Here is a 119,050-nt window from a genome sequence, read left to right as displayed (position 1 = left end):
CTTAAGGTATTGCTGCTATAATGGTGTGATGGAAGAGGTAGTGTCGGAGGCAGGTTTTTATTTACAGCCCTCTAGTAGTGCTAAAGGGCCCGCAAGTGGCTGTCAACTATGTTACAGCCACCACAGGGCTCCTGAGGAGCGTGCGAAGGGCTGGAGCGTGCCGCGAGCCTTGAAGCCTTTATGCTTTTGGGTTCGTAGCAGTCCCCTAGAGGTCAGCAGAGCCTAAATTTTGAAGACGCTTTAGCCGCTAGCAGCATTACAGGGATGATAAAATCAAGTTTGCTGCTGGCCTGCAAGACCCTGCTTCTGCTCTCTTGCAACTTCAGCTGCTGCTGGAGAAGGGGTCAGGCTGGGAAGAGAGGAATCAGTGCATGGGACAAAAAGTTCTGCTTTGGAGATGGGTGGGCTGAGACCTTGCCCTGGGGAAAGACCACAGGGAGGAGAGGGCAGAAGCAGCCTGAAGATGGGCGCTGGCATCATCAAAGCTGCGTAGGGGCAGTGGGAGCTGGTGCCTACACCTCTTGGCCCCAGTGGTACCCATCCCTCCTGGGACCACGGCTGGACTGCGCTGCATCAAGTGCAGTGTTCCATAAGAGTAAGTGTCTCTGCAGCTGCGCTTTGTGTGCGTGCATCTGCACACCAGCGTTGCAGTGGCATGGCTGCTAGTCACACGAGTGTGATCTCAGACTTGAGCTGCCTCCCTGATACCACGCTGGCCTCGGCCATGCTGCAGCTGGTGACCAAATGTCACCTCTCTGCATGCCCAGGTCTTTACAATGCCAACCTACCTCCCACAGGCACTCATTTGACCTGTCACCCCTGCTCAGGATTGGAGGTGCAGCTAGGTTTTGCCTGGACTTTCTCGGCTTCTGAGGTTGGCGTGGCCATGTAAGGGAGCCAAGCTGTGCCACATTCAGATGACTTGAGGCTGACAAGCCAGTCACAGCCAGCCACTCCATGTCCAGTCAGCTTTCCACAGTACCAGACGAGGGACAGAGTTTGGCACAAGACGCTGGCACAGACATAGGCTGAAGAGTGCCGAGGAGTTGACAAATGGTGAGTCCTACCCTGCATGTGCTAGCAGTCCAGGGGCCAGACCCCAAACCAAGAACTTAATTCCTGCTGGCAGCTTCTGGAAATGCTCAGTCTCACAGCAGGCAGCCCCGGGAGACCCCAAACCAGCCCTGCATTTGCCTGCAGGGCAATGTCAGCATTTGCATTACATTTCTCAGTAATGAGAAAATGAGTTACCTTGGGTGGATGTGAGCTTTCGCTCATCCTACATACTAGCCCCCTCCCCAGCTGCAGCTGCAGGCTAAGTAACTGGGAGTGCAGTTGGCAAAATATGCCTTTCTCCCTGGTTTTTCTTCTGGCCAGCACGCTCAGGGCTCTGGCTGTCTTTTCCCTATTGTTTAGCTGGCCACCCTCCAAGCATGGCTCTCCGTTTTCCTCTGCATCCTTAAGGACCATACACTCAGCTCCAGCAAAAGCATTTGATGAGAACCGAGATTCGCAAGCTTCGTTCCGGAGGACGTGTTGTACTGGAAATGCAGTAATTCACACAGAAAATCAGTGCCAGTTTTTAGCCCATCACACTGTCCTTTTTGGTTAATAAAAGCTAGGAAATTTTTGTGTTGGCTTTTCTTGAAGGTTTTGGGGTTTTTTTGTTGTTGTTTGTTTTGTTCTGTTTTTAAATTACTCTATTACTTCTTGTTTTCTGTATTTCTTTTTGTTTCTGCAGAACCTTTTATCAGGGAAGGTTTTGAACTGCCAGTGAGTCATGTAGCAGCAATGGGGAGTGGCAGCACAGAGCTGTGGGAGTGCAAGTTTGTGCCCTGCTTATGTCTCAATGACAAAGGCTGCTGGTGGGTCACCCAGCTACCAATAGACTTCCTGGTGGCAGTGCCTAGGGTGGGCAGCCTCGATGCTGGTCACGTCTCTCCTCCATGTGCTGCTGGCTACAGAAAGTGAATGCCTTAACCTTGATGAATTCAGCTCTGGTTTTGAGCCTTCTTGAGCCTTTTGAAGTCAGTGTAGCAGACGGCAACAAAATTATTTATGCAAAGCCTAAATTACGAAGCACAGACCCTGGACCCTTTCTCACCTCTGTGAAATGTCTAAGCCTGAGGGCAAGACAGTTTTATAGATGCAACAAACCATGAGCTGAAGATGTAAAGTGAGATAATGAAATGCTTGCTGAGGCCTCTCAAACTGTGCGGCAGGACTTCCTTCCCCCTAGTCCCAGTGTATGGGTGCATGTTTTTCCAGCTCTGCGGGATAGCAGGAGGCAACTTTCTGGGAGCTACCACAGCAAGGCTCTTGCTAAATTCCTTCAGGCTTTGTCGATGTGCAGTTTCTTTGTAGTGTCATCCAAAAAATGGAGGGAAGGTGTTACCTGCAGAACCGGTAATGTGATCGCTAACCAGGCTTCATCAGCGCTCCCTGAACCCTCCCAAGCACATATGAGCAGTTAATTAGATAACTGGTGCGATGCAGCATCCTGTGTAAAAGGGATTGCAGCATAGCAGCAGATCAGCAAAGGCGTGTACAACTGGCCCCGGGAACCTGCTTTCATGCACCAGCACACAAAAGAGCTCAAAACGGAAACTAGGGATAGACTTGCCATCTCTGAGGTCTTCAGAAACACAGAAGAAGTGGTGACAATAGCATCTCGAAAGAGGGGGTGGGGGTGGGGTGTTTTGGGAGAGGAAAAAAGCACCATCTTTGTTACTGTGGAAACCAAGCAACGAACAGCAGCTTGTTACTTCTCTTGCTTCACAGGGGGGATGCTGGCACAGTTAGCCCCAGACTAACAACGGCATTGACCTCAGGCAGCAGGCTGCAGCTTGAGGCAAAGAGCCAAGGAGGAGGCATCTGGGAGGTCACAGACTCCACTTCAAAGTGGACTGTGGTTCGGGAGTTGGCGGCATACCAGAGACAAGGAAAGGGAGTGGTAAAGAGGACATACAAGAGGACTGAGAACAGGAAGAGGGCATCATAGCAAGGGACCGGTGGAGAAAGGTATTGGTTTGATCTGTGATGGGACTGGAAAAGGCCTTGTGACAGCTAAGTGCAGCCTGGCTTGGCCAGAGCAGGCAACAGAAATGGATGTGGAGACATAGCAGCATCTGATGGAAAAACACAGGCAAACGGCTGTAGCCAGTGCCTCTGAGCGGCAATCACTGCACCTCTCCTTCCTCCTCACCATGCCCCCATGAGGTGCGAGGTGCCTTGTCCTGCACCAACCATCCTGGGCTCTGGGAGCTGCAGTCCAGCCCTGGCCCCCTCCCCTGTTGCTCAGATGCTTCTGCCTTTGCAAAAAGAGCATTGGCAGGACCCAAAATCCTTGTGACAGAGCAGCAACCTGCTGTCACGGTACTGGCTCTACACCTGTCCAGCCAGGGCACTGAACAGAAAGGGTTTTTTGCTGCTCTGTGAGGCACTTCTGCAGCTCTGTGGCTAAAGTCCCCCATATCCTTGGCACAGCTTGTCGCCACGTCTGTTTGCACGGTTCACAAACTTGTAAGTGTTATCACACTGTTGGTGCTTTCACCACCAACTGTTCTTTCAGAGCAATAAAAATCATGTTTTCCTTCCTAATAAAGTTTCTTTCCTCCCACTGGCCCTGCGGCGGGGTTGTTTGTACAATGTACGGCAAGGCTTGCCCATAGACAAGGGACCTGCCCAGGCCTGCAGGTCCCTGTGCTCACCCAAGCTGAGGCCTGAGAATTAACGGGGTGATGGTGCTGAGAGATGACACAACCAAAGCAAAGTGACCAAATGCTGTCATTCAGTCACCTGCAGTGCCCTGACATGTGCTGTTGTATCAGACATTTAGACATGCAACCAAATTACACAAGAAGACATGAATAACAGGTTTCTGACTACTACCACTGAAGCCAATGGGTAGTTCCTGTGGTTTTGTAGATCTCTGAACCTCTGCTCTCCTTTGCTTTTGCAGCTGCTGCTCAGCAGGCTAAAGCCGAGTGCCTGTCACTAACCCTTCATTTCTCAAAATGTATGCACCACTCTTATCCAGCAGCAGTACTTAGTGCCAATCTGCAATCCCAATATCCCATAAAATGATTCGTTAGCCATGATAACAGAGGAGAGTTAGACCTGCCAGATGTGCAATGTGGACGCTCCTGACTATTTTCGCTTTCATATCCTATTGGTACCAGTAAAAGAGACTCCATTCCAGTGAATTTGGCCTGACTCACCCATGGAAGAAAACCCTACATGGGGAGTAAACAACTTGACCCAGTGACTGGTGCTATGTGGAAGCAGCAAAAGCCTAATTTAATTTCCCTCCTGTGCTGTGACTGCATTCCTTCAATGCCACATAATGTGTTCTTGCATTAATGGCATGAGGGTTACCTCAGAAATTCAAGTACCTTCTTCATTTCTCAAAGAAATACATGTTTGATGGCAAAGTGCAGGGAGTCAAGTATGCCAGGTCTGCAGGTGGGCTGTTACTGGGGACACCCACTGGGTTTGCATCCCCTGGGAACATGCTGGGCAGGACAAGCTTAGTTCTTCTGCAGTGGCTCTGAACCCCTGGCAAGGTAGTGCTCAGGTTATTAAATAGTGCCACTGGCCTTGTTTACTGATAAACTTGCTAAGATGTGAAATCTGTGTGAAAAGACAGCAGCTGATTTAGCTGATATAGCTCAGCGGTTACAAGGGCCCCATAAAAGAGCGAAATCCCAGCCTCCTCTTCAGCTTGATTGGTGAATCTGAGAGCTGATTTTCATCCAGCTCCTGCTCTGTTTGTCCATCGAACCAACTGCTTTAAGGCTGCACAAAGAACTAAAGATGTTCTGGTGAAGCCTTTTTCTTCTGTCTTCAGGATTTGCTGTGTCATGGAGTCCCCTGGCATGCTGACCTGGCATGTGTACATGACCCCCAGAGGTGCCTTGGAGCGCAGATGACAGGGATGCACCTTGAATGACCTGGCTGTGATCCAGGAGGACTGGACAGCTTGCCTCAGAGCCTGGGCAAAGGCTCAGGCAAGAAGCCATGTGCTGACCAAACCTGCTGGAGCCAGCAGCTGGGCAAGCCACTGTGGAGGCAGAGCTCACCCACAGCTCTGTGAGCCAGTGTCACTGCGCGGAGGTGGCACAGACATGCACCGTGTGCCAAAGCAGGCACCCCGGCATGACTCCACATCCTCCGACTTGCCTGCCCCCTCCTACGCCAGCGTAGGAAGATTTCTCCCCAGCCCTGCCCTAACTGCTCATTCCTGGCCTCTGGCCACAGTTTGCTGCTCCTGGTGCCTCTGGGACAACTGTCTGCAGAAGTGCTCTGTGAAATGAGCTGGTTAAAAAACAGTGAAGGCATCGAGGTTTCTGGTTCCTTCTGAAGGGCTGTTTTAAACCTCAGTGATGCTAGCAGCTCATTTACAGTTGCTTCAGCTTGGGGAGCAGGGGGCAACAGCACAAGGGGACAGGGATGGGGACAGGATGAGTGGGAACATCTTTGGCTGGCTTTGCTGCCAAAGCTGGCCAAGCAACATCCCTACTTCTCAGCCTCACTAGAAGCTCTCTCTACTCCTCCCAGGCTCCCATCACTTTGCTGGCAGATTCCTGCATTGCTTGAAGGAGTTGCATTCCCCTTTAGGGAGTAAATGGTTCACATAGTTTGGCATTTATTCCATCACGGCATATGTGGAACTATCATTAACATTAACAGGAATGATACATCCATCCAGCAGAGAATAATCACTTAATGGCTAAATAGGAAAGCTGTGTACATTAAATTGCAGGCAGCTAGTCAGCTTCATGTTGTAGTTTTCCCTTTGATAAAATTGAGACTCATTTCAAAACAGGAAATTAATTTTCCCTCTTTTTGTTCGATGGGTGCCATAAATACAAGCCTGCCCCTTGACAACCCATAGAGGTCTCCGCTGTAAATGATGTATTTATAGGAGCAGATGTGCTGTAGATGCCTTAATGTAACACCAGCTTCTGGCTTTGTTGGACTGATGGCTTCTGAAGTGACAAATAGCCCGGGACATTTGTCGCAGCTCACACCCTATACCAATCCATGAACAGTTTTTACAAGCTGAAAAAGTATTCCAAGTTTCTGCACTGGAAAGCAGGAGAGCAAGGTGATTTGAAAGAAAGCTGAAAAAATGCAGGTGGATGATAGGTGCTTGATTTTCAGAGGTGTAAGTTACCACCAAGTATCTAGCTATTCTCAAGAAGAGAGTAAAATCTGGGTGCGTTTCATCAGAAAATTCAGATCAGCTGTATTTAACCCATGCTATTCTTTCAGTAATAAAAGTTCTGGCGACAAATTTCCATAAATAAGGGTAGAAGCTCTTTGTTAGGCATTTTAATAGATGAAATGGAAATACAGCCAGAGAAAACAGGAACTAGGAAAAAGAGTCACTGGGGATCCAACAGCAGCAAGGCTTGTGACTGTCATTTGAACTGCTGCCTTCTCCGTTACACATTCAGCTCGTCAGTAGATGTATAGCAGTTGCTGTTTGTCAGTATTTAAAGTGCATATACCACTGCACTGCCAAAACAGATTTTGAAGAGTGTGTGCAATAGGCAGCCCCTGTATGCGCAGCAGCAGCAGCAGCATTAGCAGACGATAGCACCTGGATGGCATGCACATTTTTGGAGCGGTCTAGCTCAAGCGGGACTTCATTCTGCATTTGGCCATTCATTTCTCTTCAGCTCTGCTCTCTCAGTTGTGCCAATGAGACTGTTGGTCAGGACCCACAACGAACAGGACTGGAGACTTGATTTGTGTTATTTCTAACCCAGGCTGGTTCACCTTTTTGCCCCAGATCAGGAGCTGATGGAGCAACAAGGGATGTTTCTAAGGGGTGAGGAATAACAAGGGAGGCAGCCACTGCTGAAAGAGATGTGAGTCAAATGAGTGCCTAAGATGGCGGTGTGTCACTTCTCCTGTACCTCCTTCACTTCTGTTTGTTTGTGGGCCAGGATGGTCATCCTGAGTTGCAGCTAACCCTGAAGTGCTGGTTGAGGTTACACCCAAATAACAATGAACGTTCAAGTACTAGAATGCACAACTGTGTTAATTAATTAGTATTAAGACGTCATTAAAAGTGGAAGAACAGAATTGAAACTCCTTTCGGTTATCTCAAGGTCACAAAAGAACCTGGATAAATCAGGACAAAGTGTGTCTCCCCCCCATGTCACCATCTCTGTCATTCCCACTGGATAAGCTTTTCTCCCACTGCTGGCCACTGAGCAGCTCTCTGCTGCTAAAAAACAAATAAATCAGGCCAGATGTGTGGGACCTCCTCAGCCCCAGAAGCCCCCCTGTAGCCAGGGGACAAGTCTGAGGTGGAGAGGAACAAGACCCAACTTCCCTGACCCCGCTCCTAACCCACGTGCAAACCTGGCTGGGTGGCTCAGGCTTCTCCCCAAGAGGAGCAGCTCAGCTCTGGTTAACTGAAAGATACCAGACTCATACTAAAACACAGGCGAACCACAAGCCAAAGGAGTATCATCCTGGATATTTTGTTTAAACGACGGTTTCCCATATAAGTCATGTATGCTCCAGCTGTATATGCTACAGCCTGGTAATTACCAGCTTGTTGATTATATCTGGGGTGCATAAGAAATATATCATGTCCTGTTTTCTCCTCTCCCCATCCCAAATAAGGAGGTACTGTGAGTGCCTTTCAGGGCTGCCACTAGCTCTTAACGTGAGCTATCCTCAGCACAGGTTACACCAAAAGGGGATAAAAAATCACTGCAAGCAAGTACCTTAGTCCTCTCTCTGGCCCCCTGCCTCCATCCATCTTTTCAGCTTCTGACCCCCCATGGGGAAAGGAGCTGCAGCATAACTTCTTCCCTCTTTCCCCCCATCTTGCCGCTCCTGAGGGGTTCTTCAGTGTTTTCCTGAAAATGTAATATCAAATGCTACCACTTCTATCATCACTTTTGAAATAAAGTATTTCTCCTGGAAAGCACTTTTCTGCACAGCATCGGGACAAGAAATCTCACCTACAAAGCAAAAGCTCTTTACAGCTTCAAATTATGAGTAGTGGCTGTTCTTAACACAAGTGACAGGCAGCATTCATGAAAAAAACCTTAGTATGAGAGCAAGGTCAAGCTGAGAACATAAATATTCTGCTACTTGAAGAGTACTAGCCTGGTGCAGACTCATCCTGGCTTCTGCAGCTGCCCAATATGATTTCAAGAGATGAAGGGGGAAGATCCGATGAAGAAAGAATGGAGTTTTGGCTGGTGGATGTAGTGGATACAGGAGAGCTTTGCAGATACTGCTCCTTGTTCCCAGAGGAGAAGGAGCTCAGGGCTGCACATGGCTTTGGGCAGTTTGCAATTGCAAGGGATCATATTTAATTTTTTGCTTGTGGCCAACTCAGCTGCTGTATTAAAAAATGAACATGGGCAAAAGCAGTACTGGGCACGGCCACAATATGGGGAGGAGAAACCGTGCAGTAGTGCATCTGCTCCCCTGGCACACAGCCCAGCACGTTAACCAGCAGCACTGGGGAACAGGACGGGAGGGGAAAAAGAGCTGCATTCCCCATTCTAGCGGTGAGTCTTTCTTGGGCAAAATCTTCCCATGTTGGGTGAGTCTGCATCCTTGTGCAGCACACTCTTAACTCAAGACATATGATTAAAAGGCTTCCTGAGCAGGGGCAACCTCAAGTGTATATTTATAGGCTTTTGCCATAATCTCTCACCCCGGACTCGTGAAAAAGCAGGGCATAAGATGCTCAATGGCGTGCCTGTGCAGGCGTACAGGGAGGCAGCCAAGCGGAGCTGTGAGGTCAGTCTGGGAGCTTCCCTGAGGATGCCCTGGGGTTGGCAGCCAAGCAGCAGGACCCTACTTTTCTTCTGAGTAACAACCTAATAACCTTTCTTTGCCACAGGGAAGCAGATCCCATTGTACTGCCTCACCCCTCTCGCCCTACCAGCTCCTGGAGACTGCAGCAAGGGGCATCCCAAAGGCAATGATTTTGAATCAGAAACCTCCCGAGCCCCAGCAGCCCCTTGCTAGAGCTGTGCAAGCTCTCACACAAGCTGGCAGTCCCCAGGGGACGTTAATGGTAGGATGGATTGGGTTCTTGCAGTGTAGGTGCTCAGGGAGCTATTTCTTTGGATTTCTCTGCTGCTGCCATGGCAGGGTACTGGTCTCTGCCTGGGAGCCCTGTGTGCAGTCACTGTGTCAATATTTAATCATGGTAATTAGTAACAGGCTGGGTGGCTCAGGAATTCACAGCTCAGCATTTACCTCATTCACCTCACCCATCTTTTGGGCACATAAGAGATATGTCTACTGCAGAGAGAAGCAGAGGCTCACGTAAGTGTAGAAGTCTCACCTATTTTGTAAAGCTTTTATTTATAGGCTTTCACAAATGCATCTTCCTTTTGCTCTGGTGGCACATGATGCTGTACACCTAGGAACAGAGGAACTGCATTCCAGGTCAAAACAAATTACTTTTGTATCTAACCCATGGGCAGCTGCCCTTTGCTACCAGACTTTTAAGGCTTTTAAATACCACAGACTGGTGGCAGTGCGGAAAGCAGCCTCTTTCCTCTGAAAACAGGAGTAAGGCAAGATCCAGCATGCCTCACGTAGCTCTGCCCCCACATCCTTGCATGGCAGCCGAGCAGAACGTGCACCCAGTTATGTCAGCCAATGCCCTGCACCTCTCCCAAAGGCATCAGCTACCAGGAGTGGGTCCTCTCTGTTTTAAGGTGTGAGGCTCAGCCAGCAGACTGGGTCTAGCCGCTTCTGAAATCTTCAGGAATTTCTGTTCAGGACAGTTACAAATTAAGCTTTCCTTGGGGACACCGTAAATCAGATCCAAGGCTGTCTGCTTTGAAGTGGCTTTCCAACATGGCAGAAGGACTGTCACTTGGGGTGTACATGAGCTAGGGCTCCAGGACATACCGATTGTTTGGCTCTGAAAGTTCAAGTTAATAAATGTAAGAAAATGAAAGCCAAATGCAGAGTCGCAAGGCGAACGGGCAATAAAATGGTGGATAAAACTTAACACTGATAAATGTTTCTGGGACTCTTTTTCTTGCAAAAGAGAAAGTGCAGAGGGGAATACGAAAGGTCTGTAAAGTCATGAGTGACATGGAGAACCAGAAAAAGGTTTTAACTTTCTCCTCCAATACAGGAGGTAAGGGCTGTTAAATGAAACTAGCAGGAGGCAGGATCAAATAACTGAAAGGTGTTTCCTCACCAAAAACATACTCAAATGGTGGAATATGTTATTTAACACAGGAGGATGTGGGTGTTCCAAAGTTTAGCTCAACTAGGCAAACTTGTAGAAGAGCAGCTTTATAGGAGGACCTGAAATGGCTGTAGCCCTGCTCCGCCCCCCCCCCCCCCCCCCCCTTCTCTTTTTAGCCTATTCTGGTTTTAGTGGCAGAGGAGAAGCTGCATGCAGCCATCAGAACAGGAGCTGCATGGAGTCCTGAACTGGAGAGACCTGTCATCCAGGGAAGCAAAATCTGCTGTTCATATAACAAAAGAGTGATGGACTCACAACATACCGCTCCATCACATATTGAAGCCTCTGTTGTCAGCACCTACTGCACAACAGAAGATGGTTACTGGGTCAGAGTCCCCTCCTCATCCATCCTCATCCTGTCCCATTTCTCCAGCAGGGCACTGATCACACCACATCAGGTGTCTAGGATATATGAGTGTTTGATAGGAGATAGAGGTTTGAATTGGACACACCACTCACCAGTCTCAGTCCTTCCCAGAAATATGGATAAGTGGGCAAAGTACTGATAACAGTGCCCCAAGACACACAGTAAACAGGGCTCCTGCTTTTTTTAGAGTGTAAATACTGCAAAATACTGCAAATACAGAGTGATCACCCTCCCTCCTGCCCCTTCCCAAAGATGCTGACCCATGGGACCACAGACTGAGAGAAGTTCTATGGTACCGTGGTATAGCAAAGAGGGAGCAAGGCAGGGACTGTCCATCAGGGCCCAGTGTGAAAGTAACCAGCTACTTGGCTCTCTCTCCTTGCACATCTGTACTGAGCTGTCTTCTCTGTGATGTCTGGTGAGATCCACCTGCCACCATAGCACCGGCTTGCCCACATCTCGCACCGTGCAGAAGATATTCAAGACATCATTACCACATTTCTCTAGTGCATGTATGCACATGCCAGTGTGTATGCATTAACTACAGTCATGTAAATAACTGTGTATGTATTTTTATACAGATATAAATAGCTATTTTGGGTCTGCTATTTTCCAAAGAGATAAGGATTTGGAAAGGGCCTTTTTTTCCCAGAGGAGGCAATTAGGTAGTCTACCTATTCAAATAAGGGCTGTATCCTGCTCTGCCAGCAATCAGTGCGAACGACTGCCACAACAGCCGAACAGTGCAGCCAGCATGCTTTTGGCTTAATCATTTTTTGACAGGACCTGGTCTCTGTGGAACATTCATGAATAATTAACCCTGCTGGGGGCTCACCGCTGCAGACCCACAATAAAACAGACAACAAAAACCCAACCAAACCCCTAATCTTTTCTAATTAGTGGTATGAAGCTTCCTACTAAACAAAGCTCAGAACAGAGCTTCTTGGTCATGCTGCTGAGGAGGGGGTATGGCATTAGTATCCCTGGGGGCTTATCAATGACAAGGAGAGGGAGGGGAAAATATCTGGAGCCCTGATGAGCGTGGATGGCAGGCAGTGAGTGAATAGGCAGCTTCACTTGGAGCGTGACAGCTGCAAGGCTCCACATCCCCTCTGCTCCTGACAGCAGTGCCTCCTGGAGCTTTTGTTTCTCTGCAGCCAAGATGACAGCCTTGTGTGTCTTTTCACCAGGTTACGCCTTCCTTCCAGACATGGATGCTGGGCGCATGGGATTGAGCATTGTCAGAGCCTGCCAGACAATAGGGCATTAAGGGAAAATAAAAGGTTGCTTTCTTCAAACCCAGACTTTTTCATTTCCAAGTGATCTGGCTTTCAATGACAGCAGCTTACCTGACTGGACCACTCCTTGCCGCACAAAGGGAGAAGGAAATAGTCAGGAAATATGCTCTGCGATGGCAAAGATTAGGAAAAAAAAGCTGCCTTCTTAATGCAAATGGAATTGATAACAAGGGAGCAATACACTCAGAACTTTCTGGGTCCTGCTTTTTCATCCCCATCCTGCCACTCTTGCATGCATCGGCATCCATCCTGCACACTGATCCTGCGCTGGTGCTGTCATCACACTGCTGTGAACTCTCCAAGTTCAGAGCTGCACCTCCCAACCTAGCACTGTGTCAGTGACAGATGGAGGGGGCTGCGCTCAGCCATGCATCTTGCAACAGCGCAGCAGAGACAGGTGAGTCAGGGCTGCCATGCCCCTACAGCATGGCAATGTTTGCTTTGCTGGCTGGTTTCAATCCTGAACCCCATTCCAGCATGGCAGAAAACCACCCATGGAGGACTCCAGGTGTGTATCTGAATGAGCCAAGGTCCCAAGTTAGTGTGACATTGTTCAGCCTTCATCACCTCGCAGCCTTCTTAAAGCTGCAAATGTTGGAATAGCTGCTTTGGTTTTGTCTGGAGCAAACAGTGAAAGCTCCATGTTGGGCTGGGGTGCAGGAGGGTGGTTTGAGACCTGGCTGCAGCTCTGACAATGAGAACTCCTACAGACAGCCTGCGGGCTTTCCTCTGAACCTCTGCCACTTGCATTTCCTCTGAACTTCTGCCACTTGCATTCCCATGTCCTTTCCCTGCTTTTCACACAGTTCTCTAAAAGCAACCTCCTCTTGCCTGTTCCCAGTTCTGCCTCTGAGCTGGAGGGGGACTGCACAAGCCATTTCACTTCTGTAGCTCTTGGTCTTCCACCCACCAGAAGCTCTGCAGAAAGCCCTAAGGGTGACGGTTCCCAATTTAACCTCCATGAACAACACCATGCTGCGGTGAAAAAAGGGAGACACTTGATTCACACAGTGTCGTACATTATACACTGTGAGCACCAGAGAGCTGCTGAAGTCCTGTATTTGGCATCTAACAGCACACCAAAAAAAGTGCAGTTGAGATATTTCTGTAGTTCAGGGGAGAGCAATGAATGAAGAGAGGAGTGGTGTCTAGATAACACCAGTGAGAAAAGACTGCACAAACGCACAGTGCTCAGTGAGAGGAGAAAGGAAAACAGAAGCCTGAGAAGAATGAGGACTGCAGCCTTCAAACATGCTGCTGATGTGCAGGGAATAGTCTTTCCACCACAGGCCGGACAAGAAGTGAACTTAAACTTCAGCAAGGGAGACTTAGACCAGAAAGTTAAGTTTCCTAACTTCAGGCATTGTGAGACATTGGAAGAGATTGCCTGGGGTGCTTACTGAATCTCTGTCACTGAAGGTTTCTAAGAGCAGACTAGGAAAATGCCTGTCAAAAATGGTTTACATCTAATTGAATCTGCCTTGGGGCATAAGGGTAGACTAGATGGCTACTAAAGGCCTGAGGCAGTCCTATTTCCTGAGGTGCTTTTAGATGTGCTAATGATCTAAACAGTTCATAAGAGCTAGGTATTTGTTTTTGATAGCTAGCATACCTGGCATATTTGGCATGCTCTTAACCATGGTCTGTCTACAAAGGGAAACTCCTCTTTCAGTCAGCTAGCAATGTCCCAAGCAAATCATCTGTACTAAAAATGCCATTCATGGCACATATATTTAAGAGCAGCATATTCATCAGGTTGCCAGCCATCCAGCTTCAGGACACGCAGCACATGAAATCCCTGGCTCACACACTTATGAAAGCTGTGCCCCCATGTCTTCCTTAAGTTAGCAAAGATGTGTGATTTATGCTTAATTGGACTTGATTGGACAGCCTTGATTGGACTTGACCAGGGTGGGGAGCGTTCACACGAGTAGGTAAGGTGTAATGACAAAGGGGTCGGGAACCCCCAGCACAGGCAGGAGCAAGCACCAGGGACACTCCACTCCGGGAATTTCCAGTTCCTTTCCAGCACAGCATGAGCTAGCCTGGCTTGGCCTACTGTACGCATCAGAAACACACAGATCCAGATGAGGCAACATGCTAAAATCCACCACTAACCTGACAGCCATGGGAAAACAAAGAACAAAAAGATACCTGCTTTCTGAGGATGGTATATACCACAAGCTGAGATGGTGTGCCCACCTGTGGGTGACAGGCCAGGCACCATATAGACTGGTTTTGCAGCAGCTGTCAACCAGTTCTTGATGCAATCTGCAAAAACCCCACGTTTCCATTAACCCCTGTGGTGCTGGACTTGGGGTCTCACTGCAGAAGAAAACCTGCTAGGAAAACCTTGTCACTACACAGGTCCTTTCCTCACAGTCTCCTGTAAGACCTGTAATCATCCTTCACAAATCTTAATAACACCCACTTCACATTGCTTCCCCAGACTGTTTCAACTCCAGCACCACTACAAGACATGGAGGGGAAGGTGGGAAGCTGGGATGAAGCCACGCAGGGTCACAGTGCAGGCCAAGGGGCAGAGCCAGCAGGCTGTGCATTGCTCATGGGTAAAAATCCCGTTTTATTCGTCATGTTGTCTGCTCTGCTAAAAAACATCTCTAAGCATAGTCCTGCTTAGCTTCTGACCACTTGTGAACAGTCCATGCTGCCGACATGCCTCAGTGTATCAGGTACACCAGGGATCCCACCAGCTGTGGCCAGCTAAGTCCATGCCCTTGCAGGGGAGTCAGGTCTGGAGGGTGGCCATGCCGCAAGGTGGACCTGGCCACAAAGACCAGCATTTCAGTCCACATTCCTTGTAGGCTGCTTGGCCAGCTCTGCCTGCTGCCAGCTGAAGGCTAAAGGGTGCTTATTCAAGTCACTCCCGTAGAGAAAAGCATAGAAGGCCAAAAAGCAGGTGGTTTGCTGCAGATTACTTCTTCTTGTGAAAGGTTTTCAAGGGTGGACCTGTGGGCTCAGCGTACCTAAGCCAGACGGGTTACTGAGATCTGAGGAAGAGATGGCCAGGCTTTCTCCTGAGCTGCAGTCACTCTAGCAGGCTGAAGCACAGCGCAGCTAGTCTATGATCCTCCTCTTCCCAGCCACAGCTCCTGGAGTCCCATCAGAGAGCTGCAAGAGAAGGACCTGCAGGCTGCTGCAAAGACAGCCATCTGCCTGTGGGGCCAGCCCGATCCCCCATGTGTGTGGACCCTGCAGGATTGCAAGGCAGAGAAGCACACACAACTGTAGGGGAAATTATCTCCCATGCTGATGACACAGAATGAAGGAAACCGTATCTCCAAACCCACGTGTCGAGTAGGATGGTGCTAAGCTCTGCCCTAAGTCTCCTTTTGTTGGGAGCGCCCTGGCAGGACGGATCAGGAATTCTATTGCAACCCAATTTAAATATGAAAACATACAGACTAAGTATGAAAATTAATACACAGTTCAGAGCCCTCCATACTGGTCTGGGGCTCGCTTCTGACACGCTTATTCTAAGAAGCAATTAACTTTGAAAATGACCCTATTGGACCAAGAAAGCAAGGCAAAATTTTCTGTCTGACAGCCATTTCTGGCAATTTCAGGTTTTTTACACTACTTCAACCTGTTCCATTTTATTGGACTGCTGTTATTGTGGTTTTCCTCAAAACAGTGCACAATCTTGAAATTCCCAGGCTTTGCGGATTTTGGAAGGACAGGGATGAACTCAATAGCAGGAGCAAAACAATCACCAAATGAAATAATTTGCATAGACATTTAAATGGTTACAGAACAGTTTCCTTCTGAAGTTACTGCTTGAAACAGCCTTGCGCTCCGGAAAACAAGTGGTTGGCAATTCGCATTGAGTTTTCTTCACGCGATGATGTGTAGTTTGAAAACATCGGAGGTAAAACTTCCCCAATGCCTTGTTCTGGCTCCTGCACTTCTCTCTTCTGAAAGCTTTAGCCTCCATAATTTCTACATCCCAGCTTTTCAGTGAGGTACAGAGACTTTTGGCAGTTGCCAGCTGAGCACAGAAATATGGAAAGTATAAGCCTTTGGTAAGGGAAAGGAGACAGATGCATTAGTTACCTGCCAGAATGGAAAATTACCAAGGGTGTGTCTGTTTGACCCAGCTCAGCACCATCCTGTTCCTCACCATGAAGATGCAATGTCTGCACCAGCACTCAAGTCTGGTTCACCAGTTTATTGTGCAAACAACAGAAATAATAGCAAAGGCAACAGCAATCTTTCATCCCTTCTGCTGCTGGAAGGCCTGGCTGCTGCAGCATGGGATAAACTCCTCTGCCTTGATCACAGCATGCTGGGATGAGCCCCTTTGCCTTGATGCTCCTCTGAGCTGCTCTGAGTTCACTTGTGCTCTTACTGGGTGGTGCTCATGATACAAATTCACCAGTTGCTAACATCAATTGTGTCCAGCATGTGGACTCAGCTTTGAGGAGTCCCTTGGACAGTATGCTCCAACGCCCTTATCTCATTAATAAAATTACAGTTCCTGAATAGGTGCATGTAATGTTTCCAGTGGGTAAGACAATGCACAATACATATACTTATGTCCATTGATTACATGTACCTCGAATTATGGTTATGTGTACATTGTTTATACTATTGATGAGATACACCACAATTAAGTAGCGAAGGTGCAGCATCCATTATATGGAGACGTACACCTCAGTAGTCATGGTACTGCACGTTGCTAGCTGGTGAGCAGTCACAGATTGCTCAGCATACATGGGAAGGCAGCAAACATTCAGATTGCTCCTTGCACAATAATTGTAATCCTTGTACAATCATTTCTGGGTCTCCCATGACACACAGAGAAACAGCTAAGCACATCGCCAGTTCTCCATATGAAATCGGATGAAGTCAAGGCAAAATAAAATCAAACCACCACCACCACTCATAAAGCTCCACACACTCAAGGACACTGGGATCAAGCAGCTCTGCTGAACTGAAGGGCTCTTCATGCCACTTCATGTACATGTGTGAACTGTGCCCCTGTGAATTGCTAACTTGTCCTTTAGGAGTGAGTTAGATGAATGAGAGTCTAATACCAGAGTTCATGCTCCTTTGAAGAGCTGCTTTGCTTTGTGCACTTCTGCCTATGCACTACCAGAATGTCTTCCATAAAGCTTTATTACCATTGGTAATGAAGAACTAAGAGGCAAAATTTTCTATTCAAGGATTGAATAGTTAAAAAACCCTACTTCCCTGGATACTGGAAAATCAAATAAAAGACTCTAGGGCACAAGAGCTAATTAAAAAAAAGAAAGAAAAAGCCTGCTTTACTATGAAAACACTTGAGGGCAGATAAAAGCTGAAGGGAGGTGCATGGTTGAATAATAAGGTCTTAATGGGTTTGGGTCCATGTTTAGTACAAAGCATTGATTTGGGCTGCTTGGTGAAGTTAGTGATTTGATTACAAAAATCTAATTTAAAGGGACACTGCCCAATAAGATCACTCTGTTTGAGAAGTCTGTATTGGTGTCATAAGTAACTATTAATTTTTTAAAAAAACCGACTAATTTTTTTTTTAAAATAAAAGACACTAGAGTGAAAGAATATCCTTTGGGTAATCACTTTATTTCATACAGTTGGCAGAATTAGTGGAATGTCTTAGCTTCTCTCTTTGCTGTGTCCACTCCTTGCATGCTTTGTTTGGTCTCCCAGAGGCTCATCAGGAGTAGAAGGTGGCTGGAGAAGTATAATTTAAACAATAATAGGAAGACGTGATTGTAAAACAGTAGTAAAAGATAGAAGCTGGCTAGGTAGAAGTCAGGGACAAGAGGCATTTCCATAAGATATTTTAAACACTTCATTTGAAACTGGGCTATTTCCAGTTTGAGAGTGCCCACTGAAGTAGGTGGGAACCATATCATTCTCCTGGCAAATGTGTTGTTTTATTTACAAGTGACAGATCAGGAGTGAGACTGGGCCACTGACACAGGGAGATATTCAGGAGAGTGCTCTACTCATCTAACTGTAGACATCACAATATAAATGTCTTTATCTGAGCTTGCGGTTTGAACTTCCTTTGTAGTCACTGGGCATGAGTCATCTCACCCCAATGCAGACATTTAAAAGAGGGCAGATGACTCATGCCTTATAAGTACCTACTTCTCTTCACTGATGACAAAGGCCAGCTCAGATGGAGTCATCTGATGTCAGGTGAGATAACTCCCACCTTGACTGGCTAGACTACCGTAAGATGCAAAATATGGAATTAGACAAAGAACAACACATGCAGACTGCTTAGCACCTGTATGATATGTTACCCTAACTGGTGACTTGATGAGAAATCTCATGTCTGATTGCTTTCTCACAACGATATGCACCAGCTGGAGAAGAAAGTCACCATTCATTCAGGACTGTCCTGGTATGCTCCCACCCCACAGGAATGAAGCCCAGATCAGCTTAGCAAAGGCAAGGCTGTGGGTTAAACACTCTGGCCCAGGTTATGCGGTTGTTGACAGCCACCAGTTGACTGTAGCGGTCCATTTCAGTCTAAGCATCTGTGAGAACCACGCCAACAGACACAGCAATACATGGTGTAGAAACCTGAATGTCAGCAAAACAGCAGGTTTTCAGTGTTAGACAGAACCAGGTGGTTATCCCCTCTCTCAAACCCCATGTTTTCAATCGCCTTGCCTTGTCCTTCTCAGACTGTGACATGCAGTGACAGTGGCCATTGGTTCATCCACAGCTGGTGAGATCCAGCTGCAAGGGTCACTGAAGAGATCATCCTAAAACTCCTGTTTGTTGGTGACTGTAGTACTGTCGCATGCTTAGGAGGCAACTTTGTAGCATCACCCAGGAGCTCAGCCTAAACCATTAGTACGAAAAAAGCAGGTTTTCCCCCAGGCCAGTGTTACAATCTCCCGAAAAGGCCAGCTAAATAGCAGTTGCCAAGCTCATCAGTCTTGGTACCATTCCTACAAATCAGCAATAATTGCTGCATTTCAGAACAAGACCTGTCATTTAGTCATCTACAAAGTTGTCTTTGGAATGAATGAAGGACTCAGGGCTCAGCCAAAATGACTGCGTGTCTGATGCTTGTTATTTCTGCTCTCGTCCCCAGATGGTAATCTTAGGCTCTGTAGAGTTGCCTAACCCAGCTTCTGCAAATGCTGCCAGTACTGGATTCTGGGTATGTGATGCATGGACATTCACTAACACTGAGACTGTCTTGCAAGAGTTCCCACAATGTTACAACCTGATCGTTAAGATCTTAACAGCACTGGGACATGCATTTGGTGAGATGGGCAACTCTGGGTGCCTGAGCAGTACTTTCACAGCTAGGGCAAAGAACAGCTAGTGGTCAAGATAGTGCTTTCAGGATACACTGCAATCATCCTGCAGAGCCGGTCAAAATTACTAACCGGAAGGGCAAAACTTTGGACACAGACATCTAGAGATAACTCCGTGATCACAGCTTTTGAGGCCAACCTGGAAGGCAGAAGAGAGGAAAGAGTGCTTAAAGAGAATCAATTAGCCACATTTGCAGACATCTAAAGTTCACGTGCCCAGCTCATAGCTGTACATGTTCCCCATAGACTGGTGTATTTTCATTGTGACTGCACCAAGAGTTGGTGCATTGGCTAAAATTAGGTACAATACATCTAGGCAATATAACAACACCTATTAATCATAATAATACTTGTCATACTTCCCCTTGTTTCTGAAACAAAACCTGTTTAACCTTTCAAATATCATAGGGAAATTCTGCTGTTAGGTCTCTCCATCATCACAAAGCAGAACCTGGTGCTGAAGCTTGCTGCAAGTGTTGTCTCAGGTAGGCACATTGCTCTACGATGAGCAGAACAAACAAATACTGAATTCCTACAGATTTGTGTTCTGTTTCCCCTCATTTGCCTCCAGCTATGCCCTCCACAGCACTCCCAGCTTTTACCTAGGTCATCTGATAAAGTAACAACACCTATGATGCTGTTCCTTCTGAGTCCATGCACTGAAGGGAACTAGGATTATGCAGATCTGATCTCTAAATTACTGTTTATCCATATAGGTTGAAATTTCATCAGCTGTGGAAGAAGGGCAGGACAAAAGGAAGGGTCATGGCATACAATTCTGCACTACTGCAATTCCGATAGGGTAAAACGTAACACTGCAGATACAAAGTTTTGGCCTCAAAGACCAGAGGAGGAGAGGACTTGTATGTCAAATTCTCTTTTTTGATACTACTAACAAGTATTTTGAAATCTTCTCACTCAAACCCACTTTGGCATACTTGTTTTCTCTCTCTCAGGCTTGTTGGTGATGTTCAGTTTTGAACCCAATTCTCACTTTGCTCCATCTCTGGCATCTACTGACTCCCACCTGCATGCCAACAACTGCACCTGCTATAGAAAAAAGGGTTAGAGATCTAATTTTCCAAGTGCTACATTCCTTCAGTTCAAGAGCTGTCAATTTTTATGAGCACTCACTGATTGTTTGGATCAGTTTTCTTGACTATGCAAGCTCCCAATAGCGATATTATTATTTATATCCATCAAGTCTCTCATTAATCCAAATCCTGCCCTCTAACAGAAAAAACACATAATGCCTCCTAAGGGAGGAGGTTGTTTCTGAGTCACTGGCAGAACAGCTTGTTCTCTGGTCTCATGGGCTCCCCATGAGTGTCTGGCCTTTATTTCTCCCTCTTTCTGGTTTTACAAGTCCTCTCTTGGATTACAGTCATCTGCCAGAGCCCTGCCACGTGGCAAGAAACGAACAGGAAAGTCTGGGCATTTATTTCTCTTAGATCTGCCAATCAGTATCAGTGTTGAGTAAATGACCTGGTGCTCATTCACACTGCCAAGCAGCACTGAACATGAGTTTGGGGCATATTTCAGCAAATAAACCTAAAAATTCGTGATCTGTCCTCATTTTTGTAATTTGTAATTAGGTTTCGGCAAAGAAACCTAAAAATTAGGGTTTGTTTTTTTTTTTTTTTTAGTCATTTGAAAGCTATTGGTCAGAAGCAATTAAGCATTGAAGTGTGCATGTTATAAATCGGCACGATAACTTGGCTAGCCATTCAATGACCTAGCTAATGAGGAAAGATGATCTCACTCTGTTTATGAGAAGCAAAATGCTTCCAGCAGTGTCCAGATGGTAAAACAAGTTGGTGTGTGGTAGCACCTCACTTCCACATGGTTGGGTGAAATCCTGTGTGAGAAACAACTGTGTTGGGCCTGAGTCCTGGAAGCGCTCACAGATGTGCTACGCTATCAGCATATGGGCAATGCTGTTTGAGCCAAGAGCACAACTTTGGCCTCTCCCTCAGACTCCGTAGCCAGGGTTACATTCAAAAGCCTCTTGCTGCTGGAAGATGAGGACCACGGTGGGCCATTGCTGTTGTGATGCAGGCAGAGCAGTGTGGAAGAAATGCCATCCTCTTGTGACAGTGATGAGTGTCTCTAATGAATGTCTGAGTTGTTCACCCCCTCTTAGATGAAGGCAAAGAGCATGCTTGACTAGAAGCATTAGCATCACTGCTCACTTTCTGGTGAGCAGGACATTAACTCATGGTGACACTGGGAACAGTGAGATTGAGTTTGTAGTTTTTGCTTGTTTGTCTTGTTGTTTAAGTTGAGAGAACTGTAATGAGATAAAGTGCCCTCTGGAAAAACTAACTGGATTTGAATAGCTTAATTAATGGAGATAGTCACCTACATAAAACTTTTTTTTTTTTCCAAATAATGGGGATGTGCATGTCTACAAAGAGTCAAAATCAGCACATACTTTATGATACAGTGCTCAGGTTAACCGTAACATTATTAATGGTTGATAAGGAACTGGGCATAGTTCTTCTGTTAAGGCTTTTATTGTCCAAGTAGGCTACATGTACATTCAAATATCATGAGCTATACTGCAAAAAACTCATCGCTAAGAACAGGGGAACTTTCTAGTTTGGTTTTTTTTTTCTTTCAAAAAAGAATATATATAACCTGGCTACAATAGAGAATTAAAATATGACAAAATGATGAACAGCCAATGGACATCAACCTTATGGTTGAAGTGCTGGCCTTCATCTGAAGTGAAAGTATTTCTTATTTAACCTGCAGAAATTTTTCTTGCAATTACTGTTAATATTGATTAAGCTGATGAATTTACAGTTGCAGCATTCTTGGTCACAGTTTAACAATAATGAAAAGAGAACATTCATGCCACATTCCTGCTGCTTATTGGAGCAGGAAAAAGATGTAGTCTCATGGTAGTAGAGGCATAGCTGTTGTCTCAACTGTCACCTCCCATAGCCTCCAGGAATTACCTGAGCCTGGTAATGCATAGCTGATAGCAAATTTCATGAAAGTCTTTCTCAGAACGTCCAGGGGATTCACAGAGCAGTAGCAGAATTTCCCGTCCCTCGGACACCACAGGGAAGAGGTCTCAGGACAGAAATACTGTTGCTTTAGGTGCAGGAGGATCGCTGGGCTGGGAGGGACTTGAGAGATGCAGAGAGAAATATCTTAAGCTGTACGTTAATGGAAGCTATAGGCTTTCCAGGATTTCCCTTCAGCCAGCTGCTTATCCTAAAGTGTGCCCTGCCAGACTGGTACCGTGAGGGACCGAGGAGCAGAGTTAAGGTTACAACACTGACATATCTTGTGTACAGTCATGATACTCCGTACCATTTTCTTAATGTTAGGTGGGATGTTTCTACAAAACATAGCTCTTCTGTTGTGTTTTGATAGGGTTTTCCTTAAAAGAAGACCAATTTTCTTAATCTTAATAGCAGTTCAATGGACCCAGTACTTCAGTACCTTCTGAAGTCCCTGCTGACTGACGTTAAGGGAACTTCAAGCTGTTGAGTGAGCTGTAGTGCTCACAGCTCCTGAGATATTTCTGACTATGTCTACGGTGAGGGTTTACTTAGCAGAGATGAAACTGACTCGTTTTTGCACTTAGGCATTGCTAATTGTGGTGTTGACAGACTAGCTCTATCACAATGTTATGAAATCAGACATGATCTTCATTGTCTTGCAGGGATTAGATTTTTTAAGTGCTCAGTGCTTATCCCCTCTGTGTCGGTCTCTTTGGACACCAGGTTTACCCTGAAGATCCAGATCAGGACTCATTTCAAGGGCAAAGTACAAAAACAAGCTGCTGTGCAGTAGTGCGACTGGACATCTCCTCCCATTATTTTCCCTTTGACTAAGAGACAAAGGAGTCCATGGCTGAATTTCTGCCACTTGCCAGATACCTTTTTGGCTACCCTGCTAAACTACACAGGACACTGTACTTTGATTTTCTTCCTCTTTTTTCCAGTCATAGTGGGCTAGTAGTGGGAGGGAATACTTGAATCCGGTTGTTCAGCAGATTTCTGGACATCGTAACACATGCTTTCTGAAAAGTGACATTGACCTAGTGAGGTGTAATCAAGTTGTCTTAATGTCGTCCTAATATTTCAGACCTCTGCAAGTCTGTTGAAATGTTATCCTCCTGCAAACAAGCTCAGAATCCCTTTAACCAGGGTTATAGATTTTTGAGTCAACAAACAGAGCTTCTAACATACATGCAATCTAACCTTGGCTCTTGTCTTCTTTTTTTGGTTTTTTTTGTTTGGTTTTTTTTCCAAACCTCCTTATTCATTTTCACCACCTCATTTAATGCATTGGTCCTGAATATCCTTAAGAGAGTAAATACGTTAAATGTGTCATGCTCTTGAAACAATTATCACAAAGAGGTTTTCCTTGGAATATAAATGACACCTTCAGATTTGTCTTCTTTCCATAAATAGATCTATTCTAATGAGGTCTTTTGTGCCAAAAGCATTTTCTGTTCTCCAGTGTTAATCCCCTTGCAAGTCTCTTCAGGCCTTCAGAGTAATCAGTCACATCATTGTTGGTAATCAGTTACAGCTCTCCTGACCAAACATGAGCTGTGGTAGCACATAGTCGCACAAACCAATGCCAGGGTAATGAGGCAGTACGAGCAGGGCTTTCTTACTTGATTGAACTTTGGGAATGTGGATACTCTTCTCACCATCCTTAAGCACTTTTCCTTTGGCCCAGAGATACAGCTCTCTTTAAAATACTACCTGTACTTTATAATGAACATTTGCCTATCAGAATGCCCAGGTTTTCTACTGTAATGTGGAAGCATAAAAATGGACAAACCATGCTGGGACAAGAAACCTCATTGCACTGTATACAGAAAGGCACTCAAGCACACTTTTAAGTATGGGTGAAGTTGCCCAGATCTAAGAACACCCTTACTCATGTTCCAGATCAGAATAGATGTAAACTATCTGCAGGTTAGTGTGCTCTTCCTGTTAACATGTATTTTATAAAAAACAACCTTATTTCCTGCACCATTTGTAAAACAGATCCGAGTTACCACAAATAATGAATACTTCTGGCCATTCTGACCCAAACTATATAAAAGTATAAAGAAAAGTTACTGAGCTACCGTAAGATGTGCTTGATGGATTACTTAGGTTTAGTGTTGCTGTTGCTAGAAATGCTCAACAGAAAATGAAGAGAAATAGTAAACTGTACCTGTATGAATGAAGCTGCTAGCCAGAATAATTAGGACTGTATTGTGCAGAAATTTTTTGTTAATGGTGGATCAAAGAAGACAATTTCACTAAACTTCTTAATGTTTAAACACTTAAACTGTGTTTAAACTTAAAACACAGGGCTAATTAACTACAAATCCACAGCACCAAAATGCAGAATCCAGTTTTTCTTTCCTTTTTTCATTAATGCAAAGTTTTCCTACAATGAGTGGCTGAAAACACTGTTATGACACCTGGCAATCACACTGGCAATGAGTGTAAAGGGATTTAAGACCTAAGTACAGCCTGACATGGCCAGTCAACTGAACAGGAGCTGTACAGAGCGTTCCCAGCAGATATCCACTTTGCAGAGTTAACAGAAAACCTTGGAAAGCAGAAGATAATGGAGCACAGCCTCGAAGCTACTCTGTCTTGCCTTAGAGGGCTGGAAAAATCAAATATAAAGTTTTTCTCACAACCCCGCTCCAAGTCCCTCACTCAGTAGGAACAGGGCCCAGTTTTTACTTAGAATGGAGCCTTATGTTATGTCTGGTCCACAAATTTATACAACTTCTTTTGCAAATTTACAGCCACAGAGATTGAATGGGTGTACTCTACACTGGGTAAGAGCTGGCTGGCTGGCTGAGCCCAGACTGGTAGGAAATGGAGTTACATCCAGCTGGCAGCCCGACACAAGTGGTGTTCCCCAGGGCTCAGTACCGAGGCCAGACCTGTTCAGTATCTTTATCGATGATCTGGATGAGGGGATCGAGTGCACCCTCAGTAAGTTTGCAGATGACACCAAGTTGGGCAGGAGTGTTCATTTGCTGGAGGATAGGAAGGCTCTGCAGAGGGATCTGGACAGGCTGGACCAATGGGCCAAGGCCAATTGTATGAGGCTCCACAAGGCTCAGTGCCGGGTCCCATGCTTGGGTCGCAACAATCCCATGCAGTGCTACAGGACTGGGGAAGGGTGGCTGGAAAGCTGATGGGCGGGAAATGACCTGGGGGTGCTGGTGACAGCCAGCTGAACATGAGCCAGCAGTGTGCCCAGGTGGCCAATAAGGCCAACAGCTTCCTGGCTTGTATCCGAAACAGTGTGGCCAGCAGGACTTAGGGAAGTGATTGTTCCCCTGTACTCAGCCCTGGTGAGGCTGCACCTCCAATTCTGTGTGCAGTTTTGGGCCTTTCACTACAGGAGGGACACTGAGGTGCTGGAGCGTGTCCAGAGAAGGGCAACAGAGCTGGTGAAGGGTCTGGAGCACAGGTCTTATGAGAAGTGGCTGTGGGAACTGGGGTTGTTTAGCCTGGAGAGCAGGAGGCTGAGGGGGGACCTTATTGCTCCCTTCAGCTACCTGAAAGGAGGTTGTAGGCAGGCGTTATCTTGTCCCAGATTACAAGTGACAGGACAAGAGGGAACAGTTTCAAGTTACACCAGGGGAGGTTTAGATTGGACATTAGGAAAAATTTCTTCATGGAAAGGTTAGTCAAGCATTGAAACAGGCTTCCCAGGGAGGTGGTGGAGTCACCATCCCTAGAGGTGTTTAAAAAATGTGTATGCAGTGCCCAGAGGTGACAAAAGATGCAAATGAAAGTCTTCCTCAGCAGCCATTAAAGCTGCTACTTTTCTAATGAAAAGCGTAACAGTATATACTTGACTACGTTTGAGTATGTACAAGAATAGGTGCTATGTCTGCAAAGCATACATTTGCATAATAGCCAACTCCTTTTCTGAGAACTCTTATAACAGGAAACTATTAAAATAAAACACAAAGTAAATTAATAATTTAGAGATCTCATTTGTATGAATCCACTTCATAAAATATGTGTATGTGTGAAGGTGAAGCCAACTGACCATAAAATAAAGTTAAAAACCATGAGCTCACTGTGGAAGGAAAGCTATTTTTAATCACTTCTGAAATAAATTATTTCTATTCAAGGCTTCATATCATGCTTTATTAAAATAAAAGAGTGAAAACAGGTTCTGATTTAAGAAGAGATGGCACAGCAAGGTGTGATGTGTCAGAATTGCAATTGTATATTGCACGCTGATACTCTTCTTGTCTTCAATTTGTTGGAGGCTGACCATACAGGAAAGCGGATCATAGCCAGAAGAATCTTAACCCTCAAGAGTCCAATCCTACAGCTCTTACATACAGCAGCCATGTTTTCCCCATGTGTAATCGACAGAGCAATTTATGTTAGTTAAGAATTCACAGGAAGTAAATCCCCCAAAGTATAGGTAGAGTCAATGGGGCTGGAGGTGAGAGCTGTCTCTGAAAATCAGGCCATAAAGATCAAACCCATAAATAATATATGCTGATATAATCTTCAAGATGGATGAAAATCATCTGTTGAGAGTCCTCCCCACTATGCAGGGTCCCTCTCAATGGCAAATGAAGCCTGAGTTTCTGGCAAATGTGGCTCTGAGTGCTGGTAACACCCACCCCTGCCTTACCATGTTCCAGCAGAATTACTGACTCTGGTTCATCAAGTGTCCTCATTACCTCCACGGAGCTTGACTTGTCCCCAAGACACTCCTGACTTCTCTTGCGAGACAGCAGTCTCTTTCAGTCCCAGTCCCACCTGTTTTTTTCGCACCTTGGTTGCCAAAACCTGACATTCAGGCAGCTTGAGCAGAGGCAAAGAAATGTATATATAAATAAGAAATGAAAGTTATTTTGCAGTTTAAATGCTATCTCAGTCATAAAGTTTGACAGCCCTATTTCGTATTTGAAGGGAAGAAAGTAAAGACAGGTTTTGACTGCTGTGATCCAGAAAGGCCAGCCTTTGGCTTCTTACAGTGTCAGTGGAGAAAGGCAGTGCCCAAGAAACAGAGGTTGCAATACCAAAGGAGGGGTTACAGCAGCCAAGCTGGGCGCAGTCTGTGGTGATCATGCCTAAAGTACTAACAAAATCTTGTCATGTAGGAGGGCATTCATTTTACCCAAATGTAATCTTTTAGATGTCAAGCATCTAAGCTAACCTTGGTACAGAGCCCATCTATAGTCAGTGGAGACTGGCCACCACTGGGGGCAATTACCACATCCTAAAACAGGAGTGTAAACTTGGTGGGCTGAACAGCTTTTGGAAGGTATCTGTCGTTGACCACTGACCGTAAACAGAGCCTAATTACATCAGGTAAGGTTAAGTGGAGGATGCCAACCCTTACCTCCTTAGTCCCAAGATTACTCTTCTAAGATTTATAATTCCAGCCTGTACCACATGAATGAGTGTACATATAGAGAAGAGAGAGCACATTGCAAAAGAGGCTTCCTTGCCCAGAGACTTTTAAAATCACCTGAACCACAAGAACTTCCATTTCTGCCCAAACTTTCAAGCACTGATGAGGTCCTCAGGTATCTCTGGAGTGAGGAGGGAGAGCTGAGCAGCCTGCTCAGCCCTGTTCTTTTTACAGGCTCTGAAAATGGACTTCCACATTGACAGGAAAGTGGTTTCTTGGAATCCACTTGCCTTCCATCCTGCTCCTGTGGTTACTGCTGGTGCAGCAGTCACAGGCAGGTAGCTGGAGGCTCAGGCTACAACTTGCCAGCAGAGGCTCTTCTTCTGTGTTCTCTCAGTGGTTAAATAATGGCTTGTACGCATAAGGTGTACTGCTTTAGCCATTCCAGCACGAACACATGGTATAGGCAACCTGGAGAGGACATACAGGATATACATCTATGCTGCACTAAATAGCACTGAAAAAATATCTAAATAGGCTGTAGAGGATATCCCCATGTCTCTTTTCCCTTCCAAGTCAGAAAAATAAGTCATTAGTGCCCTACTGACAGCAGCAAGTGACTTTTGATTAGAAAATAGATGCTCTGAGGGGGCTGCAGGAAAATGTTGGAAAACTAAAGGTCCTTAATATTTGTGCTCTTATGGTTATAAACATAGTGAGAAGGACCTGAGAGAGATCCTCACCATGCCAAAAAACCCAGCAGAAACAGGGACATCTTGTATGTAGAGAGAAGTTGCATAATGGACTCATGAAGTTTCAATTCATAATGCTTTGCTACTGAACTGCAGTGCTCAGGAATGAAACTGTTCAGGAAATGTCACCCAGAAGAGCCAGTACATGGTTCCAAAGTGTTCCTATTTACCGAGACAAGAATTAATGACTACTCAATCCAAAGACAACAGGAAAAAATGGGGGAAAAAAGAACTGAGCAATTAACTTCATAAACATCTCAGGAGGCTTGCCTGAAATTAGCTGATGAATATATGAGCTGGTTGGTGCTGTACTTACATCAGCCCCTACTTTTATTCTAGGCTCTTCCTCTTAACCCATAATATGACAGGGTTATATTTATTTGGTGTTGTCCACAAGGCTGATGAGCATTTGATGATGGATAAACCATAGAGTAAAACTCAACAGATGCCATTTGCAATCTGAGGGAGTAAGTAACAGTGACTTGACTCACTTTGAGAACAGCGAACTTTCTGAGCCACTACCAGACTCTCTCTATCCATTTACCTGGAGGTCTGATGTAGCTGGTCATTGCTACAAAACCTTGCTTATGGAAGATTCTGACTTGCAGAGGTCCAGGAAAATGAGTTACAAGGAAAGCCAAATCAGGTGGTGTATTCTTCTCTTACATTCTATGATTCATGCTGCCAAAGGAAAATAAGAGCCAAACATGCAAAACCTCACAAGAGCTTTCTGGTTCTCTACAAACGGCTTTGGGCTTACCACCAGCGGTGTTCTGCATGTCTGCTGTTGTATACAACTTGGTCATTTCATCACAAACATGTATCTCACATGCTATAGAATATAATTTTTAGTTCCCTCAAAATTCCCTCTTGTCGAAGACTTTGCTTGTCCTTTAAATTGCTCACAGGATTTGAATGCACAGAGTACCCTGTGTCTCACTTCATTACTGCATTAGACATCATCAGGGCAGATCTAGGGATATAATAGGACAACAGATTGGCTGGTATGTGAGCAGATTTGCAATTGCTTATTCCTGCATCCTCTGGAAACAATGGAGGAGCAGAACAGCTGGTATGCAGAAGAGATGAAGCATAACATCTCTCTAGGAGTGCCGACTGCCCAAGCACCTCTGGTTCTGCCAGTCCTGGGCTATATGCTTGTGAGAGCAGGCAAGTTCAGATGGCTGGTTTTGAGGCTGTAGTCTATTCTTGTCTGTACACCATTTGCTACTGTTGCCCAGTATGCACATCTTGTCTCAGTCCACAGCGTGTTGTTTGCTGTACATTGCAGCACTTTTACATGTGTTGGTTGTGAAAGTGGTAGCAATGATGCTGTTTGGGTTGGGCGGTATATGCTGCTTGACAACCTTGTAAGCCAAATTTGGCCCTTTATGTGTTACAAAGGGAAAACAAACAGCATAGAAAGTACCGAAGTGCAGCTTCCACAAAAAGGCTTAATAAAGAAACATCTTTCTCCGTGTCCTCAGCTGGATGTCCTGGCTTCATAGGTGGAGTTATTCCAGCCTACACCAGCTGAGAATACAACCCATTAGACTATGCATTGCCATGTAAAATGCCTGTGAGTGGTTTGATTTATTTTCTCATTTGTTGGTTCTGCCATCTGGCCCAGCCACCTTATATCCTTCTCCATTCACTATCCTACACCTTTTGTGTCGTCTATAGACATGTCACTTTTCCTTTGCCAAATATTAGCTTTATGACTGAACATCACTTTACAACCATACCTTTCTCCCCCTGACAACACCCTCAGGTGTCTATTGTGCAATGTTGTATTGTGTTTCTAGGTGAAGTATGAGTTAAAAGAATACAGCTCCAGTTTTGCAAACATTTGTGCAGCTTCACAGCTTTAACGGATCCCGGTGACTCTAAACAACAATCGGAAACTAAATAATACACTCTTTCTTGTGAGTTGCATGTAGGTTGACTACATTTCTGAATTCACCTCCTGAGAGAAAAAGCTTTGCCTCCATTGTAAGATAGACACATATCATCCTGTGACGGCACTGCAGGGTCAGACTATAGCTGATGAAAAGCTATGGATGTCACATGTACCAGAATGAGGTGTTTAAACTGAAAACTCTTGTAATTGATACAAAACAGTCTCCCACAAAGGCCTGTGCTCATCTGCTGAGGGATGGAATTAGGAATTCTCCTGCAGAGATTTCCATATCTAATTTCCTTTGACTGGATAGCTACAGGAGGTTGTTCCTCAAGATCTAGATGGAAAACTCCAGGAAATCTCCTGGGCTTGCTCTCCACCCTCAGTTCTGACTTCAGGGACACATGGCTGTCCACCGCTCTCAAGAGTCAGTGGCTTTGGACTTTGGACTTCCAGGATGATAGATATGCTAGATTATACCCTTCCTCCCTCAGAATGAATGGTAACCTGCTCCACAGTGGGAATACCTAAGAAATAATAAACCCTTTGCAGGGATCGAGGGCACCAGATTCTGCTGAAATATTACATCAAATTTAACTTTTTCCATTTTGAAGGGTAATACCTAGCACCCTCCTCACTGGGGCTCTGTGGACCAGGGAAAAAGAAAAAGTTTTTGTCACTATACATAAACACCATCTCAACCAGTTAAGCATAGAGTACTCATCTCACTGAAACAACAACAGGACTTCTAACAGGACTGCACCAGCTGGCCTTCATGGCTTTATTCTCATGGCTCCCAGGATTCTGCACACAAGTCTGGAAGGACAGGTAGGACAGAAGAAAAGACACAGCCAGGACTTGGTTCTGAAGCCTTCAAGCACTGAGGTTAGAAGAAGCTTTTCTTTCATCAGAGATAAAATATTTGTCTAGGAAAACCTTGTCAGCTAATGCTTTCAAGAGTGAGAGAAAGGTGATCTAAGACGGATCCCTGAAAAATGATCTTTTCTGTGAAAGACCATTTTGCGTTCCTGGATCAGACATTATTTCCTGCCATCATGAAGGACTTGCGAACAAGGTAATTCTCCCACCTCAAAGATGACAATTTTTTTTGGTGTGGCTATACCATATCCACCTCAGGTATACTAGCTCTTCAGAAAGAGCTAATTTACTGGTAATATCAGTCAGTACTGCTTGTTGCTCCCCATGTGTTCTTGCCTGCTTTTTGGCTAACTCTTGACCCCTCAACAACCTCTCCAGGCCCAGAGCGTCATGGTACAGAGCAGTGAATGAACAGGCAATTCTTAATGGCTCCCACATTGCTTACAACTGCAGTAACAGTTTTACTTTTTCCTATAGATACCACTCAGTGCATAGAAAATACATTGAAAAGTTCTACATATCAAAAAGTGCCGTGAGCTCTTCTCTCTTTAAGACAGACCTGAAGAAATGCATTGCTCTGGCTGGTACCTGTCAGCTGATGGTTAGCAAACAGGAAAGGTGGGAAACAGATGCATCAAGGTGAAGCTCTTCAGGGCTGCTCTGACCAGAAGAGTTAAGGCACAGCACAGGGAGTTACTTTGAACCCTCAGTTCTCATGGGAGTGGGAAATGTTCAGCAGCTGAGGTGGTCCTCAGCATGTTTCAAGACCAGGACTTTTTTAGGATATTATGTATGGGTTGAACCACTTAGACTGAATAAACAGCAACTCAAAAATAAACTGTGAACTTAATGTGAAGGGTAGGTGACCTCTAATAGCAAACAAAGCAGAACTTTTGATCTTAAGACAAGTAGTTTCTCCCCTGGAGGGTGTCCTTTGATTCAGTCTATGTTCGTAAAGTTAGAGAAAATCACATATCTTGCAAAAGATCAGGAGCAGCAAGAACCAAACACAAGAGAAAACATTTAAACACAAAGGCAGAGCTGGCAGAGGGGCCACAGAGAGAGAGCTCTTCTCCATTTCACTGATGCTCCTCTCCCGCTTGTAAATACACTGCTGGGAGATTAACTGAATGAAATAAAAACAAAGGTGGGATGCAAAAAGAAGATCCGTGACTGATTTCTATGACACCCTAATAACTGACTGGCAAGGTGGCGTAGCAGGTCACTAAACACCATGAATCATTTGCAGACCAAGATCAAAGAGTAAAGAGGACATAGTTCACCTAGTCAAGCATCCGTGCAGAGCTTTGACTACCTGAAGCCTTCAGAAAACCATTGTTTTTTCTTTTCTCATCTTTAAGCTCTTTTCACCTCTGTTTCCTCCTAGACTCAGCCATGTACTTGTTAGTCTACCTTGCAAAGCTCTTACTTACTTCATAACGTTAATCAGGAAGCAGAATTTTGGCTCATTTCAATTGTTTTTTACTGTGAGCAAATCAAGCCTAAGGATTTCTATTATTTTTTTGTTCCCTTTTGCCCATGTGCTGAACCTTGTATTGGGTGAGACAGAAAAAGATCTCCTTTTGAGAAAAATAAGGATTGACTGGTTCTGTGCCTGATCCTGTTTCATATTTTGTCTCCATCTAAATATAGTGTCTTGTAATTGGAAGACCTATGGAACTGGCAACCAAGTTATTCTAGTGTATATGCAGTTCAGATCCAAATAGCCAGGTATGGGCATCCCATAAACACAAATCAAATAAATCTGTACAGCAGGAGAAATTTGTCCTATCCAGAGCTGACAAAATATGTCTGAGACCTCTACTAAAATGAAAGTATGATGCATAGCATACAGCTTGGAGAAAGAGTAGCGATCAATACATTGAAGACAAGAAATGGAAAACAGGGATGTAAATTTAAGCATCCCTAATGCCACAATACTTCTGAAGCCAGTTTGACAGACCCCTGGTGCTTTTATGGATACAGCAAAGTCATGCCTGAGATTTTCAAAATCCCCACTGAAGCTTTAGTTCTGTCAGTCTAAGCTGACCTTGGCTGCTGCTATCTCTTGACTATGTGCCCCTCTGCCCCACGACACTGCTGTTTGGATTTTCTGGCTGTCCCTCACACTGGCAGAAACATACCTAACCCTGCAGTGAGTTGGTCTGGAGAGCTAAATTGAAAGAAAATGCTTCTTCCTGGGTTCACCACCACCCCACCACCCCCCGCCCTCTCCATGAAATGAGTTGCTAGTTTCTCTCCCTTAATGGGCTCACTGTAAGATCAGACAAGTATCAGTGATGAGAAGAATGGAGACTACATCTAAGGAAAGATGTAGAGCAACCCCACCTTAGATCATACTAAACTGCTGTGGAATTACATCTTTAAGCACACAACCCCATTCCCAAACATGCGTATGTGTGTTTGTGTATGTTTCAAAAGACCTACACATTTACTTTACTACAGTTGCATGTGTTTACTTTGATATAGGATTCTTGAAACACTGGGTCAACTTGCTTCATGAGTTAACCACATGGAACCACCATACTCTTTGGCATTTAAACTTCCATTAAATAACAAAAAATGCTCCTATCCATGATGGTTGTTCAGGAAATCTTCCCAGTAGGGCCCAACTGTGCAGTGTTTCCTTTCTTGAGTCTGAATATAGTCTGAAACAATACTGACAAGAGAGGTAAATGCTACCCAAACCACTTGTTTCCATTCAGGTTTTGACTTGAAACCTTACTGACACCATTATAAATGCCAACATTTGATACATAATACATGAATACATTTTAGCAGATGGAGAGAAATGGAAATGAAGCCAAAATACAGTTGAGGCTGGGTTTGGAATTGCTGGAAGGAGGAGGATGAAGGAAGAAGACGTGCCAAGAAGGAAGTAGAGCAGAAACAGAGAAAAGAAGATGGGAAGGAGCGGAAGAGAAATCACTCCTACTAAGTTCTGCTGAATCAAGCACTAACAGACTGAAAGAATAATGAACAGTGCATTACTTTCTGCAGCAAAAGATGAGGCTTTGCCTTTGGTCACGCTACAAAGGTCCCTTTGAGACAAGCAGGAGTTGTGCTGTGGACAGAAGGCAATATGCCCACCTACGTAGCCCATTCTCCATACCCAGGCATGGAGTTTGCTCTCCTCCACAGGATGAACAGGATACCCCCTCAGTCAGAGACAGCTTAACTAAAACAGCTCGTTCGCCACCTATTTGAGATTAACAAGAATAAACCACTGCCTAAAACCAAGAGCTGTGTCAATACTACAAATTGAACTAAACTTCTAAAAGGGTTTTTTCATAACTAAAAATTATGATCATTCTAGATTAAATAGATATGGGATACTACTATTCATCACTCAGTCTGTAAGGAAATTTATACTTTTTTAAAAAGCTCGTGGCTGTGCAGCAGAAACACATACAATAGGGATGAACTGTCTGCAAACCAGTCCTTTACTCTGCCAATGATAACTATATTTTTAGGGTCTAATAAAAAGATGCCAGAGGACAAGATGAGAAAAAATGTGCAAGCAAAAAGTAAATGTAAGGTTTTGCACTCTGGGGACTAGGTTACCAAGAACTATTATCATTACCCATGTACCAAACAAGCACAGAATGCAATTTTCAGAAATCCCTTCGTGTTTTCTAAAGAGGAACTTCTATGAACTTTCTCCTTCCTTCCTCTTCCTATGTTGCTTATGTGCTGAATATTCACACTTCTTTTCTTAGAAACACAGTTGATTTTTCCTGAAGCCTCTGCATTTAAAAGATAAGTGTATTAACTCATTATATTCACTATTCTCATGCTTTTATTTCTCAAAATATAAAAGAACCACCACAGTTCAATACTCAAAGCAAATTTCCCTAGGAAGACAAGGGATCTTTTCTATTTCAGATCCTTGGTAGCTCCATTTTCACAGAGCGGATCAGTTTGTCTGCTTTTGGTCTCAGAATTGCTTATCTAGCCTTCAGCAAGTGCTGTGCACAAGCATAAGTCTGACAAACTTGATTTATGTTAAGAAATAATTTTTCTGTTGTCATAGTAACCACCGCAAGATGATCCAGGCATGAGTAAAAAGTAACAATGATAAGCAGGCTGCTGGTTTCACCAGTGAAATTCCCCTCGTGGTTGACATCCCACCAGTAATTTCCTTGCCTCCTAGGGCAAAAAGATGGTATCTGGAAAGATGGCTGAGAGGAAAAATTTGCCTAGAGGTGGCTTCAGTGTCATAAGGCAGGCACATTTCCCAGTCCAGAAGGGGGTGTGCAGCCAGCACAACTTGTGCAAGGCTGCAGCATGGGGAACAAAGTAAATGTTTCTTTCAAATAGGGAGCAAAACCGGACTAGAAATCCCCCAAACCTGTTATAGACACCTCCATGCCATGCTGGAGAGATGGAATAATTTGTCTCTCCTATGCCAGGGGTTTGCTTCCATCAGCAGGAATTAATTGTATCCACATTTTAATGTTTGTACAGCTCTTGCCACTGTGCTGTGCATGAACAATTTCTGCTTCAGTAAGAGGAAGCATCCACTTGGACAGTAACAAATACAAAGGAGTAAAAGAATCGATGAACACTGATCATCATGACATGTTCATGTAGAAGCGCTTTCACCCACCCTGGTGCTGCCTGCCCACTAGCTCCATGCCACAGTGTAGGCAATGACACCCTGCCTGATCTAAATGATCATTCATTGTCATTTTTATGCAATGAGAGCACGGGAATGTATACTGTGTACTACAACACTTACACTCTACTCAAATCTCTACTACCAGTTATTGACGTTTTAGGGATGTTTATCCCCCAGATTTACAAGGGCAATGAACATTGCTAGTACTTGCCACTACAGCTGTCAGACTGACTTGACGTTCTTTCCCCAGGGAAATCTGTTTCTGCATCTGCTACTGTTGGTTCAGCTTACAACAGGCTTTCAGCTAAAGGGTTGTTGCTGGGGATCCGTGGCCTTGCAAAAAGGGACAAAACTATGACTGCAAAAAAGTCAGGAAACTCATAATGTTTTGTGCAGGCTTGGAGTTCCTCTAAGCAATGAGTGGAAAAGCTAGAGGATTCCAGTCTGGAATGCTCCTCTGCTGCAATTAGTACTGGGAACAGTCCAAAAAGAGGAGGACATGCATAGATTACAGCTCCTTTCTGCCTCTAAAGCTGATTAGTTGCAATATGTCAGTAATTAGGGGAGAGTTTAGTGAACAAGTACTGCTTTTTTTTCTGCTGGTGCACTGTCCAGGCAGTTTTATTTTCCCCCTATAATTTATCATTTGAGAATATTTGCTAGACAATCTCTCCAAGTCCTTTCTGATCTGAAGCTTACTGATATTAATTTTGCAAGTGTAAGAAACAGAGGTAGGTCTGGCATTGCTTCTGATTCCTGATAAGGTGAAAGCAGCTTTTAGCACTGGGTGTGCTGTGGATTGTGGAAAGTGAACTCTGAACTGATATTTTCCAATATTGTCTGTAAAATGCATTCTGGTAGGCTTTCCATGCAGTTTTCTCCTTGTTAATAAAGAAAAAAATGCAGAATACGAAGGGCAGGAAGACAGCTGAGCTAAACTTGTCTGATGACTTGAGTGGATACTAGGTGGACATTTTTGACAGCACTTACTGGAGTCTGGTTACAAGAATCTGAATAGAAAGCCTTGTTATTTGCTTCTTTTCTCCAGATACACAAAGGTGCACGGAGAATGGAAAATGAAAACAGAACTTAATTATTGTCATGATTACTGTTGCTGGATTATAAGAAAGTGCCTATCTGCCACTTCTTCCCTATGTGTACATGTACACATCTCTTTTTATGTTCACTGCCTGTCCACAGCTTGTCTTATACATGCACCTCTTGTTATGTCTCATTATCACATTACTTTCCCATGCTCTTTATAGTGCAAAACAAGGTGTGTATTCGGTTATGAAAATGCTGGAGGGGGTTGAAGGCATTTTTGCATGGGAGATGCTGTATTACCATGTCAATCATTGCTCCTCCTTTTTCTCAGTCTTTGCAGATTAATCCTGGATGAGCCTCAACTGGGATGCTTCTGGCACTGGCAAAGTTGAGATTTAGATAGCAAATTCTCAGCTCAGGTCCACTGGTATGTGATTCACACAGTGTTATCAAACTTGCACTGAGGGGCCTGAAGCCTTGCTCCCACCAAGCTGAAAAGCTGGTTTAGAGCCATGCATAATTTATAGGTTGCTGGGGGAAGACTCTTTCCCAGTTGAACCCTTTCACTCTGGGCCTACATATAATCACCTTTTTCTTTCCAGAAGAAGGGCAGTTTATTAACCAGCCTAGCTACCAAAGAAGGAGTAAAGGAGGAAGACCGCAGGCTGCTTCTTCAGCATTATAGTACCCATTGATTCTGGCTGGGCATGTCTGTTCTACATGTCATCCAGGCTCCCGCTGCAGTTTATGCCCTGTGAGTGAGTACTTAAGAACTTTCTGCTGTTGTAACCTGATGTTGAGATGCTTCTTGCTTTCTCTTTTGGGGCGAGCTGTGAGTTTTGACCTGTGTTCAGCAGGAGATACCACTAAACACTGGGACCTGAAGGCTGCCAGGGTCTCTTGGAGGAAGTTTTCTTTTCTCGGAGGTAGTGGGGCATGCAGAGGGACTATAGTGGGAAAGACCTAGGTGTCTTCCTCATGAGAGAGGAGTGAGAATGGGTGGAAGCAGAACTGCAAAAGCAGCATGGCAGCATGTCTGCTCAGAAACAGTAAAACAAAATCCATTCAACTGGAATAGCGATGGCTGCTGAGCAATGGTGGTTGCTGCAACCTGAGGTGTAGGCATTGTGTTCAACTGCATAACCTACACTCCCAAAAAAGCAGTGATCCCTGAAAACAAGCCCTTATGGCACCTACATGCTCAGATAGCACTGCCTTGACTGCTGCATACTGGGGCAACTGCAGATCCAGCACATTCATCAGCTGTTGGTAGAGGCTCTGTTATGAAGAGGGGGAACAGAAGAATGGTTGTAGCATTGGGAGAAGAGTGGCAGCAGCAGGCAGGTCTGTGGGGAGAGAAGGGGTGTTGCATTTGCTGGGATATGAATAAAAACCATGCTGCTGCCAAATCAAAGGGTCCCCCTTGTTTGTTTCCTTTTTTATTTTACAAATAACCGGTGACTTAAAGACAGAAAAAGATAATAGTATGCACTCCTTTATATTCCAGAGCGTCACCCTTCTCCCTGCTGTTTGGCATCTCGCCCATTTCCAGCAGGCACTTTCAGATGCAGATTTCTCCCTGAATAGGTATGGCAGGGCTCTTTGTCCTCATCTTCCCCTACCTTCATTAGCCGCCCTGCTCTTGGGGGGCTTGCTCAGATATCAGAGGGAACAGGGTCGAGTAAGAAGCAGAGCAGAAAAGGCCCCCTGAATACGGATTCATTATCATACTAATGGAGGAACACCCTAGCTATGCAGAGGGTGGTATCTTTATAAAGCACGCGTAAATACCACACAAAACAACGATTACATTTCACTTATGCACCAGTTAAAATTCATCCTGGACAGGCTGGATAACGCATATCCATATACAGTAAAATGGATTCACTTAGGATCTGCAAATGGTTTATAGATGTCTCCTGTGATATGGGCATGGCCTGGGGCGTGGTGGACATATCTGCGCAGTAATGTATCAGCAAGGCACTGTGGCAAGAAGACAGATGAGGGCAGACAACTCAAGATGATCCCCCATTTATCTGTGTACATGTGGCTCAAAGGCCAGTCATCCCTGAGGATTCATTCAGGATCCTAGCTGGGTGCTACGCTCAAATCCTTGATGTGTCCACAAATATGGACCGGCTCATTTGAGCATTTCCTTTGCACTGCATTAAGCTGGGTTATAACCCTAAATCCCTCTGCTATCAACAGTCACACTGGCAACGTGGGGAGGGACATTTTGCAGGAAAACCATTTCAAATGAGGCCTTTCTAGTTATGGCCCATGGTCCATTGGAAACGAATGACAGAGCAGCTTGGGTCAGTATAATGCAGAGTTGTGGGATATACCCACAGCAGCTCCAACACCAAGCACAAATGACAACCAAAGTGCTCGTACAGTTCTTCCACCTCCATTCGCCTGCCCTGCCCTCTCACAGGAAGGGGGACTAGGGTGGAGATGGGTGATGGCACCTGTGTGCAGCCCTGCAATACAGCTGCACATGCTCTGGCTGGGTCTGCTTCTTGCTCAGGTTAACCCTACAGCAGAGACAGATCCTGAGGGGCTAAACCTGAACAATTTGGCCTAGGAAAACTTGGTTCATCAATTTCAACTTCTTTCTTGCCACCATGGAAACATTTTCCGGAAACACTATATAACATCTTCCTATACAAATAGCCACACAACATGCTGGATTTGCAACCATATAATTACACCTTCTTAATATATTCTAGCCCTCTGAAGACCTGAACAGGTAGGTAACAAATACTTTGATGACAAGCACTCTGGAAGGACTTCAAAAGCACTGCCTGCTGTGGAGAAGAAGAGGAACTAATCACTCTTTCTAGAACTGCTTTGATTTGTGGGAAACCCAAAAAAATCTCCATGTTTCTTTGAAAATCAGCATAAAGGAATACTGCCTATAGAAATCTGCTTTCTGTCCTCTCAGGTTCTCACTTTTCAGATATATCCATTTGCTGTTATGTAAAACACGTGTAAGCCTCCCAGTAACAGCTATGCTTTCACACCTTTATTAACCAGTAGAACTAGGAGACTGGCATATCCCAGATCTGGAAAAGGAGGACAGAGAAAAGATCTTATGAGCTCCATGAGAACCAAAATTTAGAATATAATTCAGGATTTCTTGCAAATGTTGACCAATTGACCTGCTGATTGGATATGTGTCAGGTGATAGCCTCATTAAGAGATTACAGATTAATCATATGCCTCTCAGAAAGGCATCTTAGCAAGCTTTTTCTGCAAAGACTATTGATGTGGTTCCACTTCTGTTCGACTGGTAAATACAGTGGCAGATTTTTAGCATGTGTGTTACAGAAAGAGGTGAAGAGGTACGTCAGGCTGGTTTAATCACAATTTTGGCACCAGTCTGGCTAAAACTGTTTCTGAATACCTAGTTCTGCTACTTCTGTGACCAAACCACACACAGAAAAGCCTTAAGAACTGAAATGAACCCCAAGGAACAGCAATTTATAAGGAAAACAACAGGGCTGATAACTAAACTTCTACCAATGGTCTGAGCTGGCAGTCAGCTCAGCAAACAGTAATAGAGAGAGACAGGCAAAATTCTACTGTCTGTAGGACTGATGAGCCTTGACAATGTTTCACCCTACCTCTCTAAAATGGGGTGAAAGGCTCTACTCAGGCAACAGGCAAAGCTGTTTCCATCTGGCATACTCCTTCTTTCTCATGAGTTTCCTCCCTACTGATTATTAAGGAGCTGTTTTATATAAACCCCCTCAACCCATTTGCCTCTGGACTCCCAGCTCATTCTTGTCTCATTACTTTGGTTTTCATGCCCACAAGACATTTTAATAAGAATTAATTTCCTACCTGAGAAAAGCTTAATATGTACCACACACCGATGTTAACGAAAAACAGTAGGTGCTGTAGCATCCAGTTCCTGGGATTTTGTGAGTAACTGTGACAACAGCATTAACAGTAAATATGTTTATGTCAGCTGCTGATTGACAAATATTTATCTATATTCTTCCAGTATAGGTCGTATCTATAAATCCCCAGGTGAAGTCAGGAGTGGCTTCTCTAGCCACACCTATCTCTACATGATAAAGTATTCCTGTGACACATTTTTAAAGATATATTCTGCTCTATGTGAACTTACAGGGTATTTTTTCAGGAGTATATATTGCATGTCCTGTTCTTCACAGGTCTGCTTAGCAGGCTAGCATTAGAGGCAGGTTTTCTTGTGACTGGCATTTGCATAATTTCGATACCATCACTTCCATAAAGTTCTGCACTTCCAAAACTGCTCTTATCATAGGGATCTAGTATAAAATGTATTGACCTTTTGTGCTTATTAATGTCCTTTTACTTACTATTTGAGCTTCTTGCAATTGTAATGTGTTTTATCCTGACAAAATGATAAAGAGGTAGAGTAGAAAGGGAGGAACTGAATCAACAGAAGACAAAGTGACTTATAAGTTACCCAAATAATCAAGACAGAGAACTTGTCTTGATTATTTGGGTAAAATAGAGAACTAAAAATAGAGAACTAAAAAACAAGGACAAGTTTCCTTCTGACTTATGCTGCTGCTCTCCAAGCATTGTACTCTCTTTTCAGTTTCTTCCACTGGGAAAGAATTCTTCACGTAAATAATTTTGGATTTAATAAAATGTTTTTAATAGTTTTTAGCATCCTTATTCAGTTTTACTTTCTCTCTTCCCTTTGAAAAATGACCTTCATAAAAATGGAAGTGCATTAAGATTTCTTCTTTAGTCTCCCCTGCAAATAGGGGCCTAAATCAAAGACCTGGTTTGAGCACTGTTAGTAGAGACACATCAGATTAGGTGAGTTACAGCTGATGAAAACTGCGTTGCAATTTTGTCAGACAGAACAAACTATCAGATCATCAAATACGATTTTAAATGAAGTATGAAGGCTGAAAGGATTATGGAAAGAACCATTTTCAGATAAAGGCAAGGAGAATTACTTAAAATATAAGGAGGGTGCTGCAAAAAAAGGCTCTTCCATTTTTTCAGTTCAAGGGATTTTATGTATTTGTGAATCTTCTAAAGCATTATTTTCCTCCACTGCCATTGTCTAAGCCACTGCAGTCCATAACTGTTGTCATGCATTTACAATTTTCTTTGTCGCTGAGGCCAGCCAGCTTGAATTAAAAGCTGTTCATAGCCACATTCTGAAGTATCAGGATATTAACTGGGATGTGGCAATGGATTAAGGCAGGGCTGCTCCACCCCTTCTCCTCGCCTTACAGGGGAGGGGCTGAAGGGCTATCCAGCAGCTCCTGAACTGCCACTGTTCCCAGCTGATGGTTTTTTTTGCTTTACTCTAACACATCAAGCTGTCTCTATCCCTCTGTCAGCTCCAGGCAAGGATGCCAGACTAACATAAGGGCAGCATGATCAGGAAAGGTTGCTAGTTGTGTCAGCCACCCCAGCTTAATCTGCTGCTGCTTGGGTCTGTACACTGCCAAAACTGTCATTTCTGTCTCATGGGGCAGCAATTGTTTGTAAAATCAACCTACTGCTTTACAAAAGTTACTCTTTCACCCCAGCTTTGGGGATTTGCCAAAGTTCTGAGTCACTGAGTCACTAAAAGGCCCCACAGAGGCTTTCTGACTTGGGTTGTGGACCTGCAACCCTTGCTGACAAGTAGCCCTGACTCATGCTGTTTGTATGAACAGGACTGTTCTCTTCACTGAACCGTGCTCCTAAACACAAGGCAAAGGATCAGGTGGGGAATCTAATAATAAGCGCAGAACACTAAATTACTACCATTCAGCCTAACTCACTGCTCCCCAAAATATATTTGCAATTTCATTAAAATAGATCGTGTTCTGCACAAAGCACGTCAGTGCTCTTAGCTGGGATTATATCCGTTATTGCCTAGCACTGCACTGAAAAAAACACTGATTTTAATACACTCTGCCATGTTCCTAAAGGCTTAGGAACTAATGTCAGCTGAATATATTCATACTGGATGTTCAATCACTGCACCAAATATGCTCTGCAAACTAGTCACCTTTAAAACATTAGTGGCACCTTCTTGAATAATTCACTACAACCAGATTGCATGTCCCTTGGGTCCTCTTGAAAGCTGAAAAGGAAAGGATGGGCAGGAACATGATATGATGACACCAGTGCTGAAGTGGTTTAATTCAATGTTATTACCATACATTTGGATTTTTTTCCCCACGTTTTTAAATTTCATCAGGGAAATTTCCTAAATTCCTGCATTCTTTTCTTGGCATTTCTTTCAGTCTTTCATCTTCTTTCCCTTTACCTTTTCTCTTTCCTTTGCCCCCTTCCTGCCCCTTTCCTCTTTCCTTTTCCCACTCTTTTCCTTCTCCTTTTCCTTTTCCCTGTTCTTCTATTCCACTCTAGCCAATTCTATGTTTTTGGTTTTACTATTCTATTACATTTTATTTCAAGAAAATTCTAGACATATGATACAGTTTTGCAAGCTTTTGCTTCTAATAATAATTACGGGTCAAATTTTGCACCCTATAAATTTGGGTGGATAAATTTGGTATAATTCCACTGATATTAATGGAATTTAAACTGACATCAGACTCTAACCCTACATTTTAATGATTGATTTTCATGGTCTCAGCTGCGAGACAATTTGTCTTAACCCTCCATTAAATCAGAAAATGAGTGTTTCTGACTGAATATGCCAATCATTCTAGCTTATCTAGTGAGAGATGCCACATGCTTTCTCCTGCTCTAGCCTTATTTTTTGACAGCTACTTATGCTACTTATTGTCTAATTGGGCCTGCCAATCCTCCCTGTACATCCCAATCTGTCCAGTCCAGACACAAGTCTGAAACATTTTTAAAATCTGCATACTGTTGTTGATTACAAGAGATGGCAGGGAGGGGGGGGTGTGGGGGGTGTGGAGGGGAATACAGCCTAGATGTGACAATGTGCTTACTTCTCTATGTTTATTGTTCAGAAAAATAAAGAATTGCAGAAGTTAAAAGAACAAATTATATCTGAGTACTTGGGCTTTCTGGCTATAAGGGGAGGAAGGGTACTATGGACAGGATGAAAGCCACATTTTCTTCTGAGTCTTTCACACTTACAAGGCTGTAAGGGCTAAATTTGTTGCTTGCTCTGCTGTGAAAGAGGAGGAGGTAACAGCTACTCCCAGCTAGTACCAAATGGTAGGAGATACAGCTTGCTGATGTGCCCCAATGCACAGCATGGGCTTTCTGGTGGGAGAGGATGTCCTCACATGTTGCAGTGGCTGGTAGGTTAGGACCTGCTTTGCTTCCATGCAAAGAAACAAGAAGTCCCCCGTGCTGGGTCCTGCTGTGAAATCCTGCTTGCTAACACCAGGATTCCCTCCATGGAGGATACATCTGCCAACCTCTGCTTAACCGGTTGTGACTTGCCAAACAGCATGCCAGCATTCGGACTAGAGTTTCTCAGTGGGGCTGGCAGAGCTCTGACATCTGCTGGGACTGATCCAAAGCTCCTGGGATCTGATAGGAAAAAAAGTCCATTGATCTTGGTGGCTTCGGATCTGTCCCTTTTCTCATCTCCTTTGATGATTTATACAACACTGACATGCGTATCTCACTTCTGAGGCACACAGAGCACATGGTTTTAATCTCACCATTTCCCTGGTGACAGGGAAGGAAGTGCGCTGGCAGCTAAGACACTGAAAAACACTCATTATTCTGCACATTATTATTACTTTTTAATTCCCCATGGAAGGTAGAAATTACAGTGAAAATTCACAAATATTTTGTTTTACAGTCTTTGCCTGCCCTTAAAGGCACAGTAAAATATTACAAAGTGCAAATTTTTGTATATGTAGAAAAATTATGAGAATGTTTTTTATTGAAATGGGAGGTAAGAAAACATTAACAATTAAAAGCTACTGCTAAACAAATGACCCCTTTCCCTAGGAAAAGCTTAGAGAGGGAATCTTTCCAGTGTACCAGGTAAATCTCCTTTCAGTTTGGAAGGTGAGAACATTTCATCCTTGTGAAGTCTTTGTAAAATCAAGATTACCAGGCTATTGGCAGCCATGTTCTACTAGTTATGCTGCTCTGGACCAAGTCCTACAGCAATGGTGGCTACAAAACAAACTTAAAATAAGTCACAACTCAAGATTCCTTGTGTCCTGAAGAGCAGTGTTCAGGGGCAGACAGGGCTTGCTCTGGTGAGTGTCTGGCTGTCAGACTCAGTAGCCCATGCAGTTCTCCAAGGGATGCCCCCACAGCACCCACGTTCATGGAGCCAGAGCACCTCCTGCCCACTGGAGAGATCTGCAAACTCCCAGCTGCTTTCATAAAGCTGGAGGGATGCTTTGCCATATTTTTAGATCTTTCATTCTAGTCCAATACCTTTTTCCTTTGTTTCCTCACTGGCTAGTGCCATTTTTTCAGCACTAGATGTCAGTGTGGACTTGCAATACCAGATTGCTCTGTATTTTTCCTTTAACAAGAGGGGAAAAATTGCCATCCAGAAAGAATGCAAGTCTCTCCAGCCTCATGATGTACTTCCTACAAAACACATCTTGTCTATTGTTTGAACTCCACGTGAAAAGTGTAGAACTGCATTCTGCCCTTGATTTGGATTAATATGGCTGTAAAAGGGTCTTATCAATTTTGTGATCCTATCACATCTGAGTTGAAGAGGAGCTACCAAGACTCTGGAGAAAAAGCTGTGTTTAGAAAACAACAGAGAAAAAGAAATGGTTCTGAATTATCTTGGTAAATTGTGACCTTGCTAAGGTAGTGTTGCACAGGTGCTCCACAGGGATGGTTAATCCTGTAAACTAACAGTACTACTCATCTGAACAAGAATCTACTGACAATACTGACTCCTTGCATTCCTACTGTCTAGAAAGACATTGCATCATCTAGAAATGTTTTGCTACACCAGACTGTTTCAAGGACTGTTCTAACTTGAAATTTCCCTAGCATTTTCTGAATACTGAACTGAAACCAGCTTGGGGCAGAGCAACCAGCCAGGAAGCATATGACTGGCTTGTATCACTCTTTGGAAAACATTTTGTTTCTTTCAGAAATTTAAGTCCCTCAGTCTAAATTATGAGTGGTCCATGAGCTGTTATGGGAGGGCTGAGGAAGATGCATGGAGCGCCCTGATCCCCCTCATTTTGCAAGTAGCAATCTAGAACAAAACTCTGCTCCTCTTGCTACTGGAGAAGTACAAACCAGGGAAGGGCAGAGTGGGGAGAGGAGGAAGCGGGTTCAGAATTCTGATTTCTCATTTTTTACTTTCATGGGTTCCAGCTTCTGTGAAGTGGATCTGAGCCAACACGACAGATGGAGCCTTTTACACCACCCTCGTGCTTGGTTTACACCAAGCGTGATGCACAGAAGCTGAGGCAGAAAACGCTTCTGGCGGAGAATACGAAGCAGAGCTCTCTGACATTCCTCCCAACTCGGTGTAGTTGCAGCTGCGATCTAGGCCTACAGAAGAATCCATTTACATGCTTTTGTATTCTTCACTATACATTAGTTAATAAAGTATTACCCTGATACATACACCAGTATGCCTCGCTGTTTACTATACTTGAAGTTTGTTACTATCCCTTTTGACTCCATTGCAACACATGCGACTGCCCAAGCAGCTGTTCTTAAAAACCCTCTGAGTTTTTAAGAAAAAAACCAACCTTGTGTGTTTTTGTTTCTCATTATTAGGCTTATCAGGAGCAGACTGTAAGTAGGAGGCTACAGAATATTAGAATAGTGCTTAAAACTATCAATTGAAAATATTAGCAAATACTGTGCAAAAGTAAGGACAAAAGTATTTTTTTCTCCTGGATTCTGAGAAGTTAAGGTAATATTTGGCAGATAACACAGAACCTGAGGTAATACAAGTTGTACCTGGCAAATATAATGTCACATGGCTCTACCACCTGCTGTCATTCCCACATACTTCACTTTGCATTGTTTCTGTAATACTGTTTTCCATTTATTCACCTCTTTCTATAGACGTTTAGCATTCAAGCAATTAGTACTGTTAATGAAAGGTGCATACTGTAAAAGAACATGTCTGCAATCAGCTTCTGAAGACTGACTTACCTGTGTAATATTCACTGTGTCAAGACTTGCAGTACCTTCTTTATTAGCTATCATGAACTGTTTGGATAAGGTGCTCTGTCAAGCCAGCTGCCTCTCTAGGTGCAGAAGGGTTTCGTCACCTTGCACCCTACATTGCAAGGCAAAACAGTGTAATTCAGGAATATACCTTGAAAGACTATCCTGATTTCCCTCGGCAGAAGTAAAGGGAGCTGAGGCGATCAACAGTCCTCCCGAAACTCTGAATCCACATTCAGCTGGCATTGTTGGGTGCTGATCTGAAAACAAGAGAGAGTAAACATACTTCTCATCTGTTGGTTTGTCTTCCACCCCCTTTTCTTAGAAATCACAGAAACAGAAAAATTAACTGGATAGGACCTTTATACGACACTCATCCACCCCGGACTCCCATATCCACAGATCCGTGTATCACACCTTGCCCAGATAAACATGTATTGATGTCGCTTCATTTATGAATTGGTGCAAATGCCTTTAATGCAGATATGGGCATAGTCTGAGAAACTATTTGTCCTCTTTTATTCCTTAAGTATACAATAAAAATGGCCTGCACAGTAGCTTCTGAAGAAAGATAGCACTGGGGGGGCTATAGCTGCATGAAAGGTCAGGAAGCTACACAATGGGATAACTCATGCAAAGCTGATAACAAAAAAGCCACCAAGCAGCTAACACAGTTTATTGGAGAAGCAGTAACAACACTGGCCTGATTATGCACTAAAATGTTAAATTCATGTGAATGGCATTTGGTATTGCACCTGGTTACCTACAAAGGTACTCAGTAGCTATGATAATACAACTGTGAATGTAGAACAGCTTAGAAATTATTATGGTGAATGCTCTTTCCTATTAAAATTATTAAAGTATATTCCTTATAGTACCACTTTACAGCATGTGGTAGTGGACTGTACAGTACAATTTGCCATTTCTTCAAGCAAGTTATTTCCAAGTATTTCTTCCTGTAAAAAATGGTCAACCAGCAAGTCAGGTTGAAATTTCAGTTTATTTTTAAGACTATGTTATCTTTCCTGTGAACATCAGTTTTTGCCACAGGTAACTCCAGTGTACAAAATATAGCATGCTGTTTACAGTGTGATAGAAACTTCAGAAAAGCATAAACCTCAAACAAAAGATAGATGGCTTTAAACAGAATTTTTATAAAGCAAGGATAAACTTTCTTATCCTTGTGAGCATCACCACACAATTCCAGAATAATTTTAGGACCCAAATCTTGAGATTTATGAGTTGTTTATTTTTTTTATTCCATGAAGACTGATTACAGCATGTTGCAGGACTGTTTTTCAAATATCAGTGTAAGCATAAGTGTAAATCTTCATAGGATTAAGTTCAATACATACAAAAAGTTACTGGTTGCAAATAAAAACCTAAGATAGTGGGTAACAGGGCCTCCTACATCTCTTGAAACACCAGTTACCAGCTGGAGATACACTGATACCAAAATACATCTAAAAAGATGCCTACAATAGGTTTATGCATAATTTGTAGTCATACTGTCAGGGATAATACGGGACCTATTTCCCTTAGCTTACAGATGCGAACATATTAACAGTGTTGTCTGCTGGGTGGCTTACTCTAGCTGCAGATGTAGGCTGTGTGTATTTTACACACCTTATTTTAGAGAGATAAGCCAGTTCTGGTTTGCTTTCTCTATGAGCAACTGAAGACTTCAGAAGTCTCAATTCTGGTATCTGTGAAGAAGTGGTGTGCAGCACTGTTTATTTTAAACAAGCTGAAATACACAGTAATGTAAAAACTGTAAAAACTGATCTCTTCAAAACATGCACCTCTACTTTGGTATCTGCTCAGAAAATCTAGATGCCCAAACCCTATTAGGAGCCCACACCAGCTATTATAAAATTAAGCCGTATGTTATGACTGTGTGCCCTTACTTTTTAAACCTTTCTCCTTTAGAAAGAAGTGCCTGATCAGTTCTGAACAGAATGTAAACCTCTGGCTAGCTTTATCAGTTCAGGGTCAGATGCTTTTGTCAGAAATGAAACCTCACCTGAAATCTTGTTTCAGCTTCCCTGTAAAAGCCACCACAGAAGGGGGCAGGATGGAAGAGGGAGGATGACCTGTTTGCACAGCTCACTGTTGAGCAAAATTCAGACCCCTGTTCCGTTTATCAGCACATATTCTCCAAAATGTGCAATATTATGAATTTACAGATAATTCTGTATGCTTAGGGCACACCTGTCACCTGGTATTTTCAAGGAAACTGGTCAAGAAACAGGTTAATTATTTTCACTTGCTGACAGACAAGGTAGCGTAACCAGAAGTGAAGTGGAGGTCTGCAGCTTATAACAGTGAGTATATTTGCCTGTCTAAACTAGGGTTTTTTCCCCACTATCCCGGACAAGGAACAAGGTTAGTTCCTATTTTGTGTTTATTGAAGTATAAATAAGATTCCCTAGATATGTTTCTACAGGAATAGTAACAGCATTCACCCATATAGGCCTATAGAACTCACTTTTAATATAACTATTTACTTTCCACTGAATCCTTGAGATCTGTAGAAATGTGGTCAGCAGCAAGATGTTCTACTTTCTCTCTGCACTGTTTCCTCTTGTCACTGGTTATTTTCTATGCTGGGTAGTAAATTGAAATTTTAATGCAAACTACTTCTGGAGTGTATTAAAGAACAAATGGGTGGAGGTTACAGTACCAGGTACTTGCCTCTACAAGACTTAATGGCTAGTAGACAGTAATTTGTTAGAAGAAACAAAACCCTAACTGTACTCTTGGCTATATAAAGCAAATTGTAGAAAAAAATTCTATTCATCCATTTTTAAGAGAGACCGGGAAGAATGGAGGGGAGAAAGTATGACACATCGCTTTTCTGAAGATGTAGGTGTTCTCTGAGGTATTTGTCCTGTTTAGACTCACGCTGGATAGTGAGAGAGCTGCAAATATGTGCCCCAGATGCAAAACAAAAACTGAAGCCCACCCTCAAAAAAAGAAAATTACATTGCACTGGGAAGAGCCACGCTCTTTGAGAAAGGAATACAGGCTGTCCTTTTGTTGTGACTTCCTTTCTGTGAAATACTCTACGCTGTTAGGGGTGATTTTCTGATTGTAAGACTGAGTAACTGTTTGGATGCCTTGACAGTGTAGTCCCATCACCCCACCCCCCACCCCACCCTGACTTTGTCATTTAGTCCTAAATTGAATAAAAGGTTAATCACAGTCAGATATAAACTGTATTTAATATCTGCTCAACTCTTAGATCCACTGTCAAGAAATTACAGAAAGTACGGTGGTACTGTGTAGCAATGCACTATTTTCAAAATGCTGTTTATTCTAGCAGCTGACCAGCTCCACTACTACTACTACTCAGCAATGGAAATTTTAAGAACTCCATAAAACTCTGAGCATGCTGTCCTCTAAACCTGTCCCGATAGGGCTGGTCATGCCACAGGCATTCTATGCAAAGCAGAAACTATGAGTCATGTTTGCAACATCCTTTGCCCCTGCGGATTCTTGGAATCTAGCAAGATGGGAATTTCTATGGTAGTTTTCCCTTCTGTGGGAACGTTAATAGGATCTCTATCTTCTATGTAACCACTTACTTTCTATACTGTTAGTGTCTCTGAAAGATCGGACAGAAGCTGGCCATGGATTTCAAAAGTAACCAGTGCTAGAGCAGACAGCACATTCACACTTTCTGTAGGAAACTGAACTAGAAAGCACTCATGGGTAGACCTACCTTGGGGTATCTACCATCGATAGCAGAGACTGCAATTTATAATTCACAAGTGGGGACAGCATAGCTTGGGACGACAGATTATCGACCCCAGCTGTCTGCCCGTCACCCAGCACACAAAAGACCAAGCTGTTCACAAGACAGCTGTGGAATCACCGCCTCTTACTGAAACCGGCAACAGTTTACAGCAGCATTCTCTAAATGGGGTTCAGATTATTCACAGTGTCTCAGCTATCCAGAAAAGCAGTGTCTGAATGAAGAATTAGGGCTGGTAATCTCCTCCGCCATCCCCAGCTATGGTACCTCTTCTTGCAAACTGAACTGTGAGCTACACTGATGCCAGAAAGCGACCACATACAGTTGTAATTGAGATGGAGAAAGGCAGGGGAAAAAGGGAGGCCTTTGCACCTCCTTTGTGTCTGAGGACAAGTATCAGATACCATGCATGTACGTGTAATATGTATAGTACAAATATTACATAATACTTTGTATATTATTTAAGGTTTTGATCCGTTTTATTGTGTTAATTGTAAAATACCTTGGGTGCTATGCCATTGTGACACAGGCACGATTGCAGTTGGAATGCCTGCCTAGATGATATGACAGAGTCCTGAGATGGTGTATAGCACTGCTTCATGGTGACCCATCTTATTTTGCAGCAGACAATAATCCATAAAAACAAGCAGTGTACCTTGGATGACCGATTGTAGGAATCACATTCACATAAATTCCATGTACATGACATTAAGTATCACATATATTTAAAGAAAAAAATAATTTTATCTCCCTGGTAGTGTTGTCATGAGCAAACCCAGCCTGCTATCCAAATGGGTGTAATTCACAGGGCCAAAATTTTCAGCTGTCGGTCAGTCCTTGTGTAAGCCTCTCACCAACAATAACGAGAGTGTTTCCTCTGAGTGGGAGACTGAGGTCTGCAAGATTTTTCTGTACCGCCCGTAGGCCAAAGATACACGGAATTTTCACCCTCCTTGTCTAGCTTCTCCCCCGCATACACCCGCAGAGCCGAGGCCCGCAGCAAACCGCCCAGGTAGGCAGTCCCCTACCCGGGAAAGCTCCCGACAAGGGTAGGCAGCCCGCAGGCCGGCCACCCCGACGAACCCCGGCCCGGGCCCTCCGCCCCCCGGCGGTGCGCGGCCCGACCGAGCAGCGGGGAGCCGCGCTCGCCCGGCGGGGCCTGGGCGGCGGGGGCCGGCCATCCGGGCGCTTTGCCGAAGCTGCAACGGCAAACCGAGATGCGACGCAGCGCGGCAAGAGGGGGCACGCCGCCGAGCGCCGCCACCCCGGTCCTGCCCGCTCCGCCCAGCCGCCTGCCGCCCCTCTCCTTCACCTGGCGGGACACGACGCCGAGCGCAGCCCCGAGGGCCGCCGCCGCCTCCCGCCCGGGGCCCGCGGGCACCGCCATCGGCTGCCCCCAAGGGCCGCCGGGCGAGCCCGGCACGCAAACGCCACCGCTCGCCTGCCACCGCCGGCAGCTCGGCTTTTAACTCCTTCCTCGTCGGGGCGGCCGGCCTGCTCGCCCCGCCGACTTCCCTCGGGCGAGCAGGCAGCCGCCCCCCCGCGTCCCGGCAGGCTCCCGCCTCAGCCCCGAGCGGCCCCGTCTGGGGACTCGGACCTCCGAGAGGCGCGAGACCCGCTACCCCGGCAGCGGCCTCGTCCAGCGCCCGCCCACCTGGCGCTGCCCCGCACCTTGCGTGAGGAGAGGAGCAGAGGGCGGGGTGAGCCGGCGGGCCCGGCCCGTCGCGCCGCGCCGCCGGGGGCCGGTCCCCCGCCGGGCGGGGAAGGGAGGGGGGGGGGGGGGGCGGCAGGAGAGGCGGCGGCCGCTGCCGCTGTAACCGCTCCTCATCCCGCCCGCTGGTGCCGCCCCCAGTATGGCGACACGGTAGAGGAGCGGCTGCGCCGGGGTGACCGCCCCCTCCCGCCTCCCGCGGCACAAGCACGGCGCCCCGCGGGCGAGCGAGCGGCCTCGGCGGCGTTGCTGCCGCCGTTGCCCCCCACAGGGCTCAGCGGCGGCGGCGGAGGATGGCGGCGGCGGCGGGCGCGGCGGCAGCAGCAGCAGGAGCAGCAGCGGCGGCGGCGGGGCCGAGCGGCCGCGCGGCGGGAGCCAGCACCGTCCCGAGCAGCTCATGGTGGCGCCCCAGACCCGCGAGCAGCGGCCGCGCCGGGGCCGCCAGCTGAGCCGGATCCCGGCGGGCGGCTCTCCCTTCTCGACACCGACCCACCGAGCGACCCGTTCCCCTCCCCCGGCGCTCCCTCTCCCCCCACCCCAGCGCAGCCCGCGCCTCAGATCGCCCCCGCCGGGGCCGGACTCCCGCCACCCCCGGGCGCCGGGGGAAGGCGGCAGCGAAGGGCACCGGCCAGCGCCAGGCGGCGGCGGGACCATGGGCGCGAAGCAGAGCAGCCCCACCACCGCCAACGGCCGCACCCGGGCGTACTCGGGCGGGGATTTACCTTCCTCCAGCAGCAGCAGCAGCGGCGGCGCTAACGGGACCGGCGGGCGCTCGGCAGGCGCTGGCGGGCGGTACGCGCACCTGGCGGCGGCGCCTCATGCCGCTCCCGGCGGCGCGGCGGCGACGGCGGCAGGAGGAGCGGCGGCGGGGGGTGCCGCGGGGTCGGCGCCCCGGAGCAGGTCCTTAGGGGGGGCCACCGCCGCCGGGGCCCGGGCCGCGCAGTCCGCCTTCAACATACCCCACAGCAGCGGCCCCTACGGCTCGCAGGACTCGGTCAACAGCACCCCGGAGGAGGGCGGCCGGGAGCGGCCCGCGGGGGGCGGCGGCGGCACCTCCGGCGGGCCCCGGCTAGTGATCGGCTCGCTGCCCGCTCACCTCTCGCCGCACCTGTTCGGAGGTAAGGGCCAGCCCGCGCGGCGGGGGGCTGGCGGGGGGCTCGCTGCATCTCCCGCCGCTGCGGGGCGGGGGGCGCCTCCTCCGGCTCCCGGCCCGAGGTGGGACGGGTAATGAATCATCACTTTGGGGAGCGCGGCGGCTCCTCCAGGCTGGTGTCCGCCGGAGGGGGGCACGGTTTGGAGACGGGGATTCCAGGCCAGCGTCTCCTATTGTTTGTAACGAGAGCCCTGGAAGGGGGGGGGGGGGGGGGGGGCGCGCTAAGAATGAAACGAACCCCGCGGTGGGGACGGTGAGGAGGAAGCGCAGCCCCACCGGCCGGCGGCTTTAATAGCAGTAATCAGTGCCTGTGTAAATACTCTTGCCTACTACTTACATAATTAGAATTTAATTGGATCATGTGTCTCCGCCGTTTATTCTAAAATTGGACCAAACCCCTCTTTAGGTACTGATTAATATGTGGCTGATGCTTGTTCCTCTTTTTAAGTTCTCGAGTTCCCCGATCTGAAAGTCGATTAAGAAAAACAGAAGTTAAAGTAAGTTTCTCTGTTTATTTTCCCCCTAAGAGGAGAGGGGAGCCCGATAGCTGTCGGTGCCGCTGGAGTACGGGCTTGCCGCACCGGTTCCCCATAGTCTGGTGTAGTCTTGAGGATGGCCGTATGTGCTCTTGAGGCAGGAGAAACGCTCAGCTAAACTCTGAGTTAACCAAGAAGCTGAGGCCCTTTAAGGGTTATATTAAACGTGGAGCAAGTTGTCTCCCCACCACCAACCCCCCCACCCCTCCTGTGATACAGAGGTGAATAGGGCTAGTATAGGACTTTTTACTACCTGTGTTCTTTACCTTAAAGTTAAAAATCTGCCTGTAAGTTGCCAGCTCCTTTCAAAGTTGCTGACTACTTTTGATACTCCTTATTCTAAAGGAATAACCTTTAGGTCATTGTTTGTATGTCAAACATGAAGGTGCAAGGTGACTTTTTAAAATGGATTCATTCTCTTGATAATTCTAATGAGTGTATTATAACCTGTCTAAATACTAGCCAGCTTCCCCAAAAGCTTTCTTTTGGAAAAGAGGGGGCTAATGTGAAATTTCTGACCTTCTGTATACTGGTTAATCCGTTTGTGAGTACTATTTGCAGCAGGCTGGGCTTGCTTTTCTAAAAAGCGACCTGTTTTTAGCCAAAGCAGAGTTCTTTTCAGTGCAACCCTCACAGGGTGCACAAGGTTTCTGTCCCGTGGCCTGCCACCTGTATGTTGTTGGTTCATTGACCTGAAGACTGCATCACTGTTACTTCCTAGATGTAAAACTGCCTCCTCCCAGCACAGTGGTTGAACATTAACAGAAAGCTGTCAAACCCTACTGTAATAAAGGAAGAAAATAAGAAAACTTAACTATTCTCATAGTGGCAAGCTGCTCAATGGGAGTGCTTTGTTGCAAGGATGCTTGCTGTACCAACCAGGTAGCTTGTGGGGGAAGAAGGTGCATGCCTTTCTCCCAGTGATGAAAGGATGCCCTATCATGGAGTATTGTGCAGTTTGTGCTACGCACAAGGGAGTCATTAAAACATGTAGCCAGTTGTTGGTCAAAGGTAAAACTTGGTTTTTTTCCTCCATGCTTAAACATGGTCTTGCAACCTGTCTTGCTGCCAGGAGGGAATGGATTAAATGTAAATGCAGCGATGAGGATCAGTAACCTAGGAAACTGTTCATTCAGATGCAGAAAGGTCTCTTCAGAATAACTCTGAATTTGATCATACTTTTCTATGGCATGTGATAATCTATTAATTGCTGTGCTACACCATCTTTTGTCTTTTGCAAGTCTCTGAAACTGGCATATTAAAGAGGATAGAGACTGAAATGATGCAAAGCTTGTTGGGTTTTCCTATGCAAGAAGAGCGCTAGGAGAGATACACTGTCTTAATCTACTGACTAATAAATAAGGAATGCCACGTGTTAGGAGTTTGAGTAGCAAGTTTTAAAATACACTGTTCTTAAAGTGGTCACAAGATGGTCCTGAATCTTCTTGCTGCTTCTCTTCTAAAAATCTTGGTATTTCTGATTGGGATGAGTAACTTTTAATCATACACTGCAACACCTGTGAAGAAGGCCTCACTTGAAACATTATTCTTTTTCTCAATTTAAATATTCCGTGATATCAGTGATAAATTACTCCGTATTATATTGAATGTTGGCATCCTTGCTTAGTTGTATGCTGTGTCTTTTCTTGATGTCTTGTTAATACCTAGGTGCTTGGAACAAGTAGCACCACTGGAGATCATACATTAGCAGTATCAGCGTGGTGAAAAATAACTTGAAACATTGTTTTTGTCCTGATGGTAACGAGCTCAAGCTTGTCTAGGTGTGGTATCTGGCATTTATCTTGTGTATCATAAGCATGCTTGAAGTCCCGTCCCTTGTTTTGTAACTTGCAAATTAGCCAAATTGCTTCTTTTTTATCTTGAAAACTACTGAAATTGATTTGGAGGATTAGCATAGCAATTCCCTGAAAATTAAAAAAGATCAAGAATAACTTCCATAAGTTCAACTGAATCTCCAGCTATTTATGTTTTTAGGCATACTGCTTTGGCTTCATCAACCAGTGACATGTGGGTGTTGCATTTGTTAAATTACTGTAATTAATTTACTATTAGTGAATTATACTCCATTGTCACTTTTACTGAGCAGCTTTGCATGCTGAAGTAGTGTATAAATATTAACTCTCTAATGTAACATACTTAAATCCATACTATGCTTGTTAATATGCCATTTGAATGAGAATATAAAAAGTATTATGTTATTGTATGCTAATGTATTGGAAAGTATGATCAGGTATTTTCTATGTTCCTTTAATAGGAACTGTAGTAACAATAGCCTTTCCTGACTGTGAGGGTCTGACGTTCCTTTCTTAACCTCAGGCTAGTGCACTATTTTGATCAACATATAATGGAGTAGCTAATGCTATGGAACCTTACATCTCATCTCAGGGAGAGTTCAATTCACTGAATAACTGGGCCCTTGGGCTCACAGAAGAGGAAAAAAAATACGTGTGTTTAACTTTGTGCTGCAAGTGTGTCTGGAGTAGGCTTGGAGTACTAAGCAGAGCGAGACCCAAATTCCGTAAGATCCTATGGCACTCCCAGATGCAGAGGTCAAACCTGTGCATGATGTTCAAGCACTTTCTTGCAACACAGTGTTAAGTATCGCTTTAAAGGAAGCTGGAAACACTGTTATTGGGGAATTTTGACCCGTTGTTTCCTGCTCTGTTCATCAGTGAATGGGACTTCCCCTCTCTCCCAACCCCAAAGTAAATGTTCTTACCTTCTGTTAAAAACAGTGTGTAGAAGAGTTGGCACTGAGATCCGCAGTTATTTTTTCCACTGTGTTTTTAGGTGGTAAGTATCCCTGTGTAGACTGTCAACACTGCACCAAAGCTAGGGCTGTAGTTACAATCTAGTTTGTTTCTGTCAATGATGCTTGCAGCCTTGATTCAGCTAAAAATGGAAGGTCTTGTAGAATTTTCTTGCTTTGGGTAACTAAGTGATGTGCTACTTCCCTCATTGAAAATGTTGACACCTCCTCAGAACCCACTTCATGTTTGTAATCCTGTTTCTGGGTGATCGCAACAGGGAGAATTTTCAGTGAAAATACCTAGTATAAGTATCCTTCTGGTGTTCACATTTAAATCTCTTACTGGGAATGTTGTTATAGGCCAAGAATAAAGCCTTTAAATATTTTTTGTTTTTGTCTTCAAAAGTCTGTTAGGGAAAAGTATGTAAAAATTCAAGTAAAGATAGCAGAAATGTTGCGTATTGAGTCTTATAAGTTTCCACATCAGTTCTTCGTTCACAGACTCAGAATGGTCAGGGTTGGAAGGGACCTCTGGAGATCATCTAGTCCAACCCCCTGCTAAAGCAGGTTCGCCTACAGCAGGTTGCACAGAGTCGTGTCCAGGTGGGTTTTGAACGTCTCCAGAGAAGGAGGCTCTACAACCTCTCCGGGCAGCCTGTGCCAGGGCTCTGTCACTCTCAAAGTAGTTCTTCCTCGCATTCAGATGGAACTTCCCACGTTGCAGTTTGTGCCCGTTGCCCCTTGTCCTGTCGCTGGGCACCACTGAAAAGAGCCTGGCCCCATCCCATTAGAGTTGATAGAGCAGAAACTGTAAAAATATTATACAAAATCTCAGATTGTGTTATATACAGTTTCATATGATGCATTTCTAGACAGATTTTAAATATATAGTGTTGTCAGATACAATTGTTGACAGCTTTCAGGCCTATGTCAAGACTTGGGGTAATAATTTGGAGATTGTTGTGTCTGTTCAACTCGATTAGGAGAAGGAAGTTTATTACATTCTTCTCGCACCAAATAATGATCAGGCTTTTTTATAAAGTACTTTACTGTGCAGGATTTATCACCAGCTACTGAATATACATAACATAATATGGGTAGAACCTTCTAGGTATGTTATAGTAGCATTTGTTTGTAATAATAGCTGGTAGAAGTAATGAATGAATTCTTCATTCTGTAGAAGAAGGTTCACAAAAGCCTCAGGTTATAACCTAACTGACTTGGTGATTGTGGGAAGTAGATATCAGTACAAGAATGATGTGAAGTCTCGGAAAAGAAACTTTTTAGACACCTCTCAGACTGCCTAAACAGCCACATCTTGTTTTGTTTTCCATCTGATTTGTTTAGTTATATGGTACGTTTGAGTATGTTCTCGAGGTTCTCTTCATCCTTCTCACACCTTTTTTGGAGGGAATACAACTGTCTTTTGGTCACTCTCTTGCCCTTCTCTCCCAGTGCCACAGAAGTACTATTGCTTTAAGAAATTGTGAAACTCTTGAACACTTCAGACTTCAATGCTGCTCCTGTTTTGCTTAAGCCAAAGTTGTAGCTCTGAGGTCTTTGCGCCCTGACTTGGGAGAAGTGTTGGGAAATGTGCTTTGCAGTGAGACTGTTGGGATGCCCTCTGTGTGTGAATCACGTTAAAAGCAGTGAAATTTGCTATTGCAATTTGAGCCTGTATGCCTTGATATACTGCTTGACGTACTTTCTCTTCCTGACAGTTGGAATTTTTTTTTGGTGTTTGAGGAAGGCCGGTGAACCTTTGATACAATATATGTTTCTCTAAATTACTTCCTAACCATTCAGAATGAGGAAAGAGTATAAAGATTTAGTCCAATAAAAGCTATAACTTTTCCATACAAATTGTGCCTTGTTTTAAAGTTACAATAACATTTTTCTGTTATTTGCTCTTATGAATACAAAAATTCCTATGTGCATTTTCAGATAGTTTTGCTGTTGCAGTTCATAGGTCTTACAAGGTGCAGAACAATGAAAGCTAAGAGACTGTCTCTGCTTTGGTGTTTTGATTTATTTCTTTTTACTTGGCTGCACCAGTGAAACACAATCATATCCATGTTTGTCCACTTTGGAAAAATGAAAGCAGTAACAGTGAGAGGCTGGCTGAGGTCTGCTGATTGTAGAAGGTTAAAATGGAGACTGATCTGAAAGCTGAGAGAAATATAAATGTGTCTGTACATGTAAATGTAACTTCACAACAGCCACAGATATGGGGAGGAGATAGATGTATACCTCATTTTCTCTTCGGTGACACCAATGAGTTGACTCCAAAGTGAGAGAGAAGAGTCACTTCTGAAATCTCTGAAGGTGCAGGAGGTTTTAGAAATGTATTACCATTGCATTAACCAAAATACAGATTGAAAGATCCAGCGTGCTAGGAATGCAGTCCAAGGATAAATCTATCGATAAGGAGTTTCAGAAGAGCTGTTCTGACAGATGGGTTTGAGGAACCTGATCTCTTTCCAGGGTCTCAGTCTTGCTGTGTTTAGCGGGCTCTTCTGTTGTTCCCCCATACATACAGCGAGCAGCATACTGGTCCTGGCTGGCAGCAGAGATGTAAGCTCCCCTAAGGAGGGGACAGGGAAAAGTATCAAAAAGTCCAGCACCACCACCCACCTGCTCTGGCACAGCCAGGAGAGTGCTTTTAGTCTCAAATGTTAAGTGTTTGGACAAATGAGCTAAAATAACTGTTTGGATCTTCTGGTAGTACTAGTGAAGCCCCGGGAGCTGTTTTGTTGCCTTCAGTTGGAGACAGGTCTTTGTGATAATGAGAGGATTGAAGCACTGGAGTAAAGACTAAAGTGAGTGGTAGAGGATCTTTGGAGGCCTTCTTTTTCTTCTCTTGCCTGGTAAACAAAAGGGGTTAGGAGAAGTGAAATAATAAAAATGGCAGCACTGCATTTAGGGGAGAAATGTAAACAGTTAACAGACTGAAGAAAAGGAAGCAGCCTAATTGTAATGGCATATATAAATATTTCTTTTGGCTATCAAGACAGCGAAAATACCTGATTGAGCATTTGCAGTGCCAGTTCAAACAAAGGCCTTCCCCTTTAATGTCTTCTGAATACCTGTCCAACCCTGATATCCTGACAGTGTGCCTCTCCTCATGTTCTCTCACATAATTGCAGACTAGTCTTCAACAACCTCCCAAGTAATTTCTTTGTCTTACAAAGAAAGCCTTTTGTAGCTGCTAGAAATTCAAACCTATTTTTAAAAGACTTTGTCTACCCATCTGTTTGGGTAAGTTCTCTCGTGTTCTTGCCAGCTGCTCGTGGAAAACTTCATTGTGTAAATGTTCTTCATTTGCTGTCATAGCCTTACATGAAACTTAAGTTTTGAATAATGTTATGAAGATTTTTTAGTAGGTTTTCCCTTCTATTTGCAGATGCATGAACCAAATCTATATTTTTTTCAAGCTTTTTTCTGCTGTCTGCTGCTCATTAATGGTTTAATTATTTTCAGGAGAGTTGTATGGTCATTTCTACAGATTGCATTCATTTACGAAGGTAATGGAACATGCTGTTCTTGCAGATGTTTAATGCATGAAAAGAAACAGTAAGAAACCTCCGAGTGCTCTGTGTTTCTATTTTGGAATATCTTTAAAGACCTGCATCTTACCAATCAAAAGAAAACAATTTGTATAAAAAACACAGTTACCTAAGTAAAACCAGAACAGCACTTCTTAAGCATCCAGGAAAGTGGTTTTGCTGTCTACTCTCTGGTTAGATATTTCCTAAGCAAGTGCCTATGTTCCCACTGCCACCTTTCCTTGGTAAATGATCATCGTGACCTTCATAAGGATGTCTCAGTGTGCATCCAGAGCTCTTTGTCTGTTGTTTGGTAGGCTGCAAGTTCCTGACACTTGCAAAAACGTGAGGGTAAGCCACAGAAAAAAATGAGGCTGGTTCTCACTTTCACTCAGGACACGCTTCTGTTTTCTGCATGGAAATTGCATACTGTTGACCCAGAGACATCAGGAAGCATGCAGGAAAATCTTGTAGGGCTCATGATGCCTGCCTGCCAAACAGAATATGAATTGTTGTGTGGGATTTGACTCCATTACTCTTAGTCATCTTTAGGAACTGAGCTACCTGGGTGTTGTTTTCTTCCTTGTCTGCTCTGTCTAAAAATCAGACCACCAGAGACTGTGAATAGTCCCCAAAGGGTGGGTGTGCTGCATACCATTGTGGATATTTTTAGTAGATTCTGTTTGCTGACTGACTCGGTGTGCTATAAATACAGAGTTCTCATCTGGCATGCACTTTGCATGTCTTCTAGTAACTTACAATAAATTAACCTAAGAATATTGGCAAGTAATAAATAAACTGTTGCAATTTATTTGGCTTTCCATATGAAGTGTCATTTATATAAAGCAATTATTTAGCAATATTTGAACTGTAAATGGCTTTTAAAACTAGTGGTGTTCCAAAACACTTCCTAGTCAGGCTCCCATAATTGGTCCCCATGTCAGATTGATTTATGCTGCAATTTCATTATGGTTTTAAAAATTGAAGGTGGAGTGTTTAGATAGGAGAGGTTAGTTGAGCGTCTGGAGTAGTATCAATACTAGTAAATTATATTATTTGTTATGTCAGTACTAGCACGTTGCCTGAACATGCCTAAAGGCTATTCTGTGGGAAAAAATTGAGCTTTAGTTATGATTCTCCAGGATTTTTTTTTTTTTTCATAAAGCATAGGTGTCTATACATTTGCTTGAGTTGAAATATGGTTAAGGCACATATCACATTTTTTAAATCATGAGGACTCAATGCAAAAAGGGAAGAGACCCATGTCTTATTAAAATACAGATGTATCTGTCTTTGAGTATTGAATTTGATAGAAAATTGAAAGATGGGTTCTTGCTGAATTGTGCTGAGCGTAACCTAAGTGCAGTTCTTCTGTACTGCTAAAATGAAAACTGTCATAGTGTACACCAGCAGACGTGGCCTTCATGAAAGAAATTTAAAACTGGTGAAGTTCTCCATGTGCAGTGAAAGGTCTGCCTGGAAGTGCTTTCTGCATATTGCCTGAACACACGACAGTATTTTGAGAATCTTAAAAAAATTCTTTCATAATGAAATCTGGACCAATCTGGTGATAGTCTTTCAGAAAACTTACAAAATAAACTGTCTTCTTGCCAACAATCCTAGATAGTTCCCTGAAAGTCATGTTGCTTTTGAATCCTGACTTCCTGCAGCTATCAGGAGTTTTACTTCTTGTGGACTGAAGACCATCACCCGTCCTTGATTCTTGAGCATGAATATGGATTGAAGTTCCAGTATGGGGAAGAATCTAGCCTGTCTTGAGAAAATGCTGTGGCCCTACCAAAAAGAGCAGAGCATCATCAGCCAAGCAAGTTTCGGAGAGATAATGGTGGACAATCTCCAGAATATAAAGAACAGTGACAGTAGTAAAGTGCAGTTCTGTATGTCATTTAACTGCTTTCACCATGAGGCAGTCCTCTTTCTTCTCATTGTCTTTTCTGCAGCAGTACGGATGACTAGAATAGCCTAAGGTGCCAGACTTCAGGACTTGCTGTCCATTTTCTTGGGTGTTTTTCTGTCCGTTGGGAAGAATTAGTTTAAAATCACACACCTGCATTCTGAGTATTGGAAGGGATGCTATGCTTGTACAGCAAGTGGCTCAGGGCTCCTGTAGTCTTTTAAACTGGGTAAGTGTGATTCATCTTCAGAGGTAATTTTGATGAAGTATCCTGAAAGGTAGTATTACTGAGTTCAGGTGTGAAGTGCCCAAATACAGGGTTACCTATGCAACTCTCTTCTGGAGGTTTTTAATTTTCTGGTGTTGTGATTTTGCAACCTTAATGATCAAGTAGGGTTGCTTTGAGTGTTTGGGTTTGGTTTTTCATCCCCTTATCCATGTGGCTATATCTATTAGAGATAGTCAGATCTGTGTGGATACATACTTGTTGGATTTCTCTTTTGGGAGTACTAGTAAATATATGACAAGTACATTGAGTTCAAAACAAAATAAAAAAGACCCCACTTTGTTATAGCTGTATCAATCTATTAACAAATTACAATTCCAAAATAATAAAACACAATTGTAAAACTAATTCTATATTTTTAAACTGCTGTGTAAAGAAATAAAATACCTGCTCCACCTGTGCAATAGAGCCATAAGACTGTCGGTGGCTGAAGAGAAAGGATCTGCCAGAATAGCATGGGAACGAAAACAGCATGAAATTCACATGTGTGAAAGGGCAGCATGCTATCAAAGAAACACCCTTTGAATATCTAATTCAGCTGTCCTAACACTGGGATACTAGATGATTAACATTTAGAAACCAGATGACAAGTGTACTGGCTTTGCCTTGCTTCTTAAGGACTGAGTTCTATTACTCTTCAGTTAGCTTTCACTGTGTGTTCTACAGCTCAGCCTTGGATTAGTTTATATCGGAATGTTTCGTATCTGTGAATTCATGTGTTTTGTAAGCGATAACATTTTCAAAGACAGATGATACTGGGCTTCTTCATAACCATGGATGTGAAAACCCAAAGTGTTTAAAATGCTTTTGAATTAAAATACAATACTGAAACAGCTTCCAATTTGGAGGAAATACAGATTCCATCGCTAGCATAATAAAACATGTGCTAAAATAAACCTTGGTTTTCACACACTTGATAAGACCAAGATCCAGTGATAGTGTGCAACTAGGGAGTGGAGGAAGTGTTCCTTGGAAATGTGAGACTAGCTCTGCTGCAAACAAAGAAATACAAATAATGTGTTTTATGTTGTACAAAGCGAGTGGGATGATGTGTTCAACCCAGGTTATTCTCCCTTGTGTCTCCACTGTGCCTCTCCAGTTGTAAAGCACACAGTTGTGTTCAGCTGATGGTCAAAAGGAAATGGACACATTTGGAGCTGGAGGGCAAGAGTTCCTTCTAGCGGGCTGGGTGGGCATATGTGAATTCCCTCTACAGGTGTGCAGGCAACTAACCTTTTAAATGTATTTAATGATTGCATACTTGGCTTTAAAGCTTTATTCAGAAGAAATGTTCAAAAGAGTTTTAAGTTCAGATGATGTAATTCCATCACCTTAAACAGTTTAATATGTTAAGGAGATCCATTCATTTGTGAGAAGTAGGCTTCTCACTTATTAATTAAGCTTTACGAAGACCATTTGAGCCAAGAGCAGTGCTGAGATTGTTCCTATCCACACAGATAAGGCAAGTTTATGCTGTCGTGGAACCTGAGGTCATGGAGTGGTTGTCAAAAGCATTCCAGTTTTTAGATTCTGGCCAGTATTGATTCTCTTTTAGGGATTGGCTAGCTGTAATCTCTGATCAAGGTAGTTTTGACTACGGGCTAAATATTTGTTTAAAAAACCCTTTAAAATATTTGACCTTGGTTTTTTTAATTATTATTAAGTGACAGAACAAAAAAAATTCCAGGACCTCTGCTGCAGCTCTTGCTTTTAGTAATACTAGAAAAGTCGGTAGGAATTAATGTCTTTAACTTCTTCTAACTCATGGAAAAAAATAATATTCTTAGCAGTCTTTTATCAATGCCGAATATGAATTGCCTTATATTTGTTGTAACACATGGCAGTCTTTCTCTGCAAAATACTTGCTTATGTGTGGCTGTTGCCTGATTTTTTAGTAGTGGGTTAATGATACTGACCTCCATTTTAGCTGAATTTTAATTTGCCGATGAAAATACTGGCATACAGATTTTGTATTTTATCTTGGTATTTTATTGATGAAAAACACGTACTCGGCAGCAAAGCTAGAAGCAGCCAAAAGCATCCAAAAATGAAGTGGATCCCTGTTGAAGTATACTGGAGGAGTGGTTCTCGTATTTTGCTGTCCACAGGTTGTTCCTTCCATCTCTGCCATTCTACCCGTTGTTCATTAGTTAACTAATGAAAATGGCAGGGTAGTGTGTAGGTGTAGTGTGGTATTGAATGAGGGTGTAGCATGGTATTCAATGGTGTTGGCTTTTCAAATCTGAGAAGCTATGCAGCCAAGTTGTCGGTTTGGTGGCGTGTCTGGATTGCTAATTATGCTGAGAAACAGGGTGCTGGGTTAGTGTAGCTATACAGCCTTTTAATAATGAAACTTACTCCAGCTACAGCTCTGATATAATGAGCTGAGTATGGGAGACCTGAAGATATTCTGGTCTAGATGAGATGATATCAGTTTGGGGACTATTCTGATTTTTCCCCTTGTTTTGCTCAACAAATAGCTTGCAGGTTAAGTATGCTGAGGGGATGCATAATTTGCATAATTCCTTGAGGAAGGCTCTTAAATGCTTGCCAGCAGTTAAACATCTTTACTTCTATTTAGCTATAATATTTGTAAAATGTTCTGCATTTTAAAAAGTGCTGCAAAATACCAATTATAATATGCATCTCTAGGGACTTTTTTGTCTTTTTTTTTCCTTCCTTTCCCATCATCAATTTGGACTGGTTCTGGGCCATTCAACAGCTGTGTCCCATGGCAGCCTAATTCTAATTGTAAAACTTTGTTAGCTGTAGCATGCAAGCATTCTTTGGAATGTTTGAAAAAAAATATTTGTATTTTGTATTCAACACGTGGCTGGCCTGACACTATCCACAAAGATGCAAAATTAAAAAGAGTGAAAAACATAAGCAACCCAGGAAACTTTAACCTCAAGGGAAATCCTCTGAAGAGGATGCTGTATTTGTAAGCAAGGGAGAGGAGGACAAGGAGTCCTTATGGAATGGTGGTGTTCAGTGTATTACTCTTACTTAGAGAGAATCTGGATGCTCAGATATGTGTGCAGATACAATTGTTTTCCCACCTCTTGAAGTGTGATCCTGTGACACACTAAAGCTGTGCATGCCTAGCTTATTGAGAGCCTCTCGTTTTTTCTTCCTTTTCTCTGCCCTCTTGCTGTTTTCTGTGTGGATGAATCACCTTACTCACAACACCTGTATTAGTAACTGAAGTGCTATTAGAAACAAAAATAAATATGCAGAAATACTGATATAGCTGTTTCTTAAAAATGTTCCTTTAAAAAAATAAATAAATGTGTCTTAGTTTAGGACTCTTCTTTTTTTTCCTAGAAACACTTCATTTTGGGTATTATATTTACTTGGGATTTTAAGTTATTTATCCTAGTTTTATCTAGTAATAGTGCAAGGTGACTTTTTAAATGGATTCATTCTCTTGATAATTCTAATGCATGTATTATAACCTGTCTAAATACTAGCCAGCTTCCCCAAAAGCTTTCTTTTGGAAAAGAGGGGGCTAATGTGAAATTTCTGACCTTCTGTATACTGGTTAATCCGTTTGTGAGTACTATTTGTAGCAGGCTGGGCTTGCTTTTCTAAAAAGCGACCTGTTTTTAGCCAAAGCAGAGTTCTTTTCAGTGCAACCCTCACAGGGTGCACAAGGTTTCTGTCCCGTGGCCTGCCACCTGTATGTTGTTGGTTCATTGACCTGAAGACTGCATCACTGTTACTTCCTAGATGTAAAACTGCCTCCTCCCAGCACAGTGGTTGAACATTAACAGAAAGCTGTCAAACCCTACTGTAATAAAGGAAGAAATTTGGAAATTGTGATGTACATTTTTCTTTTTGTTAGTATTTTGAAGCATGCAGAAGTTAAAACTGGTTAAGCTTGCTTCCTCAAAGATCTAACCATGTAAATATGCTGTGCATATAGCACAAGGCATTAAAACCTGGAAGTTAAATGTCAACATATTAAACTCTAATCCTTTCGGGTTTCTGTTTATGCCTTAAAAATTTTGTAAATTTACAAAAATTGGGTGCTTGTAATTCAATTTCAGACGTGGAATTTCATATAGTAGTAGGAGTCTAAGAAAAGCTTTAAGTCAGTACCTTGTTTTTCCTGCATTTTCTCTACTGTAGTTTCTCTGACATGTTTAGCTTTGTGCTCCTTCAGGCAGTGATGACAAATGTACTAGTTACAATGTTTTTAAGCTACTGGTACAGCTAAAACACTATGAGGGCAGCTTTGCTGAAGTCGGTGAGTCTTGCAAGGGCAGAACTCTTGTTATACTTACACATCTGCCTTGAAGACCATAGTTGGATCTGTCAGGAATTTTCATATATATCTGACAAGGACTCCTTCCTCTACTGAAGGAGCAGAGCTCTTTCTGTAATCTCAGTATTCACATCTTTAAATTGTTAGATTTATAGCCCTCTGGAGAAACTCCTAAACTGCAAGCTAATTTTAATGGTGCTTTCTTAACTGTGAAAGTCAGTGAATGGTATGACAATTGAACCCTGTAATTGAGGATTAAGAATATCACCTTAAGTACTTGTCTGTAGAGGGGTAGGTATAGAGGAGAGATACTTTGTCAGTTACTGCTGTATCCAATACTTCAGCACTGCATTCTCCTTTCTCACGCTGTTGGAAAACAACAGGCCTTGCTCTCAACATTATAAATGAATGTTTATGATTATTTTTAGGCTAGTAGGCATACAATGTCTTTTCTTCACAAAGCTTTACACAAAAGTGGTTACAAGAAGAACACGTTTATTTCTAATGAGTGATGTGTGGGTGAAAATCTCTTTGCTCATGATCATAGCACTTGAAGGGACCTTGAGGTTAACAGTTCCTTCCTGGCATGGAATGTGGGGTCAGCTGGGTTTAGCCTGTTCCAAGCAGATGATGTTTATCTATTCTTTAATAATTTCTTAATGGAAAATCATCTATTTCCTTGGGTATTTTATTTTGACAACTAATTTTGCCATTGGAAATGTTCCTTATAAGCAAATTACTTAATTTCACAATTGATTTCCAAATTTGAATGCAGAAATTTGTGATTGATGCATTTTTCTTAACAGTAGTTCTTTCTTCATTACAAATGTGAAGGGCTCTTGTTTCCTTTTTAATTGTACTTGAATCTTTCTAGCTATTAGATATGATTTCAACATGGAAATGTAACTGAAAGGGCATTTATTGCACTATTACAGTTTATTATATCTCAGTTTTTATATTTGCTTACTTCAAATTAGGCTTGTAGAAGGCTCTGATTCACTAGATGTGCCTGACAAAAAAGGGCTAGAGTGGTAATGAAGCAGACAACATTTAACAATAAAGTAACTGTCTTAAGTGTAAGTTGCTGTTCCTGTCAGTGACTGTCTGCCTAGCCAGATTCAAGGATAGATTGATAAAACAATTAATTAAAAGCAGACTTATGTAGAGAGTTCTCTGTTACTACCATTTGTGTTAGCTAGTAAACTTGAAGCAACTTCTTCCTTTATAAACAAGCAAGCCAGCTGCAATTATTCTTTTAAAACTCAAAGCACCTTATTGGGCTGTGAACAACCTTTCTATAACACAGACAAAAGTACATTTGTGACTGTGTATGCAAATTGGCACTAGTGCTGTATAAATAGAGGAGCATTTCAGGTTTGTGTGGGTTTTTGGTTGCGGTGTTTGGATTTGGGGTTTTTTTTATATATTTGCATATTCCTCATCATCCTTTGCACAAACTGAAATTAGTATCTTTGTGTCTTTAAGCCATGAATCTTGCTTTCAGACCATTAAAAAAACATTAAAAGGTCTCGATTCTGGCCTGGCTGCAGAAGACAGACTTCATTTATTAATAGATCTACTTGTGTCGTTGTGGTATTTAGCTAACTGCACTTAATAACAGGATTAACAAAAGACGAATAATCGAGGACGAGTTGTTCAGTGTTGAGTGCACACTCTGTAGAAGCCCAACGGAGGAAAACCCGAAGCGCCGGGCCAGCCGCGCCAGGCGGGAGCTGTTCAGCACCCGCGCCCTGGACAGCTCAGGGGAGGCCTCCTCCGCGGCCGCTGCCCCCGCTGCCCCCGCTGCCCCCGCTGCCCCCGCTGCCCCCGCTGCCCCCGCTGCCCCGCCCGCCGCGCGCCGCCGTCCCGAGCCGGCAGGTGAAGCAGGGTACCTTGCAAGAATAGTGCCTTTCGTGGTGGGCCGAAGCTTTCTGGCTGGGCTGCTGAATTGTATTTCAAAGATCAAGAGTTTGTGAGAGACTTTCACTTGTCCGGGTTCCCAGCGGTACAGAAAGCAGCTTGACAGCCTTGAGAGTAGACCAGATGGATTTCCCCTGGAAGGCTTTTTGTAACTCTTTCTAAATCTGACTCATATACCTACCATTCCTATGTGTTCCTGTTGGGTTTCTTTGGTTTGGTTATCTGGGGCTTTTTTTTTTTTTTTTTGGGGGGGTTGTTGTTGGGTTTTTTTGGTGTGTTTGTTGTCGTGTCTTCTCCCCGCCCGCCCCCCCCCCCCCCCAAATCTGACTTGGGATTCAGAAGCTCAATCTTCATCTATTTGTTCACTTTTATCCAAGAAATAGATTTCTTGTCACAGCTTTCCCAAACGTGGTAAGCTAGCTTCCTTGTTCTTAGTTTCATCTCTGTTATTTGTTCTTTCATGTTGTTTAAGGACTTTCTGGAGCTAGTTCTCATTTTCTGCTAAAACTTTTGTTAGTCTTGTAGTTTCAACTGAACTTCCCTGCTTGGTTCCTTCCAGTAAGTGGAAGTAGAAAAAGAAAATGGAGGTTATACAGATCCTTTCTGTTGTCACGCTGCCTGTTCAGTTTTCTTTGACACTATGTGACACCACTTTTTAAAATGAAATTATTAAAATATTTGACCTTAAGTGATTAAAAACCTGGAGAAACTTCTGATATGTTTTAAATTAGTATTAAAGATGCCTTGAGCAGTAGGAGGCTCACTGAAAGATTAGCTTTTTGAAATAGCACTAGTCTTTCTTGACAAGAGGTTAAAATCTAGAAAGCAGTATTCTCAAATATTTACTTTTGGAAAGGGATAGTTATGCATCTAGTAATGCTGAGGTAACAAGATAAGATCCATCTTTTGTGTGGAGGAAAAAGAACAAAACATGTAAATAATTAATTTCGCTTAATGGCTTTCAAAGCCAAGATGGAAAACACAGTAATACTTTGATTCATGTGTGAAAACAGGGTTTGTAAATACTTCAGTGACCTTTTTCCTTTCTTTTTATGACCCTGCTGCAGAGAGCTATGTGGTTTCAATATTTTTTCCCTATCATTAAGTGCAGTTTATTTAAGATAGTATGTGCTTTTTTTCCTACTTAACTGTTATCTTTTTACAAATGTCTTGCAGGATTTTCCTTAGGGGTGGGAATCCTAAGTAAATTTTATTTCCATTTTGTACTGAAGACCTTTCAGTATGCTACCATACCATTATGCTAGCTTCTGTAAGAACATCAGCAGCTTTATTCAGTTTGCTACAAAGCAAATATAAAAGGAGGCCACATGCATATCTTGCACTCCTTCCCTACTGGAAGAAATAAAGTGAATTTCAAGAGGGAAACAAAATAAACGTGTTTTGATTTTCAAGTGTTAGAGTACATGCGTTTCAATTTCTAAAGGAAAAATGGAAATACCATCATTAAACAAAATTAACATTAGAGTTTCCTTAATGTCCTGGAAAAGCTGTGTTTCAAAATTGGTTGTCCCTAACTTACAGGTAACTTTGCTTTGTTTGGGTTGGACCTCTGCCGTATATCTGGGAACTGTGGCAAGCTATTGGGTAATTTCCAGGGTTGCATTGCACTTTTCAATGTATTTTTTTCTCCCCTTAAACTTCCTTCATTGGAGAGATGATATATAACGTGATTTTATTTATAGGTCAAAGGTTTTTACTGAAGTCGCATTCTAGAAGTTATTTCCCTGGCATTCTGATTTCGTAGGTTTGGTATAAGAACTGTTTGTTCCCTGAGTACAGAAACATAACGGAGATAGGATAGTAAATGAAACACTATTCATATTTGCTTGGATGGGGGGGGACACATGGTTGGGGTATTTATTTACATTTAAATAAATCTAAAACCTACTTTAACAGATTAGCCAGTGCGAGACAAAAGCTGATAGTGGTGGGTTGGTCTTTTTTTTTTTTTTTTTTTTTCCTAGCATCATTTTCAATTTCTTTCTGTCTCTGAGGGAATAGGAGTTGATAATAAAAGTTGTCATAACTGGGGCGGTAGGAGTTGTCCCTGTATCTGTTATAAATTGCTCATCTAGTAGTCAGTTGTCTGTTAATATGGGCAGCTACAAAGATTTTCTTTTTTTGGTACATTTGAGATTAGAATTTTGGTCTAAATAGGTTTTAAAGACTCAGATTTGTGTATGCATGTTCTTGCCAGAGTATTAATAGATTAGAAGACTATATTGTTCTTTTAGTACTTTGAATTTATTCCAGAAGGCTTGCTGTTTTATTTTGCTGAATGGTACTACCCCTCAACTTTGTGAGACACCAGGCTGGGTTAAGAGCAACAATAACATACTGCAGGATTTATAATTCCACCTATGTTGTAGCTTGAATAACATTAACATGTTGAATTGATGTAAATGCATCTGAAACATTGATTTATTTATTTTTTTTAGAGCCTAAATGAACTTTTTTTCCTCTTGAAGCTGTCACCGTATGGTTCCAGAGTAACTAGGTGACAGTGTAACAGGATTAGCCTGTCTCAAGATCTAGTGCAGTTTGTGTGAATTTTGTTGTAGGTAGAAACGTGATGAATGAGTCAAAGTGGTTTTCATTTTTCTTTCTGGAAGTCATTGCATAGCTGTTAAGTGCTGTGAACTCCCTTCCTTAACTAAGAGCTTAATTTTCAATTTTGTTTTGAATGTCTGTCAATAAAAATTGTACTACCTACACAATAGTGAAGAAAGGCAGGTTTGTGTTTAGGCTGACTTCTACCCAATAACATACTCTCATGTGTGAAATATTTATATTCCCATGTGTATAACATAACCCTTCCAATGGCATTGTACTTTTCCTTTTAGGCCAGCTTCTGGATGGTTTTGATAGTTTTAGCGAAGGTCTGTATTACACCAAGAGCAGAATTTCAGTCTGGCCCACGGCATTCTGCGGGAAGTACCAGACAGACAGGGTGTCAGGCTTAAGTCTTCTGTTTATAGAACAAGTTCAGTGTTCACTCATTTTTCAACCTACAGCTGGAGGATCTCCCTGAAAGATCAGGCAGCTGTTAAGTCTTCTGTAGCCTGCCTGTTGCCCTGCGGAGAGGTCTTCCAAGCCAGAAACTGCTGTTGTAGGTTATAGGATTAATAAAATGAGTGGTACAATGTCTACACAGCTCTGGAAAGCAAAGAGATAAGTTTAGATGTTTGAATTTTGACTGTACAAAGCCAGGAATGGTATCAAGTATTGCTTCTTCTCCATGGAAAAACAGTAAAAGTAGGTTTCTTTTATAGGCACATCTCCCAGTTTACGATTTCTGATTTGATACAACTGCTGTAAAGGACAAGTGTGGCAAGACCTCTGCTGGAAAGAGGAAAAATGTGCTTTTGTGATGACTGACAGGGATGTCAGGCTTCCTTTGGGAGCTTTTATAAGGTGTTCCTGAGTTATGGTACTTAAAGGGAAATTTTAAAAAGTTGCTTGATGAAGCAACAAAGCTTGGAAGCAGAGGCTGTCCTTTACATGCCTGTGGCTTACTTCTCAGTAGTCTTTTAATACAGGTAGAGTTCAGCGTGGAAGAACTGGAACAAATCTGTCTTTTTCACCAGAGGTGATGATTTATGCCTGGCTTAATCTCAGTAATTTGTTGGTGGCCATACTGTGAAATATATCACAGCTGCTGTTACTACACTCACGTGCGATGGACTTGTCTTCTGAGGGCTTCTGCTGAGGGTTTCTGCTACAATGAAAGGAGTGAATTTAGGCTGATGCCCATGTGAGAAACAGCTACTTTGACCTTTTCTGAAATTCAGAATAAGCAAGCCACCCAGAAAACTGATAACAAGGTTTGAGTGTGAGTTATCCTTCAAGAGCATTGTGGGGATTTTTGTTTTGTAAGACGTTGAAAGTACTACTGAAATAGAAGTCTTTTTGAAGGACTAACACTCCTCATAGATAAAGGAGGAGATGTAATTTAAAACAAAAATGCCTGTAAATGATGATAATTCTTTGCAGTTCTTAAAACCTAGTCTGTGAAAAGTCACAATGTGACAATTCAGTACACAAGTACTTAGCAGTATAAAATCTTTCTTGCTTGGAGAATAGTTTAACTGAAAATGCCTTTCAAGAACTATTGTTTCTTTCACAGAAGGTTTTGGGAAGTGATTTTTTTTCAACCTAGAATGAAAGGCTACAGTGGGAAAATAGATATAAATCTAGGCTCTAATCATTTTGGCATTCAAATAGTAGTAGTCCTGCGTAGTCTTACCTCAGGACTTTAGATCTCTAAGTGATGTGAGATTCATAAATTTATTTTTAGTGAGTGCCTTGCACTTTAAGAAAGTGGGAAATGAAGAGAATTAAATCCTAGTTGTTTGAGAAGGGCTAGGTGTTAGGTTATTTAATGTGCATCATTTCAAGTTGTTTTTTTCTTTAAATAAATTGTTTGCTGCTGAAGTATGTATGTAGTACACATTTGGGGTGCATCCTTCATTAGCTTGTCTCTTGTTGTAGAAGGCCACAGTTTTTTAGTGTGGGATTTGGGGCTTTTTTGTTTATATCATGGAAAGGTTTACTTAAACGCACCTTACTAGTCTTTGCCCTCTAGCTGCTGGTTTGATCCTACCAGTCTCCAAATTGTTTTATATGCTGCTGGCAGGCTGGCTAATACAAGGTGGAACAGGCTGCTCTGGTGCACCACGGGGAAAGCTCAGCATCTTGCTGGCTTGGGCTGGTCCCCACCAGCTGTCACCACAGGCAGGACGGGACAGTGGGAGCAAAGGGACTAGTGCAGCCAAGAGACAGGAGGAAGGTGAAGGGATGAATGAGCTGAAGAGTGCAGGCTCAAACTCTGGCATTCTTTGCGTAGCCCTCAAGAACTGTTCTGAAGAGCTTTTCTCTTCTTTCAAAACCAGATTATTAATTTTTTTATGTTTAAGCGTTTTATTGTTTATATTTTAACTACTCAGTCACTGGTTTTAGGGATCTGTCATAAAGCCATGCTAGCTCATTAGGTAAAGTGTTGGTTAAGAAGGCAGTGCTACATGGAAAGGCGGAACAAATTTAAGTCATGGTTTCCTTTTTCTGTGACCCTTGTCTCCATGTTGTGGGCAAACAGGCATTTTTATATAAGGTGACACCTAGAGACTTAGGAGCGTGGTTTGATTTTCTGTGTAAACTAGGGCAAATTTCTTACTGCCTTTCTAAAGTATATAATGGAGACATTGTTGCTGTTGTAGCCATTGCTTTTTCTTGTCTGTTTTAGAGTGCAAGTCCTTGGGAGGAGGGACTGATACATACATGCGAACAAACATAATGGCAGCGCTTGGCATGCTATGATCCTGATCTTAGCATTCCTGAAATAGGAGTACTAACCATGATCGCTTTTTAGTCAGTTGTTTAAAAAACAAACAAAACCCAACACCCCTTTCTTATTAAAATATAATTTATTAATGTATTGTAGTGTCGTGCTAAAAAAACACACTATCACCCCTTTTTTATTAAAATATAACTTATTAGCATATTGCAGTTTCATGTTATCTCGGTATTCAAACAGATGCAAGACGGTGTCTGCTTTTTTCATTTCTAATGCTTATATATATATCAAATGACAGCTCATGATTTTCTTTGAACAGTGAAGAACAAAACATACTACTTAAATAGTTGCAGGTTCTTTTACCTTAGTAGCATTATGGATGATTAAAACAATGAAAGTATATACTACTTTACATAATAGCCATAACTGGATAAGTAAAAGCGTTTGAGTTACCATGTTGTTTTTTTAAACTGCTGAAAAGTCAAAATATAATTTTAACTAATTTGTTCCAACTGCACATCCCTGTTATAACTTATTTACAGTCTATGCTCTGTGTGCATGCATATGTACATCTTACAGCATGATCTGGATAATGTAAACAAGATTCTAAATGTAGATGTTTAAAACAGGTAACTAACCAAATTTCTCAACAATTTGATAGACCAATGCAGTTGTAAACAGTGAAAAATGGAAAATGTTCAGTGGCATTCTCTACAAAGGTCATTTAAAATGTGGTACACAAAATATTTCTTAACAATGCGTTCAAACAGTGGCATCTTAACTGTGAAAAAGCAAGAATTACATTGCCGACTTAGTTGCTGTGGTAGGAATGATGTGGCATGTTGTGAAATTTTGGTTGGCTTGTGATTTATGGATGTTTTGTAATATTTTGCAGAATATGGTATGGGTGCTAGGTATTCTCTGAATAGAGGTAAAAGGCTGTAAATATAGACAAATCTGTCATGACTGATACGTTTAAAGCATGTAAGTCAATAGGTTGATTTTCTTCAGCTTTTTACTGACAATAGTTAAGAAAATTTGGTGGGGGTTATTTCTTCATGGGTTCAGTTCTGTCTTTTTCTGAACCAATTATGCATCTTCTTTACTATTCCTCTTATTATGCATTTTGCATGCTTTCTTCACTGTGATACATCCCCAAATGTTATTAAAAGGTTCTGTCTTAGAAATAGGAGGGTTTACGAAACTAGTTAGTATAACACATAAATGTGCCTCATTCAAACTTTAAAAACTGCTCTCACATTTTATCAAAATTTGCACATAATTTTAAACATGTTCTGTTAATACTGAAGGATTTAGTTATCCAATTTCAGTGTACACCTTTCTGAAATTATATGTTTTGTAACCCTTGGTCTTCTCTCTATTTTGTAAGATTCTCTTTAGTTATTCTGTTAGAAGTCTGGCTTCTACATCCTAGTTTCTGCATTAGTACATACACTAAGGTAAATATTTTCCACATTGGAAGAATGGAGTGGTCAATGCAGAGTAAACTTCTCCAAGTTGAATTTTCCATTTAAAAACAAAAGGCCGCTTTATGAGAAACAGGGATACTGGTACTTTTAAAAAGTTACTCCTTTGTGCTGAGGGTAAATGCTATTTTTCAGCCTGGACTTTTCTACTAGGCTTGGTCCTTATTCATAAATCATACCTTTACTCTGGCAAAAAAAATAAAACCAAACCCAACCAACCATACTCTAGTCTCACTAGCTTCAAGTGAATGAAAGTAGATTAGTCCATAGGTTAGATGTTTCCCTGCAAAATTAATGAATTGGTACCTTCTGTGGAGGACTGCTATTTTGAGAGCTAAAGAGGGAAAATACAGAGTATAATAATTCAGGAAAGTCTGCTGTTGTGCCTAGGTAATAAAAACTCTTGCATGTGTGATTTAAAAATGAGATGAAAAGCACGAGAAAACAAGTATGCTTTGAAATATTTGTCCTTTCTTGAAACTGTACTTTTACTAGGTATAACTCCTCTGTTGTACTGAATGATAAACGTAATTACAACTACATTTTATATGTAATTTCAGGTTGCTGTCAAAAAATGAAACATTATTATGTTTGGAATGAATATTTAAACACCTGGGAACATCCCACATAATTTACCTTATTATTTACATATTTTCTTCCCAGTTGTAATCTTTAATAATTTTGCATTCTGACTTTTTTGTCATTGATTGGTTTTCCCCTTTTTTCTTTGTCATTGCTACCTCTATTTCTGCAGGAACAAGTAGGTTATTGGTAAGTATTTCAACTAAATCAGACTTTACAAAGTTTTGCCTTAGTGAGGACTTATTTTTTTTTACCCTCACTTCTTTGGTAAAAACTTTGTAGATGACAGACCAGTTGTCTGTAAATGCTGTGCTTTCTCAGGTCTCCATTATCGCCTTGTTTGTGTAGTAGAGTAATAGTTTTCAGATTCTCTGAGAGACTTTGTCTTCTGCATGCTTTCAAGCAGCATCATTATCTGTGCTGTCTTCGAAGATGCTGCCTTCTCCTGGGGCTTGCTCCTTTGTTCCTTCTGTCTGCTGCGTTTCGAGTGCAGTGTTTACTTTGTCTCTCCCATTCCTTTTTTTCGCAAGACCTCGTATGCATTTTGGCCAGTTTGCTCAGAAGACTTCTCTGCGTCCAACAAGATGCTCTGTTTCACGTGTTCAGTTTAGTCATCCTTGTCAATCATTATTCAGCCATTTTCACATCATACCTCTTCCCTTTTAGCTATCATTAAATATCCTCTCAGCATGGTGTAGCCACCCTTTCCTCTCTTAGTATCATGCTTCATGTAATTTTAATCAGATTTGTTCATTGTACAGTACAAGTTTTCAAGATATTTATGTCTCTGCATTTTCAAAAAGTAGGACTTTGTTCTTTCTTCTGATCTTGGGGCAGGTCTTCTTATACTTCCTTTTAAATGATGTGATTTCTAATGGAAACTTTTTCTTTAACCCTAGTGTATTTTTAAAAGTAGTGACTTTACTGACAGTGTGAAGAAGAGGAGGGGGGTGTAGACAGACTTGTTCCCTGTACTTAAAAATTTGTAGTTATCTTGCCAAATTACTCAGTTACTCCAGAAGAGCCTACTTCTGGCAGTAGAACACCATTATCCTGTCTATCTTTCACAACTTCCATTGTGAAATAATGAGTGGAAAGACCTTTTGCAGGTGTTGGAGGAAAATATTGTTCCAGGCAATAAGAGAAAGCTGGAGGAGCAGAAAAATTAAGGAAGAAAGAAAAAAAAAAGTATAGTACAGGGGAGACTAGGAATGAGAGAGAAGAATTCTTCCTCATGGAACTGTGATAGGTGAGTAAGAAGAAAAAAAGCAATGGGAATATGTAATATCTCTAAGTAAGAGTTTTAAGACATTTCATTTGCATAAAGTTTTCAGACCTCCAAGCTGGCCTGCAGTGAGTTATTTGTCATCATCTGATAATACAAGAACTAAACTTGTTTGACAGGTTAAACTTACCTGCTGTGTGTAAATAAAATACGTTTGTGCCCCAAACTGTTGACCATGCCTTCTGGCTACTTGCTTTCTGAATAAGGTAGTTGATTGGCCTCCAAAATGTGTCCGGTCTGGCTTAACTGCATATTCAGACAACTTTGTTGTCCTCCATACAGCTCCACCAGATTTCTTCAAAATGGCAAGAGCCCTGCTTGTGCAGAGAAACTTTGGAAATGGCGATAGGGCTAGTTTCTTCCCATACTACTGGTGTTACCCTGCCAGTGCGGCTAGAAGGGGCCATTGCTCTTATTTTTGCTTGCCAGAGATCTGAGGATGGGTAGACATAAGAGAGAGGGAAATCCTTCCTTTGTTGCACTTGATTCAGATTTTGGAAGGGAGTCACCACACGTGGATGAGAGAGAGAGAGAGAGAGAGAGAGAGAAAGTGTGTTCCCTTGGGTTCTCTCGCCTGCCCCCCTCCCTTGGGAAAGACTCTATGGAAATTAATGGTATTCTTCTGGGGAAAGTCTTGTTTATAAGTGGAGGGTTTGGTCACTGATTGAAAATAGACTTCTCAAATGTAGTAAGCAAAATTTTAAATTCATCTGGACTTAAGGTGTGGGTGGAGCCTGTCTGACATGAAAAGAGGCATGCCTTTACAACTGCAAAATGAAACTCCCAACATAAGTTTATAGTCACGCTTTTTCTATCTTTGGCTGCTTCTGTTCTGTTGAGAAACTTGTGGTATGGATTTGTGCTGGGGTGTGTGGGGTGGTCACATCTGCAATGCAGTTACTAAAGTAGTATGTTAAAGAGTGAATTCATAACTTACAAGTCACTTCACAAACTGTTCTTGTTTTGTGTGCTTGTCAATTTGAAAGTGCAAAGACTCTAGGAGTATGGATGAAGAAGTCTTCAGCAGTCTTATTTGCCTTGACTGCAGGTCCCTATGGATGATGGGATGGGGGGGTAACATCCACCTGCAAACACAGGAGCTAAGAAGGTCTTTTCTCCTCCTTTTGTGGGGTGCTTGCATCAGTCTAAAACATCCCTCTTAAAAAGCTGTTCTTCTAATAACAGCTGTTCTTATTTTTGTATTAAGAGGTAAAATCAATCTTTCCCCAGGTCTTTCCTACCTGTACTTTCGTCTTCTTTTTTGCAAGATATTTTAGCATGGGGCTCTTTTTCTGTCTTTTAATGGTTATGCATCAGTTTCTAAAAATGTGCAACTGTCGTTTATAATCATCATCATGTTACTTTTACATTAGTATTAGACACCTGAAGTTGTGCAGTTGATAAAGGCTTTATGTATGAATGAGAAAATGTCTTGTTCAATTTCTCTTCATGCTGTACTGTGTTACTTTTCAGCGATTGATACTGAAGATCTCATTTTCCCAATTACCAAGATGAAGGGAGCTAAAAAGAAGTTATGTAGTAGGATTCTGTCTGTCTTAACTTCTGGTTTAGGAGATTAAATACTATCCACACATATCTTCTCTAATTATTCCATAAGTTCCTTAACTAAAATAAGTTTCAGGTTTGTTTTTATTCCTCATTTATATATCCCCCCTTTCCCACTCAGTGCTGTGGGAGCTCAAAGGAAGTACAAGAGGAAAAATCCCTTGTGTCCCTCAAGGAATTAACAAGTGTATTTACTTGAGTTTTATGGCACAAAAGTGGGGAATAAAATACCTCTAGATTATAAGCACAAAATCAGTAAGTGCTGAGAAGAAATTATTTGTGCTTATCCTGGTCCAGTTTCATAGAAAAGACAGAGTTTGGAACTTTGTATTGTTTTGAGGGAGTATTTCTTTATTTCTTTTCCATCTCCAGAAGTCTTTCCAGATGGTGCTGTGTTCTCCCAGCTTAGGCCATTGTCAGCATAGGGAAGAACTGGAAATTAGAGAACTAGATGTATCTTTTCACCAAGACACTTTCTCCCTTAATAAAAAAAATCTGTACATAAAATAGAGAACTTTCTCTGAATCGCCACTTGTATTGGGAGCTACAGCACCTAGAAATTCTTCTGTAGAGAGTTCCTTAGGAACTGGTAATGCTGTCTTTTATTTTACCTTCCAACTTAAAGACATTTTTAAAATGTCAATTCTCTGTTCTTGAGTTAGGTGTGAAATAATAGTCATATTCTCTTTGATGGTAAGGATAAAGTTGCCAGGTAAGATGGTAGCTGTGGTAAAGCAGTACACTTTCATGTATGTACAAAGCTTCACAGTTTTGAGCTTAAGGAATTATTCATCCTGTCTTTCCATTTCAGCTGTCTGAGGAGAAGAGGAGAATTCTGTGGCCACATAACTTTAATAGACCATGTAGTCTTTACTGGAGGGGTTTTTTTCTCTTCTTTAAGTTTTACAAAGTACTTTAGAGAAGGAGGGAGTAACAGAAGTTTGACTCGACCAGGACTGTTCTTACTTCACCAAGAATCTGAATTATTTCCACCTATTTTTCTGCTGTTCTTACAATCTCACTTCATGGTCCTCTACACAGTCGAATACGAAAGGAAGAAGTGGAAGAAGTAGAGGCATTAGACTCTGAGTTTAATAAAATATTTATGCTATTCTGCTTTATATTCTCATTAGCAAATTTAGTATGGTCTAGGTGAAAAAGTAGATGGATGCTGAAATAGTTGGAAAAAATACTGTAGCTGCTGTAGGAGAGCAGTTCAAGTATCACAGTGGTCTACTTTGGGTTCATTTTCAATCATCTTTTTTTGGAGGATGGGCACTTTAATAAAGGAAATATAATGCCAAACTCATAAGATCTGAAAGCATTATGGAGGGCAAAATTGGAGTTCATAATTGTTTTTAACATGTTAGGAAAGTGTTCATAATTGATTAAAAAAGACAAATAAGAATTATTAAATGTGAGGAGAAATGAAACCTACCACTAAAAATGGGACCTGGCTAGTAACAGTTCTGCTGAAGATTTGGGGATCGTTATAGGCCATGAGAGGAATAAGCCAATAATCTGTTGGTTTGTTTAAAATGTACATACCTATATACACACATGAAGGAGATATCTCTCTAGATAGATAGATCTATATACACCTAGCATAACAGAATGATGTGATAGGCAACTATTAATTTCTGCTTAGGATTTGTGAAGTCTTAGCCTGAAAGCTCTGCCCAGTTCCTGGCAATGCTGTATGTTACAGTTGGACAGAGTCCAGAGGACAGCAATAGGAATAAAAGGTTTGGGCATCAGGGCCTGTGAGGAAAGTAATATTAGAGTAACTATTTTTTTTTTTTCAGGCTGGGGAAAAAGATGAAGGGCACACATTTTCCAGTGTGAACATGTTTTTTTATATTGACGGCTCTTACCGCCTGTTTTCCATGTCTACTGAGCACATTAAGAAGTAATCAACTATTTTTCTAAGTGAAGGCTGCCAGATTAGAGATAAGGGACGATTTTTCTAACTCCCTAGGAGTAGCTGATCAGCATTCTAGGTTGTCTAGGATGACTTACTAAAAGTCTCTCACTAGTTGGTTTTTAAGGGTAGATTAAGTCCTCTAAGTATGTTTAACTCAGTCTCCCAGTATGGGATAGACTTGGTGACCTCTTGAGGTGCTTTCTAACACATTTCTCTGGTTATGTGAGGTCTTTTCTGTTTTCTGTGGGGATGGGATTATTTGTTTTGTTTTAGCATCATTACGCAGGCTTTATTTGTGTGACAGGAATCTTTCATACCACCCTCATACCATCATATTTACTGGATGCTGTGGTTCAAGATTGTCTATGCTTAGTTTTCTAAGTACTGGAGAACAAGTGCCAAGTATGTAAGTAACATTTGTCAGGCTTCTTTTTGTCAAATACATGATAGAAAATATGTGTATGCAAGGATTTCTCTTTTCTTATGACTTCTTTAAATATGAACCATTATCCATCTTATTTGAAAACACAGGGATACAAAACCCTAAAACACTACTTATGTTGCATGCTTATTTTAAAAGAACAGCTGCTGTCATTATACTTTCAGTTGGGTTTCGGCAGTGTTCCTGTTGAGATGTTTTCTGCTGAAAGTTACTCTGATCAGGCTGATGCACTCTTTTACATTGGTGCAGATTTTATTTGTGGTTACTTCTTGCTACAACTGTTTAATATTGACCAAAAGCATCATCCATTGTTCTGTGAAAGTCTAATACCACTTTAACGTGTTTTCTTTATGTGCAGTTCTGTGACACTCTACACTGTATTATCTGAAAGCTCTTAGCTCTTTTTTTTTTTTTCCCACCACAAAATAGATATTCCAGAATGAGTGCCAACATGATTTTGAAAAAAAAAAAAAAAAAAATAATAGAGGCCCAGGAGTTTGTTATTTGTTGGATGGTTTTTGTTTGCTTCACTATGCACTGAACTGCAGGTTTAACAGTCTGATGTTTGCAAAGGAAGGCAAACACTGGAAGATACTAGTAAGAGGTTGAAATTGGTATGAGTAGAGGGAGTAGCCACCCATTGACCTGTCCCTGTGGACAGTTTCCAAGTCTGCCAGAGATGAAAGTTATGTGTTCAGTAGAGGAATGTGAGAGAAGACAGGATTTCTTGGAGAATTGGTGTTTTATTTGCAAAAAACGGAGTCGTCTTAGGAAAGTGATACATTCAAGAGAGAATGAGAGAGAGAATTTCCCTCTAAAGATTTAAATTGTGCCACTTATGCAGGTTTAAGTATTCCAAACTTTCTGTGCCACCTTGGGATTTTCTAGTAGCTGTACTGCAACTGTCTGTTCTCCCTCTTTTGTTGTAATTGTACTTTTTCCCAGAATTATGGTTTTAAGTAATGTGTTACTTTCAGTATTGTGGCCAGAGTTGTGACAGTAGATGATGAGAGCTTGTAAGAATTTGTCTTCCTGCCTCGTAAGCATGCAGTTGTAGAAGTCAGCTAGAGGCGTGTGGTAGCTCGGTGTTGGTACTCGGCTCTTTCCTGCTGTACAGAAAGAGAATGGGGTGAGAGGTGGTTCTTCCCCTGACTTAGGCTGTATCACAGACAATGTCCTCTCTGCTGTGGGAGAAGGAAGGACAGCTTTGCAGTGATATCCTGACAGTGACAATCCTAATACAAAGTTGACAGTTCCTCATTTTGCATGAGGATAAGGGATGCTGTGAAACAAAGACCTTCGTAAGAGCTGGATTTTTACCTAGAATTATACATTAGCTCTCTCCTTGTAAAGAATGAGAGGTTTAAGAGAACACTTTGTTTGTTTTGTTTTGTTTTTAAATTTTTAGAGGACACTTCACATGATGCCATCTCCTCTGTTGACTACTCCAGCTTTGTTGTCCAGATGTCATGAATGCATTGTTTATCTGCAAAACTCAGTAAAACAAGTCACGTAGAGCACAAGTTATTTTTGACCTGTTGCTGATTGTTAAAAGTCATGTGACACTTTCTTGAAGTTATCAGAATTGTTCCTTAAGACTGGTGGTAAAAACAAACATAGGCTATAAATGTTGTTAGCCTGCTGGGCAGTGGTACAATAGAGTCTTTGTTCTTACAGAGTACTTAATTGGAAACTAGGTCATGAAACTATTGGCTTCTGATTTGAGGAAAGGTGGGAAAATACCAGCTTTTCTTTAAGGACCTTTAACTGACTTGTGGGCAGCATTGACTGTTGACTTATATTTTCCAAATACAGTTAAAAATAAATATTGTGTCTACACTCAAAATATTTTGTTCTTTGGGGTTACAAAGAGAGTTGGAAATTGCCATTTCCTTCACACAAAACATACACTGTGTATCTCTTGGGGAAGATGGTTAAATCCAGGAGCTGGTTGTTGCAGCAGATCATTGTGAAGGAATGGAAAGTTGGATTTCACTTGCATTTGAAACATGTTTCACCAAGTGGTGTGAGCTCAAGGCTCTTTTTCTGCTGTTATGCTAATCTCGGGCATGCAGATGATGCTGGTCACTGGAAAAACATCTTTTCCACAAATTTACCTTTACCACTGGCAGCTAAGTTGGTCCATAAGGCTTAGTTAAGTGTGATGTCCTCTACTTTTTGGGTTCTTCAGTGTCCTGTTTTGCACACTGAGTAGAGCTACAGCAGTCAGATGTCCCAGACTTGCTGTGTCAGGAGGGTATTTGTAGTTGTTTTAACTATTACCTTCAGATCCTCCTTGACACTAGACAAGCCGCAAGATAGCGTATTGTTAAAATACTGCATTGCTAAAATGCAGACTGTTTGCTAGGTTTAGGTGCAGGTACATGGGAGTATAAGTGCATTCAGTTGAATACTCTAGGTGGATAACCAGAAAAATTTTTCACAGTTGTCTCTAAGTATGGTTTTAAGTAAAAGCATTATTATTGTTATCATCATCATCATAATTTACCCAAACTCTCCCTATTGTTTTATTTGGATTTAAGTATTCCTTCCAAGCATTCCTTGGGTATGTACCTTCTTAATAACACTGTTAACTTTAGCAGTGGTTCTGAAGACCTATTGATGGTTTTCCCTGCCCCCTGTCCCTCCCAATTAGACGTGCTGATGACCCTAGGGAATAAGCTAGAAGGGTTCTGTCCAGAAAGCAGAGAGAATCTGTTAATGACTGTCCCGGTGCTTAACTAGCCGTGAACATGAATGTTAACTTGCTGTAATGCAAACAGTCCCTTCTGGCACAGCAGGACTCAGGCTGCAGCACATAAGGAAGTTATGTGCTTTTCACATCAAAATATCTTGCCAATTATGCCTTATAGAAGCATATAAATGAGAATACTGCATGGATCTTAGTAGCTTTTGACTAGGCTTAAGAGTCATCAGCTGCATTAGGCTGATAAAGGTTGAGAGAAAATTTACCCCAGGTCAGTTTCTGAAGAAAACTGTAACAAAACAGTTGTGGGTGGTTTTGAGTGTTTGGAGAACAGAGATACTAATTTCAGTTTTAGTCATGTTGAGATGCAGCCTGTGGGAAGGAGGCTGCATGGCCGAAGGGTCATTGACAAAGCTTTCTACAAGTACATTAATCTTTTCAACTTGTTTTTTCCAAAAATGTGTTTGGCTGTGTATGCTTATTAACCTGTGGCCGTAACTGTTGTTTGTAAAGACGTAGGTTGGAGGAGGAGGGTTAAAAATAAGGAGAAAAAAGCAATACTTAAACTGAAGTGTAAGATTGACACAAAAAGAAACAGATGTGAATTGCTTATGACTAAAATGTGAAGAATCAGGACTGTACTTTATCTGAGGAAGTGGTTTCCAGTACATGTTCAGCTGCTGCTCAGAGTTCCTCATGGGTGTTACCAGTTGTCTGCTTTGACTTGTGTCCTATTAGCTGCACTAAAGAAATAAAAAACATTGCCTTGATAAATGAAATGCATTACTTCTATCAAGTACTAATGCTTCAGGTTAGTTGCTTGACCTACATCTGGATAATAATTAACAGTAAAGATCAAAATTCTCAGGCATCAGTAACTTGAAAGTGCAGCATCAAGTTTCTTGTCATTCTTGACTGAGTCAGTTTATTGTGAACTCCCAAGGTTAGAAGTATAAAGCAACGGGCAACAAACTAAAACATGTGGGAGCAGGCCCAGATGTGGATGTTGGTGGAAGGTGCAGTGGCCTTTTATACATGCCTGCATCGTTACTTTTCAACAGCATCAAAGAAAAAGTTGTTTCTTTGCACTGAGCATGGAATTAGATATTTTTGCCATAGATTGTCCTGTAGGTATACTCCTTAACAGCTGTTATGCATCAAGATCCCTGTTGGTGGCTTTTTGTCTCACTTATGTGTTAATTATTCAGCAGATCAAAATTAGTCAGACTTTTCTCAGACTTCTGTGGACTGTGAAACTTGCCCAACCGATCTTGTCTTTTAACTGGAAGGCTGCTGTCTTTGGTAATGACATAAATTAAGGTGTTAAGCAGTTTTGTCATGGACTATTATGTAGTTGCATCACAATCCAGACTGTCTTAATTATTCTTTACCCCATACTGCCTCAGGCTGTGACCTCAAAAGCTAAACAAGGTCATGCTTGGCTAGGATGAGAGAAGTCGAACAAATTTAGTGCTACAGGAAATATTAGTGATTCAGTAGGTGAGGCAACACCCCTGAGTTAATGTTTTCCCTGTGCCCGAGACGGGTAAAAGATGCTGCAGCTTGCGTGCTAAGATGTAAAACTGAGATCCTTTGTTAAAGTTTCAGTGCTATTCCTGGTAAAAATGAAGATGGTAATTCAGGGCTCCTGCCCAAGTTCAGATTTTAATAGCTATGTTCTCTACACATTGCTAATTTCTGTTTTAGTAGAGTCATATTATCCTCTTGCTCCTGTCTTAAACTGTTCTTAGAGTTGGGAAAGTTTGTGTTCCAGAGGTGCTGACATGTTTCCAGTTGGCAACAAATGAATTTGCAGAAACAATGGTCCATTCTGAGGTCTTTTGAAATCAAGGGAGTTATATTCATGTAAGAAATGTCAGGTCAAAACTAGAAAGCTGCCAAACAATTTTATTTTCTTTCTTTTAATGTGGGCAGAATAGATTTTTGGCTTGAATATGTAATAGTTTATGCCTTGAATAAGTGTACTCACACTTAACATATTTTTATTTTCCTTAGGATTCAAGTGCCCTGTATGTTCAAAATTTGTATCTTCTGACGAAATGGATTTGCATCTTGTGATGTGTTTGACAAAACCAAGGATAACCTACAATGGTAAGAAAGAAGTAAGCTGATAATTATTTATTGATTTTAAACATTAGAGTGATAATGATTCTTTATTTAGAAAGATACTCTGGTAACTAGTTCAGTGGACTCAGAAATCATGTATGTTTTTTGCTTGTAGTTTATTTTTTCAAATTAATTCCGAAGAACTTCATCTTTTTTATACTGCATGCTAGTATAATTTACACTGTCGACTTGATCTGCAAGTGTAAAATTGCACGTACTTGAGCGCGGTTTTCTCATATTTTGACCACAAGATCAGACATTGGTCAGTGTGTGTTTAGTGCCCACTTGAGATATGTGTAGCTTAAATGTCCTCTCATCTAAGGACATCAAGTAGTGAGGCAGGTCAATCAGGTCCTCTTCAGGGGACATTATTAAGGACTGTTACTTGATGTATTGTGCATGTACACATTATTCAAGAAAACCCTTTCTTGAAGGTGCTGAAGAGCTTTCTTCTTCTGTAGCTGATTGTGTATGTGATACTTCATAAGGACTCGTAGTTATGTATGTTTTTGCTATTTCAGTGAAACTTGCTATTTTCAAAAGAATTGCCTGTGGCAGCTCTGTTTTTTCCCCTGCTGTTAAGCTCTCCTAGGCAACCTTTGATGCAAGGTAAACGGGACTTTTGCCACTGTTGGGATCAAGCCTTTCTATCACTGTGGCTTAGGCTGACGCTCAGTTCTATGGCAAGCACACACAAAGGTTTCAGAAAATTAGGAAGTAGAAAATCTTCCTGAAATCTTAGTGCCTACTTTGGCAGAGCCGCCCTACCATCAGGAAATTTTAAGTGCCTCCTGAACTAGCTTATTGCTCACCAGTCATCAGATGTGGAATATGTGATAACAGAATGCAGTCAGGAAGAAATTGTAGAGGAAAGGGAGTTGGACTCATTTTGGAGGTGCACAGCAACAGGTTGAGAGTCAGCGGTCACAAGTTGCATCAGAGAAAAATCTAATTCAATGTAAGGTAGAAATGCTGCATAATGAAGGTGCTGAAACATAGTAGCAGGCACCTGAAGAGGTTGTGCAGCCTATGTTCTTGGGGATAATCAGAAATTGACTGAACAAGGCCCCAAGCAATTTAGTCTTAGTCCTGCTTTGAGTGAAGGGCTGGACCAGAAGACCTCCAGAGGTCCCTTCCAACATAAGTTATTTCTTGCGTAAATAACCTGCAGTGTTATGGGGTCTTTGACCCTCCTGGCACCTTGCTGTTATGGTACCCTACACTGGGGGTGGTGTGGATGGTGTTTGGGGCTTTTTTTGATAGTTTGTGTTCTTTTTTTAATTGGAACAAGACTTGAAAGATGGTTAAGCCCACCTTATTCTTTGTCTGGATAACAATAATGCTGGCCCTTAATTACAAAAATAATTTAGAATCATATACTTAGAGTTGTGAAATCCATTTCAAAGCACAGCACTTGGGAAAAGTATTTTATTTTCTTCCTGGTGTTACCACATATGTATTTGAGAAGATTGACTTCATCTAACAGAGTGGGCTTTCTTTCTCTTTGTTTTGCCTTTTTTAATTCAGGACTGAGCATTTTTCCAAGATAAGTTGATAGACATCTGTACTGATGGATGCTCAGCATTAGGGTGAAGCAGGCTAGTTGCCCCAGTCAGAGAGAGATAATGCACTTGGGAGTTAGGGTGGAGCAGGAGGAGGCAAGCTGGCAGAGCACAGCCTCTGGCAGTAATCCAGCTGATGGGCTGTCCACAAAGTAAAAGCTGACTGAAATCCTTTACCCCTGTTGCTTCCTACGTGTACATATGAGCCCACTCAGCTGACTAACATTTTTTCAGAGGTGCAGCAATTACATAAGGTGTAACCCCTCGGTAGCGTTTGTGATGTTCATTTGTATCACAACAGTGCCATATTAAGACTTTTTTTTTTTTCTTCCCCTGCACTCTTTCTCTCAGCTGGCACACTGCTGGTTGGAGCTCCTTTGGGCCATATTGTTACCTTTGCACCATCTGTTAAGTCAGCAAACTTCCAGATAAATGAGCAGAAGTAAAACCTGTGAGTAGCACCTGAAGCCACTATCTGGATAATCTGCAACGCGACAAAACCTGTTGTGGACAAGGGAATATAAGTTATTACCAGCAACATGTCATTTCTCAGTTTAGGAGTGTGTCTGCTGTATAGAGAGCCTCAGAAACTCATTCTAGGAAATTGTTATGTAAGTTTGAAAGGAGAAAACTATTACATTACATAGGCTGGTTCGAAAGACACACTTATTTAGAAGTATGGTCTCATTCTCATAAACTTAATAGAATTGTACATTGATCCTTTTAACTCCAGTTGGTTAGCTCCTGGATTCGTGGACTAAATCTTCAATTATAGCCTACAGCTGGTTCTTTAAATCACTGCAGCATAAAGAAATTGAGTATATAACTTCAGAGTTGTACAGTGCTCAGTTGTTACTTTGTGGTATGATTGTGATCCCTTTAACAAACATAATGAAAGAGAATTAAGTAGCAGATTGGTAACTTAATGCTGCCATGATTGCAGGCCCAGAATTACATATGAATGCCTATATGCATGCTTTTTTTTCTTGAATACTTTGCTGTTTGCTGTGAAGAAGAAAAACGCCGGTGATGGATCTGCCTTTTTGTCATAAGCTGTAAGGAGGACACCTCAAGTTTTGCTTGAGAGAAGAAAAGATGCTGCTATCAACTTTGGATACCCAAGTCTTCCAAAATGGAAGGAATCTCTTTATGCTTTACTTTCTCGTTGCTGTCTTGGCCTTATGCCATACATACTCAAATAGAGCCAATTAGTCATCATGTGCTTGTGTTGATCACTGCTGGTTCCCACTTCTATTACCACTAGCAGGAAAATTATCTTTTTCCCTCCCTCCTTTTCTCTCTTAAATTCTGTGTTGCTAGTAGTTGAAGGGACTTTGCAGGTTCTGAGGTGTTTAAAAACTGAACAGTTGGATTGAACTGTGCTTGTGTCTAGTTCTGTTCTAGATGTTTCCTCATGATACTGTAAATGTCTTAGTTATTCTTTCTAAGAAACAGCAGGGAGCTAATTGTATGTATATTGTCATTCTGAGAAGAGAGACCTTCTTTCTTTTTAAATGTGAGTCTGAGGCATACAGTCTTCCCCAGAAAAACGTTATAAGACTTTTTAGTTGTGCTTTGAAGTTAAAAAACATTAATGAGTCCTCCCAGGCAATCTCTAATTGCTTTCTGAGCTACCTTTGTGCATTGCATTTGGCAGTAGGAAGGGTCAGTGAACTGCAAACTCTGGCAGCTGTCTGATTTACATGTGTTTTCTGAGAGTGGTCACAAACTTGTCCCAGTTCTATGCTGGAAGTTGTGTCGATTTTCATATAAATAAATCAGTACATTTTATTAGCCTTATTCTTTCAAAATCATGTGACTTGCCTGCAACAGAGATCTCATTGCTGACTCAATTTGGCATTTAAAAAGAGCTCTTTCTTTTTTTCTATGGAACTTTGTTCCACATCACATAAACTACTTGGTAGTGCTCACACATGAACCGATATCTAGGCATTTTGATACAAAAGCTGGTTAAATGAATGGAATTGTGCAAAAACATTGTGGCGTTTGGTGTTACTGTCTTAGAGCCATGTTTTTCTTAGCAATTAAAAACTCTCTTCATACTGTTACTTGCTGAGTTGCTGAGAAGCCAGAGTAGGTCCTGGCACTGGTTAGCTACAGGTTGCCAAAAGCCAGTTTTATGAAGAAAGTGGGTTACTTGCTAGTTGACAGATTTTTTTGAAAACCACTTTTAAAATATTATATAGCCATACCTGTACCTTTGAGCTTCCCCAAAGTGTTAAATGAGACCCCTTGCACCATCTCGTTGGAGTTGCCATGGTGAGTTATGCAGGCAGCCCACTTAGGGGCTACTCTGCAAAAGATGTTGCTTACAAGGTAGCCCTGTGTTTTGGTCAGGCAGGGGCATTTACTTGAATTCACTCAGTGCTTTGGAAGCCACTTGCCTTTAGCTCCTTGCTGATGATTAGACCTATCTGGTGAAATTTAGATTTTGAATATAATTATTGTTCATTTTTGTTGTTTCAGTGTTGATGCTTTTTTTTTCACTGGAAGATGTTTTATAAAAACTGAGAATCCATAGGAGAGACTTGTGACTTCAGGGGCACGAGTTTTAGATGCTTTGCAACAAATGCAACCAAAGAAACCTTGCAGTGGTTCTGAAGTAATTCTGTTTTTCATTTTAAAATTCCTTTGTTTGTTTCTCAGAACACTTTATAAGACTTTATTATTATTCTTCATTTTTTTTATTATCATTATCATCATTATTATTAAAGGGTCCCTGTAAGAGCAGGGACTAGCAGCCTGGCACCTGGCCAGATGGGGAAGCCAGTGACCCTGGAGAGCTGGGGAGAGCCAGTCAGCTCACTAGACTGGTTGGCTGGCTTGGCAAGCCAGCCTGTCCTCTTTCAAAAGTTTTGATTGAATTAGCACATTCCTGTGGAATATTTTGGGTTTCATCAAGTCAGCAATTTGTGTTGGAACGCTGGTCTACTGGAAACTTTCTAAGCAGGTCTCCTCAAAGCCGCTTGCTCAGGGGTGGTACTGCTCTGACATCAGTGTTGCTTTCACTCAGACTACTCTGCATTTCATTCCAATGCGGCAGTGGGTCTGATTATCGGCCAATGTATTTGCTGAGGTTCATTTTAAGGGGAAAAGCTTACGCTAGTGTAATTTCAGAGAGGGAGAATGTTGAGACATCCAGTGCATGAGCTGCTAGAGGCTTTTTCCTTACTCAAGGTAACAGCTTTGCAATTATTCTTTTTAAATTACAATAGTGAATTTTTTAGCCCTGTCATACCCCAAAAAGAGCAGAGGACCCATCAAAGATAATACAGATTACATATCTGATTTTGTATTCAACATTTATCCAGCTCTGTTTTGGATGGAGGATTAGCGTGTGGAAAGACTGTTACGGACAGGATATTGAAGAATTAAGGTAGGTGTACAGAAAGGAAAACATGAGTGAAACTCCATGTGCTTTTTTTGTCCAGCAACACACTTTGTCTGCTGGGGTGTTCAAATCTAACACCAGGCACAGCTAGCCAAATGTTCCTCTGTTGTCTAACCGAATTCAAAGTGACTGGCCACAACAGTGCAACTGATTTAGGTTAGCAAGGATGGAAAGCAGGGTTTTGTCATGAGGATTTAAATATACTGTTTATTCTAAATCAGTTTGGGTTATTGGGTTTTGTCTTGTGAGGAAACAGAAATGCTGGTACTGCCACATGCTGAGACAGACCTGCATGTGAGTGAGAATCCTGAGCTGGAAATCTCTATGAGCAATAATCTTGCCAGAGGAGATGTCAACATCTAAATGGCAGCTGTTAATATAAGTATTTTGATCAAAAATAGAGACTTGAAGATTGGCATGAGTCACTTAAAGGATTAAATAAAAATATTTTGGAAATATTCTTTGTGAATGGGACTGGCCTCATTTTTTCTAACACAAGCTATAAGCTCTGTTGATTGGTGGCTGCTTCAGCATCTTTGGGACAAGCTACTTGTGCTGGAACTTACTCAGTTTATATTGCTCAGTAGAAGGGAAGAAAAATAGTGCACCTTAACCTAACACTTGAACCACCAAAATACATGATTCTGGTAGTTCTACCCACTGCAGTGACTTGATTTCCTTGGTCACGTCTGTGCGTAAAAAAAGGGAGACTATTTTACTCAGCAGGGATGATCCTGTCAACTCTGATGCACTCAAAACTTCAGTCTTGAATGAAAAGCATTGCTAACTTAAAGTTCACTTCTCTGCCAGGGTTCCTGAGATCATGCCCTAAAAGACCTTTCAAAAGGGCATCTTGCCAGTCTGTCTGGAAAAGCTTAAGCCTTCCTCCTTGTCCTCATCCTTTAATAGGACTAGACTTTCAGCAAAGCAGTACGAAATAATACTAAAGCAAATCAGTTCTTTCATTCCACTTAATCTGAGTTATAAAATTTTCCATGGGATTTCTCAATTCTTCCATTTTTGGCGTTTAACAAGATTCTTGGCTAAAAGTTTCTGGTTTCTTGCTCTGCCCTAGATGGTGTGCATGCTGTGTAAGTATTTTAACAGGACACATAAACAGACACTCATCCTGTGCTTGCAGTTAAAAACCTGACATTTACTCTTGTTTTGATCTTACGTACTCATGAACATCCTCCAGAGTATGTAGGAGGTTCATTCAGTTTCCTTGATGCTTTAAAATTGTTCAGTAGTTCTTGAGTAACAGTTGTTATTCTGTGAATTGGTATAGTATCAGCTCAGACTTTTCATAGCTTGTCTTGTGAATCATTGTTACAATTTTAGGGCGGGAAATTGTTTGAAGAACACAATTATATTAAAATATATTGATTCGTTTCTACTTCCTCCCTTTGGGAATTGTTGGTAATGTTTGAGCAAAGAGGAAACTTCCACTGGTGTTCACCAGTGCAGGCTGTGGATAACTGTGCGTCCAAACCAGGCAGACTGCCAGGACGAACAGTGGCAAACTAGCTCTTCCTCCCTTTTGTTCAGTAAAGCTGTGTTTGCTTCCAACCATCCCAAATCTCTCCTTCAGCCGGTTTTGTTACCTCACAGAAGAGCAGTGCTGCAAAAGCAGCCTCTTATAGTGCGAAAAGCAGCCTCTTATAGTGCGGGTTTGTTGGGAGGGAGATTGTTCGTTTTAAAGAGTAATGCTGACAAATGTCACTAAATAAAAATACGCCCAAGTTCAACATGTATCTACCTCCTAAAGAGGGTAGGACCTGCTTCAGTGACCCCATTTCAGTCTCACTGGATGAATTGGGTCAGTCTGCGATAGCATGGAGTTGCAGCACTTTGAGAGGCTGCAGTCCCTTATCATCCCTCCAAACTGTCAACCCTTTGCTATGGAGTCAAAAAAGCAAGCTATGTATTTCTAATGGTGTGGCTGTGAAGAAAGGCCCTAAAATGGGAACAGAGTGTAACTGAGAGGGAAGTGCTTTGAATGTCTGGAACGGCAGTTCCCAGAAATGCAGACTGCCCCATTTATGTTGGTAAGAGAGAATCTCAGGGGTTTAGTGGTGGTGGTGGTTGAGGTGAATATTACTTGTTTTACATTTCATGTAAGAGAAGGGGAGGCACAGATTTGTAAAGAAGCTATGACACCTCACTTTCATGGTTCGGGTTGGGGATGCTCAATAGATGATTCTGAATTGTGTTGCTGTAATGAAGTAAGGCCGACATGCTTGGATCCTGCTGAGGAGGGCACACTGCAGGGATCACGTCCATTCACGTCTTGAACTTTTCTGTTTTGTTGCAAGTGTGATTTACTCTTTTAATGAACCTTTAGGGAGAAAGATGTTTGCTGGGTGATTCTCTGTGTACTTTCCCTTGAGCCAGGCCTAAATCTGCTGGACTGAACTGCCTGCGTCAGAGCCATCGTAAATCACTCCTGGCCAAAACCGCTGCCATGTCACCTCATACTTAATTCAGTTCTTGAGAGCGGAGCAACAATTTTTTTCTCAACACGTTAGAATCTTCTTTATATAAATGCATACAGTGCTGCAGGAATATTTTATATGCAGCACTGGATAAATACAGTAAAGCTTTTGACAACTATAGAACAAGCCTGCTTGTTTCTGAAAAAAAATAGAGAAAATAGGATCATTCATGTGGTGAATAGCTCAAGTTGTTTCTTTTCCTTATAAGCTATGCCTAACCTCAGATGCTGTCGTTGTCTGGTTTTGGTGCTGACAGTGCTGCTCAAGTCAAATGACAATTCTTGTCCTAGAAAATGACAGATACACCTGTGAACCAGTGCTGCAAAGAACATCTGCGCGTGACATGAGGAGTGATTCAGATCGGGTTAGAAGGGGACCCAATATATTGTGCTGTATGTCATTGTGTTTCTCTTACATAATGGCAGTGCAGTGCTGCATGCAGTAGAAAGCTAAGGGACAGTTTTGTTTGCTTGGTAGCAAGCGCTTACTGTGCTGTGACTGCATCATGTGATGTGGGCAGACAGGAGCTACCTTCCATGTCTTACACTTAATCAGTCTTTAGCTCTGAGAGGTCATTCAGAGGATGTCATAAATCGTGTCTGCAACTGCTGCAGTCTTGTGACTGCTGGGAATTTAGCTTCGGGGGAAATAATGTTCCTGGTTTTGTATGGTAATTCTGTGGTCTTTAAAGCTGATACCTCTAAAACCTTGAGATTTTACTCGTTCGTTAGTGGCAAACTGACTTATTTTTTTGTAGTTGCTCTGTGGAAACAAAACCCATGAAAATATACAGCATTCCCTAATCTCAGAGAGTAAGTTTCAGTGGCTGGATTTTGAAATAAAACTACTTGAAATCTTCAGGTTTTTAAAAATAAATGTCAAACTACATCTTGCTGAGATTGAGTGATCTGTGTAGGAATTTCATGGTATCTCCTTCCCTGAATTCCTCACTGTTTTGCAGGAACTAGAACAGATTATTCACAGATTAGGGGTTTTTTTTCTAAAGAAATATAAAAGAGTAAGAGGCACTTCTTGCTTAGAAACTGTTTGAAGGGCAGATCAATTGAATGACCTGAAATGTCATTTGCAATTTATTTTTTTCCTTCAGATTAAAAAGTTGCTTTAAAACCTGCTACCCTTTGCTTACTTAAATAGTCTTGTGCTTCTGAGTTGCAGTCTCAGCTCTTCAATGACAGAAGAAGTCAGCCCTGCTTTTGCAGGGTGTTTCAGTTGTAGAACAAGCCTAACACTGTAGAAACAAGCTGGGTGAAAACACTGTTAATGTGATAGAGTACTCTCACTTTTAAACTGGGGATTATTTTCACTGCTTACACAGGAGAAAAGATTACCAGGTTTTAGTATTTTTAACAAAATCCAGTGATTCTCCAACAAGCTGTAAACTGCCTATTGACAGGAATTAAATTGATTGTATACTGCTTATTGTACCATCCCTGGAGGAACCTCCTTGCTTCCCGAAGTTTGCGTAACTGTCTCACATGGCTACAGATTTCTTCAGCTGCAAAAATAACCCCAAGTTCTAACACACTGAAACAGGAAGAACTTCATTTAGTGCTGAACTGTATTAACTCTTATGAAACCTTGTTAAAGTTTGCTGATAAAAACCTCAGGCAACTTCCATTTTAACCCTGCACTAAGAGCTATCCATAATTTAAAGCCATATCAAATTTTCTTCATTTTGACCACGTTCCTCATCCCCTCCTTTCTTGTGCAAAGTTTCATTAGATAGACTTCACATATAATGTTTAGGTATTGGATAGCCTTCGTGTAGCTAAGCAATAATGTCATTTTCGTTGACAATTTTTAGCCCATAAGTAATGTTTGTTTGGAATGAAGAGATAGGGGGAGGATTTGTTTGATTAACACTTTTATCTTTTTTTTTTTTTTCTCCCCAGTTCCAAGTAAGTCTGTTTCAGTCTATGGCTTTATTAGCTGAAATTCCTTGTTGTCTTAATGATGTCCAATATTTTTGAAATTTAGATTTCAAAAATGAGAATAAAAATAAAACTTAATATAGCTGTAGAAATATACTGCCAGATTGTGTGCATAAACTTTGAACAGATACCGGAGAACTGTCTTTGGGGACTTTTGGAGGGTTCTTTTTGACACATCTCCCATGTTAATCTTTTTGTATTATTATTTGTGAATTATCATAATTGCTGAATGCTGTTGAAATTATGTGTGTGTTTTTTCTTGAACTTAAATTGCTAGGATCTATACATTGATGCTATATGCTTTAAAATACAAAGGAAGATTTATTGGCACTTTGTTGAGGTTTTTTGCCTTGAAATTAAAGATCCGTATACTTGTGATCTTACTAGGATAGTAAAAACTTGTAGGTACCTGTTAGCACCAGAAGTACTGTATCTCTATGCTTGCTGGAACAAATTATAATACTGGATTACAGGTTAGTGTAGAGCAGAAAAACAGAGATAACTTTGAGAACTCCAACTCAGTATTTGATGTTATCAGAACTTTTTGCATTCAGACATGTTTTGCATTCCATCTGTATCGCCAGGATAATTGCATTTAAAATAGGAATAGCTTGTAAAAAGCAATCTGTCTGCTGTGAATTGAAAAAGCAGACAAGTAAAAATTATGATTTATACCCCTGTTCTGGGTATGCACATTGACACCAGACATGGCTCTAACTTGGAGAGGAGTGATCTCGAGCCTGCTGGGAAAAGCACCCTGTAGGCCTAGCACCTGGCACTGGGGCTAATAAGCCAGACTTTAGGCACGCTGAATTTTGGCACCAGTGTTTTCATTGTGTGTTGCTCAGTAATGCATTGTATCTTCCCTAAGAATAGTGTCTTAGTCAGACACACCTGTTTTTCGCCTCTCCTCCTGTTTTGAGCTTAGGCTTGTAGTTCCATCTTTCATGCCATCTTCCTTAGTGCACCCTATGCATTCATTTTGCATCAGATCAAACCAAAGTCTTCTACAGGCTTGCAAAGAAATGAGTCAATTATTTGGCCAATGTTAAAAGACTGGAAAAAAGACTTAGCAAAACTAGTTGTGCTCAGGGCACCTGTAGGAAGCCTGGAATAGGAATGTGAAAAAGGACAAAGGGAACAAAACACTGAATCAAATCCTACATCCAACTTTAAAACAAGTCACCATTTTAGTAACCTAAGTTGCCCAGAGTAACAGGGTAGCTAACTGCATCTGAGCTTTTTCTCTTTATTCCCCCTCTGCCTTTGCTATTCAGGGATGCTATTGCTCTACCCTTTCCTTCCATGAAGGTTTCTAATGCGGCCACTTCACCTATATTTTGTGCATGAGAGTTCCCACAGATTTCAAGGCCAACACATCCCCATCGCACTGTTTATTGCCAATTGTTACTGGAATGAAAATTCTTAACTGAAAATCATTACAAAGCAATTTGTCTGGCTTCTGACCATGGTTTCAGTGATGGTGGATGGTTAAAACCTTGCCATTTGGAAAAAATGTCTTCTGCAACCTTTTTGTTCTTCCTTGTTGGGAATAAAATCAGCTTAGTCGCTTTAAAAAGTTGGCAAAGCAAGAGGGATCTCCTAACCTCGGTGGGGATCCTTTTGTACTGTCACATCAATGCCCTGCATTTGCAAGATCTTTTCCAATTTAGAACTGTCTTTCAGCTTGATCAAACAACCATCTTCTGTTGTACCTACTCTGCCACGTCCATGCTCTGCTTTACTTTCCCAGTCTTTGTGAACACTTGGTGTTAATGTCCACTCTTGATCTGGAAAAGCTGCTCGTTGTAACAGACTTACAGCATCATAGTTAAGTCTTTCTTTTGACCATAAAGCTATTTGAAGAGAACTGTCTCTGCACGGTATAAGAAAGGAATTCTTCACCCTCCTCCTGACCACAGTGGGGTCTTTTCTTCATTAGTTTATTAACTGATTCCCAAGTGATTTACTCCCAGAAGGAAGCTTCTGTAGATAAATACTCATGGGGTTTTATGCCTGGTTGGTTGCGGTGGAGTTTTGAGGGGTTTGGTTTGGGTTTGGTTTTTTTTGCTTGTTTGTTTTGGGCTTTTTACCATTGGTGAAGTAAACTGCTACACAAAGCAAACTGGACTTCAGGCCTCTCTTGTTTTTCTTGAATGTGCCCCCCTTAGTGACAAGACTTAAATTCTGCCTATTGCTCAGGGGGGAACTGTATGGTTCAGCCTCCTTTGGACTGGACCTCTAGATTGCAGTCCCAAGTTCTCAACAGGCTTAAACTCATTTTCAACTGTCATAGCCATTTCTTAGTACTGGTACAGATTGGCAGGTACATATAAGTAGCCCTTAAATATTTTGCTTTGTTCTACTCTCAAAGATAAGAAATAAGAATAAAAATGATTAATTTCTGCATGTGTGGATCCTGCACTGATATTCTTCTTTCTTGCCTGCTTCTGTAAGTTTCCTTCATTCCAGCTATCTCCAGCTGCCTGTAAGAAACAGTCCTCTAGCTGCAGCAAACTCCTTGTCAGCAATACATGCTGGTTGCCCCTGGCCATTTACTCAACCACTCCTTCTTTTGTAGCATATTTGTGGTGTAAGATCCTCTTTGATGGTAAACTCAGCCTTGAGAAGTGTAAATCATTCTTACCCGATGGAGCCAAGGAGGAGATATTCCCAAAGTGATCGTTCCTTACACTGTTTCCTAAGGAGTCTTATTTTGCAGTTGTTTCATTTCTTGTGGGTTTGCCCCTTTACATGCTACTTTTGATTTAACTCCTGACATTCAAGATTAATACCCGATAACCTGAGAGGTCATGCAATATTGATTAAAACCCAAGAAAACAGCCTAAAGGCAGCTTCCTTGTTCCATGCACTGCAATAAACAGCTTTTGTTTCAGACAGTATGTGCTGGGGTGCACCATTCACAATGGGGTTTCACAGGGGGGCACTAGTTTGGTACTGTTGCACTCAAGGCTTTTTTACCCAGTCACCTCTGGATGAGACAATATTTAGAAGTATTTTCATCTCTCAGGAATAGTATTTCTGAAGGGGGGCACGGGAAGCCTTGGGACAAACACAGCATGCCAAGGAAGACTATTCAAGAGCAAGTGTACCCCATGGGTCATTCAAAACACAAATATACATCAGTTCAGTTGGAATGGGGACTTAGTACAGGGTGGGTAAGGCTGGCACAAAGTCTCTACATTGCGTTCTGGAGGACAAGAGTGTTTATTTGTGGTTTGTTTGTGAACAGATGTAGCTCTTTGGCCCTTTCTAGACTAAAACTTGATAGTTTAAGGACATGGTACTTACAAATGTGGTGAGCAGAACTTATCTTTAGAAGTCAGTGCAACAAGAGAAAGTCATTTAACTGTCTTGAGGTGATTTAGTGTTCAAGGGTGTCTCAAACTGCAAGCAGACTGATTAAACAGAAGTTGGAAAGACTGTAGCTTAAGCAGAAGTTTTGGAGTCAATCAGATAATTGTCTCTGTATCAAGAACAAATCTTTAATCACTGTGGAAACGCATAGTCACTCTGGCAATGCCTCAAGATAGGAGCACAAGACTTTTAACGTCCAATTGGGTTGATAAAATTTATCTTGTAGAGGTATCTATGCCACCCAGCACCTTCTACCAGAAGTATAAATATGGACTGAGAAAATTGGTACACTGATCACAACAGCATAGGAGTGGCTGTGGACGTTGTTGCTCGGAAGCGAGGAGCTTTATTTCGCAGACTACTTGGCCTTTTTTCAAAGCCTAGCTCTTTGCTGGGAATTCTGGGACGCAAGCTTGACTTTGTCTATGAGCAAGGTGTCTGAATTCGGCATTGTGTGAAAGCTGTTTTTTATTTAAACCTGGGATTTAAATTTTTTTTGCAGAACTGTAGCTTGTATTGACACCATGTATCTTAAAAGTTGTGGGTAAATTCCATTGTGGCCACTGAAGCAAACATCTTTACAAAAGAACTGTTTCCCTCGGTGCACAAATCCCTCTCCCCTCTATGTTATTTAGGTTACCTAATTAGAATTCATCCAGGTAGCTAGGACTATACAGGCTTTTATACTCAACCTGCTCCCTAAAATGTATTTCTATTGCTACTATTTCAGTTTCTATCTTTATTCAACAAAAAGTGAGTATTTTTTTCTTTGCTGTTCACCTGATCTTTATCTGTCTGAACAGGAAGCATCTAGCTGTTTCTCAGAACTGGCTTCTGAAAGCTGAGAATGTCCCACAAAAATCTAAATCCAGTTTTTCAGACATTGGGGTAGCTGAGAAACAATGAAACTTCTGCAGCCACCTCCCTCTAGCTCAGTGTGTGTTGTGATACAAGTATTGCCACTTAGGCCTGATTCTGCCAATATTTTTCTTGTGTGACTTTCACTTTGTTTTGTGTGTTCCTTCCCCTTTACCTTTTTGTCTTAAGAGGAGGGAGCACCGAAGATTATAGGCAACGTTTGTGCAGGAAGTCTCTGTTCATATATAGATATCTCAGTGTTGGACCAACACTCAGCAAGACGAGAAGGAAGGGAAAAACTAGGATAATTCTTGGACTTTGAACAGGGAATTCAGGCCAGTAATGGGCTACCATATTGCAAGAGATAAAGAATGAAATGCCAAACGACCCCACTCCCCAAATTCATCAAACTCTGTCAGTATTGGAGGAAGTATCACGTGTTGTAGCTGGTTAGTTTGTATAGAGAGGTTATGGTTTTGTTTATTGTGGTGGGGAAGATGTTTTTACATTGCTTAAGTTCCAGGTGTTACCATGCAAGTCATGCAATGGTGTTTGGGGTTATTCTGCCTGTCAGAAGTGCACAAAAAGTTGCAACAAGTGCTTGTTTGAATAGCATATGTGTATTAGTTTTTTCAGCAGTATAAAAGGGAATTTCGATTGAAGTCAGGAGAGCTGAATTCTGAACTTCCACGTGCTCAACTTTCTGGTGTTGTGAATCCTGGAAACCACTTCACCATGGCTCAAGTATTAACACTAGATGTTAAAAATCTTCCCTTTTGAATCTGATCTAGAGGAGCTGCTTGTATTAGAGCAATAAGAACTGTTTCTGGTATTTTTGGAAGTTGGAAGAATTATTTCTGGAATTTGTAACAGATATATGGTAATGTGTACTATCTAAAGGAAGTTTCATCAATATTTTTTCTAACCTCTTACAGGTCTTGTTTTACCAATAACAGTGCTGGTAAGATACTGTTCAGAAGTATATTCCAATTAAGTTTCAGTCGTGTTCCTGAAAGGGTGTACTTTTGTGGTGTCCTTCACTATTATGCTAGCTGTGATGGCACCTTCCACAGACATCTAAACTGCTAAGTTTTAGAAAAAATACAAGTATTTTGAAAAATTGTCATACTGGATTAGATCAAAGGTCTTTCTAACTTCGTGTTCTGTTTCCAGTGAATGCCTAGAGAGAAATAAAATACTGCAGCTACAAGGTGATATTTCCCCATATACTATTGCCATCTCTGTGATTTGTGACTTGGTGTTTCCTGAGCCGAGGGCCATATCTGTCTGTTTTTAAAAAGAAAAACCAAAAAGTAGTAGCACAGATTTTAGTGACTTAATCCGTAAGATATGTATTGCACATGCTTTTGCTGTCCTCTGTTTAAAGACAAACTATTTTATCACAGGCATTGCCTATGATTTTAACCATGGCTGCAGTTGGTGGCTTTGATAGTTGTTGGATATATTTTTCAAAAGTTCCAGAAAAAGTTTTTAGTTGGTAAAGTATGTGCAAAATTGCCAGGTTGATTGTATTTTAATTCAGTACTGCCTATTGTGCTATAAATGTAGGAGTGGAGTAGAATGTATTTTTCGGTAAAGATAAAAGTAGAGTTTTAAGAGGAAAAATTACTGATGACCAGAAGTTAAAACAGTAGTAGTATTAACCAGGGATAGAGGAGGGGAGGAGGAAGAAGTACTTGAGTAGACACAGGAGGGAAATACTACGCTCTTTTGCCAGATTTCATCTTTGACACCAGCCTTTGGCTAGTGAGTACTTGTTCAAATAGCTGGGAAGGCGGAGGAGTGTTTACCTACTATTTGGTGCAAGGCAGATGGATGTGGGGGTGCGGCGAGTGTTTGTGTATGTACCCATGTGTGGGCGAAATGGAAAAATGTGGCCTCTGCTTATTTCCTCTTCCCAGTTCCATTTAGGTAATATTCACATAAATGTTTTAATCGTAACATTGATGAAATCTCAAACTGTTCTTTTTTTTTTCTCCCCTAAGAGAAAAAGAAAAAGAATACTATGTATCTGCTGAATCACTGCTGCAGGAAGATATGAAAACAAAAAACCAGTTCAGGCTGCAGTGGTTCTGTGCAAAATGATTTACACATTTTTCTGTAACAGATATGTTTAAAAGGTGGCGTTAAATGGCCCTTAAACTGACTTCCATCTGGTATAAGCCAGTGTTGGTACAGGAGAGTGCTGTATGGAACAAGTACAGAACAAATTCTAACCGGATGCAGGTCTAATTTTTTTTCCTTTTACTCCTTTTTCTTTATCTGGGATTGGTGATCCAAATCACCTAAAAAGGGAGTCAGTCCCTAAGTGTCATAGGTCCATGAAGGATTTGGGTTTGCTGTCACCACTCTATGTGTGGTATCAATTATGAGCATAATTACATGGATTTGGAGTCTGTTAATGTGCAGTGCCAAGTTGCATGTGGGCATTTATAGCAGTTGGGTATTTTGTACTAATTTTTTCAGTATTAATGCTTTTGTCTTGCACATGAACCTGGTAAGATTTGTAAGGTTAACAGAAGAAGTAGGGAATGCTGTCTCCGTGTTATTTCAGAGGAAGAAAGGCATCGAGACCTGTTAACAAAGTCTCTTCTGCAGGGGTGACAGAACTCAGAACTATGTCTCTGAGGCCCCAGCCATGCCAGCCACTGTCAGCATTCACACCAGCTCTTTCTGACGTGACTAGACAAAGCCCAGTGTGTGCCCAGCGGCTCATCCCAGTGGGAAAGCCTGGGATGAAGCCAGGGAGAGCAGCAAGCTGTTTGCCTAGGACTTGTGCAGTAGGGCCAGTATTGGCAAGAGGGAGGCCAGTGGCCATTGGGGAGAGCACTGGAGGGAAGTAAAGGAGTCTCAGACTCTTACGCCAGGGCTGGTGGGCAATACAAATGTTTGAATTGGCACCTTGCCCTAGCGTTAGCCAAAAGGTGCAGAATCTTGTTAAATTGCTCAGCGGGAGTTCAGACCCAAGCGTTGTTCAGCCTGGGGAGTGCACAATAAGCCAGACTTGTACAATAGAGAATGATGGGAATGCAGTTCACGGGAATGTTTTCTTCTATAAGTTGTATTTTTATTGGACAGATTTTTAACTTTTGTCATCAAAGCTTGACTAAACGCTTCTCTCTTGAGAGCGCTGAGGGATGGAGGCTGGTGTTTAATTCACTGGAGGTATCTTAGTGCCATTTTGTTTTGGGTACCACCTGCTGATCTGCTAAAGTGACTCCTGGAAAAATAACTTTTTAACAAGTATGCTCTGTGTATATGATACATGTTTGAATTATTAATGGCACCTCTTCCTGCAATCTAGCTGTGGGAAGAGAGTAGGTCTGCTCACTGGACTTTTGGCAAAGTACTTGTGCAAAGAGACAGTCTAGGGGCGTAGTGTCTGAGTGCCTTAGGCAAAGATTAATATCTCTGTAGCAGGACAATGCTGTCTGGAGAATCTTTGCCTCTTGGTGTCAGATATTAAAGCAACTTTTCATATTAAAAAGCCAAACCAAAACAAAACCCCAGCAACCTCAAGGAAGTATTTATCCTTAGCACCCTCTTCTGGGCAAGTTCTTAGTGTCAGGATTTTGTAACAACAGATAAAAGTTCTTAAAGATCTTTTGTATTGTTATAAATTGCTTTGTCTCTTGGGTACCTTTAATGTTCTCAGAAGTTTGCAGCTTCTAATAGAACGACAAAATAAATTTCTTAATGTGATGTCTGCTGATAATACTACTGTGTGTAATATACATTTTTTATTTCTTCACTGTGGTGGATATATATTGTTTATTATTTTGTTTTGAATATTTTCAAAATGCCACACGTGGTATTATACAGTATTTTTAGCATAACCAGTGAGTATAGCAGAGACTGAAATAAGCACTGTTTTAGTAACCCACGCACCTGCAAGACGGCTTGCTGTCGTTCTAAGGGAAACAAGGTAGACCTAATTTCATTTCATTTTTTGCTGGCACAATAACTTTTTAGTTGTCTGCTTGTCATTTTCTGTGCATTTGGAATGCTGTAGTGGTGAGTATTTGAGCCACCAGAGAGAATAGCATAGAGCTGGTGGTTTCTCAGTCATACCTGGGAACTGTACTCTACATAAATAGTCCCTTCAGGCTCCTTTTGGTTAAGAAGGGGAAGCTTTTCCCATGAAACTGTGGAAGTTTGAACATGTGGGGGCTTCACTTTGCTAAGTGTGCACCTCTGCCAGAAAGTGCCAGCTTGGTTGCTACATGGTTCCTTGTTGGGAATGCTTTGTGCGCTGTACAAGGTCATGTCTAACTGGGACTGCTAACCTGATCCCGGCAAAGGCGAGCTCCTGTTTTGCTTTGTGCTAAGACCAAATTCTGCATCCCATGTTCTGGCTAAGAGAAGTGTCCAAGAGAGTAGGGTTTTATTAAAAAATAATATATTTTCCCAGAAGCTTCTCTATGAAAGCCAGCTCTTGTGCATTCCTAGTAACTTACTTTCTCCTCCTTTTTTGGGGACCCGTTAATGCTGCAAAGAATTCAGTATCTCCAGGAATTCAGGGTCTTTAGAGCTATACAACACTATCATTCCCTGATGGAAAACTCCCACTCCTGTTGCTAGCAGTTGCATATTTTACATTGAGGAAAAAGTGGATGGGATGTGGTAGAACATGTTGACATGGTGCGAGGAGGAGGTTAAAGATGTGAAATATGAGTTCCGGCAAGGCTGGTAAAAGAAAACCAGATGTATAGAGGAGAAATAAGTAGAAGAGTAGAAAAAGTGAATGATAGGCTAAGTGATACACTAGATAAGTGTTTAGAAATTAAGAATATCTTTATCTAGATAACCATCTGCAGTGTCCTGTCTGGAGAAATGTTAGATTCAGGCTTGAACTTAACCTCCGCAGTAAAAACTGAGCACAGGGAAGAAGGTACAGCTAGGAAAAACCCACCCAGCATGAATCCTCAAAGCCCTGAAGGCATTACATACTGTCTGTATGAAGAATCCAACATGTCCAGTGCTTACCTAGCTCTTGGGGTCAGCGGCACAGCATGGGTCTGCTGTGGCTGCGTGGTTCGGAGTGCAGGTTTCCCAGGTCAGATCAAAGCAGCCTGTGTGGTGGGGTATGGATCTGCTGGGAGAGTATAAACTCCGAAGGGATACTGGCTGTTGATTATGGCTGCACCTCTTCTGCTTATTGGTGTCTTCCTACTTGACTTCATTTTGAGCTACAGCTGTGTTGTTCAGGCGAGAAATGAATCTTAACCATATTTTAATTTGACCTGCTAAGTGGTCTTCCATCAGGAATCTTCAGTCAGCTGGTGTGGGACTGATCCTCACCTTGACTGGGCTTTCTGCAGGACAAAGAGTATCTTTTGTAGCTGTCCTCGATGTTCCAAATAAACAACATTTCACTTGTAGCAGTCTGCATTTTAACCATTAAACTTTGTGCTCTTTCTTCAGAGGATGTGCTGAGTAAAGATGCTGGGGAGTGTGCAATATGCCTGGAAGAGCTGCAGCAAGGAGATACTATAGCACGGCTGCCTTGCCTCTGCATATATCATAAAGGGCAAGTATTCCTCCGGATGCATATACAATTCCAGAAGGTTATATTTATTGGGTACTTCCTCTGAGGGGGTGCTTAAAAGAGTGCTAAAATTTAGTTGCTTTTTATATTCAAAAAATGAACAACAAAGAAACAATAGGAGCAACACTAAAGATGTATTTAAAATTACATCTTTCTGCATCTCCACCAATGTTTTTGAAGTCATTTTTCCCTACTGTAGTCTACTCATGCTTGCATGAAAGCCCACAGGAAAAATAAGGCAAAATCACCTGTATAGGGAGGGAGCTTAGATTTGCATGTACTTAAGTTTTGTGAAATGCTGATAGACTTGGAGGGAGAGGAGAGGACACTTTTTAAACCTGTTTCATATTTGTTTTCACTAGTGTCTGTAACTACAGGAAGTAAAATGTCAATGAATGATATAAGCAAGATGTTAGTAGTGAAGTATAAATGTGTTAGTAGTGAAATAACCTGTATATAAAAGCTGGATAGTAACTTGTAAAATGCTTCCTTAGAAAATGTTAACAGTTCAGAAATTAAATTTTTCAACAGTGTTTAATATCCAAATATTTGTGTGGTTTGGGATTATTAAATTTTCCAGGGATGTGTGTATATACATGTACTTCTTTGTATAACATAAAATCCTACTAGTATTTGAAACTATGAGAAACCAATTTATATTTGTATCTTAGTGCTAAATGTTCCTGAGGTATTAATGTCAATTGTTTTAATTTTTGTCTTGTATCCAACAGCTGCATAGATGAATGGTTTGAAGTAAATAGATCTTGCCCTGAGCATCCATCAGATTAAGACAAGATTCATGTTTTTAGGTAATACTTATTTTTAGACTCATACATTTCAACAATAAATATCTTAATTATCTGAGATAACTCTTTATGCTATTTTTTTTTAATTTGTGGATCTTCTACTGTGTCTCAGAACTGCAATATTAATCAGTAAGTATTGATGTATACTGCAATATATAAAAGGTTTCTGCATCCTTATATGACATGGTCTGAAATGATGCATTCCAGTTTTAGTACTGGAAAATGGCAAGTTAGTGCCAGTAAAGCTTTAGCATTAACTTTTTAAAGAGTATTTTTTCTAGAAGTGAAACAAAATTAAAATAATACAATTGTGTAATTTTGGATTGTTCCATGAGTACTGGCATTTATTTCTGACAGAAAGCTTTTGGAATCATATGAAAAAGTTAAAACTAGGTATTTTCAAAACCCCTTTCATGTTAATGCATTCCAGAGTGTTTAAAATATATAAAAAAATAAAAAATGTAAACATGTTTCTATCCATCCCATCTTACAGAGGTTCACATTTTTCCAGCTTATGTTTTGTGTTAATGATTGCAGATCTGCAATCAGTGACAAAGGTTTAAAGGATAGGTTTATTCTTTTAGTTGACTAGCTCGAAAACTTTATCTTGCATTAAATTACTGCCCCCTAAGCATTGCAAAACTCATTGACAGTCATCATAATTCTTAGGGAAATGGAGATGTCTGAAATTCTGGCTGGTAGCTGGGGGTTTGGTTTTATTGTTCTATTGAAATTAAGAAAAAAATAATCTGAAGACTTCATTGGCATTTATTTGTTCATTTTTTTCATCTCATTTAACGAATCTGCGTTGCAGGTCACATTGCAGTGCTATCGTTGTCAAAAGGGTAGCAGAGAAGAAGTCTGAGGGAAGGTATCCTGCTACAGGGATAATTGTTTTAACTTCAGGGCAGTGTTAGTCAAAATTAATAAACAAACACGTTTCCTATGTTGCCCCCCAAAAATTGTATTGTGGAAGAAGCCTGCATACTGTATATGAACACATCTGTCTCTGTACATGCTCATGGGTGTCTAACCTCATGTTAAATTCTGTCTGCTTTTTTTGACAGCAGAGATGGTGATAACTGGGGGCTTAGGGAAAAGGGGAAGGAAAACACGGTAGTTGTGCCCATGCTATTTGAGTGTGTCATATACTGAAATAGCTGAAGTGATGGTACTTGGTCTTCTGCTTTTTCAACAGCTGCTTCCACTGATCATAGGAGATGTGAGGTTCCCTTGCTGAACACAGCGTGCCTGGCTTGAGACTTAACAGTTCTTTGTGGCTGAAAAAGGCAAAGATGAACAGTGACATGGAAAAAAGCATTGCAGACACCAGTTACTTGCCAGTACTGCTTGGTATACCAAACACTCATGCAAAGGACACACAGGGATTTTGAAAATGCTGCACATTCTGTAACAATCGACTCCCCACAGACATTGCTGACACTATTTTGTATCGAAGGCCAAAGTTCCTAATTTCAGCCTAACTTCTGGTTCTGTGAAGAAGCAGGTTATTGGACATGTTTCCTACTGCCTCAAGTGGAAGCAGAGATGTTCGATACGTGCGATCTGAGACCCTTGCAGGAGGATGGCCCCGGTTTTGAGTGGGAACGTTTTCACCTTCTCATTGGCTGGAGTAAATGGCAAACTAAATATAATCTAACAGTGTGACCTTAATTTACTGAATTCACACCCTGTTTTATGTTCTTCACTTTTTTCAAGAACAGAAAACATAAACTTCTCTGCATAGGAATACTATATTTCAAAATTTTGTAACTAAACCTTTGTCACAATGCAGTCCAAAGAGTAAAACCAAGACAGGTAACTAATTTATATTGATCAAGCTATAGGGATTGTTGAAATCTGCACACTGTATTGCTATTTAAGTAACTTAAACTTCTCTTTTACTGCTTGTGAGTAAAAACAAACAAAAAAAATGCAGCAAAGCAAAATCTTACAGCTATGCAACTTTTTTTTAAACAGAAAAAAAAAAAAGAATTACCAATTTTAAGTGCTGCCAGTTAAGGTAATTTGTTTAACGGGTATTTTTTTAAAAATGTTTCAGGTAATTATTTTATTGTACTTCTCTCATCTCTAAGCTGCCTCCTGAGGTGTAAATGAATAATTGCAAATGTGGGCACAGTAAGAGGTTTTTATAGGTGTGGGCGAGATAACATCGAGGTGGGATTTGTGTTTCAATTTTTAAAACACGTGTAAGTTTTTGTTTCTTTGTTTAAATGTTTTTTTGATGGCAGGATCTGTAGTACTTTGCGTCTAATTCTATGGTCTCTTCATGTGGAGACCAGCATCTGACAGTGTGGTTTGGGTTGTTTTTTTTTAAATGCACCTGCATTTGTCTAATTTATTATCATTGTTATTATTATTATTATTATTTTACTGTATTATATTGGTATCATCAGGGATCCACTAAACACAAGATGTCTCTGGGGGGGTACACCAAGCAAAACTGTGGATAAGTATTCGTTCCCATAAAGTATCGCAGTTCAAAAACAAGAGAGGAGAAAAAAAAAACAGTAAACTGGAACAGGTATCAGGGTGTAGAAGCATACTTTTTTTTTTTTTTTTCCCCCCAGGAATTAAACATAGTAGCTTCTGAATTTCACAGCACAGGGAAGAGTTTATGACTATTTATTAGTGACAGCATTTTTAGTGGGTTTCAATGGTTAAAAGAAATTGCACAACACTTTGAACATTTTTCTTGTACATAAATAATTCTGCTCTTTTTTCATTTAAGTACATATTTCTTTCTGTTGCTACTGTGATTCATATCAAAAAGGGCAAAGAACAGGAGCAACTGCTGCTATCTGGAGAACAAGTGCAGTGCATGTTACTAAACTATCTTGTTTGCAGAGCAATTCTTGCCTGGGTAATATATCCTCCTGAATGTTGCTCTGTAAAATGCCTTTGTTATGCTGCAAATCTAAAGGAGTCTAAACTAGATAATTGTCATAATCACCAGTGCGATTTCTACATTTTGGGGCTTGCATCAGTGGTTTCAGCTGAACCTGTAACTATGGGGCCCTATTGTATTCTCTTTTTCAGTGGGAGCAGAATCATTTTGTCACACTTTCAATTCTGTAGTCACATCAAATGTGCAGGTGTTCCCTGTACAGTTTCCTTTTCATCCAAGACTACTTGTGTTGCCTTGTATTATCATGGGGGCGAGGGAGGGGATGAGGAATTACAGCACTTGTAATACTCAAATAGTGGTGTTGCCTGCAGGCCCACTTTTCCAATGTTTTAAATTCCTGCTGTCTTCTGAAAGTACAGCTTTTGCATTTGCATTGATTTAATGTTTACTGTTGGCTTCATGCCTACAGAAACTCACCTGTAATAAAGTAAAGGGGGTAGGTAAGTGTTTTGGTGTCCTGTGCTCTGAGGTCATAGATAGCCTTTGGCTTGGGGTTTAAGTAGGTAAATATTATAAACTTTATAATCTGTTTACAATTTAAGCTCGGTTTTGGTAGTTCATATTTTTAGTTCATTTACTGTTGGCTTTTTTTTTTTTTTTTTGGTTTGGGGTTTTGCTTTTGGTTGGTTGGTTGTTTTTTTTTCCCAAAACCTTAATTTTCTGTATTGAGATGCAGGTAGCTGGTTTTAAGATCCAGTGGTTATCACTGCTGTCCTACGTTTAGGACCAGCGTTTGAAAAGCATGCCACTAGCAATTGCACTGATGTGTGGCAAGAGTCCATTGCTGCTTCCATCAGCACAGCAGAGCAGCAATACCTTGGATTATTTGAGGAACTGATATGAGGTCAGTCTTAGATCCTAGTTTGGCATTCTTGGTATCCATAAATCTCTTCTGAAAGGCTATGGGAGGTTTTCTTGTGTCAAAAATATAGACCAAGCCTAGAATGACCCTGGAAGCATGAGAGTGATGCTTAGGTTTGAAAACGCCTGTGGAAACTCACCTACATAAGCTTTCTATCACCAGCTGTGTTGGTCAGCTGGCGATGACCGTGCTATAGATGTAGCTCTAGTCATAGGAAACACCTTCATTGTAAAAACAGCCTCACAGTGGTCCTGAGTCATCGTGCTTCAGAAAGGGAAAGTAAACATCAAATAAGTGTGTCTGGATCAAGGGATACCACAGTTGTCCACAAGAAGCAATAACTTCAGATTACGGTGCGATATGCTTCTTTGCCTGTAAGTATCTTGAGATTGCCAATTCTGTGCTGTTTGAGTACTTTCTGTCGTTTGACCTGTATCTTCCCTAAGTATGTAAGGGTGTGAAATAATTCCCATACTCAGGTCTGCCATAAACATGCTGCTTGCCAGCAGGGGAAGAGTAGACTCCATGCTGTCTTGAAATGTGAGGTTTCTCTGAACTTGTAACATACCCATGTATCTTGCGTAGCAACTTGTGTTTTGAAGTTTATAGTGGAGGTAGCTATGCGTTGGGTTGTATATAACTGTATCCCATACAATACCAAGAGAGCCATGCTACTGTCAGCACAGGGCACCCCTTGTCCTGTCTCTTATAAATTAGTATGTCTGTAATAACAGTTCCCAGTTGAAGGAGGTAGCTACTTTTCTTTCAATGTGTACATTCAATGATGAGGTCTGTGGGACGTAAAAGCGAAAATACAAAGCACACTGCAAATGTGTGGTATTTTATTTTTGGGAAGAATAAAGCCTAAAACAGGTGGTCTTATTTGTAATCAATTTAACTTTCGTGTTCAAGGGTAAGTTTACTGCAGTATTTTGAAATGGGAAATATGTAGGTGATGTACAAAGACATGGGTGGATACTTGTGACTTTCTTTTTTCCTCTCCCCTGCTTCCCTCCCCTCCCCCCCTTATGATGGAAAGGGGGGGTTATGACTGAATCTCGAGCTTTATACATTTATCCTAGTTCTTAACATTAGAAGCATTGGATTTTAATTAAGACTTCACTGAAAGGCTGGAGAGCTGGTGAAACTGACTCCCAGAAGACTAAAATCTCAACAAATGCGGGAAAGATAATTTTTATACATAAATTTGGGTCTTTGGTGTTTCCGGGTGAAAAATGTTTAATACATAAGATGTGCTTACGAGTGCTTTTAGTACACTGCCTTTTCCATGTGAGGGCTTCAGAAACTTGTTCCATTTCTTCTGTGTTCCGCCAAAAGCAGGGAACTTGGCGCTTGAATGTTACTGCTATCTCTACGCAAACAGCAACAAGGCATATGTTGATTTTGATATAGGCCATGATCTCTCTGAATTTCTGTGAATTTCAGCTGATTCCCCATATTGAAAGGGAATATTTGTGTGCAAGTTTGGTATTGCTGTTTTGTACCTACTCATTTTGCTGTACAGTTGGGAGCTCCCTGCTGAGAGACTACCGTGTCCCCAGGAGTGCAGAAGTGCTGCTGTGGGATCTTCCAGCTCGCCTTTGCCGGTGGAGGATTGTTTCATTTTTTGATGAGTGCTATATTTTATGATTCACTTTGTACCCTTCCAAGCTTAAAAGTCATTTTAGTATCAATTTCTTCTCTTCCTAGCTGAAGACATGATACATTTTAGGTCATATTCCCTCAGTCTTTGGACAGGCTTTCCATTGGCATCAACAAAAGTAACGTAAGGTTGTAGCTGGAAGAGGAGGACTTGTTACAGGTTTGCTACAACCCAGCCAGATGTGTTTTTTCCTGCAGCAGTGTCATCAGCTCATACCACTTAACTTCTTGTCATTCAAAAGACTCTGCGTGAGAAATTTGTGACAGAATATGTCCAGGACTTGTTTCCTGAATGTAAATCTTCTGATGTTTCTCCATGTAAATTAACCTGCTTCTAAAGTCAAGTTGAAGATGTTTTAGCCTGTTGGGGGGGTAGAAAAAAAACCCCAGTCCTTACTCTCAAGTTGTCTCAAGCTACATTTGGTTATCTTACTGCACAGTTTGGCTGGCTTCCCAAGCTGCTGCATCGCTGCATCGTGTTCTGTAAAGTCATTTCTCAATTAAGTACGTCAGAGCTGATGGTGGGATAAACTGTAAAATGACCTCACTGTGGGGCATTATTAGTTGCTGAAGACTTGCTCAGGTAAACCAGCATAGGAATATCCTGCACCTGAAAAAGGTTGGACTTGGTTCTGTCTTTGATCTAGTAAGTTGCCAGTGTGCAAAGAAGTAAAAGGCAGCAAGCCCGCTAGCTGATCTTTCTGGCAGCTTTTAATCTATGTATGTTTGTTTGAGAGACTTTTGCCCTTGGGTGTGCTTTGGCAAAGATTTTGCAATGATAAGTAGGATTTGCTTGATTCTGGCAGAGTTTCAAGTGTAAGTAACCCGACATTGCAAGAACATAATCTGTTGCTGAATCCTGTTCCTCTTGTTTTCCCTCAAATCTGTCCCTTTTATGGCTAATTTGTTATATTTAATAGTAAACACCTCTCAACACGACGGGTCACAAGCTCTCAAGGTGTGAAATGCTAACAGGAAGAGACATCAAAGCGTGATTCTGTGCTCTTCCTGTATATATTAAGATGAAGCTGAAGTTTTTTTGATATCGTACAGTCAAGAATTCCCTCCTAGCTGATATTGCCAAAGCACTGTAACTTTCAAGGAAGAAGGGAGGTGGCTTAGCTGTAGAGGGGATGTTTTAATGAACTGCTTAATTTTAAAAGCTGCGGCATCACACTGAACGAGTGCTGATCCAGCATTAACCTTATCACTTGAATGAAAAATCTCATTCTGGCTCGCCCTACCCTTTGGCAGGTACCTGCTGGTAGGGAGCAGAGTACATATTCCCCTCTTTTATACGCCTCTTCCCACAGAGCTAACCCTGCCTACAACGAGTTAGAGGGAACTCTGAACTGTCTTCTGAAATGCCACCCGTACGTGCAGTGGTGATGGACAAGATGTCTTCCTTCATTACCCAGACCAGAAATCGGAATGTAATTTGCAATGTCTAATGTAAACCACCTTTTTTTTTGTTGTGGTTTTTTTTTTTTTCTTTAAATTGAACAGTATGATTGCAAGTTGACTTAAGTTGTTCTAAGGTACTCTTTTCAGTGGTTTGCCAGTACATAATCATGAATGAAAATATTTTTTTTATTGATTTTTAGGTTGTATGTTTAACATTCCATTCATGTAAAATATGTACAAATATATGTAATAAATCTTTTGAAGCACAGTTTTCTCCACACTTCCAGGTGATTTTTATTTTTTTTAAAGTACTAGTGAAAGAAGCATTGCTGGGGCAGAGCTTCTGTATGTCTGTGCTGCAGACCAAGCTGAAGCAGAGGAAGGGAAAACAACGTATGGTGTATAGTCACAGCTAGAAAAGCAGCTTAGAAAACTACTTTGCCTGTCTGCAGTTCTGCAGTTGGGAGTGCAGATGCCCTGGGCCAGCCTCTGGCCCCTCTTGGAGCCCCTTTCACTCTTCACGTATCCCACAAAGCAGCTCTGTGATGGGTTTTTATCCAGCTGGCAGAGGAGGGTCTCGGCAGGGCAGAGCTGCTGTAGCTGCTCTTTTCCCCGTGTGGCTGGAGGTGAGGTGTCTCTGGTTGATGTGTCCTCTGGTGGTCTTCAGCAGACATGATGGCCTTCAAGGTTAGCATAAATGACAGCTGCCAGGTCTGGAGGTATGAAAATCATGGGTGGTTTAAAAAGAAAAAAGAGGGAGGAAGGGGTGGCGAACGGCCCTTTCTCATCACCTAGGGACTGGTAAGCTCCGTCAGGCTGGCTTAATACACTGCTTGTTCCTTCAACAAGCAGTTTCCTCTACCCAAGTACCCCCAGCTTCCTCCCGAAACGCTTCCTAGCTTCCTCTTTAAAACTGACTCCCTGCCAGTGTACCTGCGGCTGCGCAGTCCGTGGGTTTCCTTGTCCCCAAAGGTCACCAACACTCTCCTGTCTGTCCCTACGCAGCTGGGAGGAGGCTACTATGACATGCTCCTGCAGAGACCTGTTGCTGGAGTTGGGAATTTCTGCCCAGAGCCACCGAGGGTGTTAAATTTTCTCCAGCTGGGCTCCCTGGCAAGGACGGAGCGCTGCCGCCTGGCTGCCTCGAAACCTCTCCGGGGCAGTGGCTGCCGTTAAGGAACAGGTGGGATTGCCTCCAGCACCACTGGTGGCTGTGGATGCGGGAGACACCGGCCGGCTGCATTATTACTCCAGATCTTCCTGGTCACCCTGGAAGCAGCTGAGGAGCTGCAGCCCCTTGTGCTGAAAGTGAGATGAGGACTGGAGCGCAGATGAGCCGTGTGCTACTGAGGAGATGCCGGGTTTGGATGGTGTACGGCGTAAGTCTGCTGCGGGCAGAGGGTGGTTTCACACCCCTTCCCCTTATACTAGTTGGGAAGCTGCGGGTGGTCTGAGCAGAACCAAAGTGCATTTCACCAAGGTTATCTGGAGTGCAGGTGTGAAAAATGAAAGGAGTTCACTCTCCAGTCAGGGAATGTCTCTTCTTACGTTTGTGCATTGCCTGCCAACAGGGTGCTGCTCCCCGCTTGCGGGGTGTGTGTGTGTGTGTGTGTGCTGTTGGCAGGCTGGTAATAGCTGCTGGTGGAATCTGATGCAAGGATTTATGGTATACGTTCCTCCAAGGATGTGTGTCCATCCTTGCTTGCTCCACTTTTGAGAGAAGCCTCTCCTGGTGTGGCCAGGGCTAGCCAAACCCGTTACTAAAGCACAGTGACAGTTATGATCCTCACAATTCTCTCTGTGGGAGATGATAGTTTTAATGCATGAATTATTCAGGTCTGCACTGAGGCAGTTGGATGTAAATACTAAGGAACATGTTCATATCTCCTGCTAGCGTACTTTTCCCCTGCCTCAATCACCTCCTGAGACCAAACTCCTTCACTGCCAGTACTTCCTGTGGTTTTCTTCTCTGTCTTGAGCTGTATTATAGAAGCAATTGATAACTGTTGGAGCCGTGTTTGGCTTTGCATCAGGAAAATCTGCTGGAAGTCATTCCAGTTCAGTAGGTACAGGATTTCATGTGTGGAATTTAAATCAGTGGCATCTGTTGGTGTCACGCCCTGCCCTCCTGCCTACGGCTGGGACATGGGACATGCCACCTCTGCCCCAGGTTGCTTGCCCTGGGGGGTGAACTGGGCAGCAGTGCCAGCCCCGGGCTGGTTCCCAGGCACTGCCAGTGATATGGCGATGCTGCAGGTGTCTCTGCTTCTGGCCCCACTACCGCACCCTGTTGCTTGGTACAGCCGGCGGTCCATGTCTGCTTCTGGATGCTGTGTTGCTTTTAGCAGGAAGGGGAGCAAAACATGCAGCCTGTGGCAAAGAGGGCAGGGAGGGAGAGGAGAGTCCCTTGCAGCAGCTGGAGCTAAACGGGGGCATTTTCTCCCCTGGCTTTTGAGTGCCCTGTGCTGGTATCTTTCTCCTCCTGAGGGTACAAGACCTGAGCAATGTCTGTGCCTGGGGCAGGGGGGCAGGGTGTGCCGGCTGGAGTCTGCTGGTCTCTTCGAACATCCCCTGGTGGGTTTGTTTAGCTGAGGAGGTTCCCAGCTCCATCCCACCCTGCAGGAAGAGGGGCGCCTGTGTCCAAAAAGCCAAATAAGGCCATAGAGAACACTGCTTGCAAGGTGCTGTGCAGCTCATGCCTGCTGTCTCCTTTGCCAGCCAGCCACTGGATAACAAGGAGTCTCAGCAAAAGCCAAGTGAAAGGGACTCTTCCAGCCCTTGTTTAATAAAGCATCTATTTTCTGAGGGGGATGAGATCAGGGATGCGCAGGGACAGGGAGGAGGGATTGACATAAATAAATAATTGCATAAAGCCCATCCTCTGTTGACGCAAGATGACTCACTCCTCATAAAGGCAAGAGCATAGAGGAGGCGATATTAAAAGCACGGGTATGGGTCCTCAGCTGAGCTCGGTGGAAACTGCAGGTGTTTGGTGCCTCTCCGGATTTGACCCATTATCTTTTGAGTCATGTTCTGTGTTGAGTTCCTGCCCTGCTTTTCATTTTCATCCTAGTTGCAGATTTCTTTGTTTTAACATATATTTAAATTTTAACAAAGCCTTTTCCCCACCCCACCCTTCCCCTCCTAGCTGCTGCTTTAGGCCAGCTTCAAATAGAAGGAAAACGTCGAGCCTCTGTCCGAGCCTGGTCAGCCTTGTCACCGAGGTTAATGACCACCGTGGGGCTGTCCTCCCTGCCTCAGCGGACCTGGGTGACTTCTAAACGGAGCAGCTTTCCTCTTCACAAGTCACCCAAGCCAGGATTAACATCTGCTAAACTCAGGATTAGTCTGGCAGGTAATGGGAGCATGAAAACTTGACAGCTTCATTTCCTCCCGTCCGTGAGGTCTAAGTCTCATGAGGCTTTAGCGGCTTTAGCAGCTAATTAAGTTGCTGCCTTCAGTGTATAGGATGAATCCCCTGCACACAAGTGGCTGGGCGTAATTTAGCTCTTTGCAAAGGGTTTGCTAGAGCTGGAGCTCGGGCTCTCTTCCCTCTGGGACCAAAGGGGATACGTTCGCACCGGCACTGGTTTGCTCTGGGGCAGCAGGGAAGTGGCCCACTGGCCGTGCCACCAGCAGCTGCCCTGTGGGCCAGCCACCCGTGGTGGGGGCTGGGGTGGGGGAACTGCGGCACCTTGATAAGTGAAGTGCTCAAATCTGGGCTCACCTGCGCTGCACAGCCTGGTCACTGGCTGAGGGTGCTAAGCTTGGGGAAAGCATCTGTCTGCTCTTCTTTGGTCCCACTGGGCTGCCGAAAAGGGCTGTGTGTGACCAGGTCACGATGATTTAATCGTGCCCCCATTAAGCATATGACACCCTGCCTTGCTGATGCCTCCAAAGCGGCATGATGCTCCAGAGGGGCAGCAGCGGCCGCTGGTCTATGCGGTGGCTGCCACCTGAGCGTGTTGCAGTGGCTAGGGCTGCGAAAGTTTGCAGCTCGGGGGCAAGGAACGAGAGGACCCACCAAAGCAGGAAAATTGCATCCAGTAAAATGACAGAGCTGCTCTCGGGTGAATGACCCCACATGTGGGGCTGGGGCGGGGGCCAGGCTGGCGGAGGGCTGGGATTTGGACTGCTGGCCCTGCCTTAGCAGCTCTGATGGGCAGAGAAAACGCGGTGGCAGCTGCCAGCAGGACAGCCAGAGCAAGGGAAGTATCTGGTTCCTCCTTTCCCATACCTGGTGCCCACCTCTGCGGCTTCCATTTCCTCATTGCTCTGGAGGGTCCCGGCCTCCTGGGGCTGTCGGGAAGGCCCCTGTTCAGCAGCCCTGGTGCCAGCGCTGCAGGCCCCCTGCGCGGCAGGGGTTGGGTTCACGTATTACCACCGTAACACGTCTCTTGACCCCTGGAGGTGCCGAGCTCGGACGGGTGAGGCTGCACCAGCCCTGCTAGGTATCTGCTGCTTTCCGGTGAGTCACCTGGGAAGTCCCCATCAGCGTGGATGTATGGGGGCACAGGACACCCCCCTCTTTCCCAGTATAAACCTATGGCTGTGGCTTTGCCCCTTGCTGACTACAAGACCAGTTTTTATTCCCTAACCTGCCTGCTGTGACCTCTCATGCCTTGATGCTCCTGAAGCTGAAGCTGCTGTTTTCTCTGAAACATCATCCCTGCTTTCGAGTCCCCCTGTGTACCTGAACCGAGTTATTTCGAACCTTTGCAGTTCGTGCCCTCAGCTCTCATTTACCTCTGGGAGCACAGGATGAACACTGGCTAACCTTGGCCCTGTTGAGCTTCACAGGGAATCTGAACATGAAAAGAGGGGACACCCTGGCACCCTTTCACCATTTGTCCCCACCCAGGGAAGGACTTGCCACTGTTAACACTGTTGTGTTTTTAGAAGCCTCACCCATCCCCCAGGGCCAACTGAAAGCCCCCAGCAAGCCAACAGAAACCATCTCCTGTGAGTAAAACCCGAGTCCTCTAGCACAGCAGGCAGCTCCCGACCTGGCCTCCATTTTCAGCTGGAAGGATCCTGCTATTTTGTTTCAATCTACTAAAGCTGTAGCTTTTTACTGCTATGATTATTTCTTCCATCAGTTGAAAACAGAGCGGCCTCTGCAGTGACTTCTCCTTGCTCATGGTGCACCCATCCCTCGCTGCCTTTGGCCTGGCTCTCACGCCTTTGGTCCTGACTGCAGCTCTGGATACAGCTTTGCAACGGGCTCCTGTTTTCCGCTTCCAAACTGAGGTAAGGGAACGGGGTGAAGCTACAGGGAAGCAGGCATGGGTCTCTCGTCTTTTGGCATCAGTGCTGCTCCCACAGCATGGGATGCAGGGATTGGGACCCTGTGCTGGCTGTGCTTGAAAAACAAAGGCTGTGTGGCCTGGTGCCACCCTGCAAGTCTTTAACTGGGGTCTAACAGCTGGAGATGCAGGTCTGACACCCGGTTTGCAGCACTAAACCAGGGTCAGGAAAGCATCCTTTCCCAAAGACCTGGCAGTATGTGACAAGAGCGGGACAGCACAGTGTTGCAGCAGGGCTCTCTCAAGGGCCACTATTATCTGGCACCAGTAAGCACTCACAGCTCACACCAGCCAAATGCAAGTGCTTTGCCCCCAGCAGTGGGTGGAAACACAACGAGCTCCTGCGGTCAGTGCGGCAGGAGGACTACAGGGGCACAGCAGCAGCATGTCCCTGAGCCACCGTCATGGTCTCCCTCACTGCCTCTAACTGGGTTGGCACCTGCTGCTGGAAAGGTCCCTTGTGGACAGTGGCAGCTGTGAGTGCCCTTCTCCAGCTGCCACAGCTCTTGCTCATCTGCAGCCAGAATTAGCTAGGCTGTCACAGTCCTGTCTCGATCTAGCCAAGTGTCTGCTTGACAAGGCTTCAGCAAAACCAAAGCACTTGCAGACAGCCTGTTCAAGTTTTTTTAAAAAGCTGTTTAATATCACAGTGGACAAGTGA

General features: G+C 42.5%; 2 protein-coding genes across 5 annotated transcripts; one reads left to right on the top strand and one right to left on the bottom strand.

Annotated features, from left to right (window-relative positions):
- Nucleotides 1-1,168: 1,168 nt before the first annotated feature.
- LOC130147781 (potassium/sodium hyperpolarization-activated cyclic nucleotide-gated channel 4-like) lies at nucleotides 1,169-52,485 on the bottom strand. Of its 3 annotated transcripts, none has more exons than XM_056335446.1 (4): nucleotides 52,329-52,485; nucleotides 47,052-47,160; nucleotides 7,749-7,883; nucleotides 1,169-2,395 (listed from the first exon to the last, which is right to left on the bottom strand). In XM_056335446.1, the coding sequence occupies exons 1-4, from the start codon at nucleotides 52,483-52,485 to the stop codon at nucleotides 2,392-2,394; spliced, it is 405 nt and encodes a 134-aa protein (XP_056191421.1). In that variant the 3' UTR covers nucleotides 1,169-2,391. The 3 variants fall into 3 exon arrangements, 2 of the variants coding, with proteins under 2 accessions (XP_056191421.1, XP_056191420.1); XM_056335445.1 differs by lacking the exon at nucleotides 1,169-2,395 and adding an exon at nucleotides 6,322-6,867; XR_008821343.1 differs by lacking the exon at nucleotides 1,169-2,395 and having other exon boundaries at nucleotides 6,322-7,883; nucleotides 52,312-52,402.
- An 86-nt stretch (nucleotides 52,486-52,571) lies between these two features.
- Nucleotides 52,572-113,351, top strand: ZNRF2 (zinc and ring finger 2). 2 transcript variants are annotated; one of them, XM_056335440.1, is made up of 5 exons: nucleotides 52,572-53,486; nucleotides 86,084-86,179; nucleotides 105,297-105,402; nucleotides 106,152-106,229; nucleotides 107,041-107,417. In XM_056335440.1, the coding sequence occupies exons 1-4, from the start codon at nucleotides 52,766-52,768 to the stop codon at nucleotides 106,207-106,209; spliced, it is 981 nt and encodes a 326-aa protein (XP_056191415.1). In that variant the 5' UTR covers nucleotides 52,572-52,765; the 3' UTR covers nucleotides 106,210-106,229; nucleotides 107,041-107,417. The 2 variants fall into 2 exon arrangements, with proteins under 2 accessions (XP_056191415.1, XP_056191414.1); XM_056335439.1 differs by lacking the exon at nucleotides 107,041-107,417 and adding an exon at nucleotides 107,425-113,351 and having other exon boundaries at nucleotides 52,577-53,486.
- The last annotated feature ends 5,699 nt before the right edge of the window (nucleotides 113,352-119,050 follow it).

Source organism: Falco biarmicus, chromosome 4 (genome assembly GCF_023638135.1).
Source record: "Falco biarmicus isolate bFalBia1 chromosome 4, bFalBia1.pri, whole genome shotgun sequence".
Taxonomy (NCBI): Eukaryota; Metazoa; Chordata; class Aves; order Falconiformes; family Falconidae; genus Falco; species Falco biarmicus.
This window is presented reverse-complemented; position numbering and strand designations above follow the sequence as displayed.

Coding starts and splice junctions, on each gene's coding strand:
- LOC130147781 (XM_056335445.1), bottom strand. CDS start 52,485: ATGAGGAGCGGTTACAGCGGCAGCGGCCGCCGCCTCTCCTGCCGCCCC. Junction 47,161..52,328: donor TGCTCCTCTCCTCACGCAAG/GTGCGGGGCAGC, acceptor TCTTGTTTTCAG/ATCAGCACCCAACAATGCCA. Junction 7,884..47,051: donor AATCAGGATAGTCTTTCAAG/GTATATTCCTGA, acceptor TTACATTTTCAG/GAAAACACTGAAGAACCCCT.
- ZNRF2 (XM_056335439.1), top strand. CDS start 52,766: ATGGTGGCGCCCCAGACCCGCGAGCAGCGGCCGCGCCGGGGCCGCCAG. Junction 86,180..105,296: donor ACCAAGGATAACCTACAATG/GTAAGAAAGAAG, acceptor CTCTTTCTTCAG/AGGATGTGCTGAGTAAAGAT. Junction 105,403..106,151: donor CTCTGCATATATCATAAAGG/GCAAGTATTCCT, acceptor TGTATCCAACAG/CTGCATAGATGAATGGTTTG.